Source organism: Phaethon aethereus (assembly GCF_964289735.1).
Source record: "Phaethon aethereus genome assembly, chromosome: 1".
Lineage (NCBI taxonomy): Eukaryota > Metazoa > Chordata > Aves > Phaethontiformes > Phaethontidae > Phaethon > Phaethon aethereus.
In genome coordinates this window covers 17,749,870-17,894,048 of record NC_138575.1, presented here as the reverse complement: position 1 = coordinate 17,894,048, position 144,179 = coordinate 17,749,870, and the positions used below count along the sequence as shown (strand labels likewise).

General features: G+C 43.3%; 2 protein-coding genes across 2 annotated transcripts; one reads left to right on the top strand and one right to left on the bottom strand.

Moving 5' to 3' along the window:
- Positions 1-48,448: 48,448 nt before the first annotated feature.
- Positions 48,449-126,705, bottom strand: GRAMD4 (GRAM domain containing 4; the record flags this gene model as incomplete). The annotated part of the gene is made up of 19 exons (XM_081999610.1): positions 48,449-48,550; positions 49,574-49,642; positions 51,281-51,365; positions 52,439-52,532; positions 53,005-53,152; positions 57,018-57,172; positions 58,454-58,563; positions 58,662-58,705; positions 60,055-60,126; positions 60,974-61,022; positions 62,024-62,115; positions 63,660-63,751; positions 65,835-65,860; positions 66,347-66,479; positions 68,400-68,461; positions 76,340-76,460; positions 91,846-91,966; positions 100,832-101,042; positions 126,677-126,705. The coding sequence occupies 19 exons, from the start codon at positions 126,703-126,705 to the stop codon at positions 48,449-48,451; spliced, it is 1,815 nt and encodes a 604-aa protein (XP_081855736.1).
- Positions 126,706-139,718: 13,013 nt separating this feature from the next.
- On the top strand, positions 139,719-140,105 carry LOC309406853 (histone H2B 5-like; the record flags this gene model as incomplete). Its single annotated transcript, XM_082002200.1, has 1 exon — positions 139,719-140,105. The coding sequence occupies exon 1, from the start codon at positions 139,725-139,727 to the stop codon at positions 140,103-140,105; it is 381 nt and encodes a 126-aa protein (XP_081858326.1). The 5' UTR covers positions 139,719-139,724.
- Positions 140,106-144,179: the final 4,074 nt, after the last annotated feature.

The following is a 144,179-nucleotide window of genomic DNA, read 5'->3' as shown; positions in this document are numbered from 1 at the left end:
GAGCAGCACTGCCGTGCAAGCACGCATCGCCTGCTGCCGTGGTGCCACCACAGCTGTAGCTCCAAGCAGAGGTCCACAGGGCACAGCACCACGACCGGAGGCAGCGTCCTCCGTCCTCAGCGCCCACAACCCTGTTTGGTCCAGCCTCTTGCTCGTTCGTGGGGCACTGCAGCACGTGCAGAGGCCATGCCCTCCCCTGCAGAGTCATGCTGGATGTGGGGTTGCAAAGGACCAGTCCCCTCATGCAATAATCGTGTCCCACCGTACCACCTCTGGGCTGAGGTGCCTCCCCGTGCCGGGCAGCAGAGCTGAGCACTGCCTGTCCCACATGTAGGAGATAGTGTGGATGTGACAAGGGGTAAAAAAATTCTCATACAGTTCAACCCACTTCATTTTTCAGTCCTCGTGAAGTGTCAGAATTAAATTTCCAGATACACCATCCGCTGTGGATCTGACTGAGAGATTTAATGCTTCAAGAACATGTTTTCCTTCTTGTTCAGATGTAAATGAAAACTCACAGGGACAACTATTCTCATGGGTTTTTTGCCCAGAAGTGGTAGAAATCTCAAGCAAACAATCCATTTTGTACTATCTCTGATTTCCTCTTCAAAAATCTCATGAAGATATTTTCCAGGACAACTGAATTTAAAGCTGCGTGCTACCTAGGTTAGGTCTCAAATCCAAGTGAGTCCATATAAATTTATAATTTTTTTTCCCCTCATTTCTAATAATGGCCTGGGCTACTGAAAGAGAGCCGTGCCCCTGCCCTAGAGCCGCTGCCTGGTGCGGTGCTATCCGGACCTTTAGGCAGTCATGAAATCAAACCCGCCGCAGGGTAAGCACAGCACGGGGCTGACCCCCCAGCGGCATGCGGTGGGGTAGGGACAGTTCAGCAGTTGGCTCCCTTTATCCAGTCCTGATTTTTCACAGCTCCACAGCCTCGCCGTGATTATACACAACTGGGAAAAACGGAGCAGGCTGGCCCAACACCGCTCTGCAGCGGGCAGGGGTGCACAGGGAGCCTGTAATCTGTGACCGCTTTGACCAGGCTCTCCCTGACAGATGCACACCTCTGGCCTTGGCTTTCTGTCCGCGTCTCACTGCAGCTCGAGCACGGCATTCTTCAAAAGCAAAACCAACACAAGCGTGACCACCAAGTATTTTGAGTTGCCCCACCACTACATGGCAGGAGCCAGATGCTGGGATTTTGCCTACATTCCCGCAGTTTGCACCGTGGGAGTTCCCTGCAGGGTTGGACGGTCTCCCCCACTGGCTGGTGGCACGAAGGGTGCCGGGGCACAGTCGCACGCACGAAGATGTAAGGGCCGGAGTTGTAGCTGATGGCGCATATCGGCTCTAATGGTGGAAGTTATTTTTGTGGGGAAAATAAGAAGAAAAGAGGAGAGAGAGAAGGAAAAGGGAAAGAGAGAGTGCAGAAGGCCTTTTGCTGTCCAGTAACAAAAGGCTTGGAGGCTGTGATGAGTAAAATGTCTTGGGGAAAAAAGTATTGGAAGGGGAAGAGCAGGGTGTAGGAAAGAGCAAGGGAGGGAAAGGGATGGGCTGCAGGAGAAAAGGACAGTGAGCAGGTCTGAAGATGAGTGGTCTGTGGCTGAGAAACCCTGCCTGTCCTGGCTCAGTGCCTGTGAAAGTCCTTGCAAGATGGACTAATGCATTCACAAGAAAGAAACAGGGATGAGAGAGAAAGAAGGAAACAGGGGATTTTTAGAAATATTGTCTTCCAGATCTACTCTAAAGGAGAGCTTAATGAGACAGTGATCAGACCCCTGGGAAGTAACCCTTCCCTGGGTCTCCCACTGCTAAAACAGCATCTGAAATTGCCTCCTGTAGTCCCTGTGAGCTGCACTGCAAAATAAGCAGGCACAAATGCAGCTTTTCCCAGCCACAGCTGTGAGGAGGAATTTGTGGTTTAGCACTCCAAAATCTGACTGCTTTGGATAGACTTTCTGATTGTCATGGTGCAAAATTCCCCATGTGCTCCTCTCCACGCTCCCCCGTAGAGTATTTAGACTGTAGGTCAGGACCTGCTTCTTGGAAGGGCCATGTACAGCATGTACGATACCAGGGGCTCTCGGTATTATTGGGATCTTCTGTGCAATAGTGTGGTTACATTAAGGAAGAATAATGGCATCACACTTACAGACACCTCCAATCCTATTTAGTCTAACAAAACCAATTACTCTTAGTTGGGCAAAAGCAGTGTCAAATCGCTGTTGCTCATTGAGGCAGACTGGCAGGGCACATCTCCTCCTTTGGTGCTCCCAAGAGCCCAAAGGTTATGCAGAAGTTCCAAAGATCTGCCTGCAGTCCCCACCTGCAATCAGCACTTCTATCTCAAAGACAGAGCGTGTCTCTGTGCCATTTCCTAGAGCTGTCAGGTAATCACAACTCCTTGTGCTCTCCCAACAGACTTCATGGCTACAGGGCTTCAAAATGAAACAGCCAGGCAATGAGGCGTTTCTCTGGAGAAGACATGTGTTGACTAAACCGTTTAAGATTTTTACTCACAGTAGAAGTAAAATGGATTGTGTGTACCTGTCCAGTACAAAGCCCTCTCCAGTTCAACAGAAATACAAAACCACTACCCTGTGCAAAAAGGAAAGGAGACAGAAATCTCGCAGAGAGCATGAGAAGTAAAAGATCAGACCCAGCATAACTATAGGGGACCAAAGCTGCTGTGAAATCCCATAGAAGATAGATTCCTACAGTGCAACTTGGAGATAAGATTTCCCTGGTTCTTCTGTCAGAGAAGGTGGGAAATGCAGAATAACATCAGTTAGGGTGCAGACCCCTTCAGCACCTATAGGATGGATCTGGCCCTGCCATCGACTGTGCATGGAAAGTGGGCATGCTGCTCGGTAGCTCTATGGAAAGAAGAAGTATGAGATGACGTTGACTGACAGTAACAGTTCATGAAATCTCCTCTTAAATCTCTGAGCAGGTCTGGCTCCTTTCTAACTGCCCTGGCAGGCCAAGCCCTTACACAGGGAGCTTGACATGGGGAAATAAGGAGGTCTTCCCTGCCTCTTCAAGACAGAATATATTGTCTGGAGCTATCAACCAGAAGAGCAGCCAACAGCATTTGATGAACTTTTCTTGAAGGTGCTACACCTTGGACATGATGGAGTCTGGTTTTCAGACTCCAGGTCTTTAAAAGATGGCAATTTCCTGCATGAAGGTAAATGGCAACAGTGACAATCCAGGAAAAGGGAAGATGGAAAACTCATCCGTCGTACTGGAGATGCCTGCAGCTAGTCACATCAAGGTTCCCTTTATATCAGCCAGGAGAAAGAGGCAGGATTAAGGCAGAGTGGCATTTGGCTCTTTCCAGATCTGCCTCACATTTCTGGCCATTCAAATGCCTGTGTGGTCAGATGATTCGTGCCTGGCATGTCTAAAGCTTTAAGCAGAGGTCTGATTTCCTGCTTTCTCCTATGGCTGTAAATCAGGAGTTTCTCCAATGGTCTCCTGGGAGTCCCTTGGCACGGTTGGAGAGATTAATCAGACCCTGTAGCCAGGATCTTGCTAAATTCAGAACAAGGTGCAAGGAAATACAAAACCAGAGCTATGCTCATATTTGTCTAGGCAAGATTTGTCTTGACAGGGAAAAACAGTTTTAAAATACAGTAGAAACAGGCCGACTGAAAAACACTTAGGAAAAAACCTCGATGCATTACTTGCACTTGATGTGTTTTAAATGTCTGAGAGTAATGAACTGGCACCTTGCTCAAATGGAAACAAAAGAGGAAAAGGTCTCACACGAGGCGGGGAGGGAATAATCCTGATGCATATGTTGTTCTCTGAATGTACACCTACTTCACACCGCTGTAGGTTAGCACACCCTCCACACAAACATCGTTACTCTGAAGGGCTTTTATTTATGTCCATATAAAAGGAAAACTTCTGTCGCCCAGAAAAGATGAAAGAAAACTAAACCAGATCTGACACAGCCTACTGGAAATAGCAAGAATAGAAAACGTAAGGCAGTCTCGATGATAATTTTAGCTTTTCATTTACGAATTGTTACCCCCACCTTCCTGGGATGTACCTGCTGCATACACGCTGTGATTTCTGGGAATAGCTGCGAGTGGCCATGGGTTTGAGGGTAGGATCCTAGAAGTTGGGAAGAAGCGACGGATAACCAATAAAGAAAAAACCCACTCACTCGTCAAAACTTTCAGCTCACTGCTTAGCAATTTTATCAGCAAAAAGAGTACTCACGGCTTGTCCTGACAGTGCCTCTGTAACTCAAGAGCAGTGATGGGGATTAGGGGGAAAAAAAGAAAAAAAGAGTAATCCACTAGATAAATGGTTACCACCTTTTCTCTCTCTTAACTGCTGTGGTCCCGGGCAGCGGGGAGCCCATACCGACCCGTCACCTAAATCGCGCGGTCTCGGCTGGCTTGTCCCCCTCGCCCTGGCAGCTGGCTGAGGCTCAGCGCGCTGCACTCGCGCAGGCGACAGCCCGTTTGGTAACGCTGCTCCCCACTGCACAAGGTGTCCAGCTGCCGCGGCGGCGCGGAGGGGCTCGCCACGTCACTCCGGCAGGGTTTGTCTACCGTTGTCCTCCCGCCGCCCCCGGGGCTGTGATTAATTCATGGAGCGTCACTGAAGGCATCTTTCTGTGGCGTATGGAGTTAAAGTGTCCTCTTCACAGAGCTGCCTGGGGACAACTGTGGAATTTGTACAGACGATCCCTCTAGGTAGTCAATCTTGTAAAAGCACTGATATTACAAAGTAAATACAAGTGATCTATTTGTTTAAGGTTATTACTGTGACCTACAGGGTATTAAAACAATCTTTCTACTGACAAAAGATATCAGGCCTGCACTCCCATTTGATGTTCCTAGGCATGCTTTTTCTTCTTTCTTTCTCAGCCACTGAGCTTTGGGGTGTTCATCAAATTTGACTGATATGGAGATTGGAGTACACTGCACAACCAGTCCATTGAAATTCAATTCAGATATGGGCTTAAATTATAAAAAGAAACCTTAGCTAGCAATAACACTTTGATGTGCAGATGCATAAAAGTTTTAACTTCTACTTTCTTCTGAAACAAATCAGCTTCCAGTCATGCTATTTGATTCATATTTTATTTTTTAATACATCCAAAGCACGAATATTAAACATCGTCCTCTGTGGTCAGGAAAATTACAGTGGGTGCCATATAAAGGCTTCCATTTCATCCTTTTATCAAGGTTGTATATGGATACTTCCCCGTGACATGAATGAACTGCCCAACGTTCAGAGAAAAAAGCTCAGTCCCTTTGTATCTGGCCCTTTTTCAAAAGCATACCATTTCTTAGGAACTGCAAATTTCAGCTAGGAAAGGACATTGCCTTCCTAGTTGCATTTTGCGTTCTGGGAGCAGATGGGCCTAAGGAAGAAGTCAGTACTGGACAGAGAGAGCACCTGGACAGGCTTCCCTCTGCACTGTGCTTTGCAGCCCCTGCCACGCTCTCCCGGCTGCTTTCTATTCTGAAGCATGCCGTCCTATGCAACTCCAGTCTTTGCTTGTTTAGTTTTTTTTTCCAGAAGAAATACTACCGTTTATTCACCCATACCCATGCCAGCCTCATTTTCTTAGAATTACAGAATCACAGAATAGTTTGGGTTAGAAGGGACCTTTAAAGGTCATCTAGTCCAACCCCCCTGCAGTCAGCAGGGACATCTTCAACTAGACCAGGTTGCTCAGAGCCCCGTCCAACCTGACCTGGAAGGTTTCCAGGGATGGGGCATCCACCACCTCTCTGGGCAACCTGGGCCAGTGTTTCACCACCATTATAACAAAAAAATGTCTTCCTTAGATCTAGTCTAAATCTTCCCTCTTTTAGTTCAAAACCTTGTCCTGTCGCAACAGGCCCTGCTAGAAAGTCTGTCCCCATCTTTCTTATAAGCCCTCTTTAAGTACCGGAAGGCTGCAGTAAGGTCTCCCTGGAGCCTTCTCTCCTCCAGGCTGAACAACCCCAACTCTCTCAGCCTGTCCTCACAGAAGAGGTGTTCCATCCCTCTGATCATTTTGGTGACCCTCCTCTGGACCCGCTCTAACAGGTCCACGTCTTTCCTGTCCTTCTTCTTTGGGATCTCACAGGATCCAACAACATGTGCAAAACTCTTTGCCCTCACAATTCTGAAGACTAGCACTAACCCTAAAATTATCAGAACAGTAATTAATTATCACCTAACTATAATCCACAGGTTCATGTGAGAATCAAGCTTCATTTTAACTTTATGGCTCTTGCAGGATCCTGTAAATAACATGTCAAGACTGTGCTTTGCTACCTCTAGCCCTCAACCCCAATTCTATCTTTAAATCCAGCCCAACAATACCTATATGCCTCCAGAATTAACATGAGGTATTCCTTCATACTGGCACTGACCTTGTTCCAGGAATGATGACTCTTGCAGGATCTAGGAATAAACGCAGCTTATCACTAACCAGAAGACATTTACCCAGGTTTCATCTCTCATTTTAGTATTTTGTGCTTCCCCCCATGGTGCTAACCCAAACCATGCCTTTAATGCTAAAGTTCTCAGGGTTTGGTCAGAACTGATATGTCAGTGTGAGGAGGGGACTGAAAAGCTAGATTTATGTTTCATGCCTTCAAGGACTAGGGTGAAGACCTGTGCCCACAGAAGTCCTGGTTTCCTGCCTGGCAATACCATTTGTGCCAGAAATACACAATGGCGCATGCCAGCCCATGGGAGCCTCACAGGCATGCCAGTGTGCAATTCTCCTCAGGCCCTTAACTCCTGCCTTTTAAGCTGACCTCAGCTTTAAGCCAGGCACACAACCTGAGAGAAGGGGCATCCGTCAGAGGAGGAAGCATCCCTCACTGACCCATCAGGACCTTTAGATGTCACCCCCAGCTCTTTGGTGCTATGCCCTAAGCTTTGTGCAGACGGTGTCTGCGCAAGCCGACTCCATTCAATGCCCAGCCAGGAACTGTGCTAACAATTAAACAGAAGGTCAGTCACATATCCTTGCTCTGTTTACTTTACTAGTATAGATACAGCCAGAGATATGGTCATAAATATGGCCCTGCAGGCCCCAAGATCAGAAAGTATGTTCTTCATCCCACTCTACCTCTGTCTTAACTGTAATGCCATAAAAAATAACTTTGCTAGATAAAATACAAGTCATTCAACCCTCAGGCACCGGTCTTGATTCTAGTATGGAGCATTTGGCAGAGTACAATGCAGATAAACAATAAATGATTCATTTCCCAGGTCCTTGTTGTAAATATTATTGTTGGAGATTAAGTTCTAGGACTGAAAATGTAAAAAGAGATAATTGCAGAACAGTTTAGATGAGAAAGGTTGTCTGACCAAAGCTTCTAGTCCTACCTCCTGCTCAAAGCAGAGCCAGTTTCAAAGCAGAGCACATTGCCCTGAGCCTTGCCCAAGATTAGACTCTGCAATTGATTTGGCCATGCTGTTCCTGTGCATAACTAACCTCTCTCAAAAATGTTGTCCTTATATCAAGGTGGTATTTCCCTTAATGCAGCCTGTGATAATCTCTTCTTGTCCTTTCATTCTGCATCTTTGAGATACAGTTGGATTTGCCGTCTCTATGACCACCCCACTCCCAAAGACAACAATTACATCCACCTTCCACCTTAGCCTTCTCTTCTCAAGGGTGAACAAATCCAGCCTCCTCAGCTCTTCCTTGTATGTCATGTGCTTCAACTTCTTAGCCATCTTTCCACAGGACTCCCTCCATCTCTGTTGTAGCAGACAGGCCCAAAAGTGGATGCAGAATCAAGAAGTGGCCTCACAAGTGCTGATGCAGCCCAGGATGCAGCTGGTCTTCCCAGCTGCAAGGGTGCAGTGCTTCCTCGGGCACAATCCATTATCCATCAGCATCCCCCGGTCCTTTTCTGCCAACTCTGTCACCCGTCTGCAGGATTTCATGGAATTATTTTGTTCCAGGTGAAGGAGTTTGCACTTGTCTCTGCTAAACTTCATCGTTTTCTTGTTGGCCCACTCTTCCAAATTTTCAAGGGCCTTCTGAATGGCAACCCTTCCCTCCAGTCGTGAACCACACCTCCCAGTCTGGTGTCACCCATGTCGACACCCACCTCAGTACTGAGCCCTGAGGAATGCCAATTTTACTTAATTATCAATTAGGCTTTGAACTATTGACCGTACTTTGAGCCAGACAGGCCAGGCAGTTTTTCATCTATCTTATAGTTGGTGCCTTCAATGGTCAAAAAAAACAGATACCTGCCTGGCACCTGGCCTGCTGCCCACTGCCTACACTGCTGCCCTCAATGTGGCCTGTGCGTAGGCCTCTGAGGTTTGTTCTAAGCATAGCTTTAGAACAAGGGCTAATGCTCCAGCTAAATCTATGGCTGAGGTCCCCTGGAGATGGACAAGTAGGCTTTCTGATGGCTTTTGGGGAGACCATCAGGACTAAAGGGAAGGCCACTATGTGCTCAATTAACATACATTGGAATTTTTTGGGAGAAAACGACCTTACTTATTGTAACATATACATGAGTTAGAATTAGGATTCAGGGTTGTGCAGCTATGTGTTGGTGGGCTATAATTGTTAGTTGGTGGACTAAGATGAAGACTGGTCTTTAAGTTCTGGCTACGAGTTGATCAATTTAGATATTCTCCCCTGCCTTCCACAATACCTACTGGATTTGGGCTGGGATAGACTCCGGTGAACAATTCAGTGTCTTATTTGCCTAAGGCCAACACCTAAACTAAATGGTTAAATTTTATGTTAGATTTTCAACAGAGGGAAAAGTCTCCTCTGCAGGCAGAAGGAAACAACTAAACGTGTCAGACTGATGTGGGAGCTAACAGTGGTGGGACAAATGGACTCTGTTTAAGGGAGAAGTGGTTCCCTTAGCCTGACTGAAAGCCTGCAGTGACTGCAGGCAGGAATGAAGGCTGGTATGAAATGAGGACAACAGATGAGAGCTATTTCTAAGCTTGGTAATAGCACAGCATGTTGTGCAGTAATCATTAAAAAAATATATTTTTCAGTCCCTGATTTCTAAACCCTACCCTCTATCTATCTATCTATCTATCTATCTATCTATCTATCTATCTATCTACCTATCTATCTCATCCCCTAACAAACGAAGAAGTGCAACCAGCCCAAAAGCAAATCAGTCATCCCAGTGAACACTGCTCCTCATCTCAGCACACAGGTCTTGCAGGACACAATGGCACAGGCATTTCACCCACGGGAATTCCACATTTGTTAAATGACTCACTATAATGTGCAGGATGCCAAACCCAGCCAAAGCCTGCATATTTTGCAGGACTCATTACTCATTGCAGGTTTTCTACCCCTGGATTTCCCAGGCCGTAATGCAAACCTAACTGTGAACCCAGTAGCAGCATCTCTAGGTCAATGAACTGTAAGACACAGTCTACTGGCACTAGTCCTTCTTGGAGACTCTGGTGGCAGAAAGAATCCTTAATTTTTCAACACCTGGTTTTCCATGCCTCACTGAACCATGTAGGTAAACTACATGGTATATGATATGTACCTCAGGATATGACCTTGAGCTATGTGATCTAGCTTTGAAGTTGAAGCTAACTTCGAAGATGGCCCTGCTTTGACTGTAGGGTTGAGGCAGATGCCCCCAGACAACCCTACCAGCCTTAACTGTGAGCCCGCACGTGAACTTAGCTGGCACAAACCTCTTCACCTGAGTTTTGTAATCCCAGCCAAGAAACCAATTTTTACAGCCTTTTATCTACCTGACCATAATGCCAGTGCTAGCCTTAGTGAGCGCTGTCTGGTTGTGGAGTAATTGCTGAGGAGTACTTTGGAAATTTACCCTCCAAGAACAGCATTGAAACCGGGTGGAACGTAGCACTAATGTACAACGGGTCTGTGCCATGGAGATTCCCTGGATGGCCCTGGATGTTGGCAACATCAGGGGCACTTGGTGTGCTGATTCTGGGAGAGATTACATGGAGGGTGGAGCGGAGTGGAGACATTGCGGCCACACTCTGTGAACAGGGGAGTTTAGGGATGCACAGTATGTACATTGATAAGCTGCGCTTACAATGTCCTGGGCCAAGGACCTGCCAACTTTGATGAAGTGCTGTACTTAGAGTGAACTTTGCTTATTATAATATCATCATAATACTAAAACGCACACCCCTCTCAAAAGTTACCACCCCCCCAAGGTGCGACCCCTCCTCAATGAGTGTGCGCACTGAATTTTTCCTAGTCTGTACCTTTAAACGCGAAGCGAGAGAATTCTGCACCAATCCTGATAAAGGTATGTATGACTAGAGTCACTCAAGCTCCACCTGCAAAGTAAAACACTATAACATAGTGTTTTACGAGCTGGATGTTAGGGAAGATACCATCGTCGTGTACTACTCTAACTTCTGGGATCAGTCGACGGGCTGAGCCTCTCTTCCCCTGCATCGGGACGCCGTTGGGTAAGATTCGAACCCTTGGTCATAACAAGTGCCTCCCCGGGAAACGTAGAAATCTCTATAGAGTCACTTTATATCTTTTAACACGTTTATAGCCAAGTAGTGTCACTCATATTTTTGGTATTTGCACGTGCTTTGTAGGCAGTGAATTTATCACCGGCAATCCAAAGAACCTGTGTGTCTGTTGCTTCAATAAATCGCACCATTGATTGACTCAGCCGTGTGTGTGTGTCCCTGAACGCGACCGTACCTCTGAGTGCAGCTGTGTGAGTTCAGGAGGTGTCCGGCTGAGCAGGTAGTGTGATGTTAGTAGTGCATCCGGACCCGTGATAGTCCAACAAAGGTGTTGGGCGCGACCGGACTACTAACGCTAACTTTGGGCATCATTCAGAACCTAAGCTCAGCCACCCCCAGTCCCTCTGATATCTGAGGATCGACTGGAAAGCAAGGGGCTTTAGTTTCTGCCAAATTGCTCTGCCTCTTAACGCAACACTGGTCCAGGCCTGTGTTAAAATTAACGCATACTGTTTTCCCAGGCCATTTGAATCCTGCAGGCATCAAAAGATCCTCAGGAAATTCCTATATCCAGACAAAGAAGAAAATAGAAGCCATCTGTTGCTTTTGTGTCATAACCCTCTCATTTACTTTTTCTAGAGTTTTCTGAAATCCTCGCCTGTATGCTTCTGGCTTCGTAGAGGTCCTTTGGCTGTCTGTGTTCAACCTTTCCTCTTGAGCTCAATCCACCCCCCATATATTTTGCCACTACCGATGGAAGGAGAGGTGCTGATCGCTCTCCTCTGCCCAGCCTTGTGTGTGATGGCTCCCTGTCCCCTGCCACTGCTCATTCCATGTTCCTCTGAGTGACACTGCTGCTCTCTGCCTCTTCTCACTCACCCAAGATACAGAAGCATGCACTACTGGCTTTACCCTTGTGCCTGTCCTTTTTGAGAAGATCAAGGGTTTTTTTTTTTCCCAAAGTCCTCATCTTCTTTTCTTAAGAATGAGAGTAAGGTGAACCTTTGTGGCTTTCTAAAAATAAATATCAATTATAGCATTAATATGGCATTTGAAGAACCAGGTGAAAAACTTGGAAGCTAGAGGTCATGTCTAATTTAATAATCAAGTGAGACTGGGATGCTTCTGATTGAATTTGCTCTCTTGGTGCTGCACCTTTTAATGGAGGAAGAATTCAGAGCAAAATCAGCTCCTGTCCCTGCCAAAATTCAGCCTGGTGCAGAGCTGGGTCACTGTGCCCTTCTCAGCTCCAGGGGAACGAAGACTTGCACAGTGCCCTTATTGAGGACCCAGGGACAAGGCATGTGGGAAAGCCCAGGAAGGGTTTGGGGCTCCCGTGGTCCCTGTGAGTCCCTGGGCACAGCCCATTGAAAAGCAGCACATCGGGCAGGGTGCTCCCAAATGCATCATAGCAGTTCAGGTCCCTTGCCTTCTGCAGTGTCATCCCTCATTTACGCCTGAAAGTACAACACCTAGGTTGTCCAGGCGGATGGTCAGTGGCCACGCGTTCCAAACTGCAACTCTGGCTCAGGTTAATTTTCCCTCCAAGTCCTAACTGTAACTTAGATTTCCCACACTATTTAAGCTGAACAATCTATACTTCAGATCTCTTGAGCATTAATAAAACAGTTATGAGAAGTTTCAGGAGAAAAGGTTAAGCCCATAAAAATATGCAACTCATTTATAAAAATAACTCCATCAGGTTTTTCACAGACTGTGAAGACAAAGGTGTTAATTTATGCATTTGTAATGACCGTAGGACTGCCAGTGGTAGAAGTCCTCTTTGGGAATCGGCTGCCCCAAACTTTTCAAAATCTGTAGCTAGTCCACAGGCTTTGCAGCACAGTGTCAGTGTGGCATTTTCTACTTCACAGACAGTGAAGCAGCCTAGGAGACCAAGAGACATCCTTGTCCACTTCAGGGTGGCTTTTTGGAGCTCATGCCCTCCTGCGAGGCTCAGCACATGGCCCTCTCCCTCAGCATGGCCACAGAGCCCAAATCTTCCAGCAGGATTGTCCCTCTTAGCAGGATGGGCTGTTTCCAAGAAGCCATGTTCTTTACCACCTGGAGATGCTCTTTGCAAGGTCAGAGAGACTATCTCCCTGTTTCACCCGACCATGGCAGTGCCAGCTATGGGAGATGCTTCAGGGCACGTCAGACATCTGAAGCACCCTCCATGTCTTCTATCAGCTGGGATGACTCAGTTTGTGTCCCCTGTGACTGGGGGAACCACTGGGGCTAGCTCAGATACAGCCATTCGGCATTGCAGACAACCTGAGTAGGGTAGGAGGGACCTGTTCTTGTCTCTCACCCCTCTCAGTGGGGACAACCACGGCTGCCAGTGTTATCAGGCGAATCCAACCGAACACAGTTAAAATATTCCATAGGCATTTATTTTAAGAGTAACTTTGTTATTAGCGGCTCCCATTTGGGCTGAGCCTGTGAAAAAGCTGAAGTGTGTTAGCTGCCCAGCAGATACACAAAACCAGTGGGGTCTGGAGACAACTTTTAAGCTCTATTAAAACCCAGATCTTTTGCTATTGCTGTAAAATACTATGAAAAATGTTTATGTAGTTCCTCAGGAGCTCAGAAATTATTTTAAAATAAATCATCTTAAAATAAACCAAATAATTCCTTTTTATATGTGATACCATATTCATCCTCATACAAGCAGCTTTTCTCACTAAGCATTAGCTTGTATTTGCCTATCAATTTTAGAAAGGCTGGTTTCTCCCCATCTAGCAGCCTTTAAAGCCTTTTCCTCTGCAGCGTTTGCTGGACAGTCAGGTAAATGCAAGGCAAGCATCCTCCTGGCTCGTTACCTCTGATTACCCAGCTCTGGCCTGTTTTTCTCCCCTGCTTGTTCTGCAGTCCTGGCCTTTGCTGGGAGCTGCCATCATTCCTTTCTCACAGCAGCACAGCACAGGGAAGCTGTTTAAAAACGCTTCCTTTTGGGGGGGCAAAAGGATGCTGTGTGGGTGTCGCTTGGGGCACATGATGCTACTGCAGAAGCAGCACACAGCAGTCCTGGGGTTGGCCTCAAACATGCAGACCAGGCTCTTTACTAAAAAGTATTCAAATTTACATCAAAACTGTGCAAATCTATGTTGCAGTGACAACTGCTGCCACAAAACCCAGCGTCAGGGGTTTCTTGCCTGTCTGATGCCTCCGTCACATATGCTACAATCCCACTAAGGGCCAAGCTATTTATTTAGCTTTACTTTGACATAACTAACATCTATGTCTAGTCCAATGTTTTATTCAGTCTGACCCATCACAAACTACACTTTAACAGAAATCTCCTCTCAAACCAATAGCTTAATGCAAAGGAAAAGCACTCTCCTGCCCAGCCTGCCCGGGGTGAAGGGGGCAGGCACCCACCGCCCGCAGCCCTGCGGCTGCTGCCCTGGGGCTGCAAAGTGAGGAGCTGTCAGATGGGAACAAACTGTGGCTGATGCCAGTGGGAGCTTGAGCAGGTCCCAGGAAAACATCACCTTGTTCAAACAACCATAATTTCATATAAGATAGCTCACCATAGGCTGGCCATCCCCTTAGATGTACTTTTCCTATTTCTGTTAAAAATGAGAGCGGAGGCAGGAGAGTGCTTCAAGCATGTACTGTGTGAATAGAAGTAGCAATAATAGTACTTAGCCTTTATGTAGTGGCTTTTCATTTGTAGATTTCCAAGCACTCCCACAAAAGTACATTACTGTCATTCTCCATGTTCTCCTGAAAGGAGAAGTTTCACGGCCAACCAAGGGACACAGGACACCAGTGCGTTCTACCAGCCTCCCACAGCTGCCAGCTCTCACACTGGTTTCCCCCATCACTTGTCCTGGTGTGCCTCAGCTGTGCTGGGTTTCTTCTCACCTCCTCCCTCCCTCAGGTGCTGCCAGGATGGGGACCAGCACTACGTGGGTGGGGGCAACCTCAAGGTAGGAGATGATGCTGGGGGATCCAGCTCTGGGTGGTGCAGGAAAGGGCTCTCTGCAGGCAAGGGCATCTTCCCAGTGTTAAACAAGCTTCTTGAGATGGGTGTCCTGAAGAACTGTTTCTCTATCTCTCTTTACCTGCTGGTGAAACAGGAAACAGTCAATTAGCTCTGTGTTAATATCACAGACCTCTGAGTTTGTTTGCTTTTTTTCCAATAAATGTGCAGTACACATACATTAAAAAAAGAGCTATACATAGGGGGAAAAGAGTAACCCCATTGCTCTTTTCTATGTGAGGAGCAAGGGATGCTCTCAGAGCCCTCCTTTATTAGTCCCTTCAGCAACCATGTACACCTGCAGGGTGTTCAAACACTGCCAGGAGAGGGTGGTCATAGAATCATAGTGTCATAGAATAGTTTGGGTTGGAAGGGACCTTTAAAGGTCGACTAGTCCAACCCCCCTGAAATGAGCAGGGACATCTTCTACTAGATCAGGTTGCCCAGAGCCCCGTCCAACCTGACCTTAAAGGTTTCCAGGAATGGGGCAGCTACCACCTCTCTGGGCAACCTGGACCAGTGTTTCACCACCCTCATGGTGAAACATTTCTTCCTTAGATCTAGTCTAAATCTGCCCTCTTTTAGTTTAACAACATTACCCCTTGTCCTGTTGCAACAGGCCCTGCTAAAAAGTCTGTCCCCATCTTTCTTATAAGCCCCCTTGAAGTACTGGAAGGCTGCAGTAAGGTCTCCCTGGAGCCTTCTCTTCTCCACGCTGAACAGCCCCAACTCTCTCAGCCTGTCCTCATAGGAGAAGTGTTCCATCCCTCTGATTTTTCTGGCCCTCCTCTGGACCCACTCCAACAGGTCCATGTCTTTCCTGTGCTGAGAGGTGGACACAAGACTCCAGGTGGGGTCTCACCAGGGTGGAGCAGAGGGGCAGAATCCCCTCCCTCAACCTGCTGGCCACGCTGCTTTGGATGCAGTCCAGAATATGGTTGGCCTTCTGGGCTGCAAGTGCACATTGTCAGCTCCTGTCCAGCTCTTCATCCACCAGCACCCACAAGTCCTTCTTGGCAGGGCCGCTCTCAATGCCTTCATCCCCCAGCCTGTGCTGATACCAGGGTTCCCCCGACTGAAGTGCAGGACCCTGGCTTGACCTTGTTGAACCTCATGAGGTTCACATAGGTGCATTCCTCAAGCTTGCCCAGGTCCCTCTGGGTGACACCAAGCACCACTCAGCTTGGTGTCATCTGGAAACTTGCTGCGGGTGCACTTGATCCCACTGTCTTTTTTACTGATGAAGATGTTAAACAGTACTGGTCCCAATATGGACCCCTGAGGGACACCGTTCGTCACCAGTCTCCATCGGGACACTGAGCCATTGACCATTACCCTCTGGACGCAACCATCCAACCAACCAATGTCATATTCTGGTGGGTTTTGTACCTGCCCACAGGTCTTTCACATGGACCTGGAATCTGCTGCAAGGTCAGATTCCTTAAAAGTGTTTTGAGACAGCGAAAGGCTGGAAAGCCTGGTCACCAGTGATGTTTAAAAACATTTTAAGCTGAGCTGCGGTACTGAATGAGCAAACAGCAGCGGGGAGCCCTTGGCAGCTGCAGGAGGATCTGGGACTTTTCTTTACAGGGGAAAAATGCATCTTCTGCGTTTCATCTTTATGCGCTGCGAACGCTGTACAACACCAGGATTTCCATGGAGATCGAGGCATTGCATATTGTTGAGGCAAGGATCTGAATTTAAAACAGGAATATGATTGATCTCAAAATGCTGCTCAGGGGGCAGTATTTTTTTGCTTTTGTGCTAAAAAGCGTGTTTTCCAGCCCTCTGCCACAGCCATGGAGGGCTGCCACCGTTAACTCTTTCAGTACCAAACCCAGCAGGCACCCTGACAATGAACAGTCTGCCGTAGCTTAAAAACGACTCAGAGGTAGCAAGGTACTTGTCTGCCTGATTGCTCAGCTCCAGCTTTTCTGTAATACATCATCTTTCTGTGATACGCCATTTCCATGCCAGGGTGGCAATAAGTGCTCCCACTGCAAGGTACTGGGAAGCTTCAGTTCTCCCCGGGAGTGAGAGTGGGGGCTCAGCATCCTGAAGGATAAGACCATCAGATTTTGGATTTGCAGAAGAATTTAACATGAGGAGTTAACAAAAATGAGAAAATTCTTTTTTTATATGTCAGCCTTCCATTAACTGCCAGAAAATGCAAGGAAAACATATTATTCAAGCCAAATAAGTATTTGGTGCCAATATTTTCTCCTTTTACGTCCCCTGCCTGCAACTCAACACTTAAACTGAACTTGAAATCAGGAGAAAGGGGAGAGAGACACAGGAAGGTAACTTGGCAGGTGGTTTCAGCTACGTCTGGCTGAAGGAGCAATCTTCTCGGATGAAGGTCCTTTAAGCTCTTTTAGGACTGGGCATCTTCAGAAATATTGAAAACAACATGTATTGTGCATCTGCACAAAAAACCTTGGTGTATCAGTGCAGAGGTGCAGTCAGCCTTGCAGCAGCCCTCACGCAAATGCATGGGGAGCAGTTAGCCAGAAAAGCTCATGGGTGTGAGGCTTGGGGGGGAGCCATGGAGGCAGAGAAGATGGTCACCTCTACAGAAATAAGGCAGAAGAGTCGCTGCAAAAAGCCACTGAGGTTTCTGATTCAGCAGGAAGCTAATGCAGCTGCTAAACCTGCCACAAGACATTCAGTGTGGCGGGGGGCACGGAGCAGCCCCTGCTCAGGGAAAACAGGCTCTCTGCTTCCCCAGAGGGATGGCTGGGGAAAGGACCCTCTGGTGCCAGCACCCTCCAGCCCCACAGCCCTGCCTGCCACCCAGGGCAGGGTCCCTGAGCCCAGGGCTCCACCAAGGCACCGGCACTGCCATGAGCAGGCTACTGCCAGCACTAGGAAAGGCTACAGAGCCTTCGAGATATTTGCAAAGAGCTGAGGGCCTTGTGAGTGTCATTATGAAATTACTTGCTCTTATTCAGGACTTAGAGATGGAGGGAGCAGAAGGGGGAATTAGCAACGTAACCCCGTGGGTGCTGCATTGCTGTATATGACAAGTAAAGAAGCTAGCCCAGACATCTCTGGTCCCCTCAGAGCAGCACACCTGAAGCTCTGTCAGCCTCTTCTGACCCTCGGATCACAGCAGCCTTCCCAAACCACTGCCTCCTGCTCCCCAGGATCCCTTGGCTGCAAGGGGCTGTTCCCATTGCAGTTGGAAGATGTCACACCATTTATTGTGTGGTGGCAGGACAAATGCTTGTCTCTCGCTGGTCTTCAGACTCCACAGAAAATGAAGCATTTTACATATTCTTCATTAGACAAATGGCCCTCCAAAGGCAATCTTCATTAAAATTCCATATACGTAAGTATCATTAAAACACAAAGCTGGCTTGTCCACACATACAAATTTCCCGGTGTTAAATCATGGAATTATAACCCTTAATGATGTTAGAAATGGAAAAAGTTTAGTCTGGCAACAAACCATCAGACAAGTACTGCAGGCCTGAAATTCACTGTAAAACTATTTCTTGGTTGCTGGGGTTTTTTTTCACTCTACCCACAATGTCTGGAAACCTTGTGAATTGTGAATCATCGTTGTGAATAAACACAGTGTGTGGGAGGGGAGCAACAGAAAAGCACCAGGGCCACCATTTGGCATAAGACTTTTAGGAGGGCAGGGATCAATCCGGACAAGCGGATTGAAGCTCGAGGCTATGGGGGTCTCCCTGCTCATGGAGATCAGCCTTTGCTGCCTCAGCAGTCAGGTAGTATGACCTTCATAAGGTGATCTAGGTCCATCTTGAAGTTATTTAGATAATTGCCTTTTCTCAGCTAGGACATTATTCCTGGATCTTACCCTTCTACTTGGTTGGGATCCTTCTGGTAATTTCCAGCCTATGTTTATTCAAGACCAGTTTATATCCCATACCTAAGCTGTCCTTCATGTCAAATCTCCATGAGGGCCATTCCCTGGATAATATCTTTGCAGTGAGCATATTCCCTTCTCAGTCCATGTTTTACCAGGCTAAACACAGACCCTTTGCTGTCTTCTTGAGTGGCAGCTTCTCCTTTCCACAGGGGGAAAAGAGAAACAACTGGGGTTTACAGGCATCTCTTCTCAACACTGGTGATCAGACATTTGCAGTCCATAGGATGGGTATAGATTTGAAGGTGGTCTAGCAGGTCAGTGCTGTCACTGTAAAAGTAGCCTTACTGGCTTGAGGGACTTTGATGCTAGAGGTAGACAGTGATTTACCATCCCGTTCTCTTTGGCAAAAATAGTTAAATTCCCTGGTGACATTTTCAAATGCAGCCAAGGGGATGGATAAATAGGACAGCCACCTTTGTAAGCATGGGACAGGGCCGGATGAAAGCGCAAGTCCCGTCACACAGCACTCTACCACCGTCCGTGGCTGCTGGCTCTTCCATTTCACGCCTCCCAGGCTACTGACTAAGTTGGCCTTCACATGAGCAAAGTTTGGGTGCATCCTTACAGGCTATCTCAGTGAAGATTTGGACATGACAAAAGGATTCAACATAAAACAAGTTTCAGAGCAAGTGACAGGGGATTAAAATCCAAGCAGAGCATAAACATATGAGGTTAGCATCATCAAAATGAAATTACTTTCTCGTTATTGTTCTTTATAGACTGCATATTGACCATGAAAGTGAACTGTTTTCTGTAGCATGTTCAATTGACCTCGGGAATCTTCCTTAAATCAAATTGGAAATGTTTTGAGATTTCTCAGGAGAATAAATGAGAAATAAACAGCAAAGCAGCATTTCACTGAAGTGTCTAGTCACCAGTCATCATTAGATCTGACAGACAGAACAAGATGTTTAGAAAACTTATTGAATATGGTCTGTTATCTAGCTGTGTACCAAGGCTTTTCTCTCATATATCTCTGGCTTTCTTTATATAAAAAGAACCATGTTGTATTTGCAATGAAAATATCTGTTTATCCTAAGGACCTTGTTGTCTACAGTATGTTGTTTCTGAGCACTGTACAATTTATTTTATGGCAACACAGTTCTCTCTGGTTTAATATTGCTGTGAAAAATTAGGAACATTACAGTTTGTCTGGTGAAGGGCAGACAAAAATCTGCTCTTATTTATGCTTGAATAAATCTAAAACAACTGTTGACTTAAGTTGCTCATCTAGATACCCACTGCTGTATCAGAGGAGAAACTAACCCACAGAACGCTCATTTTTTTCCATCATGGCTGTCCCTGCATGGCTGAGCCCAGGGTCCTGACGGATAATGTACAAACACTTTGAAAAAGCCATTGTCCTCCAGCTCAGATCTTCAGCCTTGCTCTAACCCTAGCTCCAGCCTTTCTCTGCTACGTTACAGAGACTCAGAAACTTCAGAAGCCTTTTCCCTGGGTAGGGACTTACAGGCCATGACCAAGGCACTTAAGCTTCTTCTGGATAAATTATATTGAGCTCTTGGCATTCTCTAAGCTTTTCCAGACTTCAAATCATTCTTGCAGTACTTTTCTGAATCCTTTCCAATTTATCAGCATACTCTTTAAACTGAGGATCCAAGAAGTGGTCAGTTTGTTCCAGTAATGCTCTTGGTAATGCCTCACAGAGTGATAATTTCTCTTCCCGCCTCCCATCGGTATTTTCTTCCCGTGCAGCCAAGGATTGCTTTAGCACTTTAGCCACTTGGCTGGACTGGGAGCCCATCAGCAGTCAGCTATCCACCATGAAACTATTTCTTGGCCATAGCTTGCTGAAATACAGTCCCGAGTCCTATCATTGGCACCTGCATTTATGCAATATTCCAGCTATGCAGTTCCATCTCCAGCAATTCACCCCAACATCAGGAGGTGCATTACTCAAGGAAGCCCAGGCTGCTGTTCCATCAGATAGCGCCGAAGGGCTGCCCTTTATCACCTGCCCCCCTGCTTTTTGCAGCCGTGTACCTGGGGGGTATTTGCACCCCAGCTGTGGAGGACGTTGATGAGCACAGGACTGTGAGCAGGCACTTTGTGAAATCCCGGTGAACAGGCTCCACCAGGAGACTGGTTTCTAAGATACAATTACTCTCCGAGATCTGTCCATTAGCTGATTTCTGAGCCTTTTGATAGGGGTTTGTATTGTCTTGTGTACAGAAACGGCTATTTTTTTTAACAGAATGTCATGCATTATCAATCAAATGAAATGCCTTACAGTGTCAAGTTTGGCAATGCTGTTACTTTTATCAGTCAAACTGCATCTCAAAGAAAAAGCAATATCAAGTTCAATAGAAATACTGCTCTACATTCATTTGCCTATGCATACAAAAAAGCAATCAATCTGCAAAACCTCAGCAAATAAGAAAATATATTCAGTTACTTAAATTTTGAAAGAAAAAATCTTTAGTTCATCCGCTTTGCAATATTCCTGAAAACAGAAAGGTTTTTACTCCTTCCTGATATTCAGCAACTCCCATAATATCTGAGACAGCTAATTTCACTCTCAAGCCATTTAAAGCAGATGGATTGTAGTCATGCACAAAACTCTCTAATGAATAAGTAAAACTAGTTACTTATTATATTATATAATAGCCATTTGTAAAGAACTGATCATTGAAGCAGTTGAAGTTTTCAGTTTCTCTCTGCCTTGCTTTATTTAATTGCCTTTGTCTGCCTCGCGTTTGTTGTGCATTTACTGCCATCCAGTGCTTCTGCGGGATATGGCTCCTCCGTCCGCTACCAAGGGCTAACCCAGAGCAAGAATATTTGGCTCTTAACGAATTCGCTGACCTCATTTGCAGAAGAAGTACTAGAGGTATTTCACAGCAATAGGCCAGCGCATCGCTCCGCCGCCGCGGTGTTTTGAAAAGATGCTGTAGCTGGCTGTGCTGACAGCTTCATAACGACGGGACTTGGATTTCCAAACGCTGCGCGTAGGGCTCTGCCTGCCCGGCGTCAGAGGGGGCTGATTTGAGCTGCCATTTTGCAGGTGTCGAAGAGAAGAAGTTTCATGATGAGTGCTTTAAATAATGGTTTGGTTTAGTTTTAAGACCTTAATCTTTTGGTTGGTTGGGTTTTGTTTGGGTTTTTTTTTAATTCCCTGCACAGAATTTGCTTTTGCATTTTGTAGCCTGCAAGTATTCAGAGTGTGTGCTACCTCTGCTTCACTGGATGATAAAGCTCCGCACTTGAAAAACATCCATCTCACTGGGATGGTTTTCTTTTTTTTTCGTTTTGGACAAAAATCACACTTCATAAGATCTACTTAGGTTTACACACAATGTCTCTTTAACAAAAGTTAAAGTAGTAAAGGTTTCAATTTTAAAAGATAGAAAAGTTTCATGTTTTCATGAAATGTCAGGTGGGGTTCATAATGAACAGTCCATGCAGCAAAAAAAACCAAAACCCTGATACTCCCACGTTTTACTAAGTCTGAATGTCTTAATTCTGCGGGGGTTCATACGGGGTTTTGGAAAGGCCAAAACTGTTACTTCAGATCTCATGAGGAGATAGGCAGAAGAGGGACCAGGTAAAATGAGAAGTTTAGGGCTGTGAGCTGGGGAGTCAGACTCAACCCCGATCCTCGCCAAGTCATTCAGATCATGTTTTTGAAGCTCTGTATATACTCCTTGGTTTTGGTGGGTATGAGATACCTAAATAGCTTTATGTATCCAGCCATCTCTGTACTTTCAGGGTTTACCAGCTAGTAGCATTTTCCTTATTGCAGCAATATAATACATCATGGTGAAAATCTGCTTAAGGAGAAATGTATATTTGCATATTTATTTGAACTGTCTATTTTGCCATTGTATGGTGATCTGAGGAAGCCAGAACTTGTAGCATACAGCACCTAACCACTTTTTTTCATGTATGAGAAGTCAAACACTGGAACAGGCTGCCCAGAGAGTTTGGAGGGTCTCCATCCTTGGAGATAGTCAAAACCTGTCTGGACACGGTCCTGAGCAACCTGCTGTGACTGACCCTGCTCTGAGCTGAGACTAGACAGTCTCCAGGGGTGCTTCGAGCCTCAGCGATTTGTATTTGGATGGTACAATATCTAGATTTGTCCTGAAACAAAATGTTATATAGATCCAGGAAAATATTGTACACCAACCCTAGTCAAAATCATAGCCAAACAGTTTAATTATGTTCATGAGTTAACTGCTTTTCACTTTCTATTAGGATAATGAACCTCTAATGACACAGCAACTCATAATAGCATCCATAAATATCACATAATTTAACTTCCAATACACTAAAATGTTCAAGCACATGCTTAAGTATCAGAATAATCCTACTGTGATCGATACTTAGGTTTAGGCTAAGCACGTGTCAGATGAATGCATAAGCTTTACCTCTTTTAACACACCCACTGCTCTGCTATCTGTATTCCAAATGATGGAGCTGGCTAATAAAGGAGAAAACAAAGGTTTTATGGATCCTAGAAGCTGATGTGTGTCCAGGTGAGATAGAAGTGGACTGGGAGACCAAGAGCCCAAAGAAGGGAAAACCTGGCCCAGAAAACACTTCCTGCTACAACCATAGATTCCCACATAAAACTTCGAGCACATGCAGTTCAGCTACTCCACATATCCCAGGTAAGTTTGGCCTCAGACTGGAAATATAGGGGATTTCTGCTTCTACAGCTGCATTTAACCAGGAAAGCTGACATTCATGAAGTTCCTCAGCTATCCTGATCCAGTTTTCCTGATCATCTGGCCCTCGCCCAGCACAGCACCCCAGAGGCCACCCCATCCCCAGAAGCACACGTCCCATCAGGCACGGCACTCCATGAGCACCAGAGCCTTCATCTCCCCTCACCTCAAATCCACCCTACACCTACACTTCCCTCAGCCTTCCCTTTCTCCTTGAGCAGAAAAAAAAAAGCCTCCACCTGTGTGATGTGAGTCCCCACACCACGGTGTGCACCTGGGCAGCGATGCCGTACTGCTGCTGACTGCTCTTCGCTTAGTTTCTGTCCCACAGCATCAGGAGGCTACGGGCAACCGCCGAACACCATGTTTCAGTCTTAGGTTTTGTGCTACAGTGTGATATTTTACTGCAAAAATCAGGTTAATTAAAAATCTTTGCCTCGGTTAATGTTCATGGCTTAGAGAATTTCAACTGAACCTTTAAAAAAATTATTTTCCCCTTTATCATTGTTTCTAATTTTGTGTTTCTTTCAGAGTGGTGATTCAAAGAGGTTTAATCTGATTCACTTTGTTTTTTAATTGATTCCAATTCCAGATGACTTTACATGCTTCAAATGCCTTAAACAGTGATGGCAGGGAAATGGAGATCCATTCTAGTAACAAAAATTGTCCTGAAGACTTCCACCCACATCTAATGCAAAATACAAAAAGCACAAAAATCTCAGACAGGAGTTTGTAGAGAACCTGCATAAGAGACCTGAACCCTGGAAAGAAAACTGTAGGTTTTTTTAAATCTTCAGCAGAAAACAAAACAACTTATTACTGGAATTTTTTTAAACTACCTCTCCCTACACCTTAAAAAATAGAAAAGACACATAAAAGAAATGTCTTCAGGTTTGGGATTCCTCAAGGTAGGAAGGAGGTTGTTTGTTGGTCTGGCTTTTTTTAAACAAAAGGCAGAGTCTGATGCTATGGCTGGATCCACCAGCAGCTCTTTCACCCATGTGGGTCCATGTACATCTAAACGATGCTCTTAATTCCAGTCTCATCCTAGATATTGTCCTGAATGAAAGTACTGAGATCCAAATGAGCTTTGATATCGCTCTGCCCACAGCTCTAAATGGAAAACTGATTATCTAAGCCCATTTAAAAATACTAAAAAGAATATGTAACATGCTGAATCCTGAAATCACAGTTGAATCACAGAAAATAAGTTTGGTTTTGAAGCATCAGGAGAAGAATGGGTTTGGCTTTTCCACAAATGTCTGTGAAATTGGGCAAAGAGAGACCCCTTTGCCTTTTCTGAACACTGATATCTTTACAAGACTGTTTTGAGATGTCATTTCTTCCAAAGTTTCATCTAACCTGTTCCCAAATGCCTTCACTATTGGTGTCTCAGCTCCCTATTTCACCTGTTATTTCACCTGTTATTCTTACTGTTAGGTTTGCCGGAGTATCTAACCTACCTGTTCTCATGCTTAGTTTCTTCTCCTACAGTCTCTGAAGAATTTCTGACCTTATACATCTGCTGACATGAAGGTATTTACAGGCTATGATGCTATACCAGTGACATCCCTTCCTGTACTGCATCACACTGAGTTTCTTCAGGAGCTCCTCCTCATGTTATCCAGAATTTAAATTGTCCTTGGTTTGTGCTTTTCCTACACATTTAGAAACTCCATGAATCACGTCGATCCCTCTCTCTGCATTTTTAATTTTGTTTCTGTGTCTGAAATGAGCGTTGGCAGGCAAACATGCGGTCAACACTCCATAGCCTTGGCAGATCTGGGCATTAAAACAAGTGAAGGAAAGGAAAAGAAACCTTGTTTTGACTTTAGCCATGAAGAATGTTAACTCCAATGCTTGTTTCCTGTGTTATTGCACCCAGAAATCTCTTTAGTCATTTCACAGTGCCTGATTTGACAAATCCTGCCAAACCTGAAGATATTAGTTGGGCCCTGTCTAATGTGAGAGCAATCTGGGAGTCAACACAGCTCTGAAGGTGATGGAGAAAATGTAGCACAGGTAAATTCATCACATGATAGAAAAATGGTGCTTGCACAAGTCTCCTTTTTCAAGTTGGGAATTTGATGCCGTTACCAAACAAGTTTATAAAGCTCATCAGGATCTTTCTATCAAAAGAATTTTTTGATTTAACATGACTGAGTAAACGATGGGAGATGTAGTTCCACCAAAGAGAGGATCCACAGGCCCTCAGCCCTTCATATGTTCTCAGGAGGTTGACAAGGACCCACGGAGGTAAATGAGAGAAAGCAAAGTAGGTTGCTGCCTAATTGGCATTCCTTCCCCAGGATTTTTGGCTATGAGTTAGGAAAGCCTGAAGACTAATGCCACAGGGGAAAATGGGAGCAAAGAAGATGTAAACGCATACTCCCACAGACTGCAGCGTCAGGGACAGATACATGCTGTAGATTGCAGCTTGAAGAAAAAACCTCTAGATGTTTCCAAATCAGATGGTGTTTTTTGAGAAATTTGTTCAGATTTTTATGTGCGCTCACGTGAATATTCCAGCCTGCATCAGGACAGAAACAACAAATGTTGAAGAACTCATTTTTCCCCTGGGATGAAAAACTTAATTTCTACTTGGCTGTAGAAAACAAAAAATCCACAGTAGCTTAAAGGCTTAATTAAAAGCAGACTATACCTGTGGTAAGAACTGGCAAACATCGACTTTTTAATGGCTTCTGTGAGCAATCAAAAAAACAAAACAACCCTACTTGACTTTGCAGTGTAAGGAGAAATGCAATTCTGAAGAGCAGGCGGGCTTTGGGACCCCGACCTTTGCTGATGGCACCCTTGGAAATAAATAAGACTAAGGCAAGAGCTTAAATGATACACAGGCTAGAAAATATTACCTTAACGAGATGTATTTTATAGAGCTGTGTGTTTTTACTACCAGGTCACGATTTAAGACCTAATGAAAAACAGAAATAGAAGTGCTTTTGAGATGGTGGAAACAAAATTTATTACCACCACTGGTCGAACAGCAAAGGGATCTACGCCGGTTTCCCAGCACTTGCTGTGCAGGCAAGGAGCAGCTGTGAAGCGATGCAGCCAGCCACCTCGTGGAAAAAGCAGTAATACTCGGCAGAGATTACATGAGTAGGATTCTAAAGAAATTACACCAAAACCTGGAGTGTTTAATTTTACTTTAAAGGATTGTTTACTGTGAGTCTTCAAAGACAGACCCTCACTTGCTCTAAGTGCTGGCTTACAAGTAAACAGAAAGCCACCACTGCAGAGCTGAACAGGATTCAGCTCTCCTTAATACACGTTCCAATAAGAAGAAATAATTAATAGCCTTGAACAGGATAGCGGATGAACAGAACACAGTTCCTATCAAACTCTCATTCTTGCCGCTGCTCTAAAACACACTCTAGGACTCATCCCATTTGTGTGAATGGTTTCTAAATGGCCCATTTGTTTGAAAGTCCCTTTTTGCTGTGCTGAATCTTCCTCCTAGTAAGACAGCCACATTTCACATTAATAGTAGTGCCGCAGCCGGTAGACCCCCTGCAAGCACAGCGCTCATCGCTGCTGTGTTCACTGGCTTGCAAGGAAGATATTCCACATTGATTCATTACTAGGGAGAAGACGCAATAGCAAATTCTTTCAGTCTTGCTGACTTGTTTTTCTGCTAGTCAAATAAACAGAGGGGGAAGCTGGTTAATTTGGTAACAGGAAGGCTTTCCTCATTGAAACATAGCAGGCAATAAATAACCGTTCAGTGGGGTTTTTTTTTGTTGCCTTGATTATTCCATGTATGTAGCAAAGAGAATTCATCTGGTGTTATGTTTAAATGAAGAACATAACATATATATATAGTCATTTGTACCAGAGTCATATGGGGGAAATCTAAGGTGTGTGCAGAGAAAGATTATAATGGAAAATAAAACACACACAATTTATTACTGCCTTTAATCCTTTTTCTTCTTTCTTTTAGACAAGCTCATTACAGAAGGAGAACTGAATTTCTGCGGTAGCTGCCTTTGCTCACAGGCCTCTGATGAGCAATCAGCACTGTGCACTGAAGCATGAACTTTATATGTGTACAGAAATTCACAGTTCAACAAATTCCCCAGATCAACCTGGAGATGGAATAACAACAGAATTAGATGTGTTATTACAGACAGTGACCCAACACCTTCATTCTTCATCTTTCATTTACCTTTCCCTTTGCCTGCATTCAAAATGACAAGCTCAGTCTGTCTTCGCTCGGTTACTTCTATGATGAAGTGTTTGATGAAATTTCTGCAGGCTAAAAATATTATTGCTTTCTTTTTAATTTTGATGTTGTTTTTCTTATGTTGCTGTTCACGTAGAAGCCACATATGGATGGAAGAGATAAAGGAAAATGTCATGTACAGTCTTTGAATTGAAATAAACTTCTTGCATATCCCAGTTTTTTCATATAGTAAAACATGTGAAAGATCCTGCATGTCTTCCACTTGTCCAAGAGGAATCACTGGCTGATTTTCTCTTTGCCAGTGAAAACAGAAAACATTTTGGACTGCAACAGGCAGGATACTTTTAGTATCTCTTGTTGACTACAAAGCAAACTACACATTCAAACATACCTCCTCCCCGCAAGCCTGCCACCATGTCCCTGGTCATCGTGCCCTCTGAACAGCAGCTCCAGCTCCTCTGTGCTGCATGAGCTGCAGCGATCGGCATCTCCGTGACACCAACAATGGGCAGCCAAAATACCGGCATCGCTGGGCTGACCCAGCACCAGCAGCCAGTGCAGAAGACAACATACCAGTTCCTGACAGGGTGGTCAGCTGTCTGCTGGGGTAGGCAGATATTGCCATTACATTACAGGGATGTATTAAGCTCCGCATTCCTAGCGTACCTTGGCTTCCCTTCTTCAAACTAGTCTGCAAGGCTTGCAAAGGCTTTCACTTCTTTCTGTGGCACTGGGTGGAAGGACACCGGTGCTCCTAGGGTTGTGGAAAGTGTAAAAAAGAATTTTGCCTTGAATAGCACTTGATATTTTTGTATACCAGTTCAACCTTTTTTTCTGAACAGGCAAATGAGAGGGGCTTTTAGACTAGATATTAGGAAAAATTTCTTTACAGAGAGAGTGGTCAAGCATTGAAACAGGCTGCCCAAGGAGGTGGTGGAGTCACCATCACTGGAAGCGTTCAAAAAACATGTAGACGTGGCACTTCAGGATACGGTTTAGTGGGCATGGTGGTGTTGGGTTGATGGTTGGACTTGATGATCTTAAAGGTCTTTTTCAACCTGTGATTTCCAATTCTGTGATTCTGTGTTTTCAGGTGCCTCATAAAAATACTCATAGTAACTTTACTTTAGTAAACTCTGTCTGCCATAACTGGGGCTTTAGACTCTCCTCGCCTCATACAAGTCTTAAACCAAAGTAACATCAGCAACACGAGCAGCACAGAGTCTGCCACTTGATCTTTTTTATTTTATTTTGTTACCTTAACTCTTCCTCTTCGCCCTTCCTCCCTCGAGCCGGTCAATATTTTAAAGATTTTTGTTCACTAGTATCTCTTTTATATAATACATATTCCATTAAACAAGAGATTTTGGAGCCATGTCCTTGTTGTATGAGCTTAGTAAAGATGAATTTATAATGGACCCAGTTTGTAGGAAAATGGCACTGCAAGGTGCACCCATCCCTGGGTCAGAGCTGTTTTCATGTGCCACTTGCTGCTGGCTAAGGGATGACGGCTTCACCTGCCTGTGCCAACCACGTCTCGCTGGTACGGCATCCAGTACCACCTGTCCCTATACAAGGCCTGTCAGCAGGATGGGAGCATCCTTCCAAATGCTGGAGGGTATCACAACTCCTGCTGGCATCAATAACCAAAACCGCTCTGTGCAATGATTCTTATGGATCACACATTTACTTTATTCACTGAAAGGATAAATACATTATCATATTTTGAAACAAATATGTCACCAAAAGCCTAAAAGAAATGCAGGCGTGTCTGGACAGCACCAGCTTCCCCCAGTCATGCTACTTGAAGGCTTCTCTCCTGCTTCTGCCCTAGTGTCCTGGTTTCAGCCAGGATAGAGCTAGTATGAGACTATGTTTTGGATTCGGGATGAGAAACTGTTGATAATGTGCTGGTGTTTTGGGTTGTTGCTAAGTAGTCAAGAACAGTCCAGCTTCTTGTGCTGGCCTGCTGGCAAGGAGGCTGGGGGTGCACAGGGAGCTGGGAGGAGACACAACCAGGACAGCTGACCCCGGCTGGCCACAGGGATATTCCCTACCATACGACGTCCTGCCCAGTACATAAACTGGAGTTGGCCGGGGGGTGGAAATTGCTGCTCGGGGACGGGCTGTCGATAGCTGGGTGGTGAGCAATTGCTGTATTGGGCATCACTTGTTCTTGTACATTCCTTTGTTGGTATTATTATTGTGGTTATCATTGTTGTTTCCTTCTCTCTTTCTGTCCTACTAAACTGTGTTTACCTCAACCCACGAGTTTTTCTTCTAATTCTCTCCCCCATCCCACTGTGGGAGGGGGACTGAGTGAGCAGCTGCGTGGTGCTTAGTTGCCGGCTGGGGCTAAACCACGACACCTAGTCACATGCCCAGTGGATCATCCTCCATGCTCTCCTCTGCAGCCATCGGCCCTGTGGAGTCCGCCAGGCACTTCACACACCAGTATTAGTGATGCCTTTCATTCATTTAAAGTCCCCTAGCAAAGACATATGTCCTGACAGGCAGAGAGGTGTCTAGACTCAAAGTGAGAGAGGGATAATATCAGGCTTACCCATGACAAGCTGTGGGATGACACACCAAGGTTAAAGGAACGGGGTGTTAACAAGGATCCTCAGCACCAGAGAAAGACCTCAAAGGAACTAAGGGGTGTTCCTCTAAAAGGGTGACATGGCTGACAGCCCACCTGAAGTGCCTCTACACCAATGCACGCAGCATTGGCAACAAACAGGAGGAGTTGGAAGCCACCGTGCTCACAGAAAGCTATGACCTTGTTGCCATGACTGAAACTTGGTGGGATGAATCCCATGACTGGAGTGCAGCTATCAATGGCTACAACAGGCTGTTCAGAAGGGACAGATGAGGAAGGAATGGTAGAGGCATTGCCCTCTACATCAAGAAATGGATAGAGTGTGAAGAACTGTCTTTGAAGAATAACCACAAGCAGGTTGAAAGCTTCTGGGTAAGAATCAGGGACTGAGGCAATAAAGGGAATCTTGTGGTTGGTGTCTACTACAGGCTGCCCGATCAAAGGGAGTCTATTGATGAAGCCTTCTCACTCCAGCTACAGCAGGCATCGGGCTCACAGGCTGTCGCCCTGCTGTGGGACTTCAACCACACCCATATCTGCTGGAGAACTAGCATGGCGAGATGTAGGCAATCCAGGAGACTCCTGGAGTGCATGGAGGATAACTTTCTAAGCCAGGTAATAGACAGCCCTACGAGAGTGGATACAATACTGGACCTGTTAGTCACCAATGCAAATGAACTAATTGGTGGGGTCAAGATTGGAGGCAGCCTGGGCTGCAGTGATCATGTACCGGTGGAGTTCACAGTCCTGAGGGATATGGGGCAAGCAAAGAGTAAAGTCAGGTCCCTGAATTTTAAGAAAGCAAAATTCCAGCTCTTCAGGGAGTTAGTCAATAGGACCCCCTGGGAAAGTGCCCTCAGGGACAAGGCTGCAGATCAGAGCTGGCAGATCTTTAAGGACGCTTTCCACAGAGCACAAGATCTCTTGACCTCAGGTGTAAGAAATCAGGAAAGGAAGGCAAGAGGCCAGCATGGCTGAGTGGAGACCTGCTGGTCAAACTAAATGGCAAGAAGGAAATGCACAGGCAGTGGAAGCAGGGACAGGTATCCTGGGAAGAGTACAGGGACGCTGCCCGGTTGTCAGGATGGGGTCAGGAAGGCCAAGGTGCAGCTGGAGCTGAACTTGGCAAGGGATGCAAAGAACAATAAGAAGGGCTTCTACAGGTATGTCAGCCAGAAAAGGAAGGTCAAAGAAAGCGTACCCCCCTTGATGAGCAAGACTGGCAGACTGGTAACAACGGATGAAGAGAAGGCCAGGGTACTGAATGATTTCTTTACATCAGCCGTCACTGACGCTCACTCTTCCCACACTTCTAGAGGGGATGGACTGCAAGACAGGGACTGGAGGATCATAGACCCTCCCACTGTCAGAGAAGATCAGGTTTGAGACCAACAGAGGAACCTGAACATGTACAAGTCTACGGGACCTGATGAGATGCATCCCAGAGTCCTGAAGGAATTGGCTGATGCAGTTGCCAAGCCACTCTCCATGGTACTTGAAAAGTCCTGGCAGTCAGGGGAAGTCCCTGGAGACTGGAAAAAGGGAGGTGATTCAAGACAGCCAGCATGGCTTCACGAAGGGCAAGTCCTGCCTGACCAACCTAGTGGCCTTCTATGATGGAGTGACCACATCAGTGGACAAGGGAAGAGCTACCGATGCCCTCTATCTGGACTTCTGTAAGGTTTTTGACATGGCCCCCCCCAACACCCTTCCCTCTAAATTGGAGACCTATGGATTTGATGGGTAGACAGTTCGGTGGATTAGGAATTGGTTGCATGGTTGCATCCAGAGGGCAGTGGTCAACAGCTCAACATCCAGGTGGAGGTCAGCGATGAGTGCTGTCCCTCAGGGTTCCATATTGGGGCCAGGACTGTTTTAATGTCTTCATCAATGACATAGTGGGATTGAGGGCACCCTCAGCAAGTTTGCAGATGACACCAAGCTGAGTGGTGCAGTTGACATGCCTGAGGGACAGGATGCCATCCTGAGGGATCTGGACAAGCTCAAGGAATGGGTCCATGTAAACCTCATGAGGTTCAACAAGGACAAGGGCAGGGGCCTGCACCTGGGTCGGGGCAACCCCTGGTATCATTACAGGCTGGGGGATGAAGGGATTGAGAGCAGCCCTGCCAAGAAGGACTTGAGGGTACTGGTGGATGAAGAGCTGGACAGGAGCCAGCAATGTGCGCTCACAGCCCAGAAGGCCAACCATATTCTGGGCTGCATCCAAAGCAGCATGGCCAGCAGGTTGAGGGAGGGGATTCTGCCCATCTTCTCCGCTCTGCTGAGACCCCATCTGGAGTCCTGCATCCAGCTCTGGAGCCCTCAGCACAGGGAAGACATGGACCTGTTGGAGCGGGTCCAGAGGCGGCCACAAAAATTATCAGAGGGATAGAACCCCTCTCCTCTGAGGACAGGCTGAGAGAGTTGGGGTTGTTCAGCCTGGAGAAGAGAAAGCTCCAAGGAGACCTTACTGCAGCCTTCCAGTACTTCAAGGGGGCTTCTAAGAAAGATGGGGACAGACTTTTTAGCAGGGCCTGTAGCAATAGGACAAGGGGTAATGTTTTTAAACTAAAATAGGGTAGATTTAGACTAGATCTAAGGAAGAAATATTTCACCATGAGGGTGGTGAAACACTGGCCCAGGTTGCCCAGAGAGGTGGTAGACGCCCCATCCCTCGCAACATTCAAGGTCAGGTTGGACGGGGCTCTGGGCAACCTGATCTAGTTGAAGATGCCCCTGCTCATTGCAGGGGTGTTGGACTAGATGACTTTAAAAGGTCTCCTCCAAACCAAAGATTCTATGATTCTATGGTGAGTGCCAGGATTTTCTCCCTGTCTGCTCCCCTTTCGAGCCCTGCAGCTGAGGTCTCCTTCAGCCTCCCTTAAGGTCTCCAAATTAGCTTCCTAATTTTAAGCTATTGGCCCACAAGAATGGCATCACCTCTGCAGTTCTTCAGTTGAAGTGCCAAGGGTGGTGGCACATGGAGTCCCACCACTCAGCCTTATGTCTGTGAGGACTTGAGGGTCCAAAAAACTTGGAAATCTGTTTAACATCTTCAGAGGTTTCCCTTCCCTCGTACAGCCGCAGTGGGGCCATATTCCTCACAGAGCACGTGTTTGATGTTCGCACCAGTGATGGAGGATGTCCATGAAGGTGTTTTAATTAGTTCAAGCTGTCTTATTTTACCATAGGGGATCACAAAGGTCCTTAGCTTTATCGTCACAGAGCTCTGAGCTGATGCATCTGATACCAGCCTGCTTTGGATTTGCTTGCCATTAAATCATTAGCAGTCCATAAAAATTGAAAATGGATCAGACTACTATTCACCAGACTTTGGCCATTTCCTAATCTCATGAAACACACAAAAATAGCTATGCTAATGACATTGTTATGAATCTGGTTTTCTTGTTCATCATTACCATTTTAAAGTGGCTTAAATGGACTAGTAATCACCATAGCAACAAAGCAGTAGTCAGGAGGACTACAATCAAGAGAATTTGATGTCTTAAAAGGGAATGTGGTTTTTTACATCTTTTCATTGAAACTTGCATTTCTTTTGATTTTGAACCTAATAACAGACCAGAAAGAAACAGGAAGAAAATATGAACATTCTCATGAAAGCACTGAATATCCCCAAATCTACACTTCTTATTTATTGATGCAAAGTTTAAGGGGCATAAATAGAGAAGCAAGTAGGAATTAGTACATCAGAAGGATCTAAGTGTGTATTGGGGTAAATAACACATTCCAGTAGCAAAAAGGCAATGCTGCACCTGGGAAAGCAAATAATTGAGGTCTGGAAGAAGACCACAGTGTCTTGCTGTACCTCAGGCTTCAGGGGTCTTATTATAATTACTTTTCTTGCTTTACCTCTACCATTATCTTACCTTTATCATTTACCTTTACCTTTACCATTACTTTACCTCTTTCCATTGGTAAACACTCACAGACCCTTAAAATGACCTGTCATGGTAACATCACAGTCTAACATCGTTATTTTAATTGTTCCTTACACACTGGCAACCACAGCTAATTATATTAGAGATGAGAGACAAAAAATTTTTTTAAAAGTGTGTGCTACTATCTGGCTTAAAAGTTTAGATAGCTCTACAATATATAATGACATTGAAATAGCTATCATAGTTTGTTGTCTCTTTCCTTCCTTTCCTTGTTTCTGGAAGATTTGATCGGTCTTAGCAAGAAGCAAATTGAGTCAAAGATAACAAAACTGTTTAAAAAACTTTTTTTTTTAATATTAAATCATATTTGCACATGTGCCCAACAAACTCTCTGGATAAAAACTCCTCCTGTGAAAACTGAGCCAGCTGCAGCTGAGGTGAGAGTGCTGGGATGTCTGCCATGAGCCCTTCACCAGCCTACGGCAGCAAGGCCGGAGGTTCGGAGTCCTGGGCTCTGAAGCAGGGAGGAAGCCAGAGGCCAGTTTCTCGTTGGCCAGATCCCACCCACTACTTACTTACAATATCTTAGCAAGCCACCAACCACAGCAGGGCTCTGGGCTTCCCAAAAAGAAAGGTAGCTCTTCCTCCCCAAAATGTCTGACAGCAGTTGCTCTATTTAGGCACTAAATAGGCAAAATAGATAGCAGATACAGGCAAGATGCCTGCCTACATGCAGGCATCGTTTAGCAGCCTTAGAGGATGGGGTTTTACAGCGCACAGCCCCTTCCGACTCTATAAGAAAGCAGTGGTGAGTATTTTCTGGTCTGGAGGGGCTCTGCCTTGGTTTGCCGTAGCACCATGCAGCACGGGGGCTGTGCCCTGACAGCCAAGGCACAAGGCGGGTGTTCCCTAAGGCGCTTGGAGCCCAGGAATGAGCCACAGGCAGAGGACAGGCTGGGGGAGCTGTAGACAGCCACGCCCAGCCACGCTGGCCAGCCCTGGGCTGCTCAAGTTACCGATTAAACACGACAGACACCATACCCTCGAAGGCAAAGACCTTTTCCCAGCTATTTTGAGTTTGTTTGCCTTGCTGGAGCCTGAGGAAGCTGCACATGTCCTGCCGGAGATGAGGCCTCTCCACCCCTCCCCACCCTGCCTACAGCTGCCAGACTTCTGCATCAGGAGGTGCGAGAAATTATGTTACTTCAGCCTTTAGCTTCCACCTTGGTACAAAAGCATTTCAGTATTACAGAGCACCTGGATTAACTGCATTGTGTCTCTTCGTGGAATGCACACACACAGTTTTCTTCTTATAAGGGGCTTGGGTGCATGTCAAAAACTTGCATCCCGATGCCACTGTAATCACTAGGTATGGAGACCTTTTCCAAGACGTGCGCACTGATCTGTAGCCAGATGCTATTTTCACCTCGCTGCTGACAAGCGTGTAGAAACTGCTGATGAGCAGATCTGAAAGCACGACACTTCCTTCGAGTGCCTTTCCTTTCTTATTAAACACCAGCAGACAGACTCAGCTTCAGGTTGTACCCAGCCATGCCCAGGGCTCGAGCAGGGTGAGGGTCATCTGTAACAGTGAGCTGAATGCAGCAGGACATGCCAGGCGAGAGCCCACAGGGAAACACGTTGGTTAAAATACCTACCCCAGAGGTCTCAGAGGTACCCACTGAGCATTGGGGTGATGGAGACTTCCCACTTCAGCACAGCAATCCTTGGACCACATCGGGATGAGCGGCTCTTCCCCATCCTTTGCACAGCAGCACATCACCCTCACAGCTCTACAGGCTCCTGCATGTTACCCACTGCAGCAGCCAATAGTCAAACGCTGGTGACAAAGGTGCCTGTGGCTTGTTAAAAACCTATAAGATTAAACAGTTAAAATGTAGCTCTTCCTGAAGAGAGCATCAAAACCAACACCTCATAAACGCACTTCAACTTCATCCCCTGCAAGGATAAAGATCCCCTTCAAATTGGTTGAGAGTCTCGCTCATCAGCTCTATGTCAGCAACAAATTAACAGAGGAAAAGGGTTTTCAGGTCACCTCAGCCACATCAATAGCAAAAGGAAACCGAGACCACGGGTGCCCTGATCTGAGGTCGGCCCGGCACAGCACAGCCCCCCTGGCACTGCTGGTGGTGCTTCTGATGTGCAGACTTGGCCTCTGAAAAGGAGAGAGCAGGTAGTTCTGCACTTCAGGAACTATGCAAGACAGTGTAACACCAGACAGAAGCAGTTACCCTAATAAAAGAGGATAAATGACGCAAGACAGGTGAGACTCTCCCCTTAATTATGCCCCTCTCCCCTCATCATGGCTGCCCTCGTTACCTTGGCACAAGGCACAGTGCGAGCAGCGCAGGTCTTCCCACACAGAGCTGGCTGATTGAAAACATAATGGACATGATAAAATGTGGAACAACATGGTGGCAACGACGGTAACGGCCTAAAAAGAACTCTGTTTTGCAAAGAGAAAAGTTCAGGTTTTGACCGAAACCTTTTTGGCTGTAGCCGCAGGAAACAAGAGCCAGGACCCGCTCCACCTCTGCCCACCCACCGGTGGCTCGGGGACGGCGCTGGCCCAACAGGCCAGTTGCCAGAGGTGCAAAGCCCGGGCGCTTCTGCCACTTGTCCCAGCTGCCGCAAGCTGGAGCGTGACAGGGTGACGACGTTCCTGGCCAAGAGGAGAAGGAAGCGGTGACTTGTACCCAACCGGGAGCTGTGGAGGGACACCTAACACATGGCTCCAACTGCTCCTTGTGCTGGGGGGACATGGGCTGCTCCCTCCCACCTCCCCGCACAGCCGCACAGGAGCCCGGAGCTCAGTGCAGGCACCTCCAACCCGTTGCTAAAGCCAGCAGAGAGGCACAAGCTGGACTGGGAGGAGCAGGCGCTGTGGGCATCCTCCGGGCCGAAAAGCTCCCGCCAGCCCTGCCCATTAAGACAACTGCAGGGCTGAGTGCCCACCAAAGGAGCTTTAAAGCACCTACATTCAGGCTTTAATCCCTCTTGGAGATCCAGCCTCGCCAGAAGCCTGAGCGGGTTTGTGACCGCCGTGCCCCTGTCAGCGTCCCGCTGCCGAGCGCGTGGCATCTCCTGCCAGGCGCTCGGGCCTTCTCCTGGCTGAGCTGCTCCTGAGAGTGCCGAAATGGCACTGCTGAAAGCAGGGGGAAAGCATCTCTCATCAGGGCTCTCTTGGTAAATAACGAAAAATAATCTAATGCCCAAAAACAAGAACAAAGACTTAGAAGTTACTGAAACCTGGCACCTGTATTTTCGTTTTATATTCTCCTGCAAAAATGTCGGCAGCAAGGAGGATTATAGCAGAGTGTTAAAAGGTATCTCAGCCGTAGAATAACATAAATAGCTTACAAAGAACCTTGTGTGCTGCATTGTCGCAGGGAGGTTACAGGTCAGACTCCCAGAGCTGCCCGGGGAGCCTCTCGGCAGCGGCAGGGCCTGGGCCGCAGGCAGTGCTGAGGGACGAGCCAGGCACGCTGGCCGCGGCCGAGCCGCCCCTGCGCCAGCCTGGTGCTGGTGAGCTCCACGATTCGAGCAGCCACTGCTTTTGAAAAGCAAGGGAGCAAAATCAGAATGATGGAGGTAAATACAGCAAACGCTGAAATCATTGGCACCAGCACAAGGACGCAGATCCGGGTGTGTTTAACGGTGAGATAGCATTTTCTTTGCCAACTAAGGGTACAAGGGCATAACAGGAGCAGGACGTACCCCATCTGAGAACGCGAGTTACCCCTACCTAGGTTTTAAAAGCATCAAGTGTTATAAACTGTGTATATCTGAGAAAAATGCTCACATGGGTGTGTGCTGATGGGAGTCTGGAAGCCGGAGCTTTCCCCCAGCAGCTGCTGCTGCTGGTACCGCCAGCGCCACGTCTGCCTGCAGCTGGCAAACCAGGGAGGAGGTTTTTGGCAAACATTCAGGACACCAGCACCACCAGCAGCTTCCTTTTCAGGCAGGCTGACTGTCTGATCCTGTATCTACCTGCATTCTGTACCAACCCATGTCTGAACAGCTGAAGCTGGGTCAAGCTGCGCTTCAAAGTGACGATGAGCACGGGGCGTAGGGGAAAATGGGGAGTGCTTCTTTGGGGTGGGGCTGCAAGAAATGAGGTAAAACCACTTCTGCCAGTTATTCTCCCCACTCCCTTTTGCTAAGGAGGCACCAAAGCTTCCTTCTGGCAAAAAAAACTCATCCCATACCCAACCCTATTAGAAGGCAAATTTCCCAGCAGGTTTAAGCAAAAAGTGATTAACCAGGTAAAGCAGGCAGGAGCACTCCCAGCCTTGCAGTAGCACAGAATTCAGGCGGTGCCAGAGAAGTCTCGCAGGCACAGGAGCACCCGAGCAATGCCACCACCTCCCGAGCCACACGGTGGCCCTTGGTCCCTGCAGAAGCATGGGGTGGCTGGAGGCAGCTTCAGGAACTGAAATGGGGACAGCTGCAGGAGCATGATGGCTAGGCAGGGGTTAAGGGCCTGGAAAAAGAAGGCCTACCTTCATGTAAATGCATCTGCTGTGCACTGTAAGTTGAGTTTTTGTCCTGTTTGTCAGTGCATACAGCTATATGCCCACAACCACAGATGCAGAAAGGAGAAGGCAAAACTGGAGAGTAACATGGGGTAAAAAACCACCCACAAATAAATCCTTTTATATTTCAATTTAACAACATCCAAGATCATAGAATCTTAGGGCTGGAAGGGACCTTTTAAAGTCATCTAGTCCAACACCCCTGCAGTGAGCAGGGACATCTTCTACTAGATCAGGTTGCCCAGAGCCCCGTCCAACCTGACCTTAAAGGTTTCCAGGAATGGGGCAGCTACCACTTCTCTGGGCAACCTGGGCCAGTGTTTCACCACCCTCATGGTGAAATATTTCTTCTTTGGATCTAGTCTAAATCTACCCTCTTTTAGTTTAAAACCATTACCCCCTTGTCCTATCGTAACAGGATAAAAAGCTAAAATGTCTGTCCCCATCTTTCTTATAAGCCCCCTTGAAGTACTGGAAGGCTGCAGTAAGGTCTCCCCGGAACCTTCTCTTCTCCAGGCTGAACAACCCCAACTCTCTCAGCCTGTCCTCAGAGGAGAGGGGTTCCATCCGTCTGATAATTTTTGTGGCCTCCTCTGGACCCACTCCAACAGGTCTATGACTTTCCTGTACTGAGGGCTCCAGAGCTGGACGCAGGACTCCAGGTGAGGTCTCAGCAGAGCAGAGTAGAGGGGCAGAATCCCCTCCCTCGACCTGCTGGCCACGCTGCTTTGGATGCAGCTCAGGATATGGTTGGCCTTCTGGGCTGTGAGCGCACATTGCTGGCTCCTGTCCAGCTTTTCATCCACCAGGACCCTCAAGTCCTTCTCGTCAGGTCTGCTCTCAATCTCCTCATTTCCCAGCCTGTATTGATACTGGGGGATGATCCTTACTTGTGATTCTTAGGAGCAGAACGCACTGCCCCGCAGATGACAAGTCTTCTGCTCCTCCTGCATGGGTGCTCTGAGACAGCTGCCCCTGGCTTCCCTGCGCATGGAGTGCTGCTGGTAGAGCTGCAGCCCCTGAGACAACATTCTCAAATGGAACACCCACGACCTCTCCTGGCCCTGTCTCCTGGCCCCCCTACAACCATCCCTGCTCTGATGGGGATGACCAAAACAACTAGATGAGCAACTACCATCCCCTCTTCAACTTCTTTTTGCCAGCTCTGGTTGAAGTTTTTAGAGAAGGAGCAGGGGAAAGAAAAGTCAGTGCTTGAAGGAATATGATTTAGCAGATTAAATGTAGCTCTAACAGCAGCATACCGACTCTAAATATTTGCACCATCAGGTTTTGTGCAGAGTTAACTTGCACACACAGATGTTAGTTTTAGCTCAGTTTCTTTGCATTATTCTTCAATATTATAAACGCAGGATGAAGACTTTAATGTTTACTCCATTGATATTCAAAAGTTACCTGCAAAATCTGATGGACATTGCAAAACTGAAAAGGGGAACATAGAGGCAATTGTATGTATCAGTTCCATTATGGTCACCAAAAACGTACCTGGGGCTGCTGACCCAAGGGCAGCTAAGCCAGCCTGTAACAGCTTGCTGTGCTGCAAAGGGAGACGTATACTGCTCTTCTCGTTGCTCTCAGGTCCCCTGCCAGGTTTCTGCCATTTTAGGAAGGTCTGGTGAGCCCTACTGCTGGCATAAGGTAGGCAGCAGGAGCTCTCAGTATGGTGTGAAACTGTAGTCAACTTAAAATGTTTGACGAAGCACAGGCCAGAGGTTGGGCTTTTTCAAGGAGGTGTTTGCCCAGTTGGACCTGGAGCCTGGCATACCTGTAGAAGTAAGTGTTAAAAGGCTCCTGTCACAAGTCAGGAGAAAGCTGTATAGTGCACAGTACAGCTTTACTAAGCAGCCCACATTGTCAGGAATATAAACAATAAAACTACTCAAATTTTAGAAATAAATCTTAGGCATGAGTTAGTAGAGCATTATGTCCAGGTTGTTTGCTGAGGTCATATATGATTTTTGTGTGTATTTTTCCCAAAAGTCACCAAATGCAACGGATACTCACCGCAGTGACCTCATGTGAAGACCACAGTGGTCATATTTGAAAATGGCTGTTTGGGCAATACAATAAATCCACATTCTTCACATAAATATTCTTCACACAAACATTCTTCACATAAACATAAACACAATACACTTTTTGGTGTATTTAAAAGTAGAGTCTCAACATATTTACACATCTTTGAAGACAGCAACTCCTCTCCTTTTCCAAAAGTGCTTCTGAACCCTGCTCAGCCACAGGTGGTGCGGGGAGCACCCACAGCCATCACAAATCCAGTTTTGGACACAAAGCTGCCTGTCCCCAGCATTCCTCCCTTCCAGCACACAGCATTTCAGTCCTGAATCACCTAGACAAAGGCCAGGGCTTAACTTCCCTCCACTGTGCTTTGCTTTCCTTGGAAAGTGCCCAGAGCCGCTCATCTTGCAGAAGGATTTGAGTGCAGATCCAGATGCCACCACTGCATGTGCTATGCAGTTGGGGTTGCTTATTTTGGGAAGTTGTAGGGGTCAACACACCATGAGAAACAATGTGAAGCTCCATCTATGAGAAGAAAGATGGTTTTCTGAGGTATTTCCTCTGCCAGGTGAGCACTGTGAGCAATGATGATGCCCTGTGTAGCTTTGGAAACTTCCCTAGGGCACGTCCACTAACCAACACCATTCAGATGTTTCCTGCAAGCATCCAAAACTCAGGGTATTGCAAGAAAAACCCATCTGAACACAGGAAAGCCTTGCATTAATATACTAAACCACGTACCCTGAGGGTAAAGAAGGGTAAATGCTACCATTATAGATAGATAGATAGATAGATACACACACACACACTCCACAAAGAAATGTCCAATGGAGGTTGCTGTTAGCTCAGACTCCAGGACCCATCCCCAGCTTTTCCCAAATAGCATCAAGATTTACCTTTTTCTCTAACCTTTTCTGCAAAGAGCTTCTTTTGGTCCCAAATGCTTCTCATACAGATCCCATTTCTGCAAATTTAGAGACTTGCATGATAGTTTTAAGGATTGTTTGGTTTAGAAACAGTTCATGTGACTCTTATTCCTGTTGTGTGGCTGGTTAACATTTGTGAGTGGCTAATGACATTTCTGGTCAGCAGAGAGAGTTTTTCAAAAAGGAAAAACAACACTCAATATAGTTGTTTGGTTTACAGACACTATACTAGGAGCAGTCCTTCCCAAATACTTATCTGACATAAAAAAAAACTATGGAGAGGATTTTCAGAAGTTCTCACTGACTTAGCTGTGAGAGGGTAAAACTTCATGCCATGTGTGGAAGAGACTCGCATGGAGATGCCTGAGCAAATACTAGCTCAGGTTGAAACAAGTCTTTCCCAAGTACCATTCTGCAGAAGGCAGCTACTTCTAGGTTTATTCCTCTGCAGACACATATTTTGCCCGACGTAGGCTTGCACCAGTAAAACTGGCTTTGTCAAGAAGAGATTGTCCGATTTGAAGAGCTCAATCAGCAGTTTAAAGAAGCATCAGTTGTGCGGATTATGAGGAGTAAAGACATGACACATCAGGGTGAGAAAATGGAAGCCACTGAGTAATCCAAACCAGCAGAGATAGTAATTTAGCTCCAATTTACACAAAATGGAAAGATCTAACCGGTGGAAGCAGCTTTAGTGATCTTGCAACATGTTCATCAGGACACGGTCAGTCAGTATTTCTAAGTAATCAGGACTGAGAGTACAAGGGTATTTTTGTCAGAGGAAAAAAATGGAACAACACTGAAGCAGAAAACCACAAATAAGAGGAAACAGGAAAGTTCTCAATTCAAAAATGGAGTAGGCACATAGATGGCAAACCAGAAATCTGGGCAGTTTAGGAATGAATAAAGAGCAACTTCTCTTTGGACATAATTCAGCCTGAACTTGCAGCTAAACTTTCAGGTAAAAGCCACCGTCAAATTACTAGATGGGAGTAGGGATGACGAGAAAATTCTCATCTAGGAGTGCAAATGCTAGGAGGATTTTATCCATTCACATGAGATCAGAGATGAAATAAAGAGCAGGAGATAAAGAAAAGGATGTAGTAGGCTAAATGGGCCAAGTGGTTTTGGAGGAAAGTGTGTACATGCATATGAGGAGAAGCCAGAAAGAAGCATAACGGAAAACATATACAAAGGATTAGGGGAGGGTGAGGCATAAGGCAGAGGCTATAGAATAACCAAAGTTAGTAGTTAATAGAAAAACATAGTGAAAAAGGAAGACTGAAGGAAGTCATTCTCCACATATAGCTATTTTCCATGGAAATTGTCAAAGATGGAGCTTCAGCAGAGGATGCAAAAGCAGCAATCTTGCCCAATTCACATCTCAAGCAAGCTGTGAAGCTCACAAGGTACAGGGAAAAGCTGGGTATTTAAACACAGGAGGAGGTATTTACCTTCCCCTCATCTTACCCCTCTGTCTCCCAACCAAATCCAACCTGGCCAAATACAGCATCAGTGCAGGCTAAATATCATAACAAAGACACGTTCACAACAACATCTTTGAGGCACTGCATTAAGCTCACTTAACTTCTAGAGCATCCACAGCACAGCGAGGACACTGTCGCTGCAAGGATGTTCCCTTTGCGATGCCCCGACTCCTCTAGCACAGAAAAGGAACCCCTTGCATCTTTAGTTCCTTTTTCTCATCATGTAGTAAAAATATCTGAAGGTCTGAGACGAGGCAGTAGTTTGTGAGAGAAAAATTTAGCTTATCTGAACGCTACTTAAACAGAGGAATTTAGCGAATCCAGGGATTCCGCAGAGGAACTCCGATTTAAAGATTACTTCAAAGTAACAGCAAAGCAAACCCCTCAGCTTCTCTAAGCTGGATGCTGTAACTGCCCTTTACCGTTAATCCTGGAACTGCACAAGGCCATGCTTTTATCCGCTCATCTGCATTAAGGCAGCGTGTGCCGGCGAGACCCCGCAGACCACCGCCGCACGCCTTCTTTCCTTGCACAGGCGTTAAGAGTTACGCAGAGAGCAGGTAAACGGCTCAATTCAATTCTATTATTTTCATGGGCTGCTAAAGCAAGCTTGAAAAAGCAAGCGCTGTTTTCAGGAAGATTGTCCCCTCCTCCCAAATGCCACACAGTTCATGGCCAAAATGAGACTTCCAGGCTCCACACTCTCCCTCTACAAGGCTTCAGGCAGGCAGGGTTGAATCCACTCTCTCCAAGTACTGCTGCAGATACAGCTCATCTTGTACAAATATTTAATGAAAAAGGCATTAAAGTAGTACAAGTGTGAAGTTAAGTTATTCTCAGAACACATAAAATACCAGCTTAAAACCACCACTGCATTGCGAGATGCGTCGCTGCCATCACGAGAAAACTAAATATTGAAATAAATAGAGCAGCATGCATTCACGACTGGAGGATCTGTCACAGGCTGATCTATTGCAGCTGAGCAAACTGCAGAATGGAGCATTGTAGAGGCAAAGAAAGAGGTCTGGATTAGATGACCAGGCAGCTCACTCCTGGTATTACGTTCCTAGCTGCAGACAAAGGCCTGTATTCCCAGTGAAAGCCAGTGCTGTGCAGTAAGCCTCCCTGGCGTACACCATGGATAAAGAAGCCCTGTCATTTATCCCCAGCAGGGTTACAGGTTACACAGCAGCACAGCCAAAGGCTCAGCAGCTAGGTACATGCTGGTGTGACCCGTGAGCTGAAGGGACTGCAGACACTGCAAGAACAGCAGCCACATCTGGATGCGAAATGCTTCTGCAGAGCACACCTCCTGCATACCTCTGGGGTGGAAAAGGGCTTACTCTTACCTCCACTGCCCACCTGTAGCACAGTCTGCAGCTAGTTCTTTCATGGAGGAGCTCTGGCAGATATGAGTTTGTACTCCTAGGAACAGTTCCTGTGTCGCTCATGTCCTTCTGCAGTGGCAGCATCTTAGACGTCACCGGTTGCTTTTTCATCCCTTAAATTAACCGTATGATTACAAAATGACAGATGTACTTACAAAGACCTAACCAAAAATACTCATACGCTCACCAATGCATTAACAGGATTATTTAAAATAAAAGCATGTTCCTTGGGCTTCAAAAGCAGTGGCAAACAAAAACCCACGTGCCTCCCCGCCCCGTGATGGACTTGAGGTGGCGATGAATCTGCCAAAAAGCACTAACTCACCTCGTTTTAAGAAATCAGGTGTAGTTCTGATAGAAAAGTTACTAAAGTATGTAAAAAGTGTTAGCACAAAGCATTTTTAGGTTTATTTAAATAAAAATTATAATTTATACAAGACTTTTTAAACAAACAAGATTTTCTTAAAAAATGTACAGGGCAAATCATTTCATTATTTCAATTCTTCATACAGTATAAGTCTTTTGTCAAACAAAAGTTACACTGATAATGAATTATTTACAGCTTCAAAATATAGACTCAAACTTCAGACATAAAAATTCTAACATCCATTATATTTCAATGATTAGTAGAAATTAAACATCTGCCAAAATGTACAGAATTCAATAAAAACTACCAGTGTTTTCAATACAAGTTTAAGTAGCCAAAAAAAAGTACATCCTTCCATCTCTTCACGACTGGGTAAAATCTCTTTTCTCTTTGTCTGCAGGAACAAGGGTAGGGTTTTGCTGCTGGCGTCCTGTGTGATGTTGCTACTAATAAATAACTTGTTTCATTCAATCTTGCCTCACCAAAGCTACAGTGCACAGAAAGGCATGATTTCATATTTCAGCTTCTTTTGCCTTTTGAATTTAAATGGTCACTGATAAAGAATAAAAGTAGTCAGTTTTCATCTCCCTTTTTTTTCTTCTCTTTAAAAGGGACTCAAACTAACCAATGCACTTCTAAAGAAGTTAAATCCAATTACACGTGAATGATCCAGCAATGAACCACGGACATCAACAGAATTGCAAATATAAACAGCAGACAGACAGACAGAATGACAATAACATTACTTTCTGCAACTAGAAAGTAGCACTTTACATTAAGTGAGTGGTACAACCCAGCCTGTTACTGAAGTACGGCAGGGTACGCTGCAAAACTACATAGAAAGATTGGAATTTAAGGTGAACTTCAGACAAGTCAAGTATACATTTACTCACTGCCCATCCCCTCCTGCCCTCCACTCCTGTAAGGATGTAGCAGGAGTAAAAGCACAGGAGTACCTGTGAGCAAACACGCCGAGGTTACCTTCTAGTGTCTCTGACGTTACGTACCCCACAGGAGCGGTTACACAGCAGGAACCTGGACAACCCAATGTAAAGTGAACTTTGCAAAATATGTACATAGATGTTTGTCAGTTATATTACAACGCTATTAAAAAAAAAAAAATCCAGTCTGTTTTTTATATATTAGAATGAAACAAGGTTGCATTGCAGTTTGCACTAGGTTTACTGCTTTAAGAATTGCTAATTTTTACGTTCACACTGTTAAAGTGCGGATTAATTTCAAACATCAACACATTAGATTTTATAAGAAGTTTCTAATTTCTTTGTTAAAAAAAAAAAAATTAAGAGCATATTGTACGCATGAAGCATTTCAGTCTGGGAAAAGGGTAATAATTGCTCTTCTCCCTCTCCGAAGCATAGGTATGGTTAATTGTCCTGGTACCATCAGCATAAGACCTATAGCTCCTCCAGGAACCAGAATCTAGGACAACCCTATACACTAGGGTCAACCGGTGAAGGGTGGGAAGGGGAGGAGGTAATAAGTGCAAGTCAACTGATTTCCTACTGAAACTGCTGTTATGATCAGCGTGAAGGTATAAATTACACTTGAAAAATGATACAAAAATAAGAAAAAGAGCATGCTCTCTGTAAAAAATATAGTTTTCTGTTTTTCCAAAAAAAAGGATAACCTTAAACACACCCAAGGGATTTTTTCTTAAGACAAAATGAATGAATCTGATTAAGGTTTATGTAACATTAAGCGATTTTAATGCCTATTTGTTAGCCACACTTACTATTCAAGGAAGCTTCTAGAAAGGAAAGCCAAATGGTAATACACAGCAACTACAAAAAGATATTAATTGATTTTAAAGTAGTTTTGATGAGGAAAAATTAAAGATCAAGGATTTTTACTTAGACATAAAACCTGAACATGTGAAAGTAAAGAAACCATAAACTGTCAAGCTACATCCATATTAAATGGTGGCAAAATGGATTTCCCACCAGCTTCACTTATATTTTAAGTTTTCAGGCCCTGAGTTACACCATACCTAAGAAGGTGTTAGAAATGCACCCCCCGTTTCAAATCATGGAAAGACATGCTTAAGTACTACTACAAAGGGAGAACTCAAAAATAGCCTTTTAGCCATTACGGTGGATTCTCCCCTGTTCTTGTTCACGTTTCCACCCAGGGCAGTGGAAATTTTTAATGGAGATTAACAGAGATTGATTAATTAATTAATGGAGATTAATTAATTTAATGGAGGGTTGTTTTTTTTACCCCATCAGTGTTTCACTTTATATTACCCAACCAAATCACAGTATTCAACAGTATTTCTTCATATCAAGTTCATATTAAGTTCTTCATATCATACCGCTTCATGGCCAGGCTGAAATAAGGTTTGTACAGTTTGACTGCCACCTTCTTCATTACTGCTGTATTTGTTGAGAGACTTTAATCAAAAACTGTGCTAAGAGTTAAACACCCTTTGGTGTTTGTCTCTGCTCTCCCTCCTTCATTTTACCCTTTCCCTATAAAGAAAGAAAATTCCCGTTTAAAAAAAAAAAAGAGGGAAAAAAAAATCCATGAAATTAAGTCCCATTTTTACAGAAGGATTTGCATCTCCATTGTTTTTTGGGGGGACATTCATACAATGTCTGGAGACATCCATACTAGTCAACTCAAAAGACACAGCAAAGGAAAAGACATACTGGAAGGCTTGGCATAACTCCTACTGTGCTTTCATGCAAATGCAAATAAAATTCTAAACCTCTCAGATGGGTGCTATTATATAGAGTATAAAAGCTTTCTAATATTAAAGACAAAGGTCAATATGTGCTTTGCTGCTAGAAAGTCCTGAGAGAGTTTAGAGGAGGAGCACAGCCTTCCTGTTTTACCTGGCAGTTGGGTTTAATTGTTACTACAATTTAACTTTGCAAGGGGAAAGACAGCAACATATCAATGTCCCTCAAATTATTCTTTGAAAAGGAACTAATGCTTTCAGCTGCTACATTATAGTGTTATTTTATTTCAAGGTAACTCAAGAGAAAAGCCAAATTTAAAAAAAAAAAAAAAAAGGAGAGTCATGTCTCAGTTTAGATTAATTATTCCCACCTCCCCCAACACAAAAAGCCTGCAAGTCTTTAATGCATTAACATGCAAACACCTTGTACATACAACATGTACAATAGTTGAGCCCTTCTATGACAAGTATCTACAGAAATACAAATATATGATGCCTAACATTTTAGGAACAACATTTTGGTGCCCTCTTTTATAAAAAGTATCTGCCTGCCTTCCTTCCTCTTACTTTGGTTAATTAGGAAAGGAAGATATAGTTACAAACTTTCTCCTCCAATTCACTGTACAAGCAATTTAAATGTCTACGCAGGAAAATTGAACCTACCCAAACTGGTAAAATATCCTTCTGCAATGCAAGAATTGGCAAGAAGGAATTATTTTAAGTGCAGTTATAAATATGGAAATACTAAGATGATAATACTTCCTTGGTGGTGCTATCAGTTTTAATAAAGAACCCAATTCAAAACTCTGAGCTGAAGAAAGAGACTTCAGGCTGCTGCAGTCATCATTCTCACATCTGGGGGAAAAGTAACAAAGATAAAGGGACAAACATATCCCTAGTGATATCAGTGGAGTTAAAGGGATCAATCTGTTTCACTTCACTATTTAGTCAGTTCTCCAAGTATCTTCCCAGCTTTTAATGTCAGTAAATAAACATTAAAAGTGCTTAATGTGCAAGGCTAATAGTGATGATAGCACTTTCACTGTTTTGTTTCATTTTGTTTTTGTTTTTTTTTTTTACAAAAACCTTAAAAACAAACATGAAGGCATATATAAAATACACTTGATTTATGTAACAGATAGAATATAAACCACCAGACAAGAAAAATTATTGCAAAATAGATGAGGATGTTCATTTTTTTCACTACCAAGTTGTAAAATAAGAAAGTTTCCTTTAGATCTTCTAAGATAAGATACTAGCTCTCACTGCTTGATGATGCAGAGGTTATTTTCACATATTGGTTGAAAATTGTCTCAAAAGCTTCATCTCTGTGTACCATGGCACCAAACACCAAAGGCTGAATGACAGAAAAGAAGATCAATGTCAGTCCAGAAGAGAAAAATCTTTCTCTAGGTATAGTTTTGGACAAATCAATAGGAACAGGAGATGAACTCTACTCAAAGTGCATTAATAAAGACATAAAAATCCTTTTTTATACTAAATCCCTGGATATACGGGAAAGTTTCTAAGACTCTTTCACTTCTCCATCTTCTTAAAACAACCATGGCATAAAATGCATCTGCACAGAGTATTAGCAACGGAGAACACTTCAACTCTCTTTCCTCTCCATCCGCTCAGTGCATGATGTTTTCCTGATTCAGCTCTACTTCCATTAAAGTTTTCTAAAATTCTTTATTAGTGCCTCTTCGTTTCGGCTCATAGAGTATTTATTTAGGTAGATGAACATTTTCAACCTCGTAATTAAGACATACTTCTCAATATCAAACAACGAGCAGAAAACCTGGTACAACAGTCGTGTGACTTGTAGAAAAGTTATTGATAGGTGATTAGTTTAAAATAAGGTTTGGTCATACATTAAGAAAAGTTTCAATCACTCAAAGGGTATTTGAGGCTTAGAGAAGCTGAAATCTTTAGCAGCATAAAACTGAAACAGGAAAACTGCCTCTGAGGGTCAGGCCCTTCCACCCCAAAGCCTCCTCACCCATAGATACTCTCAAGCCATCAGCTTTCATTCCAGACTGCAGAGCAGAGCTGCCCCCATGCTCCCTGATGAAGGATGCTGAGAAAACGGTCAGTAGAAGGTAATGAAATAATGGAGTAGAAAGGATAGAGCAAATCTTTCTTAAGTGTTATAGTAAAATACTCCAGATGCAGTTGAACAAGCTAAACGTTTAAATCATGACAATTCTGAAGCCAAGTATACTGAATAATACACAAGTGAATTAAAAAATAAAAAAAAGTCAACACTGGCATAAAAGGGGGGGAAAAAAAAAAGCTTTTATGCTGGTGCTAGCCAGAAAAGGAAGACAAAAAGGGCATGAAGTCAAACACAGCAATACACATACAGCTAGGTACTTACTTTTTGTGTAGATGGTGTTGATACAGCAATACCCATCCCTGATCCTGGGAGAACAGAGAGCACTTTATACTAAAAAGAAGAAAAAACACAGACGAAAGATATCTTATGTACTGAACAACTACAAAAGGTGCTGAGAAAGTTACACAACTTGTCACTAGTGTATCCTCCCTGACACAACTAACAGACCTCTGTTACAAACAAGAAGAGGCCAGACACTGACCCTGGAGTCAATGGGCACAGAATCGCTCCTACAGCAAGAGCCTGTCTCTCCTCTTCCCCCCACATGTCGTTGGCACCCAGCCCGCCGGCTAGAACCAGCCCCAGCCCCAAACCGAGCACCCTGGTACCACTACGGCACATGGGAGCTGGGCCAGCCATGATAGCAGGGATTACACCAGCAGCTGATGGTGGGGGCAGGTAGTACACCCCAGACCTATGTGTACATACGTACATGAGAGAGTGCCTGTGAGTATCAGCTAGAGGTTTCCCTAGAAGTAACATTCACCCACTGTTTAAAGGAGCAGCAAGCAGACCAGAAAAAGCTTCTTTTTCAAAATTAAGTACACAAAAAGGGGAAGTATAGGTGTTTTTTGTGTTTTTTGTTTTTTTTAAAGAAAGTCCATAATGTTAAGAAGTAATACAATTGGCTGAACTGGGGAATATTCCCAAGGGGGTAGAGACCCTAAGTCTGGTCTGTGTTTAAATAAAACCAGGCACAGTACATTTTTATGCTTGGCTGCATGATCCCTGTCTCCTCTTCACTGAAAAAAACTACACAGATGCAAAAGGACCTTTATGGCAGTAAAGATCTACTAAACAACAAGCCAGCACTACTTCAAGTATGATGTTTAAAATCCAACAATATGAATTATTAATTCCAATGGGAATGTTCAAGTTGAGCATAAGTTGTCTGCTTTATAGACACGTGATATAAATAGAAGGAATTCATTTGAAAATCTGGAGGTATGTAAGCAGTAGACACCAGGCTAAGTTATTTCTTTGCACAGCATGATTGAATCTGTGGCATGGCCACAGGACGTAGTAGAAAGCAGGGGTGTCTGCATTTAAGAGTAGGACAAGTTCAGGAAGGGTAAAAAAAAATTGACATTAAATGCCATATAGAGTGATGCAAAGCACCACTAAAGCCATTGGTGACTGCAGGCTGATAAAACTTGACCAGAAGAAGGATCACACTCTACTTGCCGTGCTTCCAACCATCCACTTCTTGCCTCTGTTAGTGATGAGATCCCAACTAGATGAAACTCCAGCCCCATCCAGTCTGCCTATTGTAATGATTTACCTTTCTCCACTGATAATAATTCCTCTTCCCTCTGAGGGACCTACTTGTAAGATGGTGCATCTACTGCTATCAACACCCAAACTGAAGTTAGTATGCAAAAAAGAAATCTTCTTAAAGCCTACACAGCTCTAGTCAATGCAGGAGTTAAGAAACAACATAACTTTAATTTAAAAATAACTCAGAATTATAAAGGTTTAGTAAACTACTTTGGTTTTATGCTCATAGTGAGCTTGCCTGTAGCAAGTCCAAATGGCTAAACAATCATTTCTGGGAAATACTCTTGATTAAAGAATTGCATTTACTTATAAAATTTATCAGTGGCATAATTTTTCAAAGGAACATAAGCAGAAAAGCAAAACATGACTAGCTGAACAGAAAACCAGCTTTGCAGCACAAAACAGACATACCTTCTGAATATCTGTTATATCCGTTAGCTTTATAACTTTATTTCTTTTAGATGAGCCGGATTTGGAGCTTTCAAAGCACAAGTAACTGAAGACAAGGAAAGAAAATGCTCATTTTAGTAGTAGTAGTAGTATTCTAAAACAAAAATTTCAATATCCCTCCTGTCACTTCTCCAGTTGAAATCTCGCAGGTTAAAATCAGCTTCAAAAAAAAGAAAGAGGCACACAATACGCAATTCAGTTACGGCTTCTAATTTCAAGACAACATTCATAAATTCTAGCAACTGACTAATGTGCCTGAAAGGCCAGAACATACAGCAAGCACACACAAAAAATCTTTTATTTATATTACTGCAATGAATGGTTAAACCTGACAAGCATTTCAAAGACACAGGAAGCACAAATATCCTTAAACAGTTGAAATACGAAATCTCAAAAGGCTTATAAAACTTTTACCATCTTAAAAGAAGATTAATGGAAAACATTGTGTTAGTTTCATATTATTGTGATGCAGACAAAAGCTCAGATTTCTAAACACTGGAGAGTGGTCTCCATCACTAGGTGACATTGCATACGGATGAGCTTTACTTCCATTCATTACACTCCAAAGGAATTTCAGTGCAAGACCCAAATAGTAGTGACGATAGTTATTCAGCCCTGGGAGGCTGGGCGGGTCAGTAAGGATTAAAATGAATAAAATAAAGTACTAGTTTTGAAACTGAGGCTTGAATTTCTATTTTCTTTTTGTTGCACATTGTTTCAAGGAAGCTATATATTAAATTTGCTTTAAAAAAAGAAACTAAGAGTATTTTCCAAATAAACTTTGATCACAACTCTCAAAATACACTTCGGTTTTAGGTTTCTTTTTTAGTATATATAGATAGTGGGTTATCCACATCAAGAACTGCAGTTACTAACAACTGACTACACAGAGCTACTCTCCATTCCTATGCAAGCCTTTCCAAGGCAAAATCACATTTGTCAAGCGTTAACACACCCCAGATTCAGCTCTCCTTCTCCTGTGGTGCTTTCTTGAGGTTTTACAACACCATGAAAAGGCATTTTTGTTTCAAAACGTTGTTAAGGATTACTTTCGGATTCAAATTTTTTAATGTCTGTGGCATTTTCCTCCTAAGGAGTGTGTGGAGTGCAATGACTCACTTTTCTGTGACATAAAGAACTCCATTCCTGATGTAGTCTGTAGGCATCTTCCTATCTCTGTTAATCAAGCAACAGCGCCAGCCATTTTCACACACTGAAAAAAGTCATAACAAGAAATCTTTAAGAAAGAGACAGGCATTACAACCAACAGTTTCCTTCTAAAACAGCACAAAACACTGAAAATTAAACTTTAGATACCTAAAACTGTATTTACAAAGAAAAGCCTAAACAAGATGTTTTTAGACATCATAACATCTGTTTTAACACTTTTTCAAAAAAAGTGTTTTGAAAAACACTGTTTAAAAAAAAATCCAAAACAAAAACCACCCACACAATTATCGCCTTTAACTAGACTACTGCATTTGCATGACCACAAAAGGCATGCCAGGCTGTGCATTCTTTCAAGGAACTGTAAGGATGTGGAATGAGAGAGACCGTTTCCATTCATCTTAATTTAAAGCAAGTCCTTTAATCAAAAGCTTATACCAGTACGTTGCACAAAAAGGGGAATTCAACTTTAAACTATACATGTCTTTTTAGAAAATACTCTTCCTGTTGCATAATACCTGCCAAAGGACGCTCATTTTCCGACAGGTTAAAAACTTCATGGAAATTCCCCCTCTTGGTGGTATGAAAACGACTTGTGTCTTCATCTTTGCTTATTCCAGTTGGGGCACTTGAGCCCACGTAACTTCTGGATGCTGCTGTTTGAAGCTGCAGGAAAATAAACACAGTTCCAAAATTTGAAGAGCAACATTTAAGCTGCACTCTTAAAAATAACTTGGCTAAGTATTCTTCCTAAAACAAAAAATCAGTAACTACTTCAATAAATTAACCTTGGACTACTGCACTATACTATTGCTATAGCACAAAGCTCTAATGTGCTATCTGAAGATCACCTTTCAAAGGGCTGCCCTTTGATGGACACCCTTTGCAAGGGTGAAAGCACATGGTGCTAGACCTATCTTAAAACACCATTTTTCTATGATAAAGGGTATATCTGATTAGATACAGCCAAGTCACTGCACACAACTCCAATTATACTAGTAGGACTAATAACAGTTACTATATTATCAATACGTGGCTTGTCTTCAAGAGACAGACCAAGCACAAAATATTATTGCACAAAATAAGTTTAGAAATAAAAAACAGCAAACGAAGAAAAAGCCACACAAAAGTGCATCAGCTCATTAGGAACATATATGCTGAAACTGAAAGGCAGTTTTCCACGCTACGATCCATACCTTTTCATGCCCTGACAGCTAGCAGGAAAAGAAACAAACAACACAAATGTGACAGTGACAAAAGAAAAAAGTGAAGTCTCTTTAACAGCATAATACATAGAATAAAACATAAACTGAGTGAAGCTGCAAGATCTCGCTCACAAACCAAGAGACCACACACAATGAATGCAATTAAAAAAAGAAGAGTTATCAGTGGTTAGAGCACACCAGTTCAATTTATTCAGGTTGTGTTAGAGCCATTGATCTTTTCTTTGCTTTGAAGATGCACTGAATTTTCAGAACGTTGACATGTGAATTAAAATCAGAATGGCTGTCAGCATCCTTAGTGGGGGGGGAAGGTAGCATGGCGTTCTCAAAAAAAAGTACACAAGTAAAATCTACTTTTAAACAGAGCTCCTGAACCACTGGAGACTGCCCTAGCAAACAAGCCTTGCTTCCAGAAGGACGGCAGGCAGTTTCTTTTTGAAAGCTTGCTGGCGTTTGCTTTTTCATCTTGGTGGGGCACCACACGATTCCAAAGGTTGACTTCTGTCATCGAAGCAGTGAGAGCTCCGTTCTTAGTCCTACTATAGACATGCAGTTAAACAACTGGCAAACTGACAACATGCGAGCTCAGGATTAAGTCCTTCTTCTGTAAAGGCCCAATGCTGTTGGAGGCCAACCAGGCTCTGCTGCTTTTTTTTGCACGTAAGTTGGCAGCACTTGCCACTTTGCGGGATTTAGCGCTAACAAAAGAAATCCAAAGCAAATGAAAAAACACACACTGCAATCGCTGACTGGAAACCAGACTGACAAAACAGGCATGACAGAGGGTATTTACCATCCAGCTTTTAGGGTAACTGTAATACAACGATGCCTTGGGGGAAAAGAATAAAAAAAGTTGACATGGAAAGAAAATGGTTGATGAGAACTGCACTGTTGCTTCAGTTACTGCCCCTCTACTGTGCCCTTAGCAATGATCAAGCCCCTGGAACCAAGGAAAAGAATAGCTTCTCCAACAATTTCTGTGAAAGTAAAGATCCCATGAATTTTTGGAAGGCTTTCTGCGACAAGTTATTTGGCTCCATATACGCACATAACGAGGTGAAGCTCCACGGTCCAAAACATACAAAAGATCAGGGCAAGAAGTCTAATGCTTTTTGCACTGGAGTGAGGATTATTCCTGCTCTCTGCTACACTGCTTCCTACCCACCCCTTATATAAAGAGATTTAAAAAAGCTGTTTAGACTTCAGGACGACATCCCGTCTGGTGGCTGAAGATGTGAGAAAGTTCCACCCTTACTTCTAGTCCTTCCTAAACCAGGCAAATGTTTCCTCTACCCTTAAAAGAAGCAGCTAATTTATCCATAACCACCCAGGATTCAGACAACCTATGGTCAATTACTAGAAGAAAAGCATTGCATCCAATTTTGATAAGCCTTAAATCTAACTGGAAGTGATTGGATTTGTAATGCTGGAAAAGTCTTGACTGTCTAAAAACATCACCAACAACCTGGAGGTAGGAATACCCAGAGGTATTCCTTTTCGTTTAACTTATCATCAGCTTTTGACATACAACCTTTACGCATCAGATACTGTTGTCAGGGTTGTTCTCTAAGGACATGGGGTCAGAGTGGTGGTATAGACAATGAATATTGCCTCATGCCTAGGTTTACAGTGTGTCGTATGCTGTTGAGCGATAAGAAGCTAAAGCAAATGCATATATGCTGGCACTACATGCTTTTGGCCTCTGCTTTTTCTATGAAGAAAAAACAAACAAACCAACCCCCATTTTGTTTCTACCTTTTTGTACAAAAATCTATTTTTTTAATAGTACAAGGTTCCCAGAAATCTCTCAAGGTGTAAGAAAGTTTGTCTAAAATTATTGAGACCAAGTTAATATTTTCAAAGACATTTTGAAGCAGATAATGCAGTTCTGCACATCCTTTCCAGGGAAACAAGCCAAGCCCATCAAGTCAGGCACAGTAGTACTAAAACCCTGATCTACTTGTCAAAACTTAAGCCATAAGGAAAAGTCAGAAGGGATAATTACTCTCTAAATTTATGGATTCAAGTTCAGCAGTTCAGAGCTTTTCCACCTCTAAGGCAGATTAGAGACCCAGAAAGAAGCTGCCACAACCACCACAGTATATGAATGATAACCTGTAAGCCCAAGAGGCACAGAAACTTGTAAGCCCATCTTCTGCAAGCAAGAGAAATACACGTTATGGATGGCTCCATCTAAGCACTCATTCACCCCTCTCATCCCTTGGAAAACAGGAGCAAAAGACTCACTTTCTGTCAGAGACTGTCTTTTTCTTCTACTTCCTTCTGAAATACTCAGATTATGCTGCAGTTAACATTTTACCGCCAATTGCTCCATCTCCCCCAGAACCCTGTATTTCTTCTTCTTCACTGTGTTTATCCCTTTTGCTCTCCAGTTCTGTACCCAGGCTGAATTACTGCTAAGTGCTGTACGTTTTAGTCAGGGAGCTTATGACAGTGCTCAGATACTCCATGAATGTAATTAGATATTGTGGTAAGAGGCATTAAGCAAATGCTAAAATGGGATTACACTTAAGTTTTATTACAACTTTTTTTTTTTATTAAACTAATAAACAATGACAAATTCAGGGATATGGAAAAGCATGACTTGCTTCTCAGTTATCATGTCAGGCCCCAAAACAATTTGCAAAGATGCACAAAACACAACACTTAAAGATTTAACTATGAGATTTTAACAAAAGAAAAATTTACTGTTGGGAGGGCCAACGTGGTGAAAAGCCATTTGTCATCACTACACTAAAAAGTCATCTAATACAAATAACCATAAGACATAAGGGCTAAATCTGTAAACTACTTTATTACCTCTGTTAATGCTTATTCCATTAGTAAGCTGCATATTATACTCAAGCCTTTTTTTTTTAACTAGCTGTTCTTCAATCTACACAAGCAGCTGAAATTCCACTGAAAAAGAATGTCTGAGAACAGAGAAAGGGAATACAAAAAGACTAAATTTTGACAATAAAATCACACAGAACGTATGTTACAGAAATTGATGCGGACGTTGTTATTTTTGTGCATTTAGCGTCATACAATTTCCAAGAGAGAGAGATATGAGAGATATATGTTTATATGCACATTATGATAATAGATTCCTTTCATACAAGAAACAGAATCCATATAAAAACTCTGTGGATCTTGAAAACAATAATAAAAAAGAACTAACATTGATGGTTAGGATTAATTAATCTTCCTTTTAATGTGCTCTAGTCACTGGGGAAAAGGGGAAGGGAGAAAGGGATCTGATTTTCAGTTGTTGGGAACAGAGGGGCAAAAAGATTTATTAGCCTTACCCGTCTCGACACTGTAGCATTAGACCTTTCTTTGAGCTGAGGATCTGTCGGGAGACTTGTCCAGATGATATAAGGTGTATCATACTTAGCTCTTAGTCTGGGGCATCGTTTGAAGATAAAATCAATAAGGAAAAACTTGATTCCAGCATAGAGTCCTGAAAAAAGGTCACTTTAGTATACATGTTGAAGGGGCATTAACAACATCACTGTTTTGATCATGTTTTAACAAGTTCATGAAGGAAACCAAATTCTGTAAGTATCTTCAGTCACAGTGCTAAACCATTCTCTTGGTTTTAATATTTTGATTCTTCTTCCAAAGGCAGGAAATTATTTTTCTTTTCCTACCCTGCCCAGATTCCTTCCTCCCCATCCCCAGTTCTTCTAAACCACTTATGTAGCTTCTTAGTATTCAGAACAACATTAAAATAATTCAAACATACATTCCTTATTACCAGAAGCCTTCTGAAAACATGATATTCTTCCAAAACAGAAAACACGCCAGAGCACTAAACTCCACAGCATCTTGCATGAATTTAAATGGCAACAGAGGGCTCTCATGTACTACATTAAACTCTATCTTCCAGTCCAGTATGCCCTCTTATCTTACACTAGCTATTTCCTTGCATTCTGCCGGATTAAAAAGGGCCTGAAATACTCTCTCAAAACTTTACTGAATGCAATTCAGGTCTCTTTCTAAGAGCGAGAGTAAAAAAATAATTCCTCACTCATCTAATTCAATTGCCACCTCAAGCAAACCTGCGTTTATGTTCAAGCTAACACAGTTTGAAGTTCAGTGCCACTGAAAGTAATACTCATTTGATCATATCGTTACTTTAATGAAAAAAAAAAAGATAATTTCTTGGGTCACAGGATGTGGCTTCATATCTTAGAGAAAAGACAGTCTCATGCTGTAGCAAGAACCCTCTTTTCTCAATTCCCAGTTGAGAGTTTAAGTATCTGCAACTTCACCCACAGTAATCTGTTCATTTCGTCCAGCCTATCCTCCAAGTTTTACAAGTAGTTCCATTAACCCTTTCATTTTTTTCCAACCCTGTCATCTTTATGCCTTCTATGTGTCCCCACGTATTTCATTTGCAAGGATTTATGAGCAGAAAAAATGCAAAATATAGGACTTCCCGGCAGCCTGATAGCTGACAGTCTGAAGACCTCTAGCTATCAGCTCATCATAAACTTTTCCTCTTCAAGGAGCTAATGCATTATCCAGTCTTTTTCTATTATGTTATGTATTCAAGGACGGTTTTCAAAATGCACATGACAAACGATGCCAAGCACAATGAAAATACTTTAAAACACTTGCATTATTTATTAATGCAGGGCTTGCTTTCTTAAACTCTAAAATTCTCCCTCTAAAGATCACGCTAAGTTTTAACTTATGAAGTCTAGACTGTAACAGGTCAATTATTTATTGCATTTACCCATTGCAAGCCCAATAATCCTGTAGGGCAAAAAGCAGGATGCAATAAAAGCTGCCCATAGAGTAATGTAGAGCTTCTGTGTTATTTCTGGCTGGACCCACATGAACAAGCTGAAAACAAAAAAGAAAAAAAATTTTATTACTAGCATTCCAGACATTGGTCAAGTCTTGTTTTAAGAGGATAAAAAGACTCATGTCAGATAACTTACTTTTTAATTTTTTCCAGTATGTCTGCCATCTTGCCAAAAAGGTTCTGCATAAGAAGCAAAAGAATTAAAACCAAGTCCTGCATTATTATTTTTTTTGTCCACATAATAGAAACCAACAGAGTCATCTTACCCTGTTGGTAATAAGCAATTCCCAGACATGATTTTTTTTAACTCATTTTTAGCTGTTTATGTACTTCACAACTGAGTATATACAAAACAGAACAGTAATACTCGATGACTTCCATCTCATTTAACACCTCGCTCCATAACTCATGACTGATTGTTAGAAGTGAAGAAGCTATTTGATGCCACTGTCATTCCTGGAAAGTGTTTATATCACTGCAAAAACTTAAAATGTTTAATTTAAAGAAAAATTGAAAAGTTAAGAGTTTCTGTCAGTAGGTAACAAAATTGGAAGTTTCTTCACACATTTTGAGCACTGAAATTTCAGGAAATGGTTACTGAGTTCAGCAGGTGTTGGACTGTCAGTTTCTTTGGAAAAATACCACTATCAGGTTTTTATAGAATTATAAAAACATCCTTGGAGTGACTAGATGCCATGTAATTCCAGCAACTGTTGATGCAAACTGACCCCTGCTCAGGACTAAGAGGGTTTTTCATCCGTCGTCTCTGACCAATCCCTACTGTCACAGCACCTGTAAATTTCATCTTCCCAATAAACTTCTGAAGGTGTTCATATAAACATATGCAGCACCACCAGAAGGAAGATGAGTGTACACAGTTGGCAAGAGAAAGGTAAGCGACTTTAGCATCGGCACGTTGTTAGACACAGCACAAGGTGGCACTTAACTGGATGGTGGTGTCACTCAGCTGCTAGGGTAGTTCATCAAACTGACGGAGCTGGGAGAAAACTTTCCTTCACCCTCTCCCACACATGCAGCAGATTTCAGGGCAGGGGTAGGGGTAGTGTTTAAAGCAGGCTGTTTCTGTACAAACTAAATAATACAACTAAACAGACAGTAGCCTCAGTTAAATCTTGAAGGAATAGGATCTCCTACACCAGTTTTGCGACTAGCAGATTTGGTGTATGGATCCACACTCCAGCACACCAATAAGATTTGCCACCTGATCTACATTATCAGAAGCTCAAGTGGGGAAAAACTGTCAGAAACCACTTCTGTTCCCCTCCAGACCTTGCTCAGAGCTGTGGCTGGAGAACCTCAACCAGTTCTCTGAAGCATCATGTCATTTCAGAAGCTCCAGGAATCTTACTGAGATCTGTATTGCTCGTAGGTAAAGATTCCTATGCAAGAAAAATACTGCTTGAGTGTTTTTTTTCATATGCTGCGTAAGAATATCCTTCGACCACGCAGGCTATAAACCTCCTTGTTTATAAGGAAGCAGCCAGAGAGGTCTGAGAGCAGCACAGTACCTGCGCCTTCTGAGCCACATCTAGAACAAGCTGAAACTTTTCAGACACGGTCAGGTCTTCTTTTGGTGGCTCCTGGGGCAAGAAAGAGACAAACCATTATTTTTTAGCTCAGCTGAAACTGGTATTTTACAAAACTCCTCATGAAAAGGCGATTGCTCAACATTCTTGGCAATAGACCTCTCACGTTAAACAGTCTCTAAATTTTCCAAGTTCCTCCCTTGTTTCACATCTACTGTTGATGTCTTTCACTGATGGTTATCTTTACCTCTTGATGCTTTTCCTCCATGGTATATGCAAATGTACCAATATGAGGCTGTGAAAGACACAGTAAGTCTTTGGAGCAGCACAGTTACAATGACTTTCAGTCTGTGAACACATGCTTAAACTGACCTATTTCTGGTCTAGCCCAGAAATGTCATTTTTGTTAGAAGTTTTACATCTAAAACTTTTTAATTTATTTATTTAAATAGATTATTGGCCTTTTAAGAGTAACAGAAGTATTCTGGAAGCAAGGCATCACTAACTCTTAATGGAATATTTGAAATTCAAAGAGCTCCATCTTACATTAACACTTAAAATCCTTCCTGCTTGAAGCAGGGTATGCAAACATTAAGTTCAAAATGTTACAAAGAAAACAGAACGCAAGGCTTCTTGAAGATCCCACAGGATCTAACTTGTCCCAAGCTGGCATATTTACATTGATTCCAGAAATGTGATTCAAGTTTGGAATATTTTAGGGTGAAACACCAAAACCTAAGAGTGCTGTTAGTGAAGATTTCTAAATTGCAAGAGAAAGAAAAAAGTTGTTATTTGCACCTTACTCTTCCTTCCTTTCACAACTACCCACATAAACGTAGAGGAAGGTTTTAAAGGTGCAACTTTTAACATAGGCATAAGGTCAAACCAATCAAAGACCTACCACGGGTTCAGAAACTTCAGGCACAATGCTCCACTGTATTCTCCAACCCCTATGGAAGTTATGGAAATAGTTAAAGAGAGCAAGTACTTCTTCTCCACCTGCCAACACGGATTGTTTGTAAGAGGTTAAAAAGCAATTTTCTGCAATAAGCACTATAGCTTCAAAGAATAGTAAAATAACCCCCAAATTAATGAAGAACCCACAGCATAACAAAAGCACAACTGGCCAATCATAGACAGTTTTAAATGTATAAAAATTAAAAAAAAAAATATTAGCTAGGTAGATACTACACAGAATCACTTCTTGCGGGTTTTACAAAAGTGAACTGTGTGCGCAGAGTAAATGTTTTTTTCTTGTTTTTTCATGTGAACAAAATTACATCAACTTATTCAGAACCCTATTTGCTAACAGCAATTTTCAAACAAAAGAGTGTCAGATAAGTACTGATAAGTATCAGTTAAGAAGTCTGAAAATTATTTTAAAATACACACATTAATGTTCTCTCCACCATTTTAAGGGGGAAAACACCATCAGCCCAAAACATAATTTTAAAAAGATTCTCTCAGTACATAAAATGTGGATTTAAAAAAAAATCTTAATTTTTAATAGAGACTTGATTTAAAAATGGAAGATGCTTTGGATAAAGTATGTCAAGAGCTACTGATAAAGGAAAAACTGCAATTTTAGGCCTAGGTGAAAATTCTCTCCAGGGAAAAGCAGCAGGCTTCAATATTTAAGGTGACGTTCTGCAACTACTCTGAATGCTGCAAAATTTTACTTTAGAATTTTAACATGCTGAGGGATTTGTCTGAGAACCTGCAGCATCATTTATGATGACCTAAGTCACGGCATACGAAGACAATTCCTTAGAATAGTCAAAAATTATAGAAATTGAGCAATGAAATTAAGGATATTAGAGTCTGAATTTCACTTTGTTAGACTTAACTCACAATGTTAGAAAAAATAACAGTTTACAACTAAATGCAAGAATAATAAAACACCTTTCAAGCAAAGCGTTACAAAAGAATAATATAGTATTTAAGTAAATACCTGGCTATGAGGTAATTTAGGGACAACCTCAAAATTGCTAAAAATAAGAACATAGGAATGGCCCAGCCATGCCATACAGCATTCATGTATATCTGCAGATTAAGAAGAACAAAAAAGAAAAGAAAAAAGAGATGTGGATTATAAATTGGGGTACAGTGAGTTGCATGAAGTGTAATTTCCCACTGTACTATTGGGTTCAGAATCATGCAATTCAGATCACAAAAATTAATATGTTTTAGCCACACCATGACTGACAACACATCCAGTCAAAACTAAGATTGAACCAAATCTCCAGAGATGACACTTAACTAGTTCTCACCTGCTTGAGAGGGAGTATTGAGTATTTCCAACACTGCAATTACATGAAGGGGTAGGAACAAGAAGAAGTAAACCCTGAAGTCTGTGAATCTGCTACGCGACCATGATGTGGTCTAACCTCACCCAGGGCAGTTGAAGCAATGGTGTAGTAGAAAAGTTGTAACAATTAGCCCCATACGGGGCAACAGGATAAACTCTCGCTCTATTATTTCAGGTCAATTAAATCCCATGTTTTTACCAAGCTTAAAAAGATTGCAGGAAAACAGGTTTTATTTTACCTAAAAAGTACAAACATGAAGTGCTTCAAAAGGTATCCTGTCCCTTTCCCAGCTTCTGAAAATACAGAGACTACAACCTCCCTGCCAAGAGACGTTAGGCTTTTTACTGATAACCCCAAAATGAAGCATCGCTCTGGCTCCAAGGTCCCAGAGCTTTCTGAACAACTGAAGCTCCTTCTTTCAGCTTTTATCTGAAGAATGGGTTTGTCAGGAGGGGTGAGAGAAAAATCAGTGGATTAGGAGAAGGGACAGACAGAAGACACCAGGCAGGGAAAGTCTCCTCCTCAATATTCCTTCAGCTGTGCCGTGCAAAGTAGCATCAAATTGGGCTCTATAACTTACAGGGAGGGACCATTTAATGAAAAGGTATGTGACATTTTCACCAAACAGGTTCATTCAGCTACAACTACCGATAATAACTTCCTTCGATATCAAGATATTTTATATACACCGTGACCAAAACAATTAGCAGGAAAACAAATCAAAACTCCACTAAATAGTTATGTCACTTTGTGGCATGCAAACCTCCTTACATAGCATGGGAATGCTTGAATTTAGCTCACATACTCCATGTTTCCACATTAAATGATGCAAATGATGACAAATCAAGGCATTTTGTCTCTCATCAGTAAGCATGATCCTAACGAATGACAAAGTGCACTGATGGTGAGTGATAGCTTCTTATCAAACATAGCTGCTATCAGCATTTCAGCCCTAGACAAGAAGAGATTTTGCAGAGGCTGAAGTAACCATCAAATTACAGGACTGGAAGACAGAAAACAAGAGATGAGACAACAATGCCCAGATTGTTATAAGTTACTTTATCAGTTACAAAACCATGTTACAATAAACCCAGAATATACAATTTAAGTGGCTGTGAGATGTAACTGAAGTGACAGCTACTAGTATTTTGTGATAAACTATTTGATTTGACTTAAACTGTAGCACAACCCCTACTCAGATATGGCAGGTTCAATGAATTTCAGTAAATAATAAATTTTTAAAGTTCTTAATACTCCTAGAGGAATAGGATAACTTACAATAAAGGCAATAGCAGAAGTGTAGATAGAATACCAGTCTGATAAGGCAGAAAGATTCTTCACAAAATTAGTAACAGGTTTGGCACCTCTCTCTAAATAGAAGCGGAGAAAAACCACAACTGTTAGAATTAGCTGGCAGTAGTTAAATAACTTGTAATTGACAAACAACCAAATTAGAAAATTAACAGGAACATTCAAGACATGTAATGGTAGAAAGGCTTATCCAAATTAAGAAAAATGAAACCCATCAATGTAACTGAACAATTAGTTAAGGAATGTATTTTCAAAACCAAGTGTTATTCAAGACAAAGGTTATGTCTAAACTAAGTGAAGGGAAAAAAAAATTTAAAACTCCACAATATCCTTTACAAGGGTACCCTGGATGCTGACAGCAGTCTGTTCTGAGCCCTGTTCATACTACCCTGAAGACCTCCGCACAGGTCAGTTCATCCCACTGTAAAACAAGGTAAATCAACCTGACTGGACTCCAAGCCACTAAGGAACAACTTGCTGCTGCTTGACCATAACCAAGCTAGCTTAAAACCAGGATAGATCTTTCTTGGCTACGTTTCTGCAATTTCTGTCCACTGATAGCACTTTGCTGCTTACTCTTCCTAAACCAAGAGACAGAGGACCTTAACACCTGAAGATGTTTTTCTCCTCTGCAGACCTTTGCTCTTGCTGTCACTGCACGGGAGACTAACCTGTGCCAGGAGAGGCGTCACTCCCACACGCAGGTGTCCACAGCTAGCCAGAGGCAGCAAGAGGAGCTCTGCCTCAGCTCCTTAAAAAACACTCGTCCTCTACCCTTCCTATTCCTCTAAGCTCTTTTACCACTTGGGCAAACTAGCTAGGGGACACAAGAAAGCAAGAGAGGGCTGCTGCAAGAAGACCTTTGCTTTCTCTGCTGGAACACACCGGTTTTGCCTTCCCTGACGAGAAGACTGAAGACTCTGCTTGCACAGGGGGCCCCAGGAGTACGCACCCTTGTCTGCAGTGCAGCTCACAACTTTGAAAGCTTTCCTCAAGACAGCCTGTGAGTTGCTGTCATAGTTTGTTTAGCTTGAAATTCAGCTATTCTTCATACATTTCCTACGGGAAGTAATTAAACAACCTGGACTAGATTTCCTTGAGCATCAGTGGCACAACCAAAGCAGCAGATGAAGTAAGTGGAAGGGCACACCCAAGTGCTGCTCCACCATCCTACACCAAACCTGCAGGGAAGTTCAACACCTGGAAACTGCTGGCGACAACAGGGGTCTTGAGAGCAACCAAGGGTCTCGGGAGCTCCAGGTGATCGTCAGGCACCCCTGGACAACAGGGATCTAGGTTTTGTGGCTCACCTAGTGGAAGTTAAGAACCACTCAAAGCTTAAGCTTAATACTGCCTTTTTAAAAGTTATTCTGAAGGCAATGAACATCCACCATGGAGAACAGGTCACAAGTATTCTTCCAAATGAAAACAGAATGAATACCAGTATTAGAATAAGGAGAACAAAGCTGACCTTACATGGAGATTATAGACCCTTATTTCAACTTCACCTCCCGCCCTACAATAATTTAACGATTTGGAGCACAAATCAGCCTTTTTTTTTTTCAGGCTAGCACAGAACTTTTGGAGGGCTTAACTACTTTGTTTAACTTGCCATCTTGCATCCTCCACCTTCCAAAATAATTTATCAGCTATCCAAGAGAAAGAAATGCAAGACACACTCAGGGTATGCATCGTCCAACCCCTCCTTCTTCGAAAGCATAAGCTGATAGACTAGTAAGCAAACTACAAGCAGCTCAGGCATAAGTGTATGAACACTACTACTTTTGCCATTGGACAAATGGCATTTGGACTTGATGATCTCAAAGGTCCTTTCCAACCTTAACGATTCTGTGAAATAATCTGTTCTCATTCATTACATGTTCACACATTTTAATTAACATTACATTTTTGGTTCAGAGATACCCTATGTAATTCAAGATTGAATTCAAAGATAAGCTTTTACCAGTGCTCCTCTAAGTTACTTTGCATTCCAAACACTAATTCAGGATTTCAGAATAATTTCTGCTTATGAACTGGCAGAAGTATTTCAAAACACTGTATTTTAAAATACAGCAATCCTCCCAATAGAGTTATTAAGATCTATTTTTAGTTCCAAAAAATGTAATACTGCTAAGTACTTACTTAATCTTCTCATATTTTCAGTCAACCTGAAAAATAATGGATAAAAGCAACTCGTTAAATAGGCAAGTAGTGCACAGCTGTGTACATTTAGTCCCTGAAATACTGCTCACAGTTATAAATTAGATGTTTGTGCATAAACTTCATTCTTACCTGTTATGAAATGCGTTTCTAGTAACTACTACAGCCTACCTTGCATCAGACCAAAAACTGAAATGTAAGAGCTGTCCGGCTTAACTAAGATTTTGTCCGCAGTTTTCAAGAGGCATATGACACCACCTGGCAAATAACATAACTCTTATTCTACCTCAGACAGCAGATAAACTTCAGATTTCATGTTTTGGCCAAAGGATTCACAAACTTTTTGAGATGGTTCTGTACTTTCAGCTTTATTACTTGTTATGCACACACTCGCTCAAACCATGTAAAAGGTTGTAAAAAAAAGAAAATATTTTTAAAAAGGAACTTGTAAAGAAGCCAACAATTTGGCTCTCACAATCAAGTTAAAGATTTACCTTCTAGCACTAAGTGGCTCTTCTGTTTCCACTGTATTCTCTTCTGGCTGAAATCTGAAGTCCTCAACATACTCCCCAAATCTATCACAAAACCACTTCTGGAGTCTTGAACAGACTGTGTGACTACGCTTATCTAGAAAAAAGAAGCGCTAATTATCAGGATAACAGTAGAAGACATCTTCATACAAAGCCTGCCCCCACTCCCGCACACCATGCTTCATTGGGAAGCTGACTTTGCACAGCTTTCCTGTCCTTCACCAACATTCTTCACGGGAACTCACTATGCAGCTTACTTCTGCCATTGCACAGAAACCCTGACTGCACTAAGCTGGTAAAGTAAGCTTGAAGGTGACTCCCACTTTGTTCTAAGTACAGCACATAGAAGCATCTTATTACCAGAAGTACAGAGATTACTTAAACATCCTAACAGGAATTTTTAGCAAACACTGCAAAAACATTTTTCTGGTTAAAAGGTTCCTGTAAACAAAAGACTGACGTAAATCTCAGTGCTCCTATTGTGCTGAAGGATCACCTTGAGAAAAGCAAGTGTAAAGCAAAACACTCCTGAGCAGTGTGCCGGACAAACACCTTGCAGCCACACAAATTTGACAGGAAAGGGAGGTGGAAACTTAAGCAAGATTCTGCCAGAGGCATTTTTACTACCACTTTCCAACCATTTATAGGCTATAAAGATTGTGTGTTTGTGCACACATATAGATAGATAGATAGATACACATACATACATACATATAACACATGCACTTTCTTTTTCTAAAGCCAGGCTACAGAAACTATGCTGTATATGTCAATTTCTATATATGGAATATTTAGTCATAATACTGCCTGGAAAGTCTTATATGGCAAAGTAATGAAGCAATGCATACTGCCTGCATGTCAGTTTCAGTGGAAAAATAGAACATAAACATATGGGTATATGGAAATAATGTAAGGGTTAAAGCCTTAAGGCAGCGCAGGTGAGAACAAAACAATGACCTTTTGCTTTACCTGTAATTCAGAAAATCACTGTCTAGAAGGAATAGACTGACTATTCTTTGGAAAGGCAAGTCAATACAGCAATGTCACAATGTCACAACTATTCCAGGACCAAACTTAGTACAGAACTCCATGAAATTAAGATATGATTAAACAAAGGCATGAAAGATCAATCAGCCAACTACAACAGGCAACAGGTGCTCAGAAAATAGAATCAAACTGTTTATTAATGAATGGCAGTGATACCTAGAAAAACAAGGAATTTAGTGGCAGTTTACAGCTGAGACAACACTTACATTTAAAATAAAAAAAATATGAAGTAGCTTCCCACATACTAATACTTCAGATAGTACTAAGAAATTTTGAGCATACAAGACAGAAATAAAATGGCTGGCTGTAGTTCACATAACAGAAAGTATTGACATTATAGGAGTACAGGAGGAGCAACTTCAAATTTAATCTGCATATTAAAGGCCTGAGTGGTTGTCTCAATCAAGAGGTGCGGGGAGGAAAGCTTAAGTGTACTGAAAGATGGAGAATCTGCTTGTTGCCTTAGTTCGTTCAGAAATCACATTATTATTGAATTCATAATAAGCTCCAGCTTGAGAAATGGGTGGAGGTGTCCAAAAAAGTGAGTAACTCTTAAGCTTATTCTTTCTCCAGAATGTCTTTTGGCTAACAGCATAAAAGAGCTTTTGCAGTTTACAACAAAATAGAACATCTTTCCTACATATTACACCTGTTCTCTGTAAGTCAAGGATCAGCAGGGCATGCAAGAATGATGAAGTCAGGCAACAAGTTTCACTACATTCCTAAAGGCTTTTACAATTTTGTACAATACAAAATAAATTCCTTGCTCAGGCGTGCAAAGTCAACTACAAAAAGGAAATAAAGAATCATGTACAGAGACGCAAGAAGCTGCTCAAACGGTCTTTCATATTTGCCTTCTTCAGAAGCCTGCTTAAGGACCCAGCAAGATTTGATCTTCTAAAGATCAAACAAAAGGGGTAAAAAAAGTCTGACTGAATCAAAATGCTAGTAGAGATCTGGCCAAGATTACCTGTTCCGTTGGCTTGTGTCTGTGGCTTTGCAGGTTGCTGAGGGGCAGGCACCTCTTCCGTCCTACAAAGAAAACGGAAACAACATGAAATGCTACAGATGAAGAATTTTTTCCCTTTTAGGTAAAGGGAGGACCAGAATCTCCATGGTTTCCATAGCTTGAGATAATACAACCATGCCAAGAGAAAACCAAACTTATGCCCTTTTGCAAGATTTAAAATATTCATTGCACGTTGCACTTAGGATCCAGGGAAATACCATCCACTGCAAGGAGAAGTGTGGTTTAGCCATTTCCTGTCACCAACAGCTCAATTTCATCTTACAACTACTAAATAATTTAGTATCAAATTTGTTGCATTACTTAGGCCCTTGTGTTGCCTATTCACTGCAATGCCTGCCAGGAAAACTCTTCAGAGCCCCAACTTTTTGCACAGTAATAAATGAAAAGGGATTCTGTATCATAAATTGATAACCACAGCAGTAGAATAAAACCACAGTTTAATGCATGAAACTTGAATTCTGCCATCGTTACTAGAGTCAGCCACCACTCATCTTCACAATGAGAGGTACAGGTGTCAAGAACTATTTAAAATGTTATGTTGTAAGCTCTTGAAATGCACAGACACCAACCAATTTAAAACATCTTTCTAAAAACTTGCAAAATTTAAATAAGGGTCTGAAAAACTGCGACAAAAATGTTCTAAAAATAAGTGGCAAGTAGCAGGCATCATTGGTCTCATCTTTCAAAATGAGTCAAGAATAATATTCTTATGCATTAAAAGTGAATAGATTTTGGAAAACACAAATGCTTTTGCCATCCTGCACATGTGCAAGGCTTCAAATTATAGTTGCACTATCCACAGCCTCCAACTGCCAACCTGTCTTGAGAACACTTCAGGCTTCAGTCCAAAAGTCTTCAGCCATCAATGTAGATATCCTATAGAAAGATTTCTCTAATGAAGCAGCAGCTTTGACAACATAACACCAGCCGCAGCAAGCTTTACTTGACAGGGAGTTGTATGACTCAAAAGATTACTGCTTGAAATCAAAAACATGTCAGTCGTGCGATTTCATTATCACTCATTTATCAGACAATAGAGGTGCTTTCAAAGCTTCCCTTCGTCTTTTGCTCCTCAGGAAGGGAACTGAGTGCAATGCTCGTCAGCAAATGGCAAGCGGGAAGAGGGATCCCACTGTACTGGGCCAATGGCAGCAATATAGATGGATATATAGTTCTCTCTCTTGCTGTTCCTCTAGAAAGTACATTAGGGAAAGATCTCGCTGTACTCTGCACACAGAAAAGGCCATTATGAATTTGTACAGTCTGAACAAGTATGATGGAGAAACTACAGAATTAATTACCTCCCTTCCTTCCTAAGCACTCCCCATAGTTAATGAGCTTTCCACATCCTCGTTCATTTCTAAAAGGAACATTTAGAAATAATTTACTGATTTAGAATTATAACTGGACATTTATCAACGTGCAGTAGCTGAATTCAATGGCTTCAGCTTTCAAGGCCACTTGTTTTCACACCTCTTTAGGACTTTTCCACATGGTTTATGTGTTTGCAGCAACTCTCCTTTTCAAAAGCCACCTGAAATTCCACCAGTTTATTTTTTCTAGCTAAACTTTAAGTTTGGTTTCTGTGCTATTTTTTCTCAGTTTCTATACAAACCACAGGTTCCCCACCTAAAACCTCCTCCTCTCCTTACTGCTTCCCCCACACCCTTGCATCTCCTCCATTTCCAGCTCTGTCTCTCTAAAGACAGACAACAATTAACATGATCAAATTTGCATGAACCATTATATAGCAGTCTTGTTTTCCTCTATCAGCACATCAGACAGTTGTACCATATAGGTGAGCATTTTCATCCTCAATCTGTCACTGCCACCGTGTTTTACGGAAGCTAAAGACACATTTTGGAAGAAAGGAGGTAGTCATTCACAAGCAGGTTCACACAGGCAGGAGCCAGTTACTCTACCTGCTCCAGTCGTGTGAATGCACTGGGGGGGTGTCACACCCAAACGGCTCCAGTGACAGAGCTGAGACGGGATCCCACCACTGCCAGCTGTCAGAGCCGTCAGGCTGGGTCTTCCTTTGACACGCTGGGATATATTTTCAGAAGCAGCACAACATCATTACTCCCCACGTTTCTTGGGAAAAAATTCAAAAAATCTCATCAAGAAGCAGTTCTGGATAGCAGCCTCACTGGGCTCCATCAGGAGCACATGATGGTTTGGCTTTAGCCCTTCTTGGTGCTTTTTTGTTTCATTTTTTTGGCAATGCCTTACTTGCCATCTGCCTGTTCCTCCTTTCCCATGAAGAACCTGACCTTTACGAATCATCAGGTTAATGACAGCTCATTACTGCACCTGTGAATCAGGTTATAATTAGCCACTTCAGACAGACTTGGACCAGGAAGTTTAGAATTAATTGTTTAGGCTTGCACACCCACTGGGAAACTCAGTCCCAAAATCAGGTCATGTTGAACCAGCCAGTACATCAAGACCACTGACAGAGGGGAGGAATTATGTTTTCCACAGCTTCTGAACCACTCCTCATGCCAGAGATAGCTAAAAGGCTGGAAAACATAGATGGTCCCCAGAACAATGCATGCAGGTTTTGCATGAATTCCTCTGGGCCCATGCTTTTCACCCAGAAAAAAGGGTGTGATTGGTAACGCCAACAACCTGAGGCTAGGTCATGTTTATGCAACTAGAGATTGCACCCATTTAATCAGCACAGGCTGATTAAAACAGGTAAGAGCAACTACAGCCAATGGAGAAGACAAACACAAATGTGCCAATTTTTTTTTTTTTTTAATATATACTAAAGTCAGGGAAACATGACTGTTGGAGCTGTTCACAACTAGTAGACATGTAGCATTCAAAAATGACCAGCACACGGTTGATGCTGCCCCACAGAACAGCATCAAAGGATTATTTTTGTAGCTGCATGTATGACACGAAAGTTAAGAGAGCCTTGATGCCGAAGCCCACCCACCTTAACTAAACATTTTGGGTTTGTGCATCTTTGGCGTTGAACACAGTTGAGAGTTGAGGCGTGTGTGAATCAACAGACCCTCCCCCACAACTGTGTGCAGACTGGACTTGCTGCACACAACACATCCAGTTGCTGCCAGGATGTTCTCAGACACATTAAAAGCAAGTCTCCTATAGACTGACTCCGAGTACTGAGTTCACAAGCAACCCATCACCGTTCTTTTGACAGCTTTTGTGGAAGCCAGTCATGGCTGTTATATCTTTCTTATTGCTCAAAGCAATGTGAATGTGTATGCTCTTCTATCAAAAGCATCTTACAACCTCAGAAATGAAAAAATAAGCATAAAGGAGTTATTTTCACAGCCTAGTTCAAAGACTAATGATTCGACTATACATGGCTGCTTAGCCTGAGGAGCTGTCACAAAACTGAGTTAAAACATTTTCATGTATTTTGCATCTCCTTCCCATTAAAATACACCAAACATTTCAGAAACCTTTGTCCTTGTCACCAGATACTCCCACATTTTACATGGCTAGTGTCCTAAACTGGTAGTTTCAGAAACAAAATAAAAGGTTTCAGAAGAAATATCATCAACCCAAACTTGTGCAACATCTAAATGGTCATGGGCAGAAAAAAAAGAATTAAAAATAAACTCTTGACAGGAGCTACTTTACAAGCAGCAGCCCGTCACCAAATCTAGTAAGTTAAAAATAAAGGCACACACAAAGTTCAGCCAACTGGGTATGTCAGCAATGATGTACGCGTGTCAGCAATCCCAGCATGGCATGGCAGCCGGGCGAGATATTTTGACCTGAGTCTTAGGTTCTTGCTACCTGTGTGGAGTCACAGCCTGACAGGGATCCTTCCAGGAGGGAACGCTTCCAGCCTCCAGAGCAATCTCAAGCTGAGGCATCTTCTCAATGGACAAATTCAGCCATGCTCAAAACATTGCATGTGTGGAAGACAATGTCATTTAACAGGAGGCCAGGAAGCGTTAACCAAGATAAGAGGTACAGAAGGAATAGTGGCTTATGCAGAAGCATTGTCTATTTTCTCCTCTTAAAAATAGCTCACAATGATACTAATAAAAAGGTTTGCATAAGTCACAGCTTGTCAGTAGGTGTTGTTGCAAAACTTCATTTTTTCTGTTAATTTTTTTTTCTTTTCTGTGTAGTAGAGCTAGCTCACAATTTGTAAAATAGGGAAGCAACAGCCCACAATTTACAAGCGTCACTCACACAGACTATTCCAAATTATTTATGCATTGTTCCACCAGCAAAATGTCATAAGCTTCAGCTGTTGTACCAAATGCTGGGCTGTCCCAAGTGCATCTATGGAAAACTCCAGCTGAGGCCACTATGTTTCTGAATACCCAGACATACAGACAATGAACACCATGACAAACAAAACCACTAAATACCCTCTTCCACTAAACTTCCTCCCTGTGAACAATTAAATGAAAAAAGCCCCTGTTCTTCACCCCAAAAAAGATAAATCTAGATTGTTAGCTCAATGTTTTCTCCTTGCTGAACACTTTGCAGCATGTATTTATATAGCTACCTGTACTGATCTACTTCACAAATACTTTTGAATGGTGCAACTATTAAAATAATTTCTTATACCACAGCATGATTTGGTTTTCATTAGCAGTTCACTTCTGTGAGCAAAAAGGAGAGTACATGCAAACATGTTTATATGCCTATCCATTTAAAGATTATATGAAAAATTAGCTAACTGAGAAGCAGGGCAAATTTGTCTTTGTCGACATAAGCAGAAATGACTTTCTGTGGTAACTTTGCTTAATAAAATTAAGTTTCCATCAGGCATAAATTTGGGCTATTATGTATTTGATTGTGTCAGCCAACACTTCGCCTGTAGTCCTAATAAAAGGATTTTAAAATGTCTACAGAAAAGTGCAAAAAGACAAAAAGCAGTGAAAAAGAATTTCACGCAATGGAGCACAAGTTAAGGAAAAACTACAGGCAACCTGATTCTTCTTATTTTGAGTAGCAACTGGGAAAAGTCTTCAAAGCCTTTTTTTGTTGTCATCTTACATATACCTGACTGTCCCCAAAAGGTTGGAATATTAGCAAGACTAGTTAGAAAACAACTTAGATAAAGGGGATAATTGGCTGAATGTAATCCCCAAGTGCAATACCCAAGCTAAAAGGGCTAGTGTAATCCTTAGGATATCTAAATGGGAATACAGCATTGAAGCAGACAGGTCATGCTATCTTAATTTAGCAATGGCACATCTGCCAGGGATTTGCTGTTGTCCACAATCCAACAAGGTACAGATGTTGACATTAACATTGATAAACAAAGACCTTAAAACTTTTTTTTCTGTAAAACACATGTATTCATAAGTTGCAGTGGGCCACATCAGACACTGGGCCACCCTCATTACTCTGAAATAGGGCAGGATGACGGGTACCTTCCTGTAGAGGAAGGCAGCTCCTCATCCTTCTCCGGGACTCCCAGCAATGATGGGATCGCTCTCCCCCTTCTCTGGCATGTGACCTAGAGCCCTGGCATACCTGCTTTCGGGACAAAGCCTAAAGGCCCACGTCAGAGTTAATGGTATAACCTGTACTGTGCTCAAAGACAAGCAGGTGGAATTTGCATCTACAAAAGATGGATCTACAAAGTGGCATTTGAGTAGCCCACTCAACCCGGCAAATACATGTGCATACAGCCAGGCCAGCCAGCATAAAACCAAACACCAGCCAGGTGATAAAAAAGCACTCCCACTTCCCAGCTGTAAGAGCAACTGTAAAACACCACCAAAAAACCCCCCAGATCAGAGCCATCCAGATCACCTTCCCACTGCATGGTCACATGGCTGGCTTGGGAACAAGATTCCTCCACAAAGACCTCACAGAGCCCCTTTCAAACTTGCAACTTGGCAGCTCAGGTCAAGACTGCACATGGACCAACCTTGCATAAAACCAGTAATTTTGGAAAACCATCAGTGTGAAACATCAGACAACAGAACCCCCCTGTACTGGGTACTGAGGATAAGAGGGAAGGCCTAATTTATCTTCTGTATAAGGCCTTGGTGAACCCAGAGGTTGAATACCGCATGAACTCAGCCTTTTCATCTTAAGACACAACAGTTCAAGAATGGCAACTGAAGTGGTGAAAGGGATGGAGTACTCTTCAGTTTGGAGAAGAGTAAGACAGGAAAGGACTGATCAAAGGTGGTAAACAAGCTGAATGCTGAACAGTTATTCACCAAATCTCACAATTCTATAACTGTGGGACACTTCTTGAAACCACTAAGAAATCTGTTAAAAATGAAAGAAAATAAATTGCTTCTTTACAGTCAAAAGTGGACTTCTGTAACGTATTGCTTCCATAGCTTCCAGTGGTAGATAGCTCCAGCACTTTCAAGAGGGGGTTAAATGAATTCGTAGTAACAGATACTGAAATGAAAAGGCAGCAATATACATTCTGATATCCTTAAATACAGTGCTTATGAGGAGTGACTGGGGGAACTGGGATTGTTTAGTCTAGAGAAGAGAAGGCTTAGGGAAGACCGTATCACTCTCTACACCCACCTGAAAGAAGGTTGTAGTGAGGTGGGTGTAGGTCTCTTCTCCCAAGTAACAAGTGACAGGACAAGAGGAAATGACCTCAAGCTGCACCAGAGGAGGTTTAGATTGGATATTAGGAAAATTTTCTTCACTGAAAGGGTTATCAAGCATTGGAACAGGCTACCCAGGGTAGTGGCTGTGTCACCACCCCTGGAGGTATTGAAAAGACGTGTAGATGTGGCACTTGGGTTTAGCAGTGGCCTTGGCAGTGTAAGGTATACAGTTGGACTTGATCTTAATGGTCTTTTCCAACCTAAATGATTCTATGATTCTATTAGCAGTAGAAGGTAAACAGACCACAGAAAACAAGTAGGCTCACATTATTTCCTACAAATGGCTCCTATTTCCATTGCTACAGAATACCAGTGGTCACGGACTGCTGGCCTGACTAGGAAGGCATTTTTACACTGAGGATGAGTACGGAAGGAAGCAGCAGGCTGGGAAGAGTTTGTATGGCACTGGGAAACCTCATATACAAGCAAAAAGATTTGCTTGTTTGTTCTTGCTTGTCACCTCTAAGTAACTGGCAGTGCTTATCACACAAGATTACCAACTCAGCCTGCACTATCTCCTGATGACAGAAGTTGATGCTGAACCAGATCCTACTGCTCAGCCAAATAATCTTAGCTGCTGCTGAGGAAGATAATACAGGCAGCTACATATGCAGGTGGCCTAGACCAACAAGGCCACCAAGCAGCTGCTATGGTCTTAAGATCTAAAGTCCATGCAACTAGGCAGACTAAAGAGAGACAACATCAAATGTGATGCTTTGCATCATGAAGGTGGGTGTCCTCAAGGCTGAAAGGAGTTCGGGATATAGTTCCAAATGTTTCCATTTGTCATTGCAGTTGGCAAGGAGGGCTCAAACTCCAGTCACTCCCAGACACTTAGGGTTGTGTTGTGGTACTGGGATGTCCTTGCTGCTGCTAGAACAGGAGTAACAAGGACTGAGCAGTCTGGAGATGACACTGGTTTTGAAGAGGCAGAGCATATGCAATGGCATGGCAAAGGGTCTGGCATTCAGTAGCACAGAGTGCATGCTGATAGTTCCAGGTAGGTGAGATCCCAGAGGAAGGGCATCAGAGAACATGAAGAATATCCCAACAAGACAAGTGTCAGGACACCTCTGTAGCAAGGGCAGTATGTATGGTCAAGTAATTCAGGTGTACACATGTGTACAAGATGTACTTTTACAGGATAACATAGACAGCTTCTCCCACTGTGAGCTACTAGTTTATTTTAAGAGAGCCTAGGCTGGAAATGGATGCTTTCACCAGAACTCGGAGACAGTCAGAGATCTCAAGTGGCTTTCAGCATCACAGTGAAGATATTTCTCTTACCTTGCTTTAAGTACTTCATTGACTTTTTGTTCTAGTTCTAATCTCCTCTGCCGTTCCTTTTCTAGCTCCTGCCTTAACGTTTCAGCGTTTGTTTCTTCTCTCAGCTTCCTGAGCTCCTCCTCTGTTAATTAAGGGAGGAAAAAAAAAAGATTTAGTTACCCTGAGGTATTTATATAAGAAAATTAAAACTTAATTATGACAGATAAGGTGGGTTTTTTTTTTTTAATCTGTGCTCTACCAAATACATTCACCAGAAAAACCAAGTAATCGAGGGCTAGAAAGTCTTAATAAAAAGCACACAGCTGTATCATGTACATAATGTTTAGTTACAATTGTTAAAGCATGGAGAAAAACAACTTTAAAGTTTTCTTTTCAAGATGCAATGTATCAAACAAGAAGCCCTTGGTACAAGCTACCTTTATCTAAATAAAACGTGACATACCCTTCGTTCCCCAAAAGAAATAATCAGCAGGAAATGCTGCCTATTGCTAAATCCAGTGGTCATAACAAGAAAAAAAAAAAGCATCTGTCTTCTTCCCCCATGTCGATGGGTAGAAAAAACCCCAACCATATACTCATATAAAGTTACATGATGTCATATAACCCTCTACCCATCAACTTCTGGCACTCCTTTATTTTTACATAAGTCAGATGGCCCCATTATGGACCTCGGTATCTTACAGTTTTAAGAAGGAGTTATGAGATGAGGAACTAAGTCCAGATTTTTACCCTCTTCCGAGGTTACGGTGTGCCCTACTAACTTCCATGTAATAATTTATATATAAATATATATTGCACTGGTTTTGGCTGGGATAGAGTTAATTTTCTTCACAGTAGCTGGTATGGTGCTATGCTTTGGATCTGTGACCAAAACAGTGCTGATAACACAGGGGTGTTTTAGTTACTGCTGAGCAGTGCTCACACAGAGCCAAGGCCTTTTCTGCTTCTCACCCCACCCTACCAGCAAGGAGGCTGGGGGTGCACAGGAAGCTGGGAGGGGACCCAGCTGGGACAGCTGACCCCAACTGACCAAAGGGATATTCCATACCATATGACATCATGCTCAGCATACAAAGCTGGGGGAAGAAGGGGGGGATGTTCGGGGTGATGGCGTTTGTCTTCCCAAGTAACCGTTACATGTGATGGAGCCCTGCTTCCCTGGAGATGGCTGAGCACCTGCCTGCCCATGCGGAGTGGTGAATGGATTCCTTTTTTTTGCTTTGCTTGTGTACGTGGCTTTGTCTTTCCCTATTAAACCGTCTTTATCTCAACCCGCAAGTTCTTTCACTTTTACTCTTCTGATTCTCTGCCCTGTCCCGCTGTGGGGGAGTGATTGAGTGGCTGTGTGGTGCTTAGTTGCCTGCCGGATTAAACCACGGCATATATATATACACACACATCACATATTTACTTATACAAACACATATACACACTCTTACAACTTTTTTCATGAGAACTCAGTATCAACTATGCATAAGGCTTTTTTTGTGGCTAATTAGCCTTGCTTTTTTGTCACTGGCAAAAAGGTTCATGACCTTTCTTTATTCCAGATGTACAACACGGTCACTATCACTGATCACTTTTCCCAGATAGGTATACAAGAGACATGACAAAAAGAAAAATGGGAATTATTTTGTTTTTCTTTTTAAACAAGAAAATTAGTCTACATTTTGGTCTCTGGGCTGGTTTTTAATCTCAATCTCACAACAGGTAGTAGAACAGCAGGTGTACTTCAAGCTTAAAGCAAATCAGAACAGAAAATACTTGCTAATTCCACTATCAACACAGATACAGGGGTTCAGACTTTACGTGTTTTACAAGATTTGTAGATTATGTTCCATCCTCCAGCAATCTCTTCTGTTTCTTTTCACATATTGCCTTGTAAATCTTTGATAATCAGAAAATTTTTGTATCTGAGCCTCTCTGAGTGTTTTGAGAAGGTCTGAAGCTCTAAGTGCACGTATCCAGAACAACTGATAAACTCTTCCCCTTCTGCAGGAGGCCCTTGTGCAGTATCTCCAATAATTTTATCCACTGTGCAAGTTAGGTGGTGGTAGCTATCTGTATTCCTGCAGCACTAAGAGATTTAGAGCACAGAATTAGGAGAGACAGGGAAAAAGATACATGAATCAAGAGGACAGTACAATGTGACAGCTTCCACCATGAGGCTACAGGTTGAACTCCAGTAAACTGAAAAAGAGTGCTGTCATCTTGCTACCGATGCGTTGTTAGTGACCCCAGAAACAAGAGCTGGAGCACAGAAACAAGTTATCCTCCAGCAACTAAAACTGAAATTTATTCGCAAGGGCAGGGTAGGGAACTTCCACTGTTGCAGCAGGTATTGCCTCTCCTGTAAATAAATGGAAAGATACGGACATAAGGGCATACCTATACATGGAGCTGTTCCTAATTATGTGTCCACAAGGAATTTTAAATCCAATAAGAAAACTACATTTATAATTAGCTTACCCTACTTTCAAGGGTTCGTCTTGTTCCAGAACAAGAGCATGCACACAGCTGAGGGGATACATCTGTTGCACTTCAAATGCACCAGAGCTTGTGCAATATCATGAAGATATCACAAAAAGTTCCAAAGCTTGATAGGGATGTTATCTTCTCAAGACCATTAAAGGGGAAAAAATTCCTCATTATGTACTTCTTTTTTTTTTAAAGAGGAAGTGACTATGTATTGTGTGTACATAAGAAAACCACAAGTAGTGTAACTTAACCTCAGTGCCCTTGAAAGTCTACGCAGATCTTCCAACTTCCACAATTTCAGTTGTTTTGCCTGCGCTACATCTTGTTTTATTAAAAACAAAAGAGAACTCCCAAGAAACTTGATCACTAGGATGACAAGCAGTGCCAGAGAGAGAATTTCTTTACGGAAAGAGGCAGAGTTAAAGGGTACACAACAAATGAGGCAGAACTCCTGTAAAACAAAAAGAAAAATAAAGCATCCCATCATTAAGGACTGCCACAGCTTCACGTTTCATGGCATTTCCTAACTTTCACGTATATGAATGCAATTCAAATCTGCCCCATGATGACTGCTCTGGCCTCTCCAACTCTTTAAAGCAGTATTTGTTGCTACTTTGGCAGCAGTGTGGTCTGGCATTGTAAAACCTCCATGTTTGGTTAGTTAAATACTCTAAGTTTGCTAAGCAACAGAAACCACAGAGGTGGGGAGGGGAGAAGAAATGTTCTTCCTTGCTCTCTCCCCTGAAATAATCTACAATTTGGCCAGGCTGAACTGAATTTACAAAAGGTATCTCCCTAGCCCCAAGGGCTCCTCCTGCATAACGAGTGAAGTTCTTAGAAAGAACATAGGTCACGGACCCATGAGAAGAACCTGTAACAACATTTCACCATGGTATCTATCTACTGAGTTTTACAGATGACTATCCTTGATGATGAGAATGGAGTGCTCCTTGGATTTCATCTTCAGACAACCAAAATTCAAATATTCTCCCTGCTCCACACACACGCAAAAGGGTGAAACACAAAAGGTCAAGCTTCAGGTCCAAGATTAATCAGCTTCCATAATTTCCCTCCCAGGCATATAAATCTCAACTCTCTATCTCCTGCTGGGCAAGAAACATTAAAATATTACAAGCAGCTCAGTGCATGTCTTAACTGAACATGCAGGTGATGTGAGCAGCCATAAAAGTGGCCTGGTTAAAAGGGGAAAATTACTAACAAAACAAAACGTCGGCTGGAATACTGGTGGAGAAAATGCCAACAAGCCTGGAAACCACAAGCATCCTTGAGAAGTGCAGCTGGCCTCTCTGAAATACACAGCTGGGTACCTAGAAACCAGAGACATCCTGAGAACCATTGGTAACTGCAAAAACAAGGAACTGTAACAGCAAGTTATCATCTGAAAAGGTGAAAAATAACCTGGAAAAAGGAGAAAACATCCTGAGAAAGTAAGCTGCCTTTCGCTGTTCTATCTGCAAGGACAGGAAAATAGTCTGGAAAAACGAAAATTGGACTGAGAGAGCAGAAAACATAAGCATATATTGGCTATTCTGGGTGAAAAATAGAAATTAACAGCATCTGAAGTGGTGGTGCCCTACACCTCCTTATTTCTCTCTGATATAAAAATGACTTAATTTTTATCCAAATGGAGCTTCTCCCCCTGAGAACTTCCCGTGCTGCATATATTTTTCCTTTCCTAAATAGGTTGAACTCTCCACACAAAGTTTCTAAGAGATCTTGGACCCTCACCAGGGAGGGTCTGGTTTGTCCTCACACTTCTGGGATGGTTGGGTTCCCCTCTGGGATCGATTTGTCCTCCCGCTGGGATGAGCCAGCACCTTCTGAGATCTGTCTAAGAAGCTTGATACTGGTATTATTGTGAACATACATCTATATATGCATATAAGTAATCTATCATAAGTGTTTCTGCTGCTATATTATTGATAAGTTTACTTCACTAGTGATAAGTTTGTAGTAACCTGTAATAATAGTATCAACCTACTTGGTTGCTGCCATACTATTAATTGCTGCCAGTAATTTATAACAGTTTTACATATTGTATGCAAATATATTTTTTCATTCATACATATTTGCTTTATCAGTCACAGGTATAGTTGCTAGTGGTAGTTTTTGCAGTATTTGAGGAAATCTGTAATAAAGTAGAGAAATTTAGATTAAAAAACCTCCATGTCCTTGTATATTACAGAACCCTACCAACCCACAGTCACAATCTCTATATACCTGCAGGCTGGGTAACCTTTTAGGTTGTGACAGCAGGTGTGACCCTGAAAAATGCTTTAAAAATCTGTCTAACAAAGTCAACTTGCGTAGAAAAGCAGGACAATATCCAGATAATATTGCATTTTTAAAAATGAGAGAAAAATGTAAGAAAAGGAAACAATAGTGTTTCAGCTACATTAACTTGCATGTTATGGCACTGTAAACCCTCGGAGAGTTGACCCCATAGGAAAGACCAACATCAGCAATGTGTCTCACAACTTACCAAAAAATGTATCCATTTCAGGTTTTCTACAGCATTTTATCCTTCATTACATGTAACACAACTGTCACACTTGCACTTGAATGATTTGATCGTTTAAATTTGAAGACCTAACAATTCAAAACGTTTAGTTGATAACCATGTAATTGTTAAAAGACAAGCTACCCAGCATTTCTTTTCATCATCGTATTTCATCAGCCACTAGAGCAAGTGAAAAATTTCAGTTTGCTCCCCAGAATACGCAAGCTTGTAAGAAATGTTTTGATACAACGCTCTTCAATACCGAAGTATTTAGCCCAGATGAGACTGAACAGTATCTGAATAGCATTTAGAAAAGAAGGATGCTACGTCAGGAAGGGCGTGGCAGCAACTTGGATTTCTAAGTCAATACTGCATGTGCAGTAAAGCGGATGTTTCCCTTAATGCGGGGATTAGAGGTGGATTAGGGAGTCTCCTAGTAGCTGTTTTACATAACAGCATTCCTTTGTAGGCCTACAGGTACACTGCAAAATTCCCCCTGGGGAAAAAAAAAAAAAAAAATAAAATCTTTCAGAGCATAGCTAGAGACTGCAGACCACTGCCTCTAGTTACCAAATCAGTTTTGTGTCAGATCTAAGGAGATAGAGTTAAAAACCTAGAAATGACAAAAACCATACATGCACCCTGTCATATTTACAAGGGGAAACACCAGTACTTAACAAGACAGAAATAACCCTTCTACGTCTATGTTAATTATGGCAAATCTCCCTACAACTGTTTGAACATTACTAGAGTTCAAGTACGTCATTGAATTGGTACTAAACACACTAAATCCCAACCACACACTGTCAAATTGGATCTGGCCAGCAGCAGTGTCAGAGCCAGACGTTGGAAGTTATCTCCAGCACAGACAGCTTCTGCCTTTGTCAGGCTCCCAACTCCTATAAAAAGCTAATATTTTAAGTTTGTCCCAAGTAAACCAACTATATGACATTACTAACAAGAAGTTAGGAGTCTGAAAACATGTCTATTTTCATCATCATCATAGACATTGAAGGGCTTTTTATCTTTATCTTAAACACCAGCAGCAAATGGCAGTGCTCTGAAAGACATGGAACAGCTCCACCACTTGTGACACAGCAAAGACATACGAAGAACATTGTCTGACCAACAAACAGCGATGGAAGAAGGACCCACAACAGAAATGCCTAACCTGTTTTTTTTTTCTCCTGTTTACAGTTATTTTGTAATTAATGTTGTCCTCTGGAGACAAGTTCACAATTCATAGCTATAATTGGGTACAGCTTAATTGTATAATATTTGTTACCTGTTCTTCTTAATCTCTGACTCTCGTTCCCCAAGACTTACATCCTTTCCACCAGTGACTTGAGAATGAAAGAGACTGCCAAAGACTTACCACAAATTTATCCAAAAGATTCAGATTAAACATTTGCCTTTAATCCCAGACATCGCAAGACATTCTACTATTTTGCATGCCAGATGCTTGGGAAAAAAAAGGGCTTGCCTAAGCCATCGCCCTAGCAGCTCCACTTTATTAGCGGTCCTTTCTTCTTTAAGTCACCTCTTAATTTCATGTCCTCTTTCATGCTTGGACTTCTACACTTCACTTGGGAAGCACAAAGCTCACCTGCCTAGGAGGACTACTCTTAGCATTTTAAGAAGGAAGAACCTAAAAACCTCCCTTCTCAAGCCCCAAACTTCAGGTTGACTGTCTAACCCTTCCTTTGCCTTGTGTGGTTAGGTGGTCGCTTCTGAAATGGACACCAGCCTTCTTGTTCTTCATAGCTCTTCCAGCTGGACAATGAGTGGTCTAGAGAGTCATGTCAGCAGCAACAGTGGGAAGAGGGTGGGAGATGCAGCCCAACTGTGGCATTATCTGATCACAGTTTCAGAAATTCTTTCCTACTATAACAATACCAGATACTATTACCAAGATTATTAGGTACAACACCGTAAACTGACTGCATTTTAAGCCAGAGTTCTTCACACTGTTTTTTTCCCAGACACTGTCCTCACATTCTTTGCTGGAAAAGTAGGAATCCACATTATTTTAAGTCCAGCAACCCTTTTACACCAACAGACTAAAGCCAACCTATGTTCCTACTCTGGATTTTTATTTTTCTATTCCCTTTAATTCAGAAAAGCCACGAAGGAACTTGACAAGGCATAATGATGGGTTTTAGCATCACTGATCCTTCTTTTGCCAAGCGCTTCCTCAGAATTTGTTTTGGTAAGTATGTTTTATGTAAACTCTGTATTACACCATTTAGTTTTAGAAAAGAAGTAGATTAAGGAGAGGTCCTGTTAAACTGAAGGCAGAAGCTCTTGGACTTTGTCTAACTCTGAGGTGACAATTCAGGCACAAAGACAAGAACAATGATTTTTTCTATTTTTCGTGCCATAGGTATTTTGTGAAACACCATCAAGGAGGTTAACTGTCATATGAACATTTAGCAGCTACATGAAGTGAAATAAAAGAGTTACTGAGCCCAGCATCCCATTTGGCGATGGTCAGGAAGAGGTACTCTTCCAGCAGCACAGGAAAAGGGACTTGTGGCAGGACCCTCTGAACCACCTCTGAACCAGTGCAGGGACTTCCTCTGCCAGGGATGCTGCACAGTGCTAAGGAGTGGAGCGGCAGCCAGCGTTACAGCATCACAGAGAGTATTATACAAAAACTATTCCCAATACATTGCAATTACAGTTCCCTCTTTCTAAGAGTACAATTTAAGATGTCAGTGGAAACATTCACTACTTAGAGGGAACAAAGCCATCTACAAGCCCTGATTCACCTCCGTAACTTTTAGCAGTTAGTGTCATAGTGAAATTCCCCACAGCAAGAGTGAACTTCTGTCATATTTTTTGTATCATTCAACAACTTAGTTATTCAGTGGTGAGGAGTCCTAGGTAAGCAAAGAAACCCCTTGTGTGGAAAAAGTAAAATCAAGAGTAAGTGCAAAAAAACCCAACACCTCAAATGATCTACTACTATACAGGGACCAAAATGCATTATCCACATGTTCAGCTACACAGCTAATCCTCAATGAACTCTCATTCCTCCTTCCTCAAAAACTTCTCTTCCTATTGTTCCAGAAGACTCATCCTGAACTACTTTATCTTCAGCTGATCTTTGCTCAGCTATCACTGTGTAGAAAAAAATAATGCTAAAAACATATGATGACTTTTTTAACCCAACCAGTCTATGGATGGGGGACAAAAAGCAAGACATCCAATTGCTAATCAGATAAGGGGAAAAAAACCACACGCAAAACCAAGTCATCAAAGGAGGAAATCTGAAGGAAGAACTATTCAGGTTTTTTTGCATTTGAGAACACCCTGCTTTGTCCATTTAATGGTTTAATGGCCTTGTGGCTGGGCCTTTTGCTTGTTTGCATGAGTTTTTCGTACAGAAGAAAGGGGAAAAGAGATTTTTCTAATAGGAATATTGGTGTCATAAAAAGCCAGAAAAGCAGACAGAAACATTAAAGATTATCTACATTTATTGAGTACGTAACCTTTCCTCCTCCCTACCCCGTTCTACGTAGGCATTTTGGTAAAGTGAAGAAATTAAACAGTTAAATATAAAAGCCACATTGTCATTATAACCCTTCTCTAGCTCAGTCTGGTTTACCTGCATACATCAAAACAAAGAAGTGACCTGCCATATTTGGAAACAGTCATGCCAATTTGCCTTAAAAAACCCCTAACACAGGTTTGGCAGTTAAACAATCCCTCTTTTTACTTTTTTTTTTTGTTTCCATCATTCTGTTGTGCCTCTCTGCTCTTTCAAAGGCAGAGCTCCTGCTCCAGTACTTAAAATAAGCATAGCTTTTGAGGACCAATTTTTGAGTCTCTTTGCATACGCCTACATGGCGGGGAACAGCGTGGGCTCTCTACGCGTGGGCTCTCTACGCTGAAGTAAGCCAACTCTGATCCAGAAGCAGTGGAAGGAAGGCTAAATCTGAACCATCACCTTGCTTCTCAGTGCAATTAAGATTGCCACAGGACTATTTTCCTCACCTCAACAGAAGAGTTTCACGTGAAGTGTTCTTCTATTTCATGTGATGAGAGAGACCAATTTACAAAGCACATCATATATGATAAGGTCTTCTTCCTCTGCGCAAAGTGATCTAGTCTCCTATTTCATCATTCCTGTTATGTTCCACTTCAAGTGGGTGTGGTTAGAAAGAATTAAGATGTCATTACTATGGTATGTACAAAATAGTTACGTTAACAACCAATTAGTGACTTGACTTTTACATAGTGTTTTCAGTGGAGCTTTGTTGTGTTATAACAGACACAGGATCATTTCCCCTTCATTACAGAAGGATTTTAAAATAAGCTTCCTGAAAATATGCAAACGATCTTAAAAATCATTAGCTTACTGAGACAGATTCCCTTCTCAAAACATCAAGTGGGAAGTTTTCTATTGCTAGATACACTTTTGCCAGCTTAAAAGTAATGAAAACCACTGCAGCTCTATGAATTTTCCGAGACTTCAGAGACTAAAAATGCCAGAAGAGTTGCAGAATCCATCTAAAATGAAGGGAACTGCAAAAATTTAACAACATTGTGGGAACTGTTTTCACTCCCTGGTTTTGGCAGCAGGCTACAAACATTGAAATAATATCTGGCTTGGGAATAGCAGCAGGCTCTTCTGAGGCTCTTGTGTTACTAAGCCGAGCAGGGAAGGGCAGGTTCCACATGGGGCTCCCAAAATCTCTGGCCCAGTTACACAAAAGCGACAGGCACAGCAGTCCTGACCACTGCCCTGCCTGAGCTTTCACCCTGACTCTGCAATTCATGAAGCCAAGTTGGGCATGCAAAAAAGGCAGAAGCAAGAGCACACCCCACCTACGTAACGCGATGCGTAGGCGGCATCTGCTCGAGCAAGTGGAGAAGCTAAAACAATACATCTCTGTCAGCACAGTGCTGCACTTTGGTTAATCGGCCCCATGAAAAAGCGGCATGATGGTACGTGATCCTCCTGGGTTGGGCCCTCCAGCCTTCTGGCATCTTCATGCCGCCACCATTTATGTGCTTTGTCTAACGATGAGGGAAGATTGCACAAGCCAGGCCCAGAACAAGGAGCAGCCCAGGACTCCAGCCTGCTGCCACACTGAGCTGGAGTCACACCCTTCCCCTTTCCCCTGGTCTCGGGAAGCTTGTGCTCTTCGAAGCCAAGTTGAGAGTGAGCAAGAGCACAACCCATCCTCTGCTGGTCAGAGCAGAGTCCTTGCAGATGAGAAAAGGAGGTCTGAATCCTCCTTCACCTGCACTGAGTCCTCCTAAACCCCAAACAAGTGCTCTAACCTGCTCATGATTGCCTCTTCCAACTATGTTTCCAGGCAAACTGAGCCAGAGCTTTGGAGAAATTTTTTTGTCCAGGAAGGCTAGACATGAACTCAATATATACGGTGCATCATATAAGCATTTCCAGGTATAAGCAAAACGTTTCTTACACCTCTTAATAAACTTCCCCTAGTTTTAGGAGAAGTCTCTCAGTCAGAAGCCAGACCTACAAACACTTCTGAACAAATCCGTTAGTACAAAGCAAGCAAGAGTGGCTCTGGTGAACAGACAGCTCTGCAGCACAGCCTGGACTCACGTCTTTTTCCCGCGGCTTCTCTGGGTGCGCAGGGAAAACATTCAAGAAGATTCAGTCACCATACGCAAACCACAGCCCTCATCAAAGAAACTCCACAAAGGCAACAGATGCGTGCAGATCTCCCAGGAACACCCTGTTAAGCATCTGGGAGTCCAGGATTTTAAGCTGAAAGAAAGGAGGCTTAGGGGAATCATAGAATAGTTTGGGTTGGGATGGACCTTTAAAGGTCATCTAGTCTAACCCCCAAAGGAAGGAGTAAAGCGTGGGAGAAGCCCAGGGTAAGCTCCATTGCCACAGCAGCTTCGGTGCTCACCAGCATCAGCACGCTTTAGGAGCCAGCGCTGCAGCATCAGGACCCCTTGGCCAGGGTGGACCATCTAGCAAGGAATGGCTACTACAGCCCACAGCTGGTATTTGGGTGCCTCAGATATACACAGCAGCTACCTACTCTTACCAGGGTCTTCACTTGCTACACAAATCAGCTCTTTATTCTGCTTCAAGATTTCTGAAGCAAAGGTGACCATAGGCTGCCAGGTCAGTAAGAAGACAGCAAAACCAATGCAGTGAAACCATTCCTCTGCTCTTCTCTAGCTCTGCTACTGCAGCAGGTGTTTGACCCTCAGGTCAGGAGAAATTACACTAAGGGCATCCTGACACAGCTGGTAATTGGACTCTGACTCAGCTTCATAGTCAATTTGTTGCATACAATTACTACAGCTGTTCAAGGAGGTATTAGCATTTCCGTACAGAACAGGACCTGTAGTACAGGTCATTTGCTGGTCACAACCACCACCATGCACTTCGGCTCTAAGGTTTACCACTTTCTAACATCCCAGATCTACCCAAGGACCACATCTAGTTTTCTAGAGCTCTACTTTCATGAGGTCTGTATACTGCTAGGTAAGCTCTTCTTACAAAGAATCATTTGGTTATTTATACCAAAAAGCAGAAGCAAGAGAAAACATTGTGGAGTTAGTCACATATAAGGTTTAAAAAGGCACATGAGAATGAGGAGTGTGGGGAAACAGAAATTTAAAAGCATAATTCCAACTTCTTCTGTAATGTTAATATAGAAAACGTAACTGAAACCAGCAGTATTGTAAGCCCCTAGAGGCTCCTGCCACAGCCTGCTTACAGAGTGGAAGACGAGAGCCTTGCAGGAGAGGACTTTATTTCCTCCTGCAGCTTTTCACCCTCACGTGGTGTTTCTTCGATTCACCAATTCATGACTAAAGCTCTTCTCCAACAGTCACCTGGTTTGTTTACTCTTAGCTGCTGCTACCATCACATCCTGAGCTGCTAAAATTAGCATTGCAAAAGGTTGAACATCCTTGAAGGAGAATTAGCTAATACTTCATGTAAACCATAGGATGCATGTGTGCTTACAAAGCACTTTGTAGCACGACCAGAGTGCTGACATCTGCAAAGCTGCCCTCCATAAGCAGGCACAGACAGTAATGGGAAGAAAAGCAGGACATTTACCTCAATGAGGTGCAAACCCAGAAGGATATTGCCTATTGTTTTGTCTTTCAAACGCAAGAGTAGCAAGCACGGTTTTATTTCTTTTTTAGATACAAATAGGTTTTGAAATGGAAGCATTAAAACCACTACTAACCTTGGCATATCAATCTAGCTGCCCCAGTTCAGCAGTTGCCTTCCCAATCTGAACCCTGAGCTAGCACCAAAGCGGTGTTCGCGTGCACTAAAACAAGGTTATAGTAATAAATAAAGTCCTTTAGAAATGGAAGATTCTGATGCTGACAGCTCCAAGACACAGCTTTTTCCATCCACGTGCATTCGGAGGTCCAGCAAACTAAGCTCTTTGCTCTTTTCATTCAGCAGGCGTTGAAGCCTTGTTCTGCAGGATCCCACCCCGATATCGCAGTCTCGCCAGACCCAACACACACGTTTTCAGCATTCCTGTGCTACAGGTCAGAAGAAGCCACTAGATTACAGAGATTAAGACCATTCCCACACAGACAGGAAAAGAAACTTTAGCCCTTTTGGCTGCAACAGTCAGCTTATCCCTCTCTTGCTTAAGATGTCATTATCCACGATCCCTTCCTCCTCCCAGCTTAAACCCCTCGCACTTCCAGTCACATTTTATTTGCATTTACAGCAATGCAACACACTAAGCAATTCCTCTCCATTGTCACCTCTCCAGATGTTTAGATTATCTCTTTGCTAATGAAGAGATACATCTAGCATCTTAGATGAAGATGCTTTCCCTTTACAGACAACTGTTTGTCTCCAGTAACTATTTGCTCCAGCGCTCCTCTCCAGCTTGTAGAGGCTACAGTTTGCTTTGGGATGTGTTTCACTGAAAACGCTACTGAGCCAAACTGCACCCTTTTACTTCTGCCTACTAATGGCTGAACGGAGTTTAGAGAAGACTAGCATTGCTCTTCCTCTAGCCAGGCACTTGCAACTACAGACCCACACTAGCTTGTAGCTGTGCTGTGTATATGTACATGATACACAACATCTAGCTGGGAGGAAATCTCTCCTCTTCGAACTCCCTGGCTAATAACATGCCTATACAAACAAAGAGGTATAGAAGAGGCAAAAATAAAGTTACAGGATCAGGCTGATAGCGATTAGAAACCCAACACATTAAAAAGCAAATCCATGGCACTTTAAGTATTTCCCCCACATACTAGCAGTTGCTTTGATTTTTGCACACCTAGCTAGTGGAAATGGAGTAAGAGGAAGTGGCAAATGGTTTATGTAAAAATACAATTATAGCAAGGTGTCCTTAAGGAATTCCATAATTAAAAATGGTATGCAAATACAGCTGAGTGACTACCTTTCTTAAAAAACACCTACTGCAGCAATAGGATTAAAAAAAAAAAAAACAAAACACAAAAATAATCAGCCTTTCTTCCAAGGATAAATTAAAGTAAACAAACTGCACATTTCAATAAGATTTTTCTGCTCACCATCAGTTCACTTTTGGGAAGAAAAAAACCCCAACAAACAAAGCTTTGCTAGTATTAAAAAAAACCCCAAACATTAACAAAGAAAATAGAAGAATACAGAAACCATATCCAAAAAGTGAGGTCCTACTTCACTTCAACTGACAAATGTAGTTACATAGTTCAGGCCAAAATTCTGAATGGCATGTAGGGGAATAAGGGATAAGCTTTACTGTGCTTACTTCTCTACTAGTTTATCATTTTTTCTCTTGTTTTTACATACAGAGTTACAACCAACTTGCCAGGACAACTCTATAATTACAGCTAAAGCAAAGGCTTTGGTGAAGAGCTCTTGACCTAGTGGTAAGGACCAGAGACACCCAGGACTGACCCACACCACCCAGCTGAACTACCCTACTGGCTTGAACCTACAACCATCTGCTCAAAGTTGAAGCGAAAGGGTGAGCTTCATTACCCTGTACCTTGCAGTTTGCTACAAAGGTCTGTGCAAAGGAGAAAGATTCAGCTAAAAGTGGTAGCACAGTTATCAGAAGGTTTACACACTACAGAAAGAACTTGAAGACTAAAAATATTCACAAATAGTCACAAAAATGTGTGCCCTGTGTAGTTACCATAAGCACATACTAAGGACTGAGAATGGATTCACCAGCCATGGAAGTGTTAGGGAACCATATCATGTTTTTATAGAAAAAAGCGTGCCCTAGTTCAAACCAGAAATCAGTTCTGGGAAGTCCTACTGTTTCTGTTACACATTACATCAGGAAATCACAAATGTCTCACCTAGTTTAAAAAACAATTTGATAACAGGAACTTAAGCAACATGTCTTTGGGGATGCAAGGAGTACGTGGTAACTCTGTACTGCACAGTTAATAAGAACTCAACTAAATCACTGAAACCAACAAGGAAAGTCAAACGGAGCTTTCAGTTTTTGTTTGATATTCCAATCATAATACCTCTTCCAGCTATCAGTGGAAACTGATAGCAGCTAGCTAGAAATTCTTGCCCAGTCTCCTTTATCAGGCCTCCCTCTCATACACACAAGGGAAAAAAAAAATCTAAGAAATATTGCCAAATGATAAACAAGTCACAGAAAATTAATTCCAAATCCTTGAGAATATGCTGAGGACAAAACACAAATCTTGTCAGATCATAATCTAGAAGTTATATAGAACCTTGTTATTTCTACCCCTGAGAAAACATCTGACAAGCTTTGAACACAAGAAAACAACCCTCATATTCTGAAGTTCAAATTGAAATGACCATTTTGGGAAGCAACTGAGCAAGAATTCTCATTGATTTATTACAGAGATCGCTACTTCTATCAAGTTAAAGGAATGTTTGTCTTTCATATTCCTGGTTTTAACTATCTCATCTTACAGGTCAGCAGTTCAGATCTGCTGACATAAAATCCCCAAAGTCTTATGGATGCCGCTAGCCATGAATGACAATCTCATATATACACACACATATACACATACCCATAAACCCAAACAAGTAACACTCGAAATCTACAGATACTCTTATCTGTATTTCTTACACAACTTACCAGTAATTCATACATTGTTAAGAGACACATGTTTTAAGACGTATTACTTGTTGAAACAGCTGCCAAGGAAATGCACTGGTCGCCCCTTCAGAAATCTCTTCTTACAATGAGTATTAGGCAAAAAACACCTATTGCAACCACATTAAAGTTGAGTTAATTCCAGGAGAATCTGCAGAGGTCAACATCAAGACTTCAACTAAGCAGCTTCTGTCATGTAGTGAGGTATGTTGTGAGGAATGCAATGAGGAAAAAAAAAATCCAAGTGACCCAGAAACCCTGGGAATGCTTTTAAGTTCCTCCCAGGGAAGCGTCAGCTCACGTGCTACCTGCACATCAGCACACCTCAAAATTCTGATGCCAACTTTTGCAGCTTAGAGAAGCCTTATTTCATCAGGCTTAAGCCATTCCTTTCCACAGAGCATTAATTTTATACTTACGTAAAAAGTGTTTTTCCAGTAAGGCTATTTCCAGGTGACCTTTGATCTCATTCAGTCTGTCAGACTCTGTTCTGTTAAAATCCTGGACTCCTGAAGCCATGATGATGGTCCCCGGACCCACCTATAAGAAAGCCAGAACACACTGACAGCTCAAAGGCACTTTTTTTTTTGTCATTTAAATACATCAACTTACTTCTGGGGAAGTAAAGAAACAGCCACATGAGAAACATGCAAGTATCAACAACACTGTATGCTTCTTACTCAGCATTAAATTACCAAAATAAATGAGTGAAAGCTAATCAAATGCACAGCATCTCTCCCATGTGAGTTAAGAGAACACACTTCTGCAGACCTCAGGGAGTTACAGAAAATAAAGATATTCCCCCATCCCCTTACCAGTTCTGCTGCATGATCATTTAGTCTTTCTTCTGATGATTTAAAAGGCATATTTATACTATCCCTCTCCTCTTGCCATTAAATCAACAGTCAATGCAACATAATTCACATATAATATTCTGAAGCTAGCAAAAGTAATACTTTTCTAGATATTTACTAAGCTACTAGAAAAGACATATTGTATCTTTTAATATCCATTTATAGAATGTGTAAATCTGAAGACCACAGTCCCTCTGCAAGGAAGGGATCCCCCACTCCCCCACCTCCAGCACAGCCCAGTTACTGCTGAATGATGTCCTTGGTGCCCAAGTAGCTCATCTTAGCAGGACGGGAGAGGGGGGAGTCAGGAGATTGTGTGTCTCGACAGATTTACCAGCACCACCCCTCGAACGAATTTGGCACTGATAATACTGCAAAAAACAGGAATCAAAGAGCAATTTGATTAGTTAGGAAGAGCAGTGACAACCACCACCTCCACAAAGTGAACACAGAAAAACCCCAAGCCCACACAGTAGAAGGCAGGTGATGCTGTCTTTCTCTCATAAAGTGGGCACTTTCAGACAGCAGGGGAAAGGGTGGGTGAGGGCATCTCCTGGGTAATGGTTGTTCAGGCGTGTGCAATCCCCACCAGGTACAAAAAGTCTGTAAACGAGAATTACAGGAGCTTCTCCAACAGCTTATAGTCAAAATCAAAGTGCTAGATTACAGACGCCTACATCTAAGAAAAGATCTCAAGACAAAAAGGGATTTATTTACCTACCCTAACCATTCCCCCACCCCTTGTTTGAGCCCTGAAAACGTACAGGAACTGTATTGCTTTCCAAAGTCAGCTTGTATGTATATATTTAACCATGACAGCTTAATTTACATACATATATAAACCTAACTAATCTACAAGATAGTTAATTAAAAGACATTTTCTATGTCTTAGGAAAGATGTGCAGAAAACTCACTGAGAGCAAAGTACTTTCACTGTTGGGAGTGATTTGCACTTTCAAGATAAAACAGTGTGAAGATACCTATTAAACATCTGTATTCTTGCTTGAGCTGAACAGATGCTGAGTTTAAGCCTCAAAATCTGTCTATGCAGGCAAATTAGCACTCTGCAGGCATTTACTGCACAGCGTTTACCTGGCACCAACTCCCCACCTGGGCTTGCTCAATACAGCGCCAAGCAGAGATGCTATTTCCAGTCCCAAAAGCAACACATACCCACTCAGCACTCTGCCAACGCTGCTGGCCCCGATGAGGAGCAGAAGTCGTTAACTTAGCAGCAGCCTTGTGCTGCTGCCCATTTTGGAGCCGGCACGAACCATACTGTAGCAGAGACGTACAGACCCCAGGGCAGTCCTTGCACGGGGAGGTGCAGCACAGCATTCTCCTCCCCATGCTCCATGTTTCCCATTCACACCTGCCTTTAGCCAGAGAGGTGCAGTAAGACATGCCATTTGCAACTACCCCAGCCACTGCTGAAGAGTAACAGCTGCCTGTTTTCAGATGAGCATGGGATGGCCATTAACCTATGTGTTAATTTCTTATCTATAGAGCCGTGTTGTATTTATTTACGCTGCAAGATTTACTGTTATCACTTGCCAGACACTTGGAGAGCCCCAGAGAGGATGGAGTGGCTGAAGTCAAACAGCAGCACCCTTACAACACACTCTACAGGCAGGCACAAGCAAAGTGTTATTAAAATACAGATAGCTGCCCAGACGTTAAAGCATGGCTTTCTATATTGTATATCCACATCTGGCACAAAGGGACAATCTCTGCTCCCAGCTCACAGAAGTTCATATGGAGCTGTCTAAAGAAACAGAGTCACTGCTTAAAAATAAATAAATAGATAAATAAAATCACATTCAGGTCAAAGAGCAAGATGCTGTACCCATCAGGAATGCGCCAGGCTCTGCACATCAGCCCAGTGCTTATAGACAGCACCTGGCCCCTGCCCAGCCAGTCCCCGGTCCCCAAGCCCACGGGCTGCGGCAGGAGCACAGAGACTGAGGTGAGGGAGGAGAGGAAGAAGAAAGGGGCTAGCGAATATCTAAGCACAGTCAAGTTTTCATCCCCATTGAAGATACTCAAGATATTTCACCCAGACATGAGTTATATGTCAGAAATCCATCTAAAGGACCAGCTCCACTTTTGTTTCTTCAGAGTTGTGAAGTCATTAATCAAAGCCAAGGATACCTTGACTGTGCCTCTTAGGAAGAGGGGAAAAAGCAAGAGGTGCATATGCATAAGCACTGAGGACAGTGATACAAGTTAACAGGACTCATTCTGAAAGTTTCCAAATGTGTGTATCTGATAAAGCATTGAATCCAAGAACTCTGATATCAGTTGACGGGTTAAAAATCAGGATGCACACATTATTAAACTAACCACAAAAGATTACAATGACCTTCTAATTTAGAGAAATAAGGAAAAAAAGAATCCACTAAGTTAAAACATAAGGCTGCTTGCTAAGAATACTAGGAGAAAGATCATATAATTATCATGTAATAATAAAATACTTTAACTAGAGTCGTAAGACACACGGAGATACAAGTTTGATGGAAAATAAAGCACTCAATTTCCAAAATTAGTGACACCATAATGTATTAATGAAGACAATTTAAAAGCATTCAGAAAACTGAGCATGTCCAGAACAGTGAACAGAGAGACATTTAAGCAGATGGTTCTTTTGTCCCAGAATTTTTTTCCCCACACCAACACACCTTGTTCTGTAAAGAGGTGTTAACAGGCTAAAAAGATAATACATAAGATCTGTACATTTGCTGGAGGTCAACTGCCTGCCTCTGAACTAAAAAAGTACCTCTGCCTGAAGTTAGCATAACAGACTCTACTCACAAGTTAATAAAAAATTATCTAATTCCAGTGTTAAATGGGTTTCTCCTTTCTGCTGCCTCTGTAGACTAATGCTGGATTTACTACACTGTACTGTACAGATGCCCTTTCCTGCTTCTGAATCACAATAAAAGCCTTGAAGGTTTCCACAGATTTCTGCTTTTCCTTCTGCCTCTCTAGCTTTGACAGTATTTGACACAGGAGCCCTCTTAAAATGTTGGCAATCACTATTACTTAGTGAGAACAGCGCACAGGGCTTGGCAGTGCCTAGGAAGCCAGCAAAATGCCAGAGCTGAGCACGGAGTCAGAGACAGAGGGGTTAAAGGAAGATTTCTGATAACAACAGATTGCCTCTAACCCACCATCAGAGTTCAGAGCTGCTGCTCAAAGCCACATCCAGCTCCGGATATGAAAAACCACATCTCCCCACAAATGCGTTTTTTGCAGTTGAAGCTTTTTGTATCTGCAGTTGAGGCTTTTCGTAACAGCATCTCCCAACCTGAGAGTACTCTGCCTTCCCTCCTTCCCTCCCCCAGCCCCCCTCATCCTGCGAGCCCTGGGATTTTGTTCTGCACGCTGAGCACTGGCGCCACTGTCGCTGCACAGCCCCTGAAAAGGTCTAAGTGCTTCTTAACCAAGCAGATGTGGATCTGTCCTCTCCATCCTGCAGCATAGCACATCTTCAGCTGTTACTCACAGAGTAACGTAACTGGCCAACTCCTTTTATTTTACTTGCACAACATCGTACACAGATGATTTTTCTCTAGGAATATCTAACAAAACAATTGGCAAAATTTCCAATTTTGTCATTAACTTAGAGAGGAGCAGTTCTTGAACACGGAGGATGGGGAGCAGCGAGGACACAGCATGCCAAGCCCAGGAGCATAACCATTCACCCAAATCACTCCTCAGGGTTGGGTGGTGGCTGGGACATGACACAGAGAAGAGGTAGTTTAAAATACAACATTTTAACTTGCATTCATCTGAGCAGCAAAAGGGGGGAAGAAAAGTCTTCACTAATACAACAAACTACAAAGCTTGTCTAGAGAGGTCGTAGCCTCCCGAGTTTCTTGACTGACGCTTCATGTGCATTTTTTTACTTCAAATTATTAAAAGGTTCCTTGTGGCTGCTGTATTTACCAGCTGTAAGGAAAGGGAAAACCCAACAATACTGCTCAAGAATGAAAGCATCTGCATTCATCCTTAGTAGCTATTCTTGGAAGCATACCCATACTGGCAAGCTCCTAAAATACAGCTATATTTTACATAAATTTTTTAAAAATCTAGTGCTAGCCAGGTTTAGAGACTTTAATATTTTAATTGTAATGTTTGCAGCATGCTTTGTAGCTTCCAAGTATCATGCTTTATACCTTCCAATCATTGTAAATGAGGTGACCAATACAGAAACATTTCAGATTTTAATTGACATGTTTCAGGAAAAGCCAAACTGTACTGGAACAGCAATTAAATTAATGTTTTCTGTACCACAATAACTCAGATTTAATCCTAGCACACTGGCAGGGAACTTGCATAAGTAGATTAGACTGTTTTCAGTACAATATGCCAAGTACGAGAGCGCTTCAACTTGTAATTCTCACTGCCAGGTTAGTGCATAACCTCCACAGGTTTAAACACAATCTTGTTCCTTCCCCCCTCTGCCGAAGGGGACGTGATCCTCCTGCACACCGAGTTCGTTCATATACCTGTACATAGTAAGGAACGTTTTCTCCCTTTTATAAAAATGGGACATTTGTCACTTTAAGAGTACATAAATTAATCTATAGCACAAACTGATGATGAGACATAAGTTAAAATGAGGCAAATCAAGCCAGAACTGGGAAATACAAAAGCAGGCTATGATTTTCAGGGCACAGTCCCCCTCCCTGAACATTCATATTTTAGCAAATCAAGTTGCCAGAGAAATGTTTTAAAGCTTTTTTAGGTGCAGAATTGTGATCTGGCAGGAAGGAACCCATGCTGCATCTACAGAATAGGAAACCGTGATGACACTGAATGAAGGGGACTTTAATTACTAGGCAAGCAACATTACTTGAATTTCAAATGTCACAACAAGACACATGCTAATATGTTCACTATTAGGAAGTAGGAATGGATCAGGTCACCCCCTCTACCTATTTTTCGATTGTGTTTTTTTTACAAAACAATGCAGAAATAACAGTGCTGCTACAGTGCTGAATGTCCTTGCTTTCAAACACACAAACACACACCTATGGTAAAGAGGGAAGGAAGAAATCTGGGAAGCCATTCAGGAATTGAAAGAGATGCTTAGCAAAGAGTTAATTCGTTAACCAGCAGGGCTGTCTTGGCAATGATCTGATCACAATGTCCCATTACCCACAGAGACCTAAGAAAGTACCTGCTATCCAAGAAACACCTGGTAGTCAGGGCACTTAAATGAAAGAGGGGGAAAGTACTCACATAAGTAAACAGCCAGCCTGTAAGCTGAGACCAAACTAGTTCAAATTAAGAATAAGACACCTTTTGAACAGAAAGTCTCGGAAACCACTGAGGAGAAATCAAGGGAAAATTACAAACCCTTCCAACCCCAGGGCCCTGCTACCAGAAGCCAGCTGTGTGCTTCACCCAAACACGAGTTAGGATGTTTATTATTGAACTAAAAATGTAAAGCTCACAGTTTTGAGATAAAGAATGTAAGACAACCTCATCTGGCCATCCTTCCTGTCCTTCCACAGAGTGTAAATTTTTCATGTGCTACTTCAGTAAGACATGTGAAGTGTTGGGAGTAAGTCCCACTGCTGTGGGACATGGTTTAGTGGTGGACTTGGCAGTGCTAGGTTAACAGTTGGACTTGATCTTAAAGGTCTTTTCCAACCTAAATGATTCTATGATTCTATCTGTGGCCTGGGACTGAACGTTCACTTTACTTGTTGGAGGTGTGCGAAAGAGTGTGTCTCTTCTTTGCAGATGGTCAGGGTACTGCAATCCCAAGCTTTTATGACAACACTTCTTACTCTAAACTTGTGGCAAGGTTTTGCATACACTTGTCAAGTTCAGACACATACGTAAAGAAGAGGCACCTAACATGCACAATTCTAAGTGCACTACATACGCTTGAAGCACGGTACAGAAAGGCCTTTCATTTACATGACTGCGCTGTACTGTTCTAATAGACAGAGATCTTTCTTTAATGGCTCCGTAATGATTAACACACCAGACTTTAAAAAAAAAAAGAGGAAGCAGAGAGGGGCACAGATAAAGCCTTTGTCAAGGGAATGGCTGGCAGTGGAGTCAGAGACATCTGTGTATTGAACATGCAGATAAGGGGACCAGGACTCAAGTTTTGCATGCTTATGCTCTCTCCAAGCCACCAATCTTGTTCTTTCAAGCCCATCAGTTGTGTAGTCAGATTTTAACAGAAACAGTGAAGCAACAGAAGTGGAAGCACAGTACAGGTCACATCTATCTGAAAAGACACAGCCTAACTTCAATTTATGAATGAGACTTGCATTGATTTTTGTATTCTTTCAACAGTTGCCCAAAGGGGGAATATGTAGTATCAATATACAAATAATAGCTTCCTATTAAGCAGGAGGAAACCAACAAGACTTGGTCTTCTCATGATCAGTGTAATAAAAGTATAATATTGAGTTGCTTACAGAGCCTATAAAAGAAAACCATCCTGTATAAGCAATTTCAGATTTGAGTTTTAGTCACTGATTTAAAAACAATTCAAGCACAATTCAATCATATGATCTCAAAAAGAGAGACATAATTCAGAATTGCCTTGTTCACACGGTCTCAGACACTGTTTTAATATTGACTTAAATATACAAGCATTACTTTCTTTACTCCAGGCACCTCTGTAGCACAGGGAGTTATTTCTTCTCCCTTCATTTTATGGATGGGCAGCAGCACTTAGTGGGCAGATGTCTGTGAGGGCCAAGTGTTAATCCCCTAAACTTCCCATCTGAAATGTATCCCTTATACGTCAGACCTCCTTCCTCACACAAGTTTCCTTATTTTGCTCGTATCTGTAACACAGCTGATGCTTTTAGGCTGTTCCAGCATCACACTGGGTTTGCAGCTCCCAAACATCAGGACCAGGGCAAAACAGCAAGTCTGATGCTGTTGCTGCTTTCCTCTCTCTCTTTCTCCTGTCTTTTAAAGAACTATACTCAGCTGTATCCCAAGGACTTAGATCATGACAGCCTATTTAACAGGATATAATCAGCCAGAAAGCAGAGTGTTTCTCTTCAAATTACCTTCTCAGCACACAGCTCAACAATTTGAGAAAGCGGAGACCATTACCACAGATGTGTAGCTATAGGGCTTTATAACTAGTCAAAACTGTAGGTTTACCATGCTATTCTCTCAGCCATACCATCCTGGAGCTACTACCGTCCTAAAGAAATACAGAAAATAGTATCTAGGGTTCAAGACAGATCTTTCTGTAGCCTCTAGCTCTGCTAACCAGATCCTTCTGATTAGATACAAAGGGTACTCCCTACTCTCCACACATAAATATAATGCCTTAAGGGTAATGAAAATAAGCCAGTATTTACCTAGAAAAATCTCAGAAAACACCATGTTGGATGGGCAGCAGCATATATTAGTCCCACTATACACAATGCATCTTAACAACTGACAGATGTCTTCAGTAGAATAAGAGCAAAGGAAGGGCATTCAACAGACCTTCCTCATCTGAGGAGCTTGAGGATTTGCATACAACAGACTTTTTGTGACCAAAAAATGCTCTGTCTTTACCACTTGTTTGTTCCATGATCATGGGAAACAAATTCTGGCAAAAGAGCTCCATATAAGTAGGATTGTATGTGGTGCCACACAAGCCCACTTAAATTTAAAAAACCTAATTGCTACAGAACAGGATACAAGCTGCCAACCCCAAAGGAGATGCGTGAGCATATACAGTTTAAAGTCTTTTATTTTAACACTTGTGGTGAGCAACAGCTGTGCTTCCCAACAGCCTGACAACATTTTGGGGATAAAAACTGCATGGTGAGTTTCCAAATAGGGTGGTACAAATTCTGCCCTCCAAGCTACATGCTAGAATACTGTTAAATGGACAAATCCTAATTTAGATTGTAGCACTCCAAGCTCAAGGATCCACAGCCATTTTTTGACAGTTAAAGCAGGATTATTTTTTTTTTTAACCAATATTTCACTTTTCCTGAAACAGTGTTTTTTAAAAAGGTAGGTCTGATTGGGTGCTTCTGCTTACAAGCACCAAAATGTTTTAGCACCTGAAGAGTCTTGCTCACCTTCTGCATAGGTTTAAACCAGCTCTATAGAATGGAAGCATTACTGGGTTACTACAGTGAAGAACAAGATGGTGTGACCCTCTAACTCTAATGAAGCCACCAGAAGTCTTATCCCTACAGTCCTGGCCAGTGCCATTTAAGCAGATCTGAGCTCCTCAGACTGAAAAGACGTCTTCCCTTCAGATCTGTTTGTTAGTAATTCAACAAAACAAATAAAAACCAGACAGTATTCAAAAGCACATCCAAGGTTAACAAACCTGTCAACCCGCAACATCTAAAATCAATAGTAGGGACAGGGAACCCTAACACTAAGAATTTAATTGATCTTTCCACAAAATGGAAGCCTATTAGTGGAAGCTTACTTCCTAGTCCACAAATCTTCAAGTGTTAAATACAAAATATAGGGACAAAGAATTATTAAGTTATGCTATTTTTCTGCCTGACAACTATATAACATAACAATACTTATATCAAGTACTTACAGGGTCTCTCAGCTCTTCATTGTCTCGAGTTGATGTTCGAGGTATTTTCACCGGGATTTCATCTCCACATTCAGTGTCTGAAGCATTTGGAGACTCTGCTAAATCAAGGAACTCATCTCTCTTGTGACCTCTGAACCTTATCTTGTCCAACTTCTTTAGCATGTTCAGCACTGCGCTCTTCTGCTTTACCTTAACATGACGGTTGGAGTCTCTGCAAGAAACAAGACATGAAGAATGCTTTAGAAAGCTTGCAGTAAATCTAAATACATGCATTCTAATCACTAACTACTTCTAGCCATCTTTCAAGGGCCTTCCTGTCACTAGACAAAAACATGCTGCAGCTTAGCTTTTTAACAGGCTTTTTTTTTCCACAGTGTAACAGATGCATGGTTTGTTTTTCAGCAGTTGATGATTTACCATCTTCCCACACTATTATGATGGCCTCTTTCTCCTGGCTATTTTTACAGCAAGTCAGAATGGGCACAAGCTAACAACCTGCTCTCCAAAGAAAGATTAGGAAGTCAGTCCCTAAAAGATTACTTGAAACAAAAAAAGAGTTTAGCTGATAAATCCACATTCTTCAATTTGCTGATGCTTCTAATCAAAGACATGAAAATACACTAAGCTTCACTGCCAATCTTTAAATTTCCAGAAAAACTGGAGCAAAAGAGTAAGGAGGCTATCTTGTCTCCCTACTGCTTCAGGCTAAGAAAACAGAAAGTACCAAGGGTTTATTGAAGAAAGCCACCAGACAGATCCATGCAGAAGGTCCCACCAAAAACTAGAGATTGTTGAAATCGACCATAAACCACATTCAAATTCACTGCCAAAATCCTTAAAATTACCACTACTGACAATCTTGTACACCTTTTGCTAGATTTCTATTACTCCCTTTGAGACTCAAAGGAGAATCACTTTATTAGTGATCCTTTCACATTTTTTTAAAACTAGCATGACCAAAAATTTACTGTAAGAGAAATAGCACAGCCAATATTTTTGCAGAATGTGCAGGTGCCATGGCATCCAGAGGAACAAGAAATGCCCAGGACATTTCACTTCCAGAGACAGTATTTGACATGAGCAATACTTAAATCATAAATCGTACTGGGAGAAGTATTTTGCTTTTTAAAACACAATAGAAGAAAGCTTAAGTAATGCATGTAAACTCATTGTAATGGTAGCTTTCCAAGACACTGCACTGTATACTTTCTGATTTAAACCAGACCTGCTGAATCAGTCCAATTCAATGCTCTACACGTATCACACTCTGTACCACAGATCCCAAGCTCCATCTTTTTTAAATTAAAAAAAAAATATCAGTTCCTTCATTCTACCACCCCAGCAAGTTACCACTCTGTCAGTTTATAACAAACCAGCCACAATTTTCTCTCCTACAAACTCTGCTCCTCAGCTCAGAGCATTCCATTGAGAGGGTGCCATGATGCTCTCCCAAACAGACTTTTGCAGTGGCAAAAATTTATTTTGAGGCACTTGTTCCTGTTACTATCCCTTCTTCCCTATGGTCAACACTGCCCTTCTCTTCATTAAAAAAACATGCTTAGCTTCATGGCACATCATCCCAGGCACTAGTGTGAGATGAAAAAGCAAAGGCAGATCGAGACATGCGTCACTTCAGGAGTATAAAGAGCAAAAAAGAGAAGCCTTTTGCTACTGGCTCCCACACCATTTGCACTTGAGACAATTCTCACCTCCTAACACAAATCTCTTTTCAGAGCTCTTTCCCTGTGGATTCTCCGCTTACCCTAACACTTTGGCAGTGACTATTCACACCAAGTTCGAATCAGATCATTCCGTTCAAAATCTGCTTTAATTTGCACCTCTGCCAAGGTTTATTAGCACCCTTCACTTAAACACAGAACTTTGAAACTCATACAAATCCCTTATAGTGCAGCTGGCAAAAAACCCCCACAAAACTTCCTGTATCAGAGATGCTTAAAGTTGCAGCCCTGTGTTTAATCTTTCACTTAAAGAGAATCACTTGTGGTAACTCACACCAAAGTTATTTTCTATGAAGAGCTGTTCTTTGAAGTTCTATTACTTGTCAAAGCTAAGTTTAAAATAGAAACACTTCTTACTCATTCATTGACTATTTGATGAAAAAACTTGTCAGCTATCACATCCAGAAATACCTCCAGGCCCTACTATTAATAGCAGCTAGAGAACAAATGCTATCAGGGAAGTTTAAAGCTCTGATAAGCACCAGCCCAATTGTATCATGCTGCCTCCCATCTCCGTCTATGTTCAACCAGTTTTACACACCATGTAAATCAGACCTACAATGAAGAAGTTCTAAACCAAACCCCATTTGTTCATCATCCATGCTGTCACTGCTAATGATACAGCTACATGAAGAAATAATAACGATGCTATCCCTTTTCTGGTCGGCACTCATCAGGGAGGACAAGCATGCAACCCAAGCCTTCTCCATCCTCTCTTATGGATGGGGCAGTTAACTGAAGGCTGCAGATGAGCATTGCTGTCCTGGATGGAATCAGGAGCCCTCAGCGTTGTCCTGTTAAAGCCACATTTATCCACCACTCTCCAAAGACCAGGGCAGGATCTGGAACACTTTTTAAAGCCTGGCATATATAGCACTTCAATGGACATTTCAAGATCTGAATTCAATTTTCCCCTTAGAGTGGATTCACATTCACTTATCACACAAAAAGTGAAAGGCAACAAAAACGTCTTGAGACAGAGCAATTGAAGACACTTCTCTTCAAGCTTTGCTTTCAGGCAATGAAGAATGAAAGAGCCAAGGCCAGTGAAAAGGTCCAGCAGTGTAACTGCCTGGGTTGGACACCGTTTGGGAAGAAGAAGTACTAAACTCCAGCCTCCTCCTAGGATGGTTCATGCATTTCAGCCCTAGGTCACAGAATAACCTGTCCAGCAGATGTACCCGTGAACACATTTACCATATTTTTTACTAGTAAAACTTGATGTACCTACCCTTAAGCAGAGTATCACATGGTCTTTTAAAAACGCAAATATTTCCTTAAAGCACTAACAGATCACTCCACTGAAGAGAGTCAGCTTAAATTCTGTAACATAGAGGCTAGCAAAAACTGATGTCATCGATGTCAATATTTTTAAAATACTATTCAGTAGGTTGACCATTAAAAGAGGAAATAGTAAAGATTCATGTTCCTAGGCATTTTTAAGTGCTTTGAGTACAAAAGCTGTTATATAAAAATATCTGCTCAGTTATAATTTGAAAATAATAAGAACATTTTGTCTAAAAATAATTTTGAGCGCACCAGGCTCCCAGATTACTTACAGTTACATTAGATTAACCTAAGCAAAAACCTAAGCTTGCCAACAAGCTCCTATAGAAACTCATTATCTGGCCTCCAGCCAAATGCACAATCTAAGACAGGCTTTTTATGTCAGCACCCTGTTCTTGCAACTAGCAACTTTTTTTTTTAGATAAAGATCAATAAATATGGCAACATTTCGGCAGTTTCAGGCTCACTAGGAAAAAAGCTTCTCAGAGATTTTATATTCCAAGGGACTTGGGTCAAATTTTGATAAGCTTGAGGAAGATTTTGTAAGACCTAAGATCAGAATCTAATCTGGAATTAGATTTATGGTAAAATACAGTAACTAAATATCAAAACAGTTTCTTCACCATCATAGCTATTCATCCCTCACCCTCTGCCAACGATCCATGCACATCCTGGACTCAGCTGGTTCAGCTATAAGTTTCAGGCTGTTACTCTAGTAACTCTCCATACCAGCAACAACAAAACCAACACACAGTTTTGCACATGCAGAGCTCAGAGTGTGAATGCAGACCCGCATCTCCCTCTGCTTTCAAACCAACCATAAACAAATATTATGAAATTGTAATAAAAATATTTTAACTCTGCATTGTAAGCACTCTCATTTCCCAGCACTATCATACATGTAACAATAATTGTTCTCACTACCATACAACAAACAAGCTATAAATAAGAATTAGGACTGGTATCATGGTTGCAAGTTATTAACTTGAGCAAAATAAAATCAAATCCATCATCCCCAATTAAGTTTATTTCTGCATACAAATACCCTACCATTAATATAAGCAACAGGAGATCTTTCCCACATTCAGTGCTGCAGAGCACAGTAATGCAGACACTGACTCCGCAAGACTGATTTACGTCCAACTTCGTTGCACCTCAGCCATATCTAATAATACCAGCAGCTCCTCTGTCATAATATAGTAAGGATATCTTACATTAACATACTTACAAACAAGGCTATTCAGGCACCCTGGTTTTTAAGAAGGTGCCTTTTATTTCTCTTGTTGCAGTAGCAGAGGTCAAACCAGCAAAATTAAACAGCAGCTTATAAAAATTATGTTCAAGTCCCAAACCATCTAGTAAAACACTAGACAACAGTTTATGTATACAGAGCTTGATTAGTGAAAAAGGTCTATATTTTCCACACTTAGAAAACCCACAACCAAAAACCATCTTTAAAGGTGTATTTTCTTAAGTGCCATTAACATCTACTTGCTAAAGCAAATCTTTCAAGGTTGAGGTTTTATTCTTTTTACAGAGGGACAGAGAAGAGATGACTTTACTTGGACCTAATATGAAAACCCCAACTAACCCCCAAATAACTGTCAGATGTTCAATTTAAATGAATAGATCAAGACCCAAAACCTCAAACCAACGTACGCACACATTCCAAACTTATGTGAAGCAGAGAAAAATCAAGTTTTCCCAAACTTTCACATCAAAATCATGAAGAGATCTAGCACAGCTTTTTCTGCCTACATTTACAGAGAGGCTTCAGCTGATAGGGAACAACAAGAGCCAGCCTGACTGGTGAAGTCTGGAGGGACTCAGTTGCAGGGACATCCCTCCACCTCTTCATGCCACTGCTCCCTCCATGCTCCGCCCTTGCACGAACGTGGAAGAGGTTGGGATGCAGAAGGGAGGAGGGAACTCAGGGAAGGGCAACACTCAGTGCACCACTGCTGTCTGAAATCTGCCTTAACTTGCCCCAGAGTCTCCTACAAATGGCTTATAGGTTCTGGTTTTCTGTTGTTGCATTTAGTTTTTACAAAAGAATACAGTGAATCAGTGTGTGGCCTGGTAGACCAGGCAGAGATTGAACAGCTAAATCTTAATGTGCACTTTGTCGGAGAAAGGACACCACAATTCAATTTTCCTTAGCTGTTAACAAATGCAAACCTGCTACACAAAGTCAAACAGCATCGCCTCAGCAAGTGTTCATCTGGAGCCTGGGAGGAAAAACAACCCACTAAAACATCAGGGATTAATTTCATCTCATGTCAAAAAGGCCGTACAAGGCTATGAAACCACAAAGCAAACTCTAAAGCACCTGTGTTCATTTTGTTAGAAAAAGGGTGTTTCAGAAAGCTGAAGACAACATTGGAGTTGAAGCAAATATAGCATACCCCTATTTCTCATCTTTACACCTCATCTCCTTCACATTCTCCTTTCAATCTCAAAACGTCTTTCTGCAGAAGTCTGAAGTAGGAGCTCTGGTATCCAAGAGAAGCCAGGCTGTGTGTGGATGAAAAAATACAGACACGCTGTCAACACCAGGATGTTTTGGTCTTATCATAAGGGAGGGACATGCAAATTAAGGGAGTGGAAAGTATCAGGATTACATTAGGTATTCATTACTTCCTCACCAAAATGCTCTTGCGTATTACCCTAACAGAGTTGACAGGAGAGCAGGAACACAACACAGTACACTCAGGCCATCTACATACCAACTGATACTGAAAACAAAGCTTGGTGTATTTTTTCTGGTCATGCCTAACTAAAACTGGAAACCTCAGTGGGTACATCTAAGCCTACAACAGATTCACAATCCAGCTCTATATACTGCTCTGTGCAAAAAGTTCTCTCTTGCTACATGACTTTTTCTCCCCAAAGTCTCATTCCAATGGACAGAATGTCATCTCAAGTCACTGTCTGAACATTTTGTACTTATTAATATTTAAGAAGCTAACCAGAGAAAGATCAACTGACTGCACTTGAGTGCTCTCGTCTGCTCAGCTTTTCTTCCCCCTGGGCACACACTTCTCCCAATTTGCTCTCCCAAAGGCTCATGTCTGTGAAGACAGATAAACCTTACCCACAGTGGCTCTTCTTGAGCAACAGCGAGTCGTTTTGTATAGATGAAGTTGGCCCCTTTCAACAAAACTTTACATTAAGCTCAACTGAACAAGATGCTGAAGCACGCAGAAGGGACACAAACCTCACTCAACACAGCCCTTTCGTGTGAGACTTGTATCATCTAGGACTATGCAATGTGGAAAGTTCTCTGTATAGAATGATGTCACCACTTCTCATTGGAAACCAAGAAACAGCGATACTTTGGGCCAAACATCCAGCTGGACTGGCCAAGAGCAGCTTAAAAACACTCCAAAAGTTACAAGCATTGCACAAGTGTCCTCAATTTCTAACATCAACAAACACACATGGCTTGATCTTCAGACCTGAGCTCTCCCCACACTCAACTTGTCACAGGTTCATCCTGAAATTAGTCACTGCCTTACCATCACAGCCTGGAAAAGTCTTCCTCCAATTACTTCACCCTTGGCCCCCGGGGTCATAAAATGATGTAATGCATATACAGAGCAAACTGCTTTCCGGTTTTGAGTAATGCCTACTAAAAGCTCCCCAACCCTTTCTGGGTCAGGAGTCCTTAAAACTCTAGGGATAGACTAGACTAGACAGGGATAGACTAGGAGGATAGACTTTGCTGGGGTTTTTTGCACGAAAGTTATCTGTTAGGCTACCCATGGTGTGGAGAATCATTATACTCAGTAATTCAGGTTTATTCTTCCCTTGAGTTTAAAGGGAGATGAACAAAGAAAATCCCACCAGAATCATCCCCTCTATATTAGACTGCTGGCAGAAACAACACTCAATTAACACAGGTCGGAAACGAGCAGGAAGTTGTGCTTCAGTATCGCAGGCTTAATTAGATGCAGCTATTAATTAAGCATCAACTCTGAAACAATTTAAATTGTCCACTGACTGGGGGGGAAGGAGGGGAGGAAAAAAAAAGTGGAAGGCTGTGTAACATGCACTATGGTACAACACGGGGACTGGAGCCAGAAGTTCAACATACCGATCTCGCCTGCCAGTGGTGAGGTTGTCACAGCAACCATAATGCAGCTTCATGAATATGCATTACGCTAAAATCTATTTTTTTCCCCTAAAAGAGACTAACGTGTCATTCAGCTCACAACATGGAGATGCCTGGGAGACGAATCGGGGCTGTAGAATAAAAGTGACTTGTCTTCAAAACCTTCATCTTGGCTGCTGCAGACAGGAGGGGTGGGGCGAAGAGAGGAGACACAGCACATGGTCGCATGGGGCTATAGGACTCTTTTCTGCAGCCGCCTCGGCCAGAGAGTACTTCAGGCATATTTGGCAAATGTTTTAAGCCAGAGGCTCCCAAAATGAGCTGCACAGCCACTGCAAAGGCATCAGATGTAATCCCTCAAGCACGTGGGGACAGGCCCTTCAGCAAGCCAGAGAAGGAGGCAGGGCCAGTGACCCTCTACAAAAGGACTGAGAAGGGGCAGTTGCTACTCCCACTGCTAGGGACAGTGCCCAACCCACCTGAAATGTGGGGGCCTTGGCTTGATCACCGCTGGAAAATTGTGGGTGGTGGAGACGGCGGCATACAAAAAAACCCCAAACCACACACATGTGCCTACACAGGTCACACACCGGTGTGTCAAGAAAGAAATGGAGGGCAGTGACTATTTCAGGTGAGTAGCTGTGGGAGTTCCACTGTGTACTTAATCCCGCACTTAACATCACCCTGGAAACATTACACCTCCAAAAACACACCCCTTCCGCAAACACGTTCACACCCTACACACCTCTGTCACTCCTTCATCACGAAACCTAACAGTAGCGAGTTTTGTTAAATTAATTCCTCTGTAAACTGGAAATTTTAACTCGCAAAACAGGAAGAAAAAGCTCATTTTTTTCCTCAAGACACCGGACGGTGGGGGGTGTGTGTGAAACATTTACTATGCCATCTGAAGGGCAGCACCAAAAAACCCTGCAAGAAAAGGACTTTGCCTGCAGAGAGGAGCTCGAGCAGCAGACACAGACTGGAGAAGCCACCAGTTCAAGCCATGGGGCAGCAAGTAGCTCCTCAGCACTGGTGTTTGCCAGCTGCTCTGCAAAAGGCAGATATCCTGCATGTCATGATCATAATAAAAGCCTATTGTCCTCCAGGTGAAACCCTCCCTTCCCGGTCACCCACTGGGTCCCCACTTGCCGCCCCTGACCCCCTGCTGCGTACCCATCCTCAGCCCAGCCAAGCCTGAAGCCCACTTGATCATAGGCTGACACCAAAGGGAGCAACCCCCTTCATTTCTGCCACGGCCTTTTTATGTCACTTGATCACTCATGCAGTTGATCAACTCTGCTGCTGATACAACTAATTTTTGTGTTTGTTTTCTGGCAAAGTCAGTCGAATCGGAGCAGACAGCTACGCAGCCTCACTCGTGGCTGCACAAGCTATTTCAGCTGTCGTGCCTCCCACACACAAAATGTTTATTGTCACGGGCAGAGGGAGAAAGCGTCCTTGCAGCCACCTGCACTTAAATCAGGTTGAACGACTGCAAAGCCTCACCCTAAAGACAGTGTTTATGAAGCTGCCATGAGGCACATTTCAGCAATCAGCCCCACGTCACAGCTTCAGTCCCTCCCGTGAAGGACGGGGGAAGAACCTGTCACAGCTCAGCATTGACGCAAGGCTTTTTTCTGCTTCCTCACTGAGTTTTGTCTATGAGTCGGGGGAGCTGAGGGCAAAGACAGGAAGATGAACATCGCCAGCTGCGCAAGAGCCTCGGCGTACAAGAAGGCTCAGGCAGCTCAGGTCTGGCTGGGCTTCAACCAAGCAAGAAGCCAGGGCACAGGGGAAGTGCTGCCATAAGCAAACACCACAACTTCTGCCTGTAAAAAGAGAGAGACGGGGGTGACGGATGGGGGGGAAGGATGGGACATAGCTAACAGGGTGAGATTAAGCTATCGCTGCATTTATCCCCTCTTCCACTGTTCAAATGGAAGTGTAAGAAGCCTAACTTGACATAGCACTCAGAATAAAGTTGGCCTTTTACAATCTGCTTTAAAATAAACATTTAAAGTCAGAAGTACACATACTAGCATGGAACATCTTATTCAGACTAATAAGTATATTATGGAAAGTGATTCCTAAACTGTTTAGAAGTGTGAGCCCTGCCAGCCCTGAGGAAGAATGGAGAGAAGAAGAATTCTATCCTTTCAAGTAAAAAAAGTGCAAGTTATTGACCCCAGTGCAGTTATACCTGTTCAACACTGAGAGCGTTTTTCATAATCCCAACTGCATGTTCATCATCTTTGGATGATAAATACAGATAAATGAGAGAATGGGGTACTGCTAAAGAAAAGACACTGTGGAAACAAACCATAATCTAAGTTTAGAGAAAGACACTTTAAGAACAGCCTTCCAAGGTCTATGCAGAACGGCTTGGACCTAGCACGTATTTCTTAGGGATGTCTCTCAGCAGCAGGCAAGCACTTTGTCTGCTCAGGGTCACTGCTCATAGCTCACCCAGCAATCTTCAGAAACAGAACAAAGATATAAAACATGGTCTAGTTTTGAAGAATGACTACATATTCCTTATGTGTTTTTGAATTCAGGATTACTGTTGTAAGCATGGGGACAAAGAGCCTATATTCTGCCTACTGAGGGAATGATGCAGTTTGAAATGTGGGGGAATAGAGGTAAACAAAGATTTCACCTCGCTATTTATTGTAAAAAAAAAAAAAAGATAAATAAGAGGTACACATTTGAAGCAGGACATGACTCACGGCTAACAGCTGTAGCCTGACTGATCTGGACTGATCTCCATGCAGTGCAAGTACCTCCACTGAGCATAGCTGGGAGTGTGCAACCCATCACTGAAGGAGAAGCCTGCCCCAGCCCTTACCAACAAATATCCACAGCACCACGTGTAGGCAGCTTGCAACTTTGAACAACACTTCACACCTGCCAACCTACCTATGCATTACGTTTTCACTTATGGCAAGACCATACAGGAGTTACTAAAGCTATCAGTCCAAAGACCACAGACCTAAAACTGCTGCGTTACATACGCAACGATAAAATGAACTCCCGTACTTTTCTGTTCACAAAGCAACCACAGGGTCCCATTCACAGTCCCCGAATCATTCAGTTTTCCGGGCACCTCACCGAGAACAACGCTAATAGCCAGAGTGCAGCAAGATGGACTAACTTGAGTGGCTCCCCTCAGTTTAGGGAGACAATTCAGCAGAAGCCAATGTTAACAGCTCTGTAAGCAAGTACAAAAGTTATTGTGAAACCACCTAGATGAGGAAGATTCCCCAGATGCAGTGATTTTGTGTACAATGCTTTGTAACTTGCTTCTGCAAGCTTTGGCTATTCTACTGCTGATTTGAGAATCCATTAAGGCTCTGAAATACCTATGTTGCAAAAATAAACCACATAGAAAAAACAGGTACGTGTTTGAGATGCCCATCGTTGATTTCTGTAGTCAGTGCACAGTCAATGGAAGCAACTGAGTCTTTCACCAAACAGCAGTAGCTCTCCAGTCGTAAAAGGAATTTTAATAAAATTTTCTAACCTTTTCCCTCATTGTTGAACAAAGAAGGTCAACATTTTTGGTACATGAAGAACTACAAAGACATACCTAGCATATACTAAATTACATCCACCACCATAATTAAGAATCTAATTTCATTCCTATATACTGTCCTTGAGCTTATAAAGAATGTCTATAATCCCCAAATCCCACCCATTTCTATGCAAGAAGCAGTGCTGCTGCTTATCCTCTTCCTTCTCCCTTCCTCCCAACAAAAACCTGAAAACGCTCCTGAAGTTGGTGCTACAGACACAGAAGGGATAGAGCAGAAAAAAGAAAAAAAAAAAAATCACCACGTGTATTACACGAGCTTATAGTGTTGTAATTCCTCATCATGTACACTTCTAAATGAAGGGTCATGGAGGATTGCATAAAAACTTGCATAGATAATATGTAAAAGGACACTGTGTGAAAGACTGCTATGCTGCACAACACACGAAGAAGGGATTTATATAAATTGCACAAAGGAGTAACAGAGAAACAGCAAGTTTCATATAGGAAGTCTGGCTCAGGCATCAGGTTCATTTCTAGCACTGTCTCTACTACACAGCTGCTTGTAAAAGCGATGTAAACTATTCTATGAAATCTTACCACAGAATAAAAAACTTAAGGTCAAGCTCCCACCAGAGTGACAGAAATATGAACAGCAGCTCTGTCGGAAAGCAGCACTCTGGAAAAGAGCCTCCTCTATTCCCACCCACACAGCCCGTCAAAAGATGAGAGGGATATTTTTCTCCACATAGCAGAGTTTGGAAATAGCAAAGGAAGTTGCATGACACAGGAAAGCACCAAACTTGTCCTCTAGGTATCACACACCTCTCCTCTTCAGAGGAGAATGCAACCTGTTACGTAAGTCTGTCTGCACTGTTGGAACATTTGCTGTGAACAGAACTGAATCACAGTACCCAAAAGACAGTTTTGATTTCAGGACTGTAATTACTTTAAATTATTTGTCTATTTAACTAACTTCTCTCAACATAACGAAGTGGCAAGCTTAAGGTTGAAAGGCCCTGCTGTTCAAGGTAATCTCCCTTACAGGAACAAACCTCTATTCCCCCACATTTCAAACTGCATCATTCCCTCAGTAGGCAGAATATCTGCTCTTCATCCCCATGCTTACAACAGTAATCCTGAATTCAAAAACAAACAAACAAACAACTCCAAAAAAACCCAACCACCAAAATCACAGGTCTAGGTTGTAACATGCTGACATAGACAGCCACACCAGGCAGCAGAGTACCCAACCCTATGAGAAACTGGAAGGACCATAAGTAATGTAATCACTATCCTGCACAATAACCTTTTTGTTTGGTAAACTGCCTGGATATTCTGCCATAACTGCAGACCCTTCATTTCATATGTTGGACAGCAAAAGTAAGTGGAAACCTTTGCTGTTAAGCCTGACTCCCCCAAGAGGCACATGTAGTCTGGGCATCTCCTCCATGCTCTTTCCCAATAACCTTTGTACACAGTATCAACTGCTGTTAAAAAAGTCAATTTTGGTGATACCTCTAACTGCTCTAAGTGGAGGACCCAAGAGAGACAGCAGCCCAGCCCAGCCCAGCAAAAGGCTGCCACACACGTTCAACAGTTGTGACTAGTTAAATAGGCAACCGGTGGAAAACTATAAATGTGAAGCTGAGCAGAGGTTGTTCCCTCACCACACCAGCAGTTACCGATGGGGGACAGCAGCGTGGGCCTGTGCCGGGAAGTAGAATAACCTCAGAAAGAACGATGGAGCCTGCGAGTCAGACACTCATTGGGAAATACATGGGAGAGAAAGAAAAGAAAGGGAAAAAAAAAAAAAATTGAATGTTACTCCATTTAAGTTTCTCATGCATTCTTGTCATTTCTCCCAAACTTTATTAGTTCATGAAACCAACTTCATTTTGCAAACAAAACCAAAACGATTCATCACTCAAAACACCCCACACCGCCACAAACGAACTCTGGTCAGCAATCGTAACCCACTCGTCTGCAGACACACACAGAGCGGCTCGGCTCTCCACCTCCAGCATTCACCACGGCACGCGCGACTGACGGAGGAAAGGGGAGGAAAGACGGAGATACGCAGCCATATTCTATGAGCAATTTCGAGGCTTCCTTAAAGTATGTGTAGAGGAAAGCTAAACAAAAAATTGCATAATACCAAGAAAACACAGAAATTAAGTGTTACGTAAGTCTGTAAGGAAGTACAAAGCCTCTTCCTAACAAGTAAACTAGCCAGCCAAGGCTATTCCCATAAACCAGCCCAGTTCTTATTAATTTGGCCATATTTGTAGGAAATTAACATTTTAATGGTGCTTGTTATATCCTATTGCTTCATAACTGCAGATGGCAAAAAAAAAAATTGTACACAGGAGTTAACAACTACATTTTTGAAGCTGTTTGAAACAACTGGAACAAGATACCTTACAGCAAGCCTTTAAATAAACCAGAGCACATAAACATACCCAGCTCCCCTCCTCTTCTACCGAGGGGGAGCCTGCTGTTGGCAGCTTCACCGAAGTATAGTTACGTGCATTCTCCCAAGCATTTCTCCCAAGAGAAGCCAGCTCCTCTCTTGATAAAGCAATATTAGTAAGGTTTCCACCGTGTTTCAACACGGATGTACTGAACACAAGAAAGAGGCAGAAAAAACCTCTGTCAGTTTGGGTTTTTTTATTCCAAATACGGGGTAACCTACGAATCAAATGATGTTTGCACTTAATGGATCAGCTCTTCTGTTTTTTAACCAAGCCTGTACAAGCACTCTGTTCTACCATACTTTTTGCATGCTCTGTTTCAAAGCAAAGTATTTTCTCATCTCAGAATGTCACAAATACACCGCGAAGCCTGTCAGGCTGCTAAGATGATACAAACCCAATGACAGTAAATAAACCTGGCACATTGTTGAGCCTTCAGACTTGAATTAGATTTAAATTAACACAAAGATAGCAGGACGGAAAGTTTAGTAACAAAGTGAAGAAACCAAGGGGGGAGAAATAAGATTATTTCAGTCATCATTTCAATCAGACCAAGCAACTTAAAAGCCAGCCACGGGATGGCATTTATGTCTGCCTCTAAGACTGGGATGAGGGCCAGAATTACACTACTTGAGCTGACGGGTTTATTTATGCCATGATGACACTTCAGTTAGCAATGATAAAGGTCCAAAGGTCAAAGTACTTTAAGAAAAGAGCCACATACACACAGTATATCTTTCTGAGTAGTTAGGGTTGGGAAGGAAGGGGTTGAAAGCATTATTCCTCACATGCACCCACCTGCCCCACAAGCCACCACTTCAGCTGTGCCCATTTCACAGCTTCCTAAGTTCACAAAGGAGACTTCTGTAAAGATCCCACCTTTCTTCATCCAACCACCTTAAGAAATGGTTTGTTTCTCCAACTCAAAGCCAGGGAGAAGCCAGTGGTGCCTCATGGCAAAATTGAGAGGCCACATCACCAGCTGAAGCCCAGAGACTACCCACAGACCTCCAGAAGACTTCCTGAAAATTCCGTAAAAAATCTCAGGGACGGAGTAGAAACGGAGGCAGAGAGCAAAATTTTTGACACTTAAATCAATTAAGTCAATCCCTTAACCAGGATTTCTTCGAGCTCTAACTTATTGCGAACTACTTCATTAATATTCACATATTTAAATTGGAATTTTAAAAACTAAACTATAGATTTCGCTTTTCAAGAAGGATCCTAAAAGTTTAATTACCAATCAGGCTCAAATTCTGGTTTGGGGATATCAAGCCTTTTGTTTACACTACAAAAATAAAATGTTTTAACAGATACAGTCTCTCAAAGTCATGGAAACTCGGAATTCCGAGACATTTTGCATTAGTGACAGAATCTGAAGACTGCAGGACATGATCGAACCACCAGCTAGCACTGAACTCTCACTAACCTCTGATTTGCTTATATAATTGCCATTGACATTAAAAAAAAGCCCAAAACAAAACATTATACTACATTATTCTTGAATATTCTAAGGATTCCAAGAGGTTCCCATCTGTGCCCAAAAGCAAACTACAGTGCATCAAATTTGCTGAAGGAAAAAAAAGAAAAAAATAAAGAGAAAGATGACATCTTTGGATTTCTTTATCACAGGCATCTGGGGCCTTCATCTAGCTGCAGGATCTGGGCAGGCTGACTAAACTTGAGCAGGGACTCAGATGGCTGTAAATGGGAGTCTGTTCCAAGCAAGACCTAAGTCATGGAAGATGAGATGACAAAAAACAGGGACAAGCTGTCTTCAGGGTGAAAAGAAAATCCGTAAATACACAGCGACGGTAGTTCATATCCTATTGATACTCCTGCCAAACGCTTCTGCTTATTGGATAGTACAAAATCTTCAGAAACTAAACAGCAGTTTTAATCAAGGACTGTTCTGGGGTTTTACTGCTGCAATCAACTTTCACGCCCCACAGCATACCAGAGGCATCAGGCCTCCAAGAGCTGTATTGCAACAAGCAGATTAAAAAACGGGCCCTGCTACAACCTCTCCTTCAAAGAGGCAGCCACACAACCCAGAAGACATGAAAGCAAGTTTTTTCTGAACTAGGAGATTGCTTTACAGTAAGTTGAAAGGTTTCTGGGTGCCCAGGAATCACAACAAACAGTAAGATCGGAAAGCTGGGTCCAATTTGTGTATAACCAGCCCTAAGACCTTTGACGAAGAGCTCACACATGTATGGAAAAAAGTCACTGGATTCGGTATATAAGTTAACAAGACTACAGAAGAGGTCAGACCACTTTATACTGGCGTTCCTACACAAAGGTGCGTACAAGAACACGTGGGGAACAGAAGAAGCTGTCTCCCTTCAGGAATGACAGGACTACGAACCTCACGCAATTGAATACTTTTGAATAAAGGTATTTCCTTTACCAGACTGGCTACCAGGCGAGCTTTCCCTTCCACCTTGCCAGGCAGAGCACTTTGCTCTCTCCCACGCTCCAGTGACAATACACACATTACTTGTTATGACTACATTTTGCAAAAAACTTTTACTTTAAGAGTTGAGTCTACTGGTTAATCTTTATTTCAAAAGAAAAAGAAGTTATTTCAAATTATTATCGACTTGTAAGAAAGAAAACCTGCATCCTTGTAGTTAATCTACTTCAAGAGTTGGCATCTGGCATTTCCTCCACAGTTCGGAAACACCAGCGATGCATCTGCTTCCTAAACACGGGTTTTCATCTCCCATTTCAGATAATGAGCAATTTGTGGTCAGACAGTCATCTTCAAGGTCCAACCCCTTCTTAGCATTTCCAGTAAATATATCTGTCTTTACCTACTTTTATTTGGACTTCTACAAGAATGCAGTATTAACTTCATAGCAATTAAATTGCTGAATTAAAAAAAGCTCTAGAAAATGCCAGTCTACGTGACTACCAACACTTGGTTCAGCTGCAGCTTTTGAAAAGGGAGGATAAAGTAAAAAAAAGCAAATCACCTCCTTTAAAGCAAACAGACACTCTTTTTCGCATCAGTCCATGTAGTGTTTCCAAAACTCATCTAACACAAATGTTCAAGAGTTAACTATGCACATGAAATTTTTTGTGCAATGAGTGAAGTCTGCTGTACTCTCCTGTTAGCTCTATCTATTATGATGAACTTTGAGCCAGCTGAGAAGAAAGCCACCTTCAGGGTAAAATAAATGGAAGTAGTTTGCTTCAGACAATAAGGAATACAAACTGCGTGGAAAGATTTTTCCATGATTTAACAAAGACAATAAATTATCACCAACAGTAGACTAATGAGTCACAGACAACAGCTTAAAGCTTATCTCTAAAGAAAAGAACATTTTTGCAATTTCAAAGTATTAACAACAAAACAGAAAATTAGTTTTGAATAGATCCTATCATCTCCAGCCAGGATAGCTGTATGCATCCAAGTGATATCCGAAGCGGACACTGCACACAGCCAGGCTTGCATTCCACCAAGAAAACCAGACTGAAAATGCAGGTCATTGCTTCTCATTCAAAAAAGCATATGCTGTCCCTGCCCTGCTTCAACAGAGGACTGCCGAGGGCCAGAGAGCTTGACTAGGCAAATTCAAACTGCTAAGAAAGTAGTCCAAGAAATGGCACTTGTGCCTCACTTGTTTTCAGTGTGTTGCTGTGGAGGAAGGAGTGATCCAGCGTTAGAGGAAACCGTTGTTGGCAGAGCCCACAAATCGGGGAAATACTGCTACTGGAAGAAACAGGAAAGAAGCAGAAGTAGCTTTAGAGAAAGTGTATTTGCTGTAAATATGGAGAAGTAAGAACCATCCCACTTTGCCTGGTTATTCCTATATCTGAAAGTAAAAATACGAGCTGTTGAATGTGCATACATTCATCAGACCCATAAGCAACTCTGCTGGGGAGGGAAGGCAAAATCCTTGAAAGTAGGCCCAGACCCTTTTATAAGCATCAAAAGCTTTGTATTCAGAATATTTCTCTGAAACAAAACAGGGCTAGCTCCAGATAATCTGGAAGAGACCACAGTCCTCATTTCTGACGTGTTTTGCAAACTCTTGACATGAGTTTTAATCACTGCAAGTTTCCAGGAAGTTCTTACAGCTGAAGAAAACCTTGGGAGCACAGCACCCAGTAGTAGCTGGCAGTTCTCTTAAAGGATCAGTGTGTCAAGCCAGACACTCTGTGGCTTATTGGGAAGGACATTCCTCATTGCATGATCCCAGGTGATCCCATAGAGCTGCTGAGACCATGCAGGGTTTTACATAAAACCAAGCCACACTACATTTTTGTACAAAAGGTGATCTCAGACACTTGGTGGTATCTTTTGGGTTGCTTTGTAGATTAGCCTTTAAGAGGAGTGTGAAGGTCTTGGATAAAAGCACTGCAGAAGTGCAAAGAATCCATCAAAGAATCAGGTTTATCAAATGGCAATAATGCCTAGAAGTGGTTTAGCTTTGAAAAGTCAGACTAGATAAAGAACATAGTTATACAGACTCCAGGTATTCCTAGTCCTTCCAATGATGTGATCCTTGCAAGGTGATGCAAGACTCGGTAGTCTACAGAGCAGGTTTTTACTATTATCTGTTGATCACAGTCCAAAGTCACCCTAGTATTAGTTACACAAGGATGCTTTGGATGTTTTGCTGCTCAGGTCCCACGCTTCACAGCTACCTTTGCCCCACACAAACAGGATGGCAGCTGCTGGGAATCAAATCTCTCAGCTACACGCAGCAGAGGAAGCGGCAGGATCTTCAAGGATGGGACGTGCAGGGAACTCCCGCAGCATTACTCCCTGTCTCACAAGAGAAAAGGTGAGGAAGAGGGAAGACGAAGAAAGCCCCAAACCCAAAAGTGAGTTCAGAGATAGGGTCTTAGACTACGGATCATCTTGCAGCTTAATTTTGAATCAGGTAGCTAAAGTTGCGTTCAACAAGGGCCATGTAAGTGCAAGGAACACCACACCAAAGGTACACAGCATTTCATCTCTGGGTGCTGAACACACCGTTTTTTTTCCCAAAAAAGGTACTGTGGTACCTTGTTGCATAATTGTGCATCTTACAAAATGCTCAGAGCCCAGGCTACTGGTTCCTTCACCCCTAGAGCAAGGTTATGGATATTTTCAGACTGATCTCTTCTCTACTGATGAGACCACTAAGACTCCAATTAGGCATGCTACCCCCTCCAGCCAACCCAGAAGGCATATAAACTCACCCAGTTTTTGGCAGCATCTTGTCCCTGGAACAAACCCTAATACTGGTAGTGGTCACACTACTACAGAAGCGTCTAGGAGAGCAGCTTGTGCCCAAAGCACACAACTATATGGCTCACTAGACTCAGACCTGGAGTAAATTACAGGGTTTACACACCCACATCAGTCCTAACGTAACTAGGAGGGACCCTGAAGCTGTACAGCTACAGACATCAGCTGGCTCTATGAAAAGCAAGATGGAAAAAAGATACTGCATTATGAGCCTGACAAGGATATCATGGACTATGCACGGCCTTCAAACTATGTTTTAAGAGCTCCTTCTCTAGAGGCTTCACATTTCCCCAACCCTATGGCTGTGACACTGCTTAAATACTGCTAACGGTTATAAATCCACATGCCTCTCTGCAGCCCTGCTACATTTCCCCAGGAATCACAACATGCTGTTAACCTTGAAAAGTGCATCAAGTTATTTTAAAATGCAGTTACTGTGCACACCTGGGAATGCAGAGATGAGATCTGGAGAGAGGGGAAGCAAAACACGCAACCTATTCCCTGAATGTAGAAGCAACGTGGAGCCTCAGGTAGTAGAATAAGTGCTGAGAGGCTAGAGGACTTTTTTCTGAAGGTAGCTCTAGAGCTAGAACTCCTTTTAAGAAGTTCTTTTTTGCATACACATTTCTAACTTGAAGAAGCCACTTTTCAAAATTTAAGCTAATGATAAACTTCAGGTTATGAAATAAACCCTGCTTTGAGCCTCTGAAGATGCTTGTATATCCTTCATGGAAAAACCTGGCACTAATTTTCAGTCTCTGAGAATTGGTTGGTTTCCACACCAGTGGATTTGAAGTGCTCTGTATATAAGTAACCTGATACCTGAAATGAATACTGAAGGCAAAAGTGACTTCTACAACATGGTAAAAAATGCCAAGCATTAGTAATGCCAGATACGAATACAAACTGCTGACAGTCCTATCGAGAGCTCTGATAAGACAGTTTTAGCGGCTGGAAACTAATTGCACTCAGTCACTAATTGCATACATCAGGCCAGCATGGAGCGTATGGCTTTGTTCTCTTTAATTAAGATAAGTATAGACCTCTCATGTCGTGCAGTTACTTTCAGGGGGGCACTCTGGAATTTTGAATGCATCTATTCACCATTGTATTTGGACACAGAGAAGGCAAGCAACTGCTAACTACTTTTTCCACATAATTTTGCTGTGTTCTTCAAGAACCTTAAAATACCACCTTAACCAACTACACACACCTAGATATACAAGAGGGGAAGCTCTATGGTCAAGAAACAAGTGTCCCCTCCCACAGAGTTTGATGAGAATCCCAAGGATAAAGTGATATTTTGTGCTTTATTCCTTTTTCTTGTTCTCCTCTATCCCTCCTGTCCATGTTATTATTACTGGCATTACACTAATAGTTTTATTCTACACCTTAAGTGTTGACCTAAAAATGAAACCCTTGTTTACAAATTCTGTATTAAACATCAACTACAGAGTTACTCACTTAAGCATACAAAACAGATGTGGCAGAATAAGGAAGCATCCAAACTTCACTCCGTTTAGTTTAGAAGACAGATGCTCACCTTCAGGCATGTCACAAGGGAAATGCAGTAATGCAGAAAGTGCCCATGGAGCAGGCAGGTCAGCCCCGACGGGGTACAACGCAGCATGGGGTGGCCGTTGGAAAACCAAACCAGCCCACAGCAAGGATATGCCCTCGCAAATGTAAGCAAGCATTCACTCAAAACTGAACCAGCTCTGTTTCAGACAGCAGTCTGTATGAACACACCACAAGAAACACGTACCCGTGTGACTCAGCATCTAATGATTACACTTATTAGGCATGTGTAGCCAGCACATACAGTCATAAATCTCTTAATCACAGGTCAAAAGAGTTGTCAAAGCCTGCATTGATGGGATCAGTAAAAACACTGGAGCATTTTGGGTTTTTTAACAAGGAACATTAACCCCTGTGGAAGAACAAAAGTACTCTTTTGTTTTTAGACTTACAGCACCAAAGTGACCTCTCAGGCCTGCATCCTAAAAAAAAAAAAAAAACCCACTCAAAATTTAGAATAGATTTAGAAGAAATTTAGAAGAAACTTTAGAAGTTTCTTATTTTTACAGTATTCTGGGAAATGTGAGGTCACAGCTGCAGTACTGTGTGCAGTTCTGGGCTCCCCAGTACAAGAGAGACATGGACATACTGGAGAGAGACCAACACAGGGCCATGAAGGGACTGGAGCATCGCTCCTGTGAAGAAAGGCTGAGTGAGCTGGGACTGTTCAGCCTGGAGAAGAGAAGACTCAAGGCAGGGATCTTATAAACGTATATAAATACCTGAAGGGAGGGTACAAAGAGGACGGAGCCAGGTTCTTCTCAGTGGTGCCCAGTGACAAGACCAGAGGCAACAGGCACAAAATGACACGCAGGAGGTTCCCTCTGAATATCAGGAAACGCCTTTTCACTGTGAGGGTGATCAAGCACTGGCACAGGTTGCCCAGGGAGGTTGTGAAGTTTCCACCCTTGGAGATGTACAGAATCCATCTGGACTTGGCCCTGGCCAACCTGCTTTAGGTGGCCCTGCTTGATCAGTGGGTTGGACCAGATGACCTCCAGAGGTCCCTTCCAACCTTCCAACCACCCTGAGATTCTGTGAAATAAAGACTAGTTCTCTTCAGCCACTGATGAGACACCTAGAACAAGTTTTACAGTAAGCTGCATGCATTCTTGTTAAAATGTGTATCTACAACAGGTGATGTGATCTTCACAGACCATAACAAAGAACTTGCTGCATTAACTCCGAATTTGTAAGAAGCTGCAACTAAACAGAATTTCAGTTTTCGCTAAGATGCGGACATAGCTTTTAAACTAAAAGAGACAATTTTAAGTACTCATATAATCATAGAATACTTTGGGTTGGAAGGGACCTTTAAAGGTCATCTAGTCCAACACCCCTGCAATGGGCAGGGACATCTTCAACTAGATTAGGTTGCCCAGAGCCCTGTCCAACCTGACTTTGAAGGTTGCCAGGGATGGGGCATCCATTACCTCTCTGGGCAACCTGGGCCACTGTTTCACCACCCTCATAGTGAAACATTTCTTCCTTAGACCTAGTCTAAATCTACCCCCTTTTAGTTTAAAACCATTACCCCTTGTCCTATCGCTACAGGCCCTGATAAAAAGTCTGTCCCCATCTTTCTGATAAGACCCCTTTAAGTACTGGAAGGCTGCAGTAACATCTCTCTGGAGCCTTCTCTTCTCTAGGCTTGAACAATCCCAACCCTCTCCCAACTCAGCATTTTTCCTCCTCACACAAGCAAGTATTAAACACATATGGTGACCCAAGACGCAAACAGAAAAGATTTTTCAAATGCAACTCAATATGTTGGGAATCTTTACCTTCCACTATTCTCAGAGGCAAAAAACTGCATCTTCAATCCTTTAAGCACCTCTGAAGATATGGTCTTCGTGGTAAGTCATGGAATTAAATTTACTGCTACCACAGTGTGCACCAGGAGAAAGGACTGGGTGTTAAACAGTGGAGGGGAAAACCAGTAAGAGCGCTCCTAACCACAAGTACAGTATTTTTGGTTTGCGTCTGATAACTGCTCTTTCAGTTTAGTCAAGGCAAGAAGATTTACTGTGCAAAAGAAACTGTACTATTAAGGTGAAGAAAAAACATCCAGAACTTACTGTCTGTGCAGACTGCAGAGCCTGTTAATATTTATGAAATCTGAAGTGGCTTCAAAGACTCCTTACTTCATTTTCTTATGTCATAACAAAAAGCAGCACTAACTTGTTAAACTTTAAGGTGAGCTCACCACTAAACTATAACTGTTTTAATAAATTCTGACCTCCTAGGAAAAGGCCTACGTTCTTTGTTTTGTGTGTGTGTTTGTCTCCCCCATATCAATTACAATGACCACAAGATGAAACGAGAAAACTTGCATTTGTTCAGAAACTTAAAAGATCAAAACACATAAACCCTGGAAGCACCCAACATGATGACCCAAAAGCTATGTTTGACGGCTGTATTTCTGTGCACAGATTATTTCATGGATTAACCTACCACCACACAAGGCCAGGGCAGTGGGCAGAGAGAGAATGTCTTTTGAAAGACCCTGATTAAGCACTTACTGACAAAAGCTTTCCCTCTGCTCAAACTCTGTGTCATAAAAATAACACATTAGAGGAAGTCATCTCTCCTCCTAGCATGGATGCTGCCATGAAGATATTATTTAGCTGAGAAAAATCTCTGTAGGAAAGAAAAGGAAACAGTGTTACAGGATAAAGCTAGAAAATCGTATACTTTATTTGGGCCTGACATGGTCAGGTTTGGACAAGAGTGCCTCCAATTCGGGATGGCAGATTCTTCTGTACATAATACCAGCGTATTTTGGTAACAGCCAGGGCTTTGGGGACTTCAAAGTTAGAGAGTATCACTGCAAAACCTTATAAATACTGGGAGTAAGGAGTAGGAGGAAGAGACTGGGACAAGCCATTGAATAGCAACGTAACTTTAACCCAAAAAATTCAGCAAGGTACATGTCGCCCTTGACTCAAGCATTCCTGAATATCATTTCTTTTCCAGAGCTATAAGACATCAGCAAACGTGATCTATTACTCCTTAAATAAAAAGATATTCACCACAAAACTGTTAATGGCACTATATGTTACACTAAACAGAGTCTCATATCTTCAAGAATTCCTATAGATTCGTGGTGACTGAGCCAAAAAACAAAGCGTGACTTTTCAGCAGACAAAATGAGGTGAAATGGGGTCTTTGCTAATTTTCCAACAGATCTGTCATCGCTTTGGGGGTTAAACAGTTAATACTCCTGCTTAGCTTTGAAGTCTCTGTATTAAGAAGACATCAAGTATCAGAACGATGCTGAAGACACAACACATATATGCAGTATCACATGTAGCACATCATAAGTAACTCCAGAAGCATACCCGACCTTTAACAGCAGCACTAATCACTTCTCAGATACTGCAGAACTTCCCTTACAAATATAAAATATTACAGTTGGGTTTTTTCCCCCTGGTCCTCAAACAATATTGAATCTCTTTGGCATGTGATATTGCCCCAGCCATTCACTCTCATGGTGAACTTCAGTTCCTACAAGCTTTGAATATCACATGCCGGGAGAAGGAGAAGGGGTAGGGTCAGGGAACAGCTTCTGCATTGGCTACCTGCTGTAAATCACCAGGAATTAGTTTCCAGACAGGGAGACAGCAGGGCTGCATGTCAGCCCCCTGATTTTGCCTCCTCAATCGGGATCTCCCCTCTGACAGTGTCTCCGAAACCATGTCCCACCAAAGAGCGGAGCCCAGACAGGCTTTTCCCAGCTGCTGCCCTCAATTCCTCCCTCCCCCACAGGCGCTGACATCAGGTCACCAGGCCACAGTGATGCTGGCAAGGCAGGAGGTCAAAGCCTGGGTGATGCCTTCACCCAGAGCAGAAGCCATACGGTGCCAAGGAGCGGCACACGTACGCTCAAGCAGCAACAGTGTTCCCCATGCCACTCAACCGTCACCCCCTGACCCAGGACATGCTGAGCAGATCAGGTCTCACTAGTGCCACAGTTAAAAAGAGGAAAAAAAACCCAAATCCATCAGTCTGACACTTTAGCTCAGGCTAGTCCCACCTGCCACCAGCCAAAAACACCTCTGAGAGCTTACCTGCAGAGCTGGAAACACGACATGGCTCATCTTCAGTCTGGCATCTCAGCCCAAAACCACCTTTATTATGGCAGAGGGATGAGCCAAACATACTTGTGGCCACCACATGAAAAACAGTGAAACATAACTCGGGCTTTCAGGGATTTTTTGCACAATTTGGTATCATTACATCATCAGTTAATTTTATATTTTATCAGTTTCACAGCTAGTAGCTTAAAAGTCAGCTTCAGAAGAACACAGACTAGGATTAAAAAAAGCCCTCCCTTTTTGAATAACTAGACAACAAGATATGGCACTTGATAACTAGATATGGCATTTAAAAAAAAATGTTTAAAGCTCACACCTCTAATTCTGAGGAATGAAACTACTTATGACATGTTAAAAACTAAGGCAGGATACTGTCAGATAACACGGAGCACAGGCACCTGGGATCCCTACTTTATTAAGTATTTCCCCTCCCCACTCACATCTCAACCACCACTGGAAATGCGATTCCCGAGAACTCCTCCATCATTCATTCCACATTCACACAAGCTTAACAGTAGTACCACATCTACTCACTCTAAAACTCTGCAGTTGCAGTAATGAAGCACGACATGAAAACATGAAAAAAAAGCTGCCATTTTCCGATTTGCCCCACACGTGCATTTAAGCCCAGTGATGACCCACAGAAGCACGCAGGAGGCCCACGAAATACGCTCACGCCTATCGGCGCTTTTCTGAAGGAGCCCAGGTTGACAGCTTGGACTGTAAAACAGCCATTTACCTGGCACCACAACTCTGTCATCCTCTCAGTCTCCCTGAAAGTAAGCTCTCCAGCAGCACTTCTCTGCCCTTACTCCTCCAACACTCCCGTGCCTCACCGCCCCACATCGAGACGCACCCAGACATCGCACGCTTTGAGGGATCGGTACATTGCTGGCTACTATTCAACAGGAACATGTAGCCAGCCCCTAATTCAGCCGGGTGCAGCTAAAGCTCGAGAAGGAAACCTCACCACAGAAACAACGTCCCCAGGTCTTACTTCCAAATCGGATGCCACCCAGATGCCACTCTGGCCCGGGCGCGGGAAGAGGTAAAGGAGGGGTGCGATGCAGCTCCCCTCTCTCCACGGGAGATCCCCGCAAGCAGCTGTAGGACGTACTACCACGATCGAAGCCAGCTGCAGGGCGGCGAGGAGGCCGGGGCAGGGTCCGGCAGGGACAGCGCAGCGGCAGCCACAGCACGGCCCCCCAGACAACAACGACGCGGGAGACCCGCTGGGGCGGGCCGCGCTGCAGAGACAGATGCGGCCTTTGCCGGGCCCACTGCCACCCTGCCCGCACACCGCCGGCGGCGTCCGGCCCCGCGACGCACCCGGGGAGCGGCGGGGAGGGGAGCAGAGCTGCGCCCCCGCCGCCGGAGGAGGGGAGGGGGGCGGCCGAACAACCCTTAGCGCCCACGGCGACGGTCCCCCGTTTCCCGCAAACGGATGAAGAAGGCCCAGAAAGGCTGAGCCACCGGCCCAGCCGCCCAGTGGCACCCTCCTCGCACCGCCCCCTCCCGAGAGAGCTGAACAAAAGGCTCTGAAGGAACGGGGGCTACAGCCCCCCCCCCGGGGGTGTCGGTCGCGGGGGGCGGCTGGTCCGACCCGGCCCGGCGGGAAGCGCCGCGCCCCGCACGCAGCCCTGCCCCGGAGGAGGGGGCGCGCCTGTCCCCCGGCCAGCGGGAGGTCGGCGCCGGCCCACGGCGGAAAAGCTCGGACAGAAAAAAAAAAAAATTAAAAAAAAAAAAATTATTATTTCCCCCTCCCCGGGGGGCACTCACCCTGCTCGTAAATCGGAGCAAACTCTCATTCACGCTCCCCGCGATGCCCAGGCCGCCGGAGCCAGGCGACGACCCGAGAGCCGCCGGTCGCTGGGCCGGGCCGGGCGCCGCCGGGGCCGGGCGCGCCCGCTCAGCCCCGGACAAAGCGCGGCGCCCCTGCCCGCTGCGGGCGAGGCGGCGGCAGGTGCCCGTCCGCCGCCGAGGCCGTGCCGAGCGCCCTGCGCAGCCGCCGCCGTCGCCGCAGCACCCGAGCCGCTCGCCGGGGCCGCGCCGCGTGCCCGCCCCGCCCCCGGCCGCCCCGCGGCGGGAGCCCGCAGAGGCGGGGGCGGGCGGGGCCGGCGGGGCGGCCTATGGGCGGCCTGGGGGAAGCCTATGGACGGCCTGTGGGAGGCCTATGGGCGGCCGTAGGGGCGGTGCGGCCCGCAGGAGCGCGGCGGCGCAGAGCGCGGCATCCCGCTGGTCCCAGCTCCCGCGGCCGGCGGCGGAGGCGGGTCCCGCCGTCCGCCCGGCCCGGCCCGGCCCGGCCCGGCGCGGCGTCGCGTCCGCAGGCTCGGCGCGGAGCGGCAACAAGCAGCCCCGCCGCCGCTCCCGGCGTGCACCTGCCCTGCCCTGCGCCGCGGCGGCGCCTGGAGCTCGCCTGCGGAGGAGTCCAGACGCCTAGCAGGCAAGATCCTCCGTACTGTGCCGGCTGGTCCGGGTGCAGCCTGTGCTGCCCGCTTGCTGTACGCACCGCACAGCGCAACAGTCCGCGGCGGGGGTTGCGCCGTCCGAGTTTGCCGTTCGTTGTACGGCCTGTCCCGGCACGCGCGGGAGCCTGCATTGCGGCCGCGGCCTGGCGCCGGCAGCAGCGGGGCTCTGTTGTGCTCCGGGCCTGACGAGCGCAGAGGCACGGCGGCCGCCTTGCCCGTGCTTTGCTGTAATCGTTAGGAACCGTGTCGCCGGAGCTAATCGCGCTCCGGTTCACCAGAGCGGGGGCGGGGGGGCCGGAGGAGAAGCCCGTGGCCGAAGCCGGGCAAGGCGGCGGCAGGGCCGGGAGCTGCAGTCCGGGCCGGGGTACCTGCTCCGGGCACCGGCTGTAGCGGGCCGGCGGGCCAGGCTGGCCTTCCACCGCCCCACCGTGCACAGGCCGAGGAGCCTGGGCCCGCAGGGAAGGGGTCGTTCGTGCGTACAGACACCTCTGTGCCATCGCTGGGTGTGTTTGCAATTACCTAGTAAGCACACAGGGCTGTACGTCGTTGCTTGTGCACCACTTGTGGTGTTTTGCACCACTTGTTCTTAACCGTGCTCGCTTTTTTGTAGCAGAGTATATGGTGTAAGAAACACTTTTATTTCTCATTCCTCCATCTTCTGGGTTTGGCGACGCAGGGACTGCCTAACGGAGCGGCTGCCGTACGGCGTAAGCAATGTTATGCAATTTTATAATAGATTTGTCTACCTCTGCGCGTGCCTCTAGCGCAACACAGATGAGCCATGGTTTGCTGCACGGCCTCCTCCAGCGAGCACCCGGAGGGAGCGGCCCTGTCTCCAGTGCTTTTCTCCCGCAGATTTGTCCGTTTGCAGGCTGGTGACTGATGGCACGTTCTGTGCTCACCAGTGTCCTCCTATTTCACGTCATCCCGTGCCCTTCGCGTGCTGGCTTTGTGACTCTTTATTTCTTTGAGATCAAGAATTTATGAATCAAAAGATGGGGGAGTGGAGCCATGTGGAGGCTGAGTCAGATTGTGAAAAAGGAAAGCTGAGTGAGAGTGTGCAATTGCGTATCACATTTACAAACACGGTTTCATTCATTTCCATATGTTGCTCCTGTTACTACTAATAAAGCTCTGGTTTCTCAGACTGGGGCTGTCCTGGGAACACTGATCTTCCTGGGGCTTTTACTCTATAACCTGCATAGTGTTTTTGTTATAATGTGTTATTTTCCCCAATTATGGTTTTATTGCATTGAGCACGTGTTAATAACAGAATCTGATAATATGAAGGTACATCTCACACCTTCTTCTTTTGTTCCTATTATTTGATCTGCAAAGGAGTGACAGATTATTTACCAGTAGCAATTTCTTCCCTCTATACTGGTAAGATTTCCTAATTATAAAAACAAACAAAAAAAGCCCTTTCCCAGAGCACGCACCCCTGTTTGCTTCCTCTTTCTTTCGTCATCCTGCTAATGATACCCAGCTCCTTCCCGGTAATTTTGGAGCTGCAGGAAATCTAGCTTTGTCTACTGAAATATTTCTACTGAAGCCCCTATACACAAAGGGAGCCAGAGAGCAAGGTCTGCTTTAGGCCTAATGGTGTCTGGGGTTTTCTTCCCTGGCAGGGAGGTATGACTGTGGAGTGTACAGTAATTAATTTAATCCAACATTGGGAGAGAAGAAGGAGGAAGAAGGATTGTATTGGAAAAAATAAGTTGTTTTTTTTTTTTTTAAAGTTTCAAATGGAAGACCTAAGTGGCAATTTCAGTGACCTTCATGATTTCTATTTTAGACAAAAGGCAGCAACCCTAGTACAGTGGTATCGTTTGTCGTCTTCTGGCCTCATCCTTTGTTCTCCTTGGGTTCAGCCTGTTGCTGCCCAGGGCTTGACTGTCCCTCGTTGAGGCAGCAGCACCTCTCACCCGCGACTCTCAGGAGTGCTGTTCTGGCAGTTGATTGTTTTTTTTTCTCCAACTACTAATTTTGCATCTTCTCTGCTGTGCAGGGTCTTTCCTTCTTCTCATGACCTGCCACATCTCTCTTCTCTGTGTCTTATTTATGCTTCAGTATTTCTGTCTTACCAAACGTTGTGCTGGTTGCTTTACCCCCCCAAACCTTCTCTCCACTTTTTGTTTACTCACACCTTTTCTCTCATTTTTGTCCCCTTCATATATCCTCTCCTTCTTCCATCTCTTTATTTCTCTTCTTCTGTCCTGGTTTATATCCTGTTTTTCTGTTTCCTTTCTGACATCTCACTTCAGTTCATTGCCTTACTCTACCTTCTTGACATTTTTTCTCCATGCTGTCCCTTTGGTCATTGTCTTCCTCCTTACTTTCTCCTGACTTACATTTACATATATATATATGTCTCTATTCCACTCCAGATCTTCCGTTCTCCAGCTGAAACAAAGAAATTACTCATGCTGGTAGTCTGATCCTATTGCATCCCTTTCTCAGCACCTAAAATACGCTGCTCCTGCCCATCCTCAAATGCATGTATTGTGTAGACTGAAGAATTAAGTATGTGGGAAATGTTCCTAAATTCAGAAGTGGGCTTGAGAAAGCAGCTTGCTCAGGCCACACTGCGAACAGAGCAGCTGTTGTGCTCCCACTGACAGTACCAGAGGACGATTGTAAGCCCCCTGAACCCAAGGAACTAATGGCATTTTCTTCACATTTCTAAATTTCTGATTTTTGGTAACGAAAGGTCTATAATTTTAGATAAGGAACACTGCTGTCTATTTGAATTATCCCTTGAATCCTGGACTGATCCAAAACAAGACCCCACAAAATGCTTTTCTTTTTTGCCAATTGTTTGGTTTTATACATTTGTTAAGCCACTCTTGTGCAGGTATGGGGAGAGAAATGCTTTTCTTCTGGTCAGAGCTAAGCTCTGCCTCTGATGAAAAGGGCTCTGCGTGGGGTGAGACCAGGATCTCGACTCATCACCTTCCCTTTTTTTCTGGAGCTAGAGGGAGAGGAGAGAACTGTGACTGTGGGATCATATGCTTTGGGTGGGAGATGGAAGAATAGATGCGTAATCCAAAAATGCTACATTAACCTCAGGGCATGGGGGTGGAGTTGTTTAATAATATTTCCCCTTGACTGTTACTGACTACAAAAGGCATCATTGGGGATCAAGGGCAAGTGTTAGACTTTGCTGTTTAAATCAGACTCGTTAGTTTTAAAAAAATCTGATTTAATAATTAAACTTTTTTTTTTTTTTTCTTTCAAAAAGCACTACTAACTGGCTGGAATGAAAACAGCTCCATCCCACAGATTCCACCTCCACTTTCTGGCAGCTTACCTGACTCATAGAGTGGAGGATTTTTATGTGCCACCTACATCAACTCAACGTTTTCCTTTGTGGTGAGAGTTAATCACCACCCTTGTCATATTATTTCACCGACCCTCCTGAAGATACGATCTGTCAGAGGGGATTGTAATCATTGCAGAAGGTGTGCGCTGAGGAAGACACTGTGGGGTTGTAGCCACAATGATCAAGGATTTAAGAGGGCAAAGTTTTGTCAGCAGAGATGATGTTTATATTAAACCAAGAGACAAAGTCAGGAAAAATGGACACGCTTCTGGGCGTATAACCTGTTTGTATAACTTACATGACCCTGTCTCGTGAGGAGAGAGATTGTATGCAGTAGGCTGGTATTTGTCAAGCAGAAAATACTACACAGAAGAAGACAGGAAGATAGGAATGAGAACAAAACACAAAGGTGGCAATACAATAAATAAGTGAGTGCAGGAGGCAATGGAAGAAGGGGTAGGAGGAACCGAAAGTACACCTCCAGGAAGGTTATTGGGAATTACAAAGAGGATGTGAGTTACCCTGGAAAGTGAGAGGAAGCTTGAGCAGAAAAGTGTGTGACATTTTTGCAGCAGAAATTCTTGAAATGAGGTACAGGGAAGGCAGAGAGGAAGGAACAGCTGAGACCGCTCTGGAGCTCAGCACTTAGAGAGATCTTGGTGTGAAGGAGGGCCAGGGAGAGCATGGGATAGAAGTCTCATTTCTCCATCACACGGGCAGGCAGAATCAAGGAATAGGTAGGAAAAGGGAAAACCAAAAGAACTGAAGTGAACCGTTGTAGATGAAGGGAAGGTGGGGAAGCTGTTGCTGTGTTGACAGAAAGGGGGAAGTCCTCCTTGGGTCCTCTGTGGGACCTGGAAAATGATTGAGTAACAAGTGGGGTGCTACAAAAGAGGAGGCAGGGAATATCCCATCAGGAGTGAGCTGTCTGACCATACCCAATATAAATATGGGTTATTTCCATTCCTGATGCGTATAAGCCTTACAACATACTGTGGGTACATCTGCCCTGAAGATATGGGTGCTGCAGCTGTCTTGCCTTTCCTGTCGCACCTTCCTCTTTCTCCCATGCCAGAATTAATCCCATGTTATCTCCTCTCCTGCTCTGTGGGTCCTCAGCCCAGCTCTGATTGTCCTTCTTATCGATTGCGCCTGCCTGATAACTGGGGCACAACTCCAGAGAAGGACTCGGGAGTCACCTGCAAAGATATGCATCTTGAAGCAGAGGCACTAATGAGGAGGGTGCATGCTTGAGCGAGGCACCAGCAGGGAGGAAGAAGAGCAAAGGGTGAGGACTTCATCTGGGGAAGAAACAGGTTGGGAGACTGCAGCAGTGGGGAAACCAAAGGTGTGGAAGGCTTAGGAGGAAAGTGAGTGTAGGAAGATGGAGCCACAGATGGTTAAAAATAACGGTATGGTACACATAATGTGGCACTCCACTGGCATTTTAAACCTGCTGCCTTTGAAAAGCCTTCTGTGTTTTGAAAAGCAAGCCCTACATCTAATTGTTCTAATTGCTACTGACCAGCCAGGACCGCAGGTATTTTGGGCTGTCATTTTGTCCAGCAATCCTCATTTTCTTCACTGCTGGTCCTAGTGGTTGCAACCGAGTCTTCAGCAGAGAACTCTTTGCACCTCTGTCTGATGTAAATATTGATATATCCCTAATTATGCTTTGATTTCTCTGGAAGGGAGGTGGCCTTTTTTAGCTTGTATCAGTATAGTGACTAGCACACTAAGTCCATGTGATAATGATGCCATCAAGTTAGAGATAAATTAAAACACCATTCACAGGCAATTTGTACAATGTGGAATTTGGGCATGGGCTAACCTGGCCTGGAAGCTTCCCCCCCGCCAGCGTTTCTGGAGAACTGCAAGCTTTTCAACCCCGTGGCTGTTCAAAGTAATGTGTTAGTCTCTGTACAAATATCACATCTTGGACAGGACCAAGTGGCAGCAAACCTGCTGTGGCTTTGAACCTCCTGGCACTTGTGATGGGTGTGGGGGAAAGAAGGCAGGAACAATAAAGAAAAGAATAAAGGAGAGAGAAGTGCATTTCGATAACAGTTCTTGAGTAACACAGCGACATAGAACAGAAAGACATTGTCTGGTTAATGTGGAGAAGTTACTTGCTGATATGTCTGGAGCCATATCCTAGCGATCTTTAAAAAAAAAATAAATCTGGTTTTGTCTTTGAACTGTGGAAGGTATGGGTTTCTTCATCTTTCTCCGCTCCTGTGTTGCCTTCATCCTCCCACTTCCAAGTAAGGATGTAAATGAGGTTCCTTCTCATCTCCAGCGTAAATTTATCCATGAACATTTTAAAATGGTTTATTGTCAGTTCTTGTGCCAGAGTTTACTTTTACCTTCAGTAGCTCTTGTGATCTTAGTGCTCACTCCTACCTATTTCTGGAGGGTAGCCAGCTCCCCTCTTCAGTGGAGCTTTGCCGTGCTGTCCCAGCCATGCTTTTCTCCTCTCCTTCCATCTAACAGGCTCTCCATTTTCCTGCTTCGTACAGAAGATGACCTCTAACGCTTAGAGGACTCTCCGCCTGTGGTAATGTGATCTGGTGGCTGCAGCAGAGAAGGGTGCCAGCCATCCTGGATCGTGTTCCCGATCCGGTTATTGGGTGATGTGAGATCTGGAGAAGGACATTTATCTTTGTTTCCCCGCAGGCTCCAGTAATAGTCACGCATCTCCATTTTACAGTAAAATTGCTGTTACCATGCCAAATTAATTATTAATACACACATTACAATATTTTCAGTATCCTGTAGCAATGAAATCTGACTCTGTGCCACTCTCTGCCCTTTAGCTTGTGACACGGTATGCAGTCCTTTTGGGTGTACCTGTGTGGTACCCACGGCTCCGGCATTTACGCTCCGTGTTCCCAGGCACCCGTGCTTTATGGCCATGATAAAGCAGCTTTCACATATTCCTGACTTTTTCATTAATTGCATGCTTTCCACTAATTTTTTTTAATCATTTTCAGGACTTGCTGAAATGTGAGTAATGTAACTGGGAAAAGATGATTGAAGTTAGAGACGCTCATTTAGAAAGAATGTCGGTCATGATTGATTACAGCTGCAGACGTCATGCCCTCGCCTGGCCCTTTCTCCCTGCGTAGGGGGAGAGTTGGTGGTACTGCCCAGGTCTGTGGAGCATACATGCATCAGACCCATACACATCACACGAAGGTTGTTAAAAAGTTTTGCCAGGCTTATTTCACCCATGCCATTGAGGATATGTGGTGATACTTACATTGTGATATACCCATCACATCACTCTTAAAAGCCTTAATGACCTTGGTCTGATCTTCACTCTAATTTGGGAGCATAGCTTTCCACTTCGGCATGGTTTTATACCTATATGTATTATTCCCAGTCAACCTGGTATGGCCAGAGCAAACGTTTTCGGGTACGATCCCTGGTTTTGTTTCTTTTTGCTACACAAATTATCTGTAGCACTGGAAAAGGTCACAGAAACCTACTGAAATCTGGGGAAGGGGTGTGTGGGAGGAAGAGGTGCCACACGTGTCTGTGTTGGTTCCCACATAATTCCTGCCTTTATTCAGAAGCAGCTCTCATCTCCTGGGGCAGCTTCTTCTCCCTCTCCCACCCACCCTTCCCTTATGGCCTGCAGGTGTTGGGCTGTAGCTTCTCTCCTATTTTTGTCCGTGGCTGAACTGGCACATTTTTAATGGATGCCTTTTCAGCACCAATGAAAATAGTCTAGAATTTTGATAATTCTTTGTTACTCCATAAAATGCATAAAAATAGTTTGCTTAAATGCCATAGCAGTTCTTTAGGCTTATTATCATCACTAGTTTAGAGACCGTTGCTCCATTGTAGAAGGAGTTATTTAAATATAGCAGACTCAGTTTATGGTTTTCAGCTTTTCCAGATAATTTGAAATTAGGAGGTTAAAGATCAAGTGATTTTCATTTTTGATATGGCACAGAGCAATTTATTTTGAATCTGCACTTCTTATTTTCAATAGCATAGGATGTCATGGAATGAGTAAAGCACCTTTGTGATGTGTAATGGGTCGTTAGTATTACAAACTCCAGTCACCTATGATTTTTGTTCTCACACCCATCTCCGATAGTCACTGCTTTGTAAATCACCAAGAAGAGACGTAGAGCTTGTGATGCAGCTCAGTCACTTGGCAGCTGTGATGTCTTGCTTGCTTCTCCTGCCCAGCAGCATTGCTCCAGGTCAGTTGGAGATCATCTGCCTGTACGTGGTTCGCAGGCTCTGACCTCTCCCTGACTTCGGAGCAACTTCACTGAGTTAGTCTAAGGACAGGAGCCAAACCCTGCACCAAGACATGGAGTTGCTGCTGACAGGTGGACCCCCTCCCAGTGGGTCCAGTTGAGTTGAAGTGGAATATGAAGGGAACGGAAGCCTGTTGCCTGAGGAAAGAATTCGTGGCAGAAGCAGCAAATCCTGATGACTGTGAAACTTGGAGAGGAAGCTTGTGCTGAAGTTTATGCTGTGTTAAGGTTTTGACTTACTGATAAAACCCCAGGAAGGGAGCGAGCCTGGTTGTGTTCTCTGTTGGACTGTGTTAATACTGAGGGCTTTCGGAGGATGGCTGCGGTAATACAGGTTTCTCTTAAACGCTGGCGCGCTGTGGGAAAGCTGACTGGAGGGTAATTGTGGTAGATGCTGGTACTGGGTGTACTCTTGTAAACATTTACTGGGTATTTGTCTGTAGAAACCATCACTTCTTCTTTTTGCATTTATTAGATCCTGTTGGTCAAGCGTGTAGATCAGAGCTATTCCAAAGCAGGTAGATAATGAGTGCTCTTATAAAGAGCTGATAAAAGTCATGTTAAAGCTTTTTTAAGTACTCATTTATTCACAGTAACAAAACCTTGATAAAACATGGAGTCTAATTTTTATAAAGTACTGAGCCTCCTGGATTCCAGTGGAAATCAATGTCGGCTGTTGGTGCTAAGCTTCTCTAAACATTGTGTTTGTGGATTCAGACCCCGGTTAAACCCCCATTGACTTCAGGCAGTCCTTTAATCAGAGTAAGGACAGCAGTATTTTGCCTCCTTACACTCATTCTTCTTGCAACACTGTGTCTCTCTGTTGCTCTGCTTGACTCGGGGATAAGATTTTCTTTTTTGAAAAAATTCAATATATCTTCTCTGCAGAGAGCTCTGATCTAGGGTCCTGCTCCTTACTTTGTACATAAGCATCTCTGATTGATAGCCCCACAACCCTGAGAAGTACTTGCAGCTTGAGCAGAAGCCGCACAAAACATTACAGCTGTTGCTGGTGATTAAAAATGTCTAAAATCGTAAATGGAAACGCTAGAAAAGAAGAGAAAAGATTACTGTAGGGAGTATCCTGTACTGAACTCCCAGGCAATGTGTTAACATAAGCAATGATAAGAATCAGTCAGAGAGCTAAGATGGCAGTGTATCTTGGTGCTCTGTTCTGCTTGTGTTTCTTCTACAGAAATCTAAAGATCACTTTGAATATAGTGTGTCTGTGTCAGGGAGTGAGTTTGCAGCATTTGTTCCTATGTTAAGGAGGAGGGGGCATCTTCAGTTTTAACATATTTTCATGGTCCAATATGCAAGTGTGAATCGCTTCACTAGAAGAATTGCATGTGTGTATCCAAGGTTAAAAGTTAGATGCCTAAATGATAACTTCACTGGAGCAAACACACAAAATGCAGCAGAGCATGTGGGATGGGGGATGAGGCCTTATTGTTGATACTGGATTACCTGGGAGGAGACCTGGGAAAACAAAAACTGATCTCTGTGCCCCTCCACCATTGGAAGAAATCAGGCATTTCAGACTAGTTTACCTTATCCTAGGAAATTCTCCTCATTCAAGGAGGAGAATTTGACTTCAAAGCAAATATTACCTCATCATCACATGCTAGACAACATATCAAGAGAAAAATTCTTTCCAGTCCAAAATACAACTATCAGTTTTTGCACATGCAGCAGCATCACCAATGTCTCATGGTGACTCATCACGCTTCTGATCTGCAGAGCTTGCTACCAAATAACCTTAAAATACCTGCTTGTTTTCTCAGCTATTACTATTTAGTGGCACCTGTTGGATGAGCAAGTTCTTGTTTAATAACTTCCAGGTAGATGGCCGTACATTATAAAAGGGAGGGGGCTTGCAGTTTGCCGAAATATGCTGTTCCAACAACAGTCATTTGTGGACATCTGGTAATTTGTAAACTGTATTTACCAGATGTGCTGTCTGTGCTCTTACAAGCATTTCAGAGCAGATGAAGCCATAAGAAAGCCTTTTCCTTTTGGTGGAAACATTCCCTAATTTGTTGCCCTTCTTTGTGTTTCAGTGTAAAACAAAAGCAGCAACAGATTTCACTTTACGTTTCTTGACGTGTAGGACTAAAGCCAAGTTTTCTTTATTTTATACAGCAAGAGAAACTAAGGAAAGAAACAATAATTGGACAGAACTAACAGGACATTTCTATTTAAGGGGCAGAATGAACAGCAAGTGCCTGTTTGTTCTCAGGTTAGCAAATATCAGAATATCAGATGTCCAAAAGATGAGAACTTGAGGTTTTTCCTACAAATTTTTTATTTCTCACCAAAACCTCCTAAGGACAAAGTACTGATTCTAGAAATGTTACTTTTACGGTTGATTAGGAAATTACAGCAAGGGAACAGCCCAGTGGGCATAGAGATTTACAGTGGCTGCCACAGAGCTCATCACAGAAAGGACAGCTTTTAATAGGAAAAAGAAGGAAAAAATTCAAGTGCTTTTTCCACTGCTGCATGAGGAGAGGTCCAAAAAGCCAGCTAATAGTCCACCCATGGTCACCCATGCACTCCGCGTGCACAACTTGGCACTGGTCCTACAGACTCATCAGCAAAGCCAAAAATGAACAAAAATGCTGCAGGAGCTTCCCTGCCTGTCTCTCTCTCCATCAGTATATCAGGCCTGGGGAAAACAGAGATGGCATCAGGCTTCACATGGGATTTCTCAGCAGGGCTCCTCTCCCATCTCAGATCTGAGAGGCTGCGGTGATTTGTATCTCTGAATATGTTTTCAGTTCATTTTCTTTTTAATGATGCTGAAGAAAGGCGTGTCAACACAAAAGAAGACGTATCTGTCACTCCGCACTGCTCTGCTTTCTAGCAGCAGGCAGGCTGCTGCTTGGAGCTAGCTAGAAAAAATACTGTGGTTGGTTTTGTTGTTGGTTTTCTGAGGAAGGAGAAAAAATGCCAGCACTGATAACTGATTGACTCAGCACACAAAGCTGTAAAGAAAAAACTGCCCAAAGATTTTCCTCAAAAACCTGAAACTTTCCAAATGTGACTGTGATGCTTCAGAGTGCCGCCTCTTGCATTGCCATACCCTGTGTCCCAAGGACCTGGGTGGCTTGGACCTGGAGACGAGCACCGTCTCCCCTCCTTAGGAGTCCTCATGGGAGTCTCTGGCTGCAGTATCCCATGGGAAGTGTCCTTTGGGGGGAAGACAGCTCATAAAATGTGTTCTAGGCAAGAGGTACCCAGCTTCAGTCTTCAAGAGTCACAGAATGGCTGAGGCTGGAGGTGCTTCTGGAGAACATCTAGTCCAGCCCATGCTCAGAGCCATGTCCAGTTGGGTTTTGAGTGTCTCCAAGGATGGAGGCCCTGCAACCTCTCTGAGCAACCTGTGCTAGTGCTTGGTCACCCTCGCAGTAGAGAAGTCAGTCATGACAGCAACACTTCCAAACACAAAAATTAGTAATTATTAACATCTTCAGGTTTTCACTTTTTTTTTTTTTTTTTTTAAGGAAAAAGAAAGAAATGCAACTATTTTCATAAAAAGAAACCATTTTTTTAAAGATCGCCTAGTTTTCCCTCAACAAGCTCTCCATGTGGACACTTTTGGAATAATACCTCTACTTCTGTCTTCATACCGGAGCAGCACCTGCCTGTGGATCACGTTGCACTGTTGACAGAAGGGTTGGTGATACTGTTGGCCATTATTAACATTATTTATTTAGCACCTGGCAAACACAGTCAGGCTCTTTGTGCTGCGCACTGCCCAAACAAACTGGAAGTTCCTTCCCAAGGAGGAGAGGCAGAGCTGAGCATACACCCCGTCGCTTTGGCACAGACACCATTTAGGTCTCTGATGCTCTGTGTACAGACCATATGTTACAGCCCAGCTTTCTCTCTCCTGTTTACTTCTATCCATTTTCCCATGTGCCATCAGCCCTGAAGCTCTTTATTCTCTTCTAGCCTGTCTTGGCCAGCAGCCTGTAATTCATAGGTCATCTTCAAAGGAGGTGCAGAGCAGTGAAAGCCCAAGCCCTGCAGTGATGCTGGAAGCTGATCCTCCAGCAAAGCCTTGGTGAAGCTTTGCCTTTTAAGGGAGCACTCAAAGTGTCCTTTGAAACACAAAACTCTTTATGAGGTTACAACAGTTATTCCCTTGGACCCACACAGTAAAACATGTAAATTTGTAGTGTAGAGGAGGCCCCCAGTGTTATGATGGGTTTACATACTGTCTTTTTGTTACCACACTTCTGGACAACAGCAGTCAGGTGTCTACTGGGGCTGATAGTCAGGGTCTATTGGAGACTGTAATAACCGTATAAAATAATTTTGACCAGTTTGATATAAAGGTGGCTTCAGTGATACTGAATCCAGCCCATTCCATCAAGATTTAATTTAGTCCATGCTGCAGTTAGTGTTTTCTTTGGAACGGTAATGTTCTTCTCAGAAATATCTTCACTCCCAGCCCATATTTACTGAATAGATGCCAATTAGGCCCGGGTTCAGCGATGTTTACAATGCCGGCATTATGGGGATTTAAACAAAACAACACAAAAGCATACACAAACCAGAGCGGTTCTCACTGGCAGTTCAAAAATGCTTCCATGGGGTCACGGGGTGTTTGTCTCAGATTCAGAGATGTCGCTTGTCACCGACTCAGACTCTCAGTCTTTCAGTAAAACTATACTGTAGAAGAACAGAAAAGAACTTGATTTTTTTGGTGTTCTTTCCAAGCAGCTCCAAGACCCTGAGAAAGAGCTCTCAGGATGCCAGAGCCAGCGAAGTCCACCTCTGCCCCCAAAAAGGGCTCCAAGAAAGCCGTGACGAAGACCCAGAAGAAGGGCGATAAAAAGCGACACAAGAGCAGGAAAGAAAGCTACTCCATCTATGTCTACAAGGTGCTGAAGCAGGTCCACCCCGACACCGGCATCTCCTCCAAGGCTATGGGCATCATGAACTCCTTCGTCAACGACATCTTTGAGCGCATCGCTGGAGAAGCCTCCCGCCTGGCCCATTACAACAAGCGCTCCACCATCACCTCCCGGGAGATTCAGACGGCCGTGCGCCTGCTGCTCCCGGGAGAGCTGGCCAAGCACGCTGTCTCAGAGGGCACCAAGGCCGTCACCAAGTACACAAGCTCCAAGTAGCTGGACGCCACCTCTCCAATGGGACCAGCAAGCACCGGACCCTCCGCGCAAGCACGATAGGCAGCCACAGTCTGGATAAACGTCACAGCTATTATCCACAGCAATTTACAGCCTTAGGAAGGGCATGAGAAGCTGTCTGGTGGAAGAGGAGACGGTGATCTGGATGTCAGCTGATTTTCATAGTCTGTTTGGGACGTGCAACGGGTTCTGCGGGGCTGGTGGAGGAGGCCTCTGCTTTCACATCTCATCCGAAGGACTGACCGACTGCAGTATATCCAAACTCTCCTCTGTGCTTGGCAAACATGCATGTTTGGTGCTGGTGGGGGAGACTGGCAGCGGCAACACAGAGACGCCGTCTCTGAAGTCTTCCTGTTTGGCTGCTTTCTCAGAGTCATCCGAGATGGGCACCGAGGAGTCAGCACTGGTATCCTCTCCCTCGTAGCTCATATCCGTCCCGGTGTATAGCGGCAGAGCCCACCCCATGCCGGCAGAAGTGGCATTGACAGCTACCAGGCACGGGCTGTAGAATAAAATCCACATTGATTCAATAGCTGTCTGTGCTTGACAGCCTGTTTAAAAGAGCAAGCCTGGCAGGCAGGCAGGTGCCCAGAATGATACCAAGTGCTGTTCCTCCTCATCGCTCCCAGTGGGTGACCCATTGAGCAGACTGAGGGTGCCAGTGCCGGAGCTGACCACTGCCTCCCACCTTGTGCCAAGGTGGACAGACAGACAAGGGGGGATGTCGGGGCTGGGTTGCTACCTTCCCCAGCTGCTGCTCTGCCTGCTTTAGGACTTGCTTTGGCATGCAAGACGTTGCTAATTCTTGCTGCTTTTCAGAGACTTTTCCTGCCTCGACGCTGCCTGTGCGCTCCCTTCCACCGTAAGCGTGGGCAAGACGGGGTGGTGCCCCAGGGGTTCCCCTCTCCTGCAAGTGCTGGGGTGGTGAAGGACAAACAGCACGGAGGTGTCGGGAGGGGACTGAGGATTTGGGAAGGCATCCGGAGCAGGAGCAGAGGTGATTAGCACAGTCCGTGGGAGAGGCAGGCCTCCCGCAGAGATCGCAGCGGGCAGCTTACCTGGCACTGCCTTTCCTGCTTTATTGACCAGTCAGAAAGCAAAAGCAAAAGCTGGGTAGATATATAGGGATACTTGCCTGCATACCAGTGGTATTTTAAAGATTAAATAATTTTAAAATAATTCATATACTCCCCACGTCTTCTCGAAGTCCACAGTAAGGTGAGCAATAATAAAGTCCCGATAAAAGCCATAGAAATTAGTGGAGGAACATCTTGGTTACAGGTTTCTCTTGCCCAAACTGCTGGATAGCAGAAGAGCATGTAGAGCATGTGTAGAACTGGTGTGAAGTTAAAGCTTCCTACTCAAAACACAAAATTAGCCAACATTTAAAAAATACCAAAATTTCTGGTAGGCAGTAGCTCTCAGATAAAAAATATTCATGTCTAAAATAACAACTGCTTTTTGCAGCTTATTTTGTAAACAAAAAGGGCAGCAAAGGCACACGATCCAGAACTAAGTGCAGGTTCTCCCCAGACTGAAAGACCTTGCTTTTAATTGAAAGGTAAATTCATACCCCAAAATAGCAACCTTTCAGTTCATCTCTCACTTTCCCCTACATTTATCTCTGTCTTTTTTTCTTTACACTTTGAGAATGATGGGGACCTTTGACGAATTTATGTTGCTTTTGGAGCTACAGGACACTGCAGCTCCAGAACATTCCATTATTTCTTGTTTTTATAACAGTGGTGTAGTCATTTTCCAGTTGGTCTGAGGAATGGACTGCGTAGACCTACTCAACCAAGAGCACCTCAGGAACCCAAGAGCACCGTGGGGTCCCACATGGTCTCTGTACAAGGTGACGGTCAAGTTGCTTATGGGCTGCTCCCATCCCCCTGCTGCAGCCCCAAAAAGGGGCTTTCCTCCCATGCTTTGCTCAGTAAAAGCACACAGCCACGTTTCATACCATGATGCCAGCAGGATTCCCTACTGATATCTGTCAGAAAGAGCAAAAGCCGGATCCCCAGGTGTCGGCACCCACAGTGAGCAGCTCCCAGCAGCGGTACCTGTACTCGCTAGCGGGGGTAACCTGGACCACTTGGCCAGGACACTTTGCAGGTGACAGCTTAGCACTTCCTTTTGTTTTCCAATCAAATAGTCAAAGTCAGACACCAAAAATGAAAATGTACCTGCAGTGGGTACCATCGTCAGCCCATCTCCCACCAGAAATCAGACAGCAGATGATGCAGAAGCGGAATACAGGGAGTGAAGGGCTGGCTGGCAGGGCTGGAGCTTTCTCCTCCCACCCCTATGAGCTGCAGGTCAGAATTCATCCCTTCAGGGAGTCCTCCTGAACGTAGGAAATCAAACTGGAATAAATCTGCTCCAGTTCAAGTGGTGTATGTGAGCCAGGACACACATCTCCCAGGACTACGCAGCATGGCCTCTAAAAGCAGAGTCTTGCTCCAGTCTCCGCAGGCTGCAAGAAGTCAGGAAAGCAAAATGAGACGTTGTCCCTGCAGGGTCTCCTGGGCAGCTCAGGGAGCTGGGGACAAGGCTGGGTGCTCGGAGGAGAGCTGCTGGCCCCGTACACATACTCACAGTATTGGTCTTGGTTTTCTTCTGCCGATGTTGCCACTCTCCATTTTTGGAGATTGTTTCAGAGAGAGGAGAAATGGCAACTTAAGGCTATAAAAATGCTTGAAGGCTTAAAGAGGTTTTTATATTGTCTAAAGCCGGGTGACTGAGACTAGTCATGTCCCTCCATTTATAGTTTAGGCTGTCGTTTCACACATCATTTGCTCGTCACTCTCCCATTGTGTCACTTTTTTACTTCCCCCTGACAATGTTGAGCACAGGATTGAGGAACTGATTCGGGTTAAAATGAACCCTTTTTTTTATTTTTCTTTTCTTGCAATCTTAATTTTAACCCAGTTCTGGTAGCTGCTTTGATCTGTTCATACAGACACTTGTGCCAGCCAAGGAAACGGCTGATCCAGGAAAGGCAAGACTGGCATGAGCTAGGACTGCTGCAGGAAGCAGTTGGGAAATTAATGGCCTTCTTATCAAAGGAGAAATGAAGAAAGGAAATCTGTGTCTTCTACAATAGTCCAGTTAGCAGAAAAGACATGGCTTTTAACTACACCGTTATGGGTGTTAACCTTGCAGTGTCCCACAAGCTGTTTCTCTGACAGTCGGAGAATCAGACACATCCCATTTCTGCAGATCCCAGAGGACTCAAGTGTTACGCAAGGGAAAGGGAGCAGACTGGAAAAGGGACTCTGCTCCGGCCCTTCCTGCAGCTGCCTGCTACTGTGTAGGTGCACGCTTACAGCAGTTTAGCAGGAATTATTTTGACTGTGATGAGCTAGGACTGAGCCTTAAAAGTAGACGCAAAAGAAAAGGGACTAAAAGTTCAAGCTTTGTTTGTCCACTCGGTCAAATGAGGTTTGGCATATTCCACAGTTCCCTGGTCAGAGGATTTGCTGCAGAAAAGGGGTTCTGCACTTCAGGACCTGTGCTTTTAAAAAATAGGTATTTTCAGCTCTGGAATTGATAAAACACTTTAAAAAGTAAGATAATATACTGAGCCCCATTGTCCCTACTTGATTCCTACTGCAATCCCATCTCTGGGACATTCCTGTGTTTTGCCAATTAAAAAAAAATCAACTGCAGTCTTGAAGTTGGAAAAGGAAGCTGAAAAAGCGTAACACAGCCTTGACATTAACCTCATAGTAACCCTGTGGAGGTCACTGCACTGAGTTACTTGTTTCCATGTACAGCTTAAGAGATAAAATTAGCTGCTATAGATCTACTCCCGATTTTTTACCCTGCTTCCCTAGAAGGGCTTAAAGTCCACCTGCCCTTCATGGCAGACCTCAGCCTACAGAAGAACCGAGTGGCCATCTGCACAGGGGTTTGCTCCTGCTCAGGACAGACAGGTCTTTAGTCAAGCACAGGGAAAACGAGTAAAAACAAGTGTGGAGGATGAGTGCCTGTCCTGGACACTGCTGCGTGTCCTAGGAAGGGATGCCTGGGCTGAAACCACTAGCCCTGCCC